Source organism: Anopheles moucheti, chromosome X (genome assembly GCF_943734755.1).
Source record: "Anopheles moucheti chromosome X, idAnoMoucSN_F20_07, whole genome shotgun sequence".
Classification (NCBI taxonomy): Eukaryota; Metazoa; Arthropoda; class Insecta; order Diptera; family Culicidae; genus Anopheles; species Anopheles moucheti.
In genome coordinates, this window is record NC_069142.1 from 6,241,445 (window position 1) to 6,363,340 (window position 121,896).

Consider the following 121,896-nt stretch of genomic DNA (forward strand, 5'->3'; position numbering starts at 1 on the left):
TCCCTTTCCCCGTACCGTGTGTCCTTCTTTCAGTGCAGATGAGATTGGGTTGCAGTTTCTCTGCAGCCGAGGTTTTCGCACACTCCTCCGTCCACCGTGTCCACGGGCTCTGCCACGGGGCCGAAAGGAACAAGGTAGTGCCGGTTGGAAGAAACCGGAACTTTTCCCGAAACCATTTTCGGCGAAAGGACGAGATTGCACCAATGGGGCTGGCGGCATCGTGAAGCATTTCGTTCGCATTACGAATGCGGCCCGAAGAAGGAAGCTGCTTCAGGGAAAAGTTCGCCGAGCGTAGCATAATAATAGTGAAGAACTTCCGCACGGTGTCTCTGGCAGAGGGCACCGAGCGGGTGTCATTTCTTTTTCGTTTCGGATGCGCACTTCCAGAAACCTGTTGAGAAGGGGGAAGCTGGGAACGTAACCAGCGGGAGAGATTGCTTGAATACCAGCACTCAAATCGTTCCAGAGACGCAACGAAAAAAGAGCAGTCTAGTGTAAGGACATTGAAGACATCGGAGTACCCTGGGTGAAGTACTTCGTTTGCTACTACTTTGTACGCTGCTTTATGAGATGCTAAAAGATGTAGTACAGTTGAAGATAGTCTTTGGATAGGTGTATGAAGTTTAGAGATGTCTAAATGTAATGTATGTGATGTAATGTTCTAGAAATAACAGTTCGGGAAATTTGTCTCTGGAAATATCTGATTAGTTGGGGACAGTCTTTGGAAGAGATTGTAAAGTCTAAAGATGTCTAAAAGTACAATTCTACCAGAAACAGCAATTCTGGAAATATCCGATTAGTTGGAGACAGCCTCGCATAAGTTTGTGAAGAGATCCAGAGATGGCTAAATGAACAACACTACTAGAAACAGCAGTTCTGAAAATATCCGATTAGGTGTTCTACATGCCACAAATGAGTAAGTGCCTCCTAGGTGCTTTCTACCATGCTCCAGCAGGCTCCCTGAATATCTGAGCTCTGAAGCAGAGAGCGAGTCTTCGTGCTACGCGGCAACTTCTCTTACTTCCCTCTTTCCAAACGCTTAATGAAATCATTTCAATTAAGTAAAATGGCGTTCCGAACGCCACGTAGCTACCTCTGGTAGTGGAACTTTTTTTTTTTGCACTTCCAATTTCCTCATGAAGTTAAACTCCACCGGATAAATTAGTTCGGTCCCGCACTGCCTGGAAAGTGGCAGGCGTGGAACTTTGCCCCTTAGACTTACACGTTTCCAACACCAGGAGCAAAACAACAACGCAAAAAAAAAACAGTCAACGCGAAATCATCGAGCTACCGAAAACCGATTCCTTCTTTGTCTCGGGGGTTGTAGTTTTTTTGTGTTGCTGTTGTAAATGTGGATGCTGGACGAGTTTTGGACTTGGTAGGTGACTCTCGTACCATTGCCCATTTCCGTGACACATGCGCCGTTGGACGGCAGCGCATCCTTTCTCTGCTGACCCCCGCATCGCAAGTCCCTCCGCATCACCGTAACCGGACGGTGTGTTGGAAAATTGGACTGGGAAGCATTCATTACGGCACGGTTCGCCAAACCGGATGGACAGAGCGCGCTCTGGGTACGTGTGGGTACCTTCCCAACCTGGTTGAGCGTTAGAATTTTGGCCCCGGACACGAGTTGCCGTTGGATACTTGCATCGGGTTTTTTGAGGTAGTTCATATCTTGCCTGGGGTTGGTGTAGAGAGAGAGATAGAGAGATGGAGAGAAGCAAACAGAAGAAGCTCAGTAAAATCGCTGTAATCCTCCAAGCACACGAGATCTCCATGGACAATAGTCGAAGCAGGGAGAAGTCGGGATCTTCCATTTTTTTTGTCGCTATTTGGTTGGTCCTGCGAATCAAATCCCCTGCAGACGTGTGCTGACGTGTTTAGAATGAAAGTGGAATCCGATTTGCTGCCCCAAACTATCGTTAGTGCGCCCGTCAGCAGCACTGTATTATAGCCGTACTACAGCTTGAAGCTGTCAGTTTCGCCCCTGTTCTCACTATCTCCACTATCCCCTGTGTGTGTGTATCTTGCCGACTCCTTCTCCATCCGTTCAGCGCTCCCTTTCCGGGAAGGGCACTGTTCGGACGGTGTGGTGCACACGATATTACGAGGAGCGAATTCGACAACCGAACTCTCGGTGTAATGAAATAAATCGAATCAGAGACCGATTTGCATAAAGTAGGGGGTTTTGAGGAGGTTTTTGCATCGTCCTCGTCCGGCAGTACGCCTGAGTGTTGTGCCTGAGCTTATCTTCCACCGAGCAGACACACGAACGTTGGCGAGGAATAGTGGCGAAAGTGGGATGGAACACTCTGGAACACACTGTCTCCCCATGTAGATAGACTCGTGCAAGACCCCGGCACCGGTCTGTATCGACACGTTCAGACATACTGCACACGCTCGCATCTCTGATAAAACCATCGACCGGGGAGGAGTTGCTGTGAAGCCGGAACTGTAATGCGCGCGGTGGAGATGGCTTCTTTATCCTTCCCCTATGTGCTGCTACTAGCGACTCTGTTTGGAAGCCGACCAAGGAAAGGTTTCACAAGTTGGCACCTTTTCTGACCTTGGTTCCGGTGGGTGTGTGTGTGTGTGGGGTAGTGGTGGGATATACATCCTCCACCGCATGGAATATGATTGTCGTATCGTAAATTCACCCCAAAGCAGAAGACAGACGGTTCGGAGGAGTTGCGAAGGAGCTTGCGGAACGTAGTTAGGTTAAAATCTTCCATTCAATCTTGGCAGGAGAGGGAAGGGAGTCCATTGTACCGAGTGGCATAAACTTCTTCCTTTTTGCATCCCTCCTGAGTGTGTTGCGGTGCTTAACCCCTTTGAGCCACACCTATAGCCAGCACCGATCAAGCAGCACTGTGGGGTGTAATGGACACAAATTGTTATTTTAGCACAGGCGTGTGTACGTTGAGATTATCTATTTATATGAATCACTTTTTGGTTCCCGTGTCTTCTCTCTCTTTCCCTCTCCTCTCTCTCTCTGTGTGTGTGTCTATTAAGGGGATCGTATGGTTACGGTGGGTAGTTCGTTACTCCATCGCAGCTCCATGCGCTCGCTTAAGGGTTGAAGGTAGCAAACAAACCAACCCACGAGGAAGGTTTAGCAAACTCCTTCTGTTTCGGTGCAGAGCCCGCACGATACGCTGGCCGGGCGCACTACGAGGAAGTTGTCTAATTGGTTTGTTTGCAAGAGACAAACTACAAAATGGCTGCGGTAAGCGATTCGAAACGGCAAAGTTTTCCCATACCCTACCTGACTATTACGACGAGGTAGGCAGGTGGGGTGAGAAGGGGGAGGGAAGAGGGGGTTGAGAAGAAGCAATAATAGGGGGAGGGGGGTGGTTTGGATAGGTGGACCACCCGTCGCGGGTGTGTCATCATAAGTTTTATTGCTTTACGCGTATGTTAATTGGTGATAATAAGGTTGCTCTATTGGTGTGGTGGGATCATCATTAAGCCGCAATCTTTAACACTTTTAATGAACCAACCGGAATGTGTGTTTGTGTGTGTGTGTAGAAGTAAAACATTAATTATTTTATAGCTAAAACAACTTCATTAGGGCGACTTTCTCACTCGTCGATCACTGTACGTTCCCCAACAAGCTGTTGTTAGCCGGCTATTATTGGGGACGTTAACGGGTACCAACCACACCCCCCAACCCTCAACCCCCTTTTGGTAATTGACTGTAAATAAATTTTCCGATTTTAGCACCCCTGCAGTCCTGAGTCCGTGTGAAGAAAAAATCACCAAAAAGCAGATCACTTTAGATGGTTTTTTTTTTGCACATATTTGGCCGGGCTTTACAGACACTTCGGCCGTGTTCGGGGGGGGCTGGTCGTCACCGTGCATTTATTATGCTGCGAAGCTATTAAATAGTAGCGCTAAGCAACAACCTCGCCGCCCCACCAAAAGCCCCTTCGGGGGGCCACCGTTCGGGGCAATATAAATAGATTTGCTTCTCAGCAAACATTGGGTGCATAAAAACGCAAAAGCAATCAACCTGCCGTTTGTACGTAACCGCGCATAGCAAAGCACGTCCGGAAAAATGAGGGGGGTGGGGGTTGAAAAAAAAAAAAGAAAATATAAAACCCCCCATCAACGGGATCCTTTTGCATGCAGCTCTCTCTCTCTCTCTCTCTCTCTCTCTCTCTCTCTCTCTCTCTCTCTCTCTCTCTCTCTCTCTCTCTCTCTCTCTCTCTCTCTCTCTCTCTCTCTCTCGGCAGGTGAAATAGCTGAAAGATGTGAAAATCCCGTATCCTTTTGAGTTCACATCCTTCCCGCGCGAACATCCCCTTCACGGCGAAGGGCTGGGGGTCATAATCGTATTCGGCAAAAGCTGGTAAAAGAGAACCCTTGGCAAATGGTGCCGTCAGTCGATGCCGTGGAAGGCATCATCGCATGGCAACGGCAACGAAATTGAAATCCGCACAGCAGCCAACAATCCCCCCTCGGTCTAGGGGAGGAACCCCAAGGGGAGGGGGGGGGGGGGGGGGGGTGGAAAAATAAAGCGCCCAACTTTTCGCGTCAGTGAGGCACGGGGGGGGGTTGTGCAGTGCAAACACAAGCGGGAACCAAAAAAAAACAAAACAGAAAAGATGATACGATTGGAAAATATGCTTACGCCGAAAAGCTGGGCTGGAATTCATCCACCGCGTCGAATGGGACGATGTTGCCGAATGGTTGTCGGAGGACCAACGAAAAAACAAAATCCTTGAAGAGAGATATTTTTTTTGTTTGCAACTCCCTTTCTCTTCCCGCCACAACATAGTAGTAGCTTTGCAGTACTTGCGTGCGAAGCAACCTTGCAACCAGTATGCAAATCTCTCGAATAACGTGTGTGTGTGTGTGTAGGGTGGGAACTGCAAAAAAGTTGATGCAAACGATACACCTGCCCTTGGTGCAAGGATAATGGTTGGGATTCACTTTGCTGTTGCTGCTGCAATCCCATTCAGCGTCTGTCATATTTTGCTACTCCAAATGGAATCACAATACCACCCCTCCAGCTTCTACCCCCTAGTGTTTCGAAGGGGATGATAGGAGTCCTACTGCATCCACGGTTGGTATTGATGCAAGGAATTGGTATAACGCTTGCACCTACCTGTATAGGTATGTATGTGTGCAGCAGCACAACAACGAGCAGTTGACTTCTGTCCTCGGGTGGTGTGGTACCTCCCATATATATCCGGTTAGGAGAAGTTGGCTCATTTTTCGTGTTTTTCCTTTCCTCTGTTCTGTCGCCCATCGTCATCTGTTTGCACAAGGCGATACTTCTCGTGTACAGCTCTTCAAAATCAAATTTCGTATCAGCACCGGGGAATGGCGGGTACGGCCGTACGATATATAGAGACAGTAGTATAGCCTCAGGAGCGCTCTCCGGTTCGGATCTGGGACTGTTTTTCCTTTTTTTTTTTTGCTCTCTCTTTCTTTCTTTGCGAGGTCGTCGATTTTTCCGTACGGATGGTTATGGTTTGCTCGTGTGGTGCACAAATGGTACGCATGTGTTGCGTGTTTTTGGGATATATGAAGAATATAAGGTTTGGGACGTTGGATGTGTTCAACTGCACATATAAAGTACGCTCATGTGAGCCGCATTGGGACGGTGGGATTTGTCCGGTTGCGTGAAATCTAGCTCTCTCTAGTGCGCCGGAACATCTGATGTACACTGCTGGGATGGTACGAGGACTTCGGGCAGCTGGACATGATGCTACCGGACCAACTGCGGGGTTGTGTATTCGCAAACGTTCGTCACGTACGCTGGCTTTGTGCCGTGTGCCGGTTTTGCAAATCGTTCCACTCGTTCCGGTGTTGTGTGGGCCAAGCACATGCTTCAAACAAACGTTTCCAACCGTTGTTGACATGGCAACTTCATCGCGCGCGCGCGCGCGGGGAAAGGATAGCGCCGGTGTGTGTGTTTTCTCATTTCAAACCACTCAGTGTGTTCCGGTTTTGCCCGAAACCCGCGACCCGCTCCGGTGCCCGTTGATTGGTTCGAGCTGGGGGAATTCTGGGCGCTCCCAGTCCTCTGCGATTCCACCACCCCCCGGCAGGCGAAGCGTACTTCTCCGTTGCCAGGATACGTTGTCCATCACATCCACCCGTTTGGGGGACGGTTGTCGAAACATGTTGCGTGTGTGAAGGAGTCCTGCCATTTCTGTTGGTTTTTTTGTTGTTGTTTTGGGTACAACCCCCTTCCGAAATCATCCTTTAGAGGAAGGGTATCTTTGTTTGTCGCTTTTTATCTAGCTGAAGGGATGAACAAATCTCTACGGTTTAACGAAGCGGGTCTTCAAACTGTGCAGCTCACTGTTGGGTCGGGGGAAATCGTACAAAATCCCGTACCCTATTGCATTGTTTCGAGTAAATAGCAATGGCAATACCTGAGTATCGAATGGCAAAAATTGTGTACACATTTGCCCCCGCTCAGCTTACGGGAAGTCACAAGTGCAAGTTAGTGTTTGGCATGGCAAATGAAATCGCATCAAGCTGTGTTCGGGTTTTTCCTGTTGCAATGCGAAATTCCCTTTGCTTGTATCATGGACAGACTAGTAGAGACACCGTCTACTGTGAATATCAATATAGTTTGATACACTTCGGTGGACGGAACCAGTGGGCCCAATGTAAGCAAATTTATCCCATCCCGCTTCAATGGGTCTGCAGTGTGTTGGATGCGTTGCAATATCTATTACGAATCCTACGTACAGTACCGGTGGACATTTTGACATCAAACGTACATCCACCGCCTAATCATCAACACACAACATCAATCATAATTTTAATATAATTAAAAATATTGAAATATCTCAAGCTGTTCGAAAAACCCTGCAATTTAATAAAATTATTCAGTTTTCTCTCAAAAGTTATTCCCTGTCGAATTTCTTGCATTAAATTGCTTTACTCTGTTCTTCTCTTATACATATAAAATAATGTCTCTTACTATCAGAGGTCTACAGTAGTGGAATAAATACAAAAATATATAAAAAATCAAATATATATAGCTTTTTTTTTGGTTTCTCCCGTGTCAAACATCGTAAAACTTTATACAGAAGTAGAGAATTATATGCTACCAATAGCAAAATAAAAAGAGAAGCGTCTAATGACCATTTCATGCTACAATCATTACAACCGTAATGCACCGCGGCAAAAACCTTTTCAAGAAAGCATCGCAAGGAGAGCAATGGACGCGCGCGCAGATAGTGCGGATGAAGCGAAAGTTATACGACATTTTTATCTCCTTGTAAAACTTCCAGTGAAGCGCTCTTCTCAAAGGGTCCTTCCCCTTCCCCTCTACTCCGCTTTCCTCCCTGTACGGTCTCATTCACCTCCAGGACCACCGCTCTCCTCCGTTAGCGATCTTTGGTCGTTCGGGGTGTTTATTTCTTCCCCTGCACTGTTTTATGAGTTATGGATATCCCCGGGATCAATCTGCCGTTCGACTATTTCACCCATCAATATGTGCTTTATGCATCGCAGCAAATTGATACTAACCTTCCAGTCGCCTGTTTGGCTGCACCCAGTCCCCTAAAACGCTGTGCGATGCAGGGTTCGCTGATGGGGTTCTACCCCTCCGGTCGCATAAAATCGCTCGCATTTGCCGTTTCTGTCAAGCGATATTGTGGTGTTGGCACGCTGTGAAATCATGCAATTCCATCACTCAACAAATACTTCGGGAAGGGGCCGTATCGTTTATTTTATTATTATTATTTGCTCGCTCGCGCTGCTTAGCGGCTTAATACGGGGTGCCGAATGGGCTTCGGCGGCTCCCTTCAATACCGGTGGGAATAAAATGGAACGTAAAAGAAGAAGCAGAAGAAGAAGAAAGAAAAAAAAATCAAACACTTGGAGAGGGGAAGGAACGGGGAAAGGTAAAAAGGACATAATGTGATTATTTTATGGCATATCCCTTTTCTTACGGTTTGGGGGTTGGTTCGGTTGTTTTTGCACGGTCTCGCACACACCCCTTCCTTTTTTTTATTTTATACGACAGTGGTTTCGTCTCCCTTAAGCTCCAGTCACTTCAAAAAGGCAAAAAGCCAAGAAGCAGCAAATGGTAAAAATGAGGTCCGCGTATGGAAGAAAAGATTCCGGTACGGTTTTTGCAGATGATGATGGTAGCAATAAAAAGTTAATACGATCTCTCTCTCCATATATATAATTTTTTTTTGTGTGGCCTCAACAAGATGTTCGCCGGTAAAAAAGGATGAAATGTGTGTGTGTGTGTGCGGCTGCTAGGAGGACTATCTTAAAGGGGAGCATAAAAACGCGGCGGATAAAAAGAAACGCGATGGTAGACGGTGACCGAAAACCATCAAACGCTGGGCGAGACAATAATGTCGACGTTTTGGCCTGTTACTCCCTCCTTTCTCCTCCCTCCGTTTGTTGTAAATTCTGTTTTTTTCCGGGATTTTTTTTTTCTGCTCTATCTCATTTTTCCGGGCCGGTCCACCTTCTTCCGTTCGTCATGTCAGAGTGCTTCGCGTTACCATTGGTAACTGTTTTTCCGCTACTTTTCTGTTGTGGGGTTCTGCCAGGGGGTAGCAACATAACGCCAACAGTTTGAAAGAGGATATATTGTCGTCAAAACCCATCGGAGTTCGGTTATTGTGTGCAAACTAACCATAAAAAAGGGAAATAAAGTGTGTCAAACTGACGCTTCAGCGCTTGTTAGCGGTGGCGGTTAAGGTTTTTTTTTTGCTAGTTTTAGCTGTATTTTTTTTATTTATGTGTGTTTGACACCCTTTCTATACTCTCAAATACGCACAAAGGCTTTTTTCTCACAATTCAAAATTTGACATTTCACTCCACTCCAGTAAACAGTCTGTTGACAGATAAGCTTGACAGTTAGTAAGCAGTTGACAGATGAGTTTGACAGTTTACTATCTTGTAGTGTTTTTGTTTGGTTTTTGCTTACAGTTGCCAACTTAGTAGTAATGTTTCTTTAACAGTTCATTAAATTAGTGCACTTTGTTTTCTTTTTCGATCCCTTTCTCCATTTATTCCATTTCCAAATATTCCTTACTAATGTTTATTATTATTTATTTTATCCTCCATGCCTTTCTTCTTCATGATTCCACCCTCTACACAATAAAAAATAAAATCACCGCGATAAAAATGGAGATTGTTTTGAGGAGCTCGTGTTTGCTCAACGTTCTTTTGCACACTCTACCGTGGGAGGGTTCCTCTCATTTGCTGGTTTTTTATTTGACATTTAATTTTTTCACCCCATGTTTTTTTTTTTTGGTTTTTCACCAATCTCGCACACACATACCCTGTGTGTTTGAGCTTTTGGCGGTCATTGCACAGATTACTTTTTTATTGCCTTATATTCTGCTCCCTTTTTTTTATTGAGTTGGGTGAATCGTTCCGAGAACGGTGGAAGAAAAATCATATTCAAACGAACGAAGGACACAAAGGAAAAAGAATCACAAGAGGGAAATCACTCTCTCCTCCTTCTGTTTGCTCACCCCACTCCCGTTCCCTTCCATGCCACCGACCATCTCGACCGTTTCCGTAAACCACTAGATTGCACAAGCACATCTTCAATCTCTTTGCAAAACCTTCTTCGTACACAACGGCAAGGAAAGATGCTGCTTTCTCAAGCAACAACCAAAAAAAAAAAAAGAAAAAAGCGGTCAAGAAGGGATCGAGTCGTGCAAAGTCCCTTTCCTTACCGAGGGTGAGTCCTTTACCCTATGGCCGTTTCATGGCATTTTTTTTGTTTCATTGCTACCTAAAGATAGAAAGGAGCACGAGAAGAAAATAAAACTAAGAAAGGCAGAAAAAAAACCACCCCGAATATCTAGTACGATACTTCGTACCCATCGTAACTTTCCAGCGCTGGAAAGTGGTTTTGGAAGTGAAATCCTTGTGTGTGTATTTTTTGTGTGTGTTAAACCTATCTTTTCTCAACCACTTTTTGCTTCTCGCGCTTCACTTTTCTTTTGTATGAGGGGTGGTGTGTGTGTACAGTGGTGACTTTCCCTTTGCGCGGCTGAATGCGACGAACCGCGCACAGCACTTCAGGAAGCTGTGGGCGAAGTTCACTGGCAATGTTGAGCGGGAAGGGACCAAAAAATAATAACACAAGAACAGAAGTGTCTGAAAAACAGATTGCGATTTGGCGACTGGAGGGAAGAAATCCTTTACCGCTCGCTTCACCGGGGAGTTTCCATTTTTTTTTGTGTCCCCTTATATTTGTTGGAGTCGACATCTTCTTTCCCACTCCCATTGGTTGGGATGGTTTATGCTTCATCTTCAACCAAAGCACGCGCATGTTCTGCATGTTTTTTTTGCTTCTCTCTCTGTGTGTGTATTCCGATATGGACCGTGCAGCAGTTGGGATGTGTAGGTGAAATTGTTAGTACAGTGATCATGTTGTTAAATCACTCGAGGGGCAAATCTACTCACGCTATAATGCGATAAATATCAGCAGATCTTCCCATCGTCCCGCATTACGGAAGTGTCGTCGACCCGCTTTGTAGGGCAAAAAGGAAGAGAGAGAGAGAGTGAGTGTGAGAGAAAGAAATCCGCCCCGTCTCCCCCACCCACCCAGTGCAGGAAAATGGCTGGAAAAAGGATGCGCTGGAGAAATGGAGCGACAAGCCAAAACACACATTCCACCTTCTACAGTTTTTTGGTGACGGGACGCCCTTTTTTCCGGCTTTTTCCATGCGTGTGTGGCTTCGCGTTGGTTGGTAAAACTGTTATCGTTTGTTTGTGTGATGGTTTTGCATCTGCTACCATCCATCCCCCCCTCCCCTCCCCCTTACCCAACAAATTTTCGCAGACAGTTTTGCTTATTGTTATTATTATCTGGACGTTTGTTGAGAGGTATTTTATTATTTGGCAATAGGGGGGCGGCATCAACAACGGTTAGGCGTGATATAATCACGGTGTGATAACATCTTTATTTGTTGTTCGTTCGGCTTTTTTTTTGGTGTGCGTGTGAGGTTTGCTTGTTCGGTTAAAGCGGCAATGCTTGGTGCGACACGCGCGATAATCGAAAGGTTTTGTTTTTATTTTTGTTATGCAAAAATGTGACATTTGATCGTTTTACAGTGACAATGTTGCAGTTTTGAAGCATTTTTATTGAATAATGGGTATTTCTGTTTTATTTATTGATAATTTATACGGTTTAATGACTATTTTTTAAAAACAGTTATCTTATTATGCAGTGAAGCGCCGATTATCCGGGTGTCTGATTATCCGTGCCACTCGGAAATGACAGTTTCAAAGGAAATTTGACATATTTTGGCAACACCGTTGACGGAAAAATTGAAAGACCTAAAGACCCCAATTGCCGAATGAAAAGGATGAATGAATGTCTAAATATTCGAATCACGAATATCTGAGTTTTGAATGACAATTAAAATATTCACGAAGATGTGAATTTGTATGAATCTTCAAAGCGAACGAATGATTCCAAATCTCTCTGATGAAGATGAATGAACCTTCGCTGATCCATGCATTGCTAAAACTGACTTTAAAAGATTAACTTTTGTGAATAAAGTCACCGTACCTTTTATTTATTTCTTACTTGAACCAGAGCCGGACCGTAGTCCACCCTCCCATATGACGAGTAAAACAATTAATAATGGGCAAAAATATGGGCGTTTACTGGTTTTTGTTTTGTTTGTTCTTCTTTATGGTTTCATGTTAATTAACCGTTTCGTGCGAAGAACGTGCGCATCGGCAGAAATCTTTCAGCGAGCCAGGCAGAATAAATGCGCTTGCCTTTACAACCATCACCGGGCTCATCATCATCCTCATCATCAGCGGTGAAGCCAATGTGCCGGGGGTTTTTTATTTAGCATTTCAATTTTCATTTTCCCCGTTCCGATTCGACCCAACCGCGCCGCCGCCCACACGTCCCACGATTTTATGGCCGTTGTTTGTTTTTGTTTGGTTTTTAGTGACATTTTCATTGAAGTTTCTCATTAGCGCCTTAATGTTGGTAAAGGAATAGAGAGAAGGGGGCGAGCTCGTTGAAAGTAATGCGCGAATTCCTTCTGCTTCGGTTGCGCGAATATCTTTTTAGCACTTCTGCACGGTGTTTGAGATTTATTGACTTTTGTTGTTGTTGTTTGGCTTATTGTTTTAATTGTTATTTATTTATTCTATTTTTTTGTTTTGTTTTTGTGTGGTATCTACACTCACATTTCATCGCTCGCGCGCTGGTTAGTCGCACAGTAACTTATGCCAGACATTTGTTTGTTTATATGTTTCGCGTTGTTGTTGCAAACGGCGGAATAAATGCAGATGGGTTTTGTGCGATGGTCGTGCGGTTTATTTTATTTCCCCTGTCTCGGTTTGGCTATTTTACGACAGCTTGTTCGAACAGCATTCCAGCGGCGGTTAGAAGTGCGGCTAGCAGTTTGGAGGGGTTGGAGAGCTGTGATGCCAAAAATAATGATACGATGTATTTTTAAACTTGTACGAAGCTCTCGTGTGTGTGCGTCCTTTAGTAGCAAGTGGCTCAAATTTCGCAGCGTGTTGCTCTCCACATTGCCTCCGTATATTGAAACGGGAGCATTAATGCTTATTTTATTAGTGTAACTTCCAAAGGTAGCTCAACTGTAATTTAATTGTTTCTTTATCTTATAATTATCCTTCCGTCTCATGGAATAGAGCGTCATATTAAAGGTTTTGTTGCATTTTCTCTCTTTTCATTACAGGTAAGCAACTGGTGTGAGGATGTCACGTCACATGTACTAGTGGGGAAACTCCCGAGAAGAAAGGTAATAGAGCTGTTAACAGTGAATATGACAGACTTCATTGTAATCGATCATTATTGGGTTATTTTCTGATATATGGCTCACATTAGCGAAGTTTCACGTGTTAATGGGCAGTAACTACTACGCTGCATAATTAAAAAAGACATTCACTATAGGTTCTTGCTTAATTGAACTGCAACAACCTGACAGCTGACAAGTTAATTGTTGCTCTTGTTGTCTTTGGATGGAATAGCCTAACCTAGTAATTGCACTGATATCTGAAACAAGTCTCCGACTTCCGATCTCCAGTTTAGGTTCGTCATATCAACCAGGAATATAATAGAAAGTTTCTACTTTGTACCATGATGGATACAGAATGTGACAATCAAGATTCTTCAAGACATCATACTCTGTGACCCTACTCTAGGAGTCCCACAGTCAAAATTAAGATTCTCCGAGACATCATTTCTGTGACCCTGAGTTCCACAGAATTCCTACACTAACGATATGCAAATAGAAGAAGATATGACAGATACGAAATGTCAAAATCAAGATTCTCCAAGCCATATTCTGTAGCCCTACTTTAGGAGTCCTACAGAGTTCCTGCACTAACGACTTGTAAAACAGCAGAGAATATGACAGATACAAAGTGTCAAAATCAAGATTCTCCAAGGAATCTTATTCTGTGACCCTACTGTAGGAGTTCCACAGAATTTCCATACTAACGTCATGTAAAAACGTACAGGATATAACAGACCCAACACGTCAAAATCAAAATTCTCCAAGATGCCATCTGTGTACCTTTATGGTGTGTGACCCTACTATTTGGGGTCTTGTTGAATTCCTACTCTGACATAAATACATCACCCTAGCATCGAAACAGCAACCTTGCATCTTTACCTTATAGCAAAGATGCAGTCTCTACCCTTCGTACATCTTGTTGCTCTTAGGCCACTGACTCACAACCTTCACCTTCGATCTTTCGCCATGCTTTCTTTCGGTTCGCCCTTCCCCTGCGGGGATATCCAGATGGGTAATATTGGAGTCAATAAATTCATGTCCATTAATATCTCTTCTGCGGTTGTTGTTGCTCTCTGTTGCGCACTCCCTATGACCCGCGGAGTGCATTTGTAGAGACACACACACCATATTCGATCGAGAAGAACGAGAAGGCGGTTTTTTGAAGCACAGTAGTTGGGCAGGTTTCGTTTGTGCCTGTTTTTACAATCAATTCGTTTTGTTACCTCGGTTTCTTTTCTCTCTCCACCCTCCCTTAACATCACGAGATTCTGCAACATTATGCTGGGTGTGTGTATGCTTTACCTGAGATACTTCTTTTCTTTTGTTGCCGTCGCGCATTTGTTGTGGATTTCGTAGCAGCAACGCGTTGTATCGTAAAAGGTTGATAAACAATTAATTCCCGTATAAATTATACTATCGTCGATCGGACGCAGTCGGAACAAACACTCGGCCAGGGATGGCTCCTTTCGATGCAGAAAGCGTGGGCTCTCTGTAGCTCTTTTTTGTGGTTCGCTTTTCACTCCGTTGTCGGCGTTGTCTCGACGGTTGGAAGCAGACAGCATGGGCGGAGGCGGAAGGAAGTTGGTGATTGGGGTTGAAAAATGTTGATCGCACGCGCGTTCCTGCCGCGTTCGAACCATCTTTACCGATCGGCTTGTGGCACACTGGGTGCCGCAAAATAAGGCACGAAAAGCAGTAAGAAGCACCCAGCACGATATCGACTGCGCGCTGCGCTACCATTCCCGTGTACGGCGGGGATGTTGGTGGGCCTCCTGCAATCTTGCACACCACGCCTACGGTCTTTTTGGTATTCTTTGATTTCATGATTTTGTTTTTCGCCCTCTCGGAACGACATCCTCGCAGCAAAATCTACACACACAGAGGCGAGTGTCATCGTGCAAAAATCGACATAAAACGTACACGTTTCCCGCGTTTGTTGCCCTATCTGCCCTCCATGACGCATCGCACCCCCGGGATGCTGTCTCCTGCGTGCATGTACTGGCGTGAAAAGACATCCGTGGTGCTGGTTGGATTCGCATTCGCGCATGTTTGCACTATTTATTTGGCTATCCGGAAGGTGAATCTTGTGGCTACCATAACTGTAGGGAAACGCGCGACCGTCCAGAAGCGGAGCCAAAGCCATGCATTTCAATTGGGTGTCCATCCGCTGCTGCTGCTGCTCCTAACCCACACCCGCGGTCGGGGCCGGTCTCTGACCTCTCCAGTCGGATGTCAGAAACCTGCTGCGGCTATGGACTTAAAACCAGAAAGCATTGAAGAAGCACGAGCCTTATACAACCGGAGGTAGTAAAGGGGGAGCCGCAACAGAGAAGAAAAACGAGGAGGCTGTGCATGGAGAAAAAGACATTTCTGCCCGAAGACAAATGTCTCGTCTGTAGGCAAGCGTAACAGGAGTCTGTTGAAGATAATTCGCAAATGGTTCATTAGAATTTGGGTTGCTAATGACCGGTCGGTGATTCGGTGTCTCGCCCGCTAAATAGTTGTTTGTAGTTTGCCACTTTATTTATGAGGGTGTTATTAATTTTCTAAAATTCTACTTTTATCGTCCGCTCTATCGTGCCGCAAACGTCTACCAAGAAAAGAAAACACAAGAAAAGGTTAACATTTATTGAGGTTAATGTTTGCGGGAGAGTTGACTTTAAATCACGCTGTCCGGTTTCATTTTGCGATTGCATGCAGCGAAACATGCTCCTCTGTGCACGCTACGCGCAACAGCAGGAAGAAGGCAGAAGGCAGTAGATTACTTCCTGTTGTACCGTTACCGGATCATCAACGACACCATTATCACCTTTGAAGGTATGCTACCCTTTTTGCTGCTAGTGGAGTGAAGGCACACGAGACCCAAACACACTTATGGACCCCTGGGTCATGCGGTCTATTAGGATGTGGGGGATGTCCTCCAGTACCCTCGAGGGAGGGAAGCGCAACAGGAGTTAGGGCCCCGATTTGGAGACGGGATCGCTGCGCACCTTAAACTGGTGCGTTGCAGAATGTTCCGAGACATCATGACGTGCACACGCCGATGCCGATGCGTTCCGAAAATGGTGTACCCGTGGCTTGGTCGATGTCTAAAAATGGGAGCAGATCTAGTAGGTGTAGCAGGATTGGATAGGGAACGAAACCAACGGCGATAAAGATCACTGTGGAGAACTGGTTTGTGGAGAGCAGGCTTGGAAAAAAATGGCTGTGGTCTCCTTGTTGTCCGTAGAAGCGCTAGTTCAGATCAGTAGTAGAAGTATACTCTCCAAGAAATTCCAATGCAGTGATTTTCTATTATTTCCATCTTTTATCTATTAAAATCCCTAAACTTTATCTTTATGAAGAATTCTTGTTAAAAATATTGAAGTCTTCTTCTTCAGAACTTCAGAATTCTGAGTTCTCCTTAAAAGTCTTGAAGACTTCTTCAAAATCTCAGAATTCTGAGTTCTTCTTGAAAGTTTTGAAGTTTTCTTCTCAAGATATTTCCTTGAGGAATTTATAAGAATCAAGTTGAGGTTAAACCAATGTTCTGGAATATACTGTCAACTAGCTTCAGTTTTAACTCCCAAGTAACATTGGTTTAGTAATGCTTTATTGACGCGTTTACAATCTCATTTTCATGTCGCATATGTCAGGAATTTATGCACTTGAACTTCATTGTATTGCACAGTCTTCATGCAACGTTGTAAACTATCTTGCAAGCACACGACAGGAGTTTTCCTTGAGGAAAACGTGTTTTCCGATAGAAATCGCGTACACGTAAAGGGTTGCGGTAGAAGATACGACGGTGGAGAAAGCGTCCACTGACGCTCAAGCCAACTTCAGTCTTCCTTTTTTTCTGGTTTCATTTTATGCCTTTGCGTGTCTCGTGCCGCATAACCAGTAGGAACAACAACAACAAAAAAACACCCGGTGCATTATATGGAAATACACGATTGCAGCCCGTTGCTCGTTCTGGAGCAAATGAAGAATTTCGTGCCGCAGTTTATGCAAGCGCTACTGTTACTGCTTGTCTAGCGTGGTGAGGTCCGCCTGTGGAACTCCTTTTTGAGCTTGTAATCTCTGTAGCGATCTTACTAGCGTCACGAACACCGGGGGGGAGCGAATCCGAATGCGAGACATGTCCGTTTGGAGTGTGCAATTCGACGATACTATCACTGTTGTCTGCTGCAGACGAACATGGGTTGGAATGCGCAGTAGTGACAGAAGCAGATTTATGACGTATCGCATTCATGCATGCAACTGCTGCTCCGCAATATCTGTGTGTCTGTGGGTGATTTGCGTAGCCCGGTGTTCTTCGTCTAGAGATCATATCCCCGAGTTCCCTGGTTATCGTCGAAGGTGCAAATTACATCACCCGACCGAGCCACCGACGTTACAAGCCAAGGGAAGCAGCACAATTTAATTATTAACGGCCGGTGGTCTCTTGGCCGGTGCCAATGCAGCGAAACTTCGCAGCGCGGCAGAACCAGTGCGCGAGAATAACCTAAGATCTCAATTTACGATCCGTGGGGATTACTTCACGCAATTGGTATAATTTAGCTTTTTGAGCGATTAACAACGGCGCTCGGCAAAACGAATTGGCGCGCGGTGTGCGGAGGTCGTGCAGAGATTATGTGTGCGCCCGGGACCCTCGTCTGCACCGTGGTGCCGGCCGTGATGGAATTTATGACCGTTTGCCCTATTTCCCTCCCAGCGTTATGGCCGCACCGCGTATATCGCGGGCGTTCACGTACATTCGGTCAAAAATTAATGACCGTTTATATGTTAAGGAGGGGCTATTAAACAGTGCCTTAAAGCTTAGTAGATTGTCCCATTAAATGAGCGCCATGTTGGGGGAGGTTATCAACGAGATCAACTGCAGTGCGTGCTCTCAAGAAGTTGATATTGAATATGCACATATTCAGCGAACATTCGTGTGGATTACGAAATGATAAACCAGCATTAAAAACGTATCTGGAGTTTTAGAGTTTAGAGCCTTGATTCTTGGCGCTCAGCGATACGGCGATCGTCACCATCGGCAGAACTGTTCTGCCTTGCTTGTGAAGGCATTCCAACACTAATCTTCCTCTAATGCGTAGCAATAAAGTATCCTTAGCCTGAGCTGGTTATACCGAACGTTATAATAAATAGCGAAAGATGGTGTCTGCTCATTTGCAACTGCAACACCACCCGTCTGACAAGCAATAGCAAGAAGAAGTATCAACAGTAACAACAAAAAAAAAACCAACCAACAACCACCTCTGTATAGCCTAAAGGATGGCAATCTGTCCGTCGAGAGGTGACGGTAGTATGTGGTTAGCTAATTTGTTGCTCACGCCTATGTTTAACAAACTCACTACACATCAGCAAGCACGGCTACAAATCACCCGGTCGCGCGCGTACCAGCCAACCAAAGCAGAAGATGGAAGATGCAGGACCCCAGAGGGTTTTGAGGGCGTGGGGTGGTGCCACACTTTCTCACCGGTCCCCAACCAGTCGCCTCCATCACACACACCCGCCGGACAAACTCTCGCCGTAACCGTCTTGTGAGTTGGTTTGGAGCACGAGCTCTCTGACAGATGACAGTTTTAATTATGAGCAACCAGAGCCAGTTTGTTTGGCTCTTCTGTCTCTGTGTCTGTCCTGCGTCCGACCCGCCGCGCCGTTTTGCAGGAAGGGCGGAGGTGTCGCTAGCGGCTGTTGGCTACAAGATTTGTAGCTGACGACAACGACACCACCGGCGGAGGAGGAAATTGGGGGAGAGAGTGGGGACCCTGTTGGCCACCAACTTCTCCCCACTGGGCGCGTATTATTCTTGGGGCATTGCGTTAACTTTTGCTTGCCGTTTTACGCTTACCGGTTTTCCGCCGCTTTCATCGTCGTCGCTGGCCCGTTCACTGCACGCCCTTGCACAGTTGCATTGCATGTGTTGACATGTGTGTGCTGCCGGCATCCAACCGACACACCACCCCAATCGGCTAACAATGCCGGCTGGGGGTGGAGAAGTGCAGTTGGTAAGATTGGCCGTAGCCAGTTAAGAGCGTGTTTAGAGAAGTTTTGAAGTAATGATTTGCTTAATGATACGTTTGCGGTGACAGGCCGACTGTTTGCTGCTGCTGTTTTCTTTTCTTGGGTCTCTCTCTTTCTCTCTCTCTGTCCCTTTCTTTGCTTTGCTAGTACTAATGTTGATATTTACAGATTAGATGAGTGATGAGCAAACTATTTGTGATTTGTGCGAGCGATGGAGGTGTGGATGCTTGTGTGACAAACTAATTATGATGCCGATGACGTTTAGACAATCTGTGGTGACATTTGCAGTGCGTTTATGCATATTCATCTGCTTTTAAAATTCATTTGATGATGGCTATTTCAAACCATTGCGCCTGTCTGGATTCCTGTTGCTGGATAACTTGACAACGACACTTACAGTACAGTTTTAAATTTTGTGAGCTTTGGAGGCAGCGTCATGCCCTTGACCACTACTTCGCGCTACTGTTTGTGGCCTCTTTGGCAACTTCACTATAGCTGGAAGTATCGCTGAAAAACGCATTTTTGTCATCCATTTCCTTCTTACCAGACAAGCAAATGTTTGATATATTCGTTCAGTATATATCCCAGAAGATTTCCTCATACGAGAAAAATGTGTTTTACTTTTTACAATATCTATGATATGCAACCAAACAATCAATGAAGTCATCCTGCAAACGCTTCAAACATTTGTAAGGCTCCGCCTAACGTGAAGCGCTAGCGCCATAAAGAACGCGCCGATGCGTGAACTCTTTGAAATCTCTCAAGATTTCAGAAGTAATCCAGTACTGTTCAAGCTTACTTTTTCGAGTTTACCCAAGTCCTGCAAGAGATAGAACTTCCATCATGGAATTTCTGATAGCCTAGGACTTAGGACTACAAAAGTCGATACACAGCGCATCCTCAGAACACAGAAACGCTGCGAACTTCATATAGAATAATGCAATTGTGAAGTTCCGCCAGGTGTGAACAAAGTCGTGATGGTTTTGAAGGAACCTCATTTAATTGACAGACTTGTTGCTATAGCAGTTCCAAAGAATGTTACGCAGTAATCACACACGTACAGAAACAAGTAAACTTCCACGTAGCGTCCGCAACCAAACTAACATCCAGCTATCGTCGTCCGTGTTTTGTCGTTGCAGGGTTCCGATGGTGGCTCGGTAGTATTCGCTACGACACCACAAACGCAACAAACGGTGACGGCGGCGTCCAGCCCGGTGACGGCTGTGCCGCGTAAGCCTGAGTTCCCACAAACCGGGCTACCGCCCAGCAATGAACCGCTCGGTGGCAGTGCGAGCCCGGTACCGGTACCACCCGGGTGTGCAGGACCGGCTCCGCCTGTTCCGTCACCTGCGCCGGCTGCCTTGCCACCACCAAGCCTACCACCGCCTTATACGTCAACACCACTGCAGGTAAGTTGCGACCATAGTTGCAGTGGTACAGTGGTTTGATTCGCTTGGGTGTCATTTGAGAGGTTTTTCATTTTCCTTTTGGTACTTGGACAATTCGCTGATATACCGAGTGGTTAAGTCTTCGTTGCATCTCTGACATTCTCTATGAGTATGATATCTTAAATGGAAAGGATCCTCGGGTCCGCCGGATGCACGAGATCTGACATCTTCAATGTATTATTTCTTCCGGAGAAAGGCCCGAGGTGTCAGTAGTTCTGTGCTGATGGTCCAGTAGACTCGTCAGTAGATCTAAAGAGTAAGATCAAAGAACTTTTTCAACTGATCTCTTCCTTACATCTGAAGATTGAAGCAATCTGTCCAACAAAATGGATTTGGTGTAAGTGTCAATCAGCCGCATCTGAACTACAGGCAGGCTTCAGGAAGGAGTGGCTGGAGATTCTGAGTTAAAAATAACGTTTTACCGAAGATCACTAAGCCCCTTCTGAAGGTACTCAGAAGCGATGGACCTCAAACCTCGAACGGTTGAACAAAGCTAATTACTTCGATGGCAAAACAAAGTGAACAAAACTGAACTAAAGACCAATATTCATGTAGTCGTAAGCCTTATCTAAGGTTCTCTGGAATCATCTCTGGATCTTTGTTTTGAGGTACTCTGGAACGTTGAAAGTTGGAAGTTTGAAATAAGACCAAGACCATACACTATTTTAGACACCTGAACAATGTGGTAAATCCATAGCTAACCTCTTTCTCTCGTATCATCCACAGGTATCGAATGGACCATTGGGTACGCATTTGACACCGATAGGTGGTGGCCACCAAGCAGCAGCGTCTCCGCAACAGCAACAGCAACATCAAGGATCGCAACAGCAGCCACCACAGCCGTCCGCATCGCCGCAGACGGCCGGTATAAGCAATAAGCCGCTGTTGCCGACCGCATCCGCCAAGATTCCGGCCGCCGGTGTCCTGCTGCTCAGCACAACGGCGGCCGCCACCTCCGTAACGACAGCAATATCAACCTCCCAGAAGCAGCAGACGCCGCTGGTAAGCAGCGCACCGCAATCGCCCGCCCAGTCGCTGGCGGTTGCATCGCCGGTGGGTAGCTCACAGGCACCGTCAACACCGCTCCAATCTCAGCCACCGCTGTCGCCCCAGCAGCAGCAAGCGCAGCAAACGCAGCAGCAACAGCAGCAGCAGCAGCAGGGCCAACATCCAGCGACGTCCACCTCCAGCACGAGTGGTTCGTTGAAATCAGTATTTCTTGGAGTCAGCGCGGGACCGAATGGTGGCGTCGGCAACACCGCCAACACGCTGATGTCACCGTCAGCCGGTGCGGCGACCAACTTCTCGAATAGTTTAGGGCCGGGCGGTCCGGGTCCGGTGACGGCCACCAACAGTCATCATTTGAGCGGGAGTCTGGCCGGGGTCGTCGGTCCGAATGCGGGCGTGGTGGGTAGCAGCGCGAGCAGTAACGGCAGTGCGGCCCCATCGTCGCTGCCCCTCTCCGTGCCGCACACACCACCAGCCGCCACACCAGCGACGGCCGCCGGTCAAACTGGTGCGGTGCATCCCTCGCTGGAGAGCACCACCGTTGCCACGTCGTCGTCCACCTCCTCCTCCATCCCCTCCTCTTCCCTAGCGTCCGCATCGGCGGCAGCGGCGGCCGCAGCGGTTGCCGCTGCTTCGACGGGCGGTTTGCGCACCAACAGCCCGGCCGTGCCCGGTGGCGGTGGCATGCCTTCGCTGTCTGCGACAGCCGGCCCCACCACCGCCTCCCTGCTGAACGGCAATCATGCGGCGGCTGTCGTAGCGGCGGCTGCCGCAGCCGCCCACCCGTCAATGATGATGGCGAACGGGCTCGGCAGTTTGCCACCGGCCTATCGGGCATATCCGGGCTACCCGATCTACTCACCGTACGGCAGCTTTCAGCACAACCCTTACCTGCCACCGTCGGTCACCTCGCCAAATCTGTCGCCCCGGCTGCATCCGGCCCTGACGCCCATGCCGCCGCACACGCTCATGGGGCTCGGGCTGATGGATGCCCGGTTGCAGCCACCGCTAGGGGCGGGCCCGACCAGCAACGGTCCAACCGGTGCCGGTCGGCCATCGGACCGTGACCCATCGCCGCTGATAGCGGCCGCCCAGCAGCAGCAACAGCAGCAGGCGGCTGCAGCGGTAGCGGCGGCAGCGGCAGCAGCAGCCGCCCAGCAGAAGGTGCGCCCGATCACACCGAACGCCAACTCCAGCTCGAGCAACAGTTCGTCCTCGTCATCGTCCTCCTCTTCCGCCTCATCCGCGGCCGGCAGCAGTACGTCTTCCGTCACGATCGTCTCGAGCACGGCACCGTCGGCCGGCAGTGGGGGCCCACTGCATTCGGCGACGACCACCACCGATACGTCACTTCCTCCGCATTCCTCCCAACCCACGCACCGGGACGTCGTCGGGCCGCACGCGGGCCATGGACCACCACCGCCACCCCACCCCGGTCTGCATCTCGGTGGTGGGCCACCACCACCACCACCGGGTAGTGGGAGTGGGCCACCTCCACCACCATCGCATCACCATCTACTGCCACCGACGCATCCAGGTGCGGGTGGTCCGGGCATATCGCCACTGCTCGTTGGCCACCATCATCATCCGCTGGTGGTGGGTGGACCACCACCACCACCACCGGGGCTTATTCCTCCCGGTGGTCCTCCTTCTCATCTGCACGGGAGTGGCAGTGGTGGTGGTGGGCCAAACAGTATTAGTGGGCATCCGCAACCGCCCTCTTCCAGCAGCAACAACAACGGTGGCAGCAACAGCAGCAGCAGCAGCAGTAGCAGTAGTAGCAGTGGAAACATTATCGTCTCTTCGCGTCCTCACTCGCCTCGGGGTCATAGTCCGAACAGGGAAAGAGATAGCTATAGGTAAGCACCCCGGATAATTCCAGACTGCAAGACTTCACCTCCTAAACACCGCCAAAACTAATCTTTCCGTATCTTTTGTCCCTCTTCCTTCCGTTGCAGTAGTAACGTAAGTAGTTTATCGCGCTCAACGCCCGGCTCCACCATACCTGCGTACAGTGCAGGTGCTGCGAGCGGTACTGTTGCCGGTGGACCATCGCCAGTGCTGCCAGCATTCGGTGGCGGTTCCGGGCCTCATTCGGCCGCCCTAGGCGTGCCGTCGGTGGCCATATCGGTCGTCTCTTCTAGTCTCACTTATCCTAAAACTACGCTGGCGATCGGAGGCAGCATCATGTCTTCCGCCTCCACGTCCTCCACCATCTCCTCCACCTCCGCGTCCACCACGGGCAGTGGTGCGGGTGGGCCGGGTGTTGTGCCTCCGGGGTGGCCACCGGGTGTAGCCATCCCCGGGCAACCCACCGTCGTATCGATAGCATCCCACGTGAACTCGCCCGCGGTCTCATCCGGTGTACATAACAGTTCGTCCTCGTCTTCCTCGTCTACGGTCGGGTCTCATCACCACCATCACCATCATCTCCAGCAGCAGCAGCAGCAGCATCATCATCACGCACGTCCCACACCTCCACCACCGTCAGTAAGTGATCGGGTCGGTACAACGTCCACCTCCATCGCGGTGTCGTCGCCTTCAACGTTTCCGGCGGCGCCACTGTTCGCTGCACCGATTCCACCACCGACCAGCGTTGCTCTGGCCAGTCCGGCCGGGGCCGGTTTGTCGGTGGCGAGTGTCGCCGTTTCATCCGCACCAGGTGCTGCCGGACCACCGCCACCACCAGCTCCACCACCCGCCACGCATCCACATCCATTCTCGGCCGAATCTCTCTTCTCCACAAAAGGTACTTGAAGCTTCTAGAAGCGGTCTATTGTCTAAGATACATTCTTCAATTACTCATCCCGTTTCTCGCCAACAGCTTCCGACCAGGCTGATATGTTACGGCGTGAGCTAGACAACCGGTTTCTGGACCGTAGTGGATTGACTGCGGTACCACCCGGGCCACCGTATCTACGCCAAGAGCTGCACCACCATCAACACCAGCACACGCATCTGCATCAACACCAGCATCAACCGATGCTGCCTGGTGCGGCCGGTGGTGCGCCAACGCTCTTTCCGCCGACCCTCTTCAAGGACGTGCCTAAAATAGGTGCCGTCGATTCGCCCTTCTACCGTACGGGGATCGGGATGCCGGCATATCCGGGCTATCCGCCCGGTTTGCTCCATCCCGGGTTGAGCGGACCGACACAGTTTGTGCCACCGAGTCATCTACAATCGTTCGTGCCGAAGGTACGTAGCTGTTGGAGCTTATCATCAATGCATCATACAAGACGCAGGCCTGCTTGTACTCCTATTTCCATCCGTGTTATCTTCACGTTCATTGTTCATTTTCCATTTTTGGGTGTGCTATTTTAGAACATTGAAGTACAGCTTACTAACCCTCTATCAATTGACTTTTATATATACCTAAGCCTAAGCCGTTGCGCTCTTGGGAGTTGGCAACCGGATTAGGCCAATGGATTCCAAATATGTTCTTCAGAATTTATGTGAGCTCAGTTATATTTAGACTTTAGTTACTAGAGGACATCATCTATGTGTGTTGTACATCGTCTAAGTGTGGAACTTCTAAATGAAGGCATCAAGTTCAGTAGTTCTGTACTGTGCTGGTGGAACTTCTTGACAAAGATATCAATTTCTGTACTTCTGCACTAAAGATCTTCAGGTGAAACATCTTGATGAAGGTATCATCTTCTGTACTTCTGTACTGTGTATCTTAAGGTCGAACTTATTGACAAAGATATTAATTTCTGTACCTTTGTACTGTACATCTTCAAGAGAAATAGGGATATATTAGTTGTCACTGGACTTTCAGAAGGACTTAGAAGGACTTTCATTTGCAACAAACGTATGAAACGTATGAAATATCGTTAAATGTAGTCCATTCCTTTTAAATGCATGGGTTCGTGTACGCCACCACTGTCTTACAATGCCAGTAGAATAAGAAAATGTTTTATGTTTTTAATTTTCTCATTTCACCATACGCTTTTACTCATATACCGCCTTTTTCTTTTCACGTCGTGTACCATTTTCGTTACATCATCATCTACCACAAAAATACCCCTTCATCCACCAACACTGTTCATAACCAGCAGCAACAGACGCCACCGGTTGATCCGAACAAAAAGGTAAGATTACCATTTTCATCATCGCCACCATCCCTAATATTATCATTCTACGCACCATTTACAAAACGCGGACCCACCTTCACTCACGCACACACATGTACTACTTGGACGTGTACTTTGAAGATGTAGAGTGGTGAAAGTTTGACTGATATCCCTCTGTACTCCCTCCGTTTGATCTACTCGTATAGAAAACTGGAAAGTGGAACGCAATGCATGTTCGTATTGCATGGGAAATTTACCACCATCAGGCGAAACAGAACCCGGACAAGGCGGCTTCCATCAAGACGGCTTCGGAGATGTTGCGACCACCGTCGCATATGTATCCACCGTCGGCGGCCGCCGCTGCTGCAGCAGGGCTGGTACGTCCGCACGATCTGCCGTCGTCCACGTTCCCACCAGGAGGCCTTCCCGGGCGACCGGGTCCATACGAGTCGACACCGTTGCCGCCCAGCTTCATGAGCTCCCCGGCTAGTCACATAGGTAAGCGGAAGTTCGTTTTGGCTGCCACATCCCGTTACTGATGCATTTCGTTTGTCCGTTTTGCAGGCGTTTCACCATTTGGGCGGTATGCCTCACCGTACGGTGGTTCACCGTTCAGCGGCCTATCACCCTTCTCGCGAGACATACCGATGGGATCGCAGATCCCGGGATCGCTACACGATCCGTGGCGCAAGTGAGTCCAAATCGGCTCGGCTTTAGGGAAGATATACAGTCAGCAGAGTTCGAAAAAAAGTTTTATTTTTGCATTCACTTAAAGTTCGTATCACAAAAAAATCTGCTTCCCAGGAATATCTGGAAGATTTTTTAATTTAATACACACAGAAATAATGTAGTTCCACTGTCTTTCAAAACAACGTAAAGTCAATCAAGGGTTCGTACGCGAAAATGGCCCCAATGTAATGTTAGAAGCCGTATATAGTTATCAACAATAATTATATCTTTTTTCGAGTTCCTGAATGTGTATCCCCTATCCTTCGAGTGTGTTTAAATGGAGAAGGAACTAATTGATTTGGTTTTATGTTTTAGTGCACTACCACGTAGCGTTAGTAGCTTTCCACCTGGACCGCAACCTGGAGCGGGTGGTTCCTGGCCACCGATAAAGCAAGACCCGGGCCTGGCGGCTGAAACGGCCCGCCGCGAGGCGGAGGAGCGCGAGCGGCAACGGGAACGCGAGGAGCGCGAACGCGAAAGGCAACGACGGGAGCGGGAAGAGCGCGAGAAGCAACGTGAACGTGAACGGGAGGAGAAGCTCCGTAAGGAGCAGCAGGAGCGCGAACGGGAACGGGAACGTGAGCGTGAGCGCGAGCGCAAGGAAAAAGAGCGACGTGATATGGAAAGGCGAGAAATGGAGCGTGAGCGGATGTTGCACCAACAGCAAAGGGAATCGAAGGCAGCGGCGGCGGCGGCTGCTGCAGCCGCTGTTGCTTCGATCAATCGTGATAGGTCGCCGCTCCGGAACGGCACCGAGCTGGACATTCGGATCAAGGAGGAACCCCGCAAGGATGATGAGCTGCTGTTGCGGAGCCATGCGGCCGCGGCTGCTGCCGCAGCTGCCAGCGATCCGCGCTACCACCCGTCGATGATGCCACACCATTACATGGCCGGTCGGCATCCGGCCGCCCATATGCTTCCAGGTGGCCATCTGTCACGCTCAATGCTACCCCCATCGATGGGGCTACCGACGCATTTTCCACCCCACGGGTCCTGGGGTCCGGATCCGTTCCGGGACTATCGGCTCGATCCGCTGCATCATTCGCTCCGGTACAACCCACTGATGGATGCGTACCGGGCGGAGGAAGCGAAGGCGTCCCTGCTGTATGCCGCCCAAACGGCGGTTCACTTCCGGGGCAAGGAACCCAGTCCAGTGCCACCGCCGCAGCAACCACCTCAGCAACAGCAGCCACCACCACCATCGCACCATCGTTTACCACCCGGTGCAGCACCACCCGGTAGCGGTGGTGGCACGGTAGGTGTGGGCGGTCCACCCGTTGGGCATCCGCCCGGATCCGGTACGCCCGGTGCGACCGGTGGTCCACCCGGTTCCCTAAAGGCACACGGTTCCTCCACACCCACGAACGGACCGGGCGTAATGGGCGGCACACCCGGTGGTGGACCGGGTGGTGGTGGCGGTGGAGGCCCACCACCGTCCGCTGGCGGTTTACCACCCTCGTCCGTACCCACGGCACTGCCCGCGTCGATCGATATGCACAAAAAGGAAGACACCTGCCAATCCCGATGATAGTCGGTGGGCGGCGGCTCGTTGGTGGCAGTCGGTGTCGGCAACGGTGGCCCCCATCCTTCAGCCGTAACGACGCCATTGATCGTGATCGTGGATGATGACTAGTAGCGCAAACGAAAGCATGCAAAACCGTGGATACTTGTCACCGCGGTGATGGGAAAGCAGGCGTTTGCTTCCAAAAACTTCCTGCAATACAAGGCGTAAACAGTCCTGCAACTGACGAGCAATAAGTGCAAGCAAAACCGGGATTGCAATAGAAAAGGCGAAGAGAAGATAGAAAGGCAAGAGGGAGAGGAGTTGCTCATTCATATTAGCAATCATTTCAATCTATAGTTTTGACGTGTTTTTTTTTTTTGTTTGGTGAACTGAAAGCTCCATTGTCTTTGCCCACCAGGATTAACTACTTAGTTGTTGCATTTGAACCCTGGGACCATACGCTCTAAACGTACCACCCTTTTCCACACAAAAAATACGCAACAGAAAGAGCCCTCTCCAGTAGTGGCAGGCCAAAGGTGTAATGAAGAAGTATCAAAAAGAAGGACCGGAACGAAACACTGCTAGTGTTGCTGCAAAACAACAAACAACAAAAAATGCCGGACAAGAAAGACTGACCCGGAGAGCACGCGCGGGAAGGCCTCAGAATGCGGGAGATTAGTGTCTATCACGTAAACCTGATGAAATTAAGCGTACTATGCTATCACGAACCAGCTAAAGTGGTTAATTACATTGAAATTGGATTCACATGCAGCACTTATTGCAATCGTCCGGAACGCTTAGTTCGTCCGCTGCGCATTGTTTTAAGTTTTGTATTGAAATGTTAAACAACTGAGCTGATTTCATTAATTTGTTATACACAATTGTGCATTCTGGCCCCTTTAAATTGTAACACTGATACCACTGTCATTTAAACAGTTTTTTGGATTTCTGCTTCATAGCAAAGCAATCTAAAAGGTCTAATGGTTTATCTATCATTTCTGACTTTCTTTGATTTTTCTTCATTTTTGTTTTGTTCGCGAATACAAAAATGAAGCTGCCAAAGCTTTAATTTAGCAAAATTTTAAGCAGAAGCCTTACGTGATAGCCCCTATGATCAGCAATAACGAGCAAAACCAGAGTGAATATTTATGCAAAGACGCAACGAATGAATGACAGCAAACAAATCGGAGCACCTGGTCTGGTGGCGAGAACGGTTCGGAAACAGCAAGAAGTGAAGAAACACTTTACACAAAGCTTTATTTTGGCTAATGTATTTGCGCACGCCTCCTAGTTTTATGTTATGCTTTTGTTTTGGTTTGTTTTGGGACTGATAGAAAAAAAAGCTTACACCTGTCATCAACTCATTTACTGCAAAAAAAAAGGGGGAATTAGAAAAAGTGCGTTCAACTCTGCCGTATTTAAAGATAAAGAAATGGGAAAGCTTTCTGTGCTTTTTGCGATGGTACGAGAAAGGAAATGGTCGGAATGTAAGGGACGAATACGAATGCGCACAAAAGAAGTAGGTTTTATAGACAAACACACACACACATGCTGGCGAAATTGGGTTCGCTTTTGCTTTGGCTCCTGCATTAGTTAATTTTATTATATTGTAAACTCTGTAAATAGGGAATACACACACACACGTACACACGGTATCGGTTCGGAATTGGTCTATTTTGGATGTGTTGAAAAGAGAGTTTGCTGCCTTCCCCAAACAAACAGCGTTGATAAACTTTGCAATAGTAAAATCATTTACGCAAGGAGGAATCGGGAAATGAAGGCAGCAGAACACAAGCAGGACTTGTGTTTATGTTTCTTTTGTTTCGCTTTTTCCTCTTCCGCTTTCTGTCAGTTTCCTACCATTTTCCTTGTTGGTCGGTTCCTAGTTTCCCCACCATACTTCATACTCCTATCATTGGCGCATTACACATTCCAAAGTATGCCAAATAAAAAAACAAACACACACACACCAACACTCACATAAAATGGGAGGATAATGGTAAACCGAACTATAATGAATAAGAGGGGGAGGAGAGACAACTCAAAAGCGAAATGAATTCGTATACACACACACACATACTATACTCACAAACAAGGTAGCTAAACTGGAACCTGGTAGCCAGTCAAAGTAGGGCCAAATGAGAGCAAAATGGGGAAGATGTTATATTTTTTCGTCTACTAAAAAAAGATACTCAAAAAGCAAACAAAGGATAGTTAATTTAACGGCAAAACGGTTTTTTTTTGTTTTCTCTCCCGCTCTGTCGTTGTTGTGTTGAACACGAACCGCGCATGCATTTATATTATCGAACGAGGAAAACGGTTTTTTTTTCCTTTCTTTTGTGTGTGTATTCTTCATTTCCTCGTCTAGCTTTTTGGACGCGAGCGTTGTCTGCTCTAGGCTCAATACAAGACTGCTTTATCTGTGCGAGCCACAATCGTTTAATTGTGGGTGCGATCTCGTTCACTTAATTCGTACGGCAGAGTTTGAACCAATCCAGATGAGATGGTATTGCGCGCGGTAGCCCTGGCCCGCCGGGTCGGCACGAAGCTGAATCGTGGACTCTGGCTTACCAGTGCACGAATGCTTCACGCATTGGTCCATCCATTGCGCCAATGGATTAGGGACACAACCCTTAAAGGCAGTCATGTTAGGAGTGGGGTGTTTTTTCTCTAGAAACCTTTTAGCATAAATTAAGGGAAGCTCATCAAGCCGCACGCTAATAATGTGGGAATAAGGGCAGGGGAGGAGGGGGACAAAGCTGAAAAGAGGGCCAAAAACCAATACACACGCAAACTCCCCCATTCCCACTCCCTTCACGGATTTAGAAGAAAAGGGATTTAAAATAGCTTATCACAAAAGTGGAAAAGCTTCTCACATGGTAGCTACATTATACATTACCGCGTAAGTAGAAATGAGATAAAAGTGTGAACCATCGCTCTTAAGATGGCGCATTTCTAGGCGAGTGAAGATGATGAGGAGTGGAGGGGGAGGGGGAGAGAAGGGGATGAAAAGGAGTCCTGTCGGTGGCCGTGCATAGCGTTAGCATAAATTAATTATATTTCGTTTTAAATGTAATTAAATATTATTTATTCGATAGTCAGTGTTTTTTTTATTTTAATAATTGTATAAACAAAATAAAAGCGAACGATAAATAGGGTTTTTGCATAGATAACGTCGTGTTGGTGCGCTCGAAAAGCGTAACATTGATAAGTTAAACAACACCGCTGAGATTAAGAATGCGAAGGAGTTGTGAGAGAGAGATAGAGAGAGAAAGAGAGATACAGAGTGTGTAAGTATATGTGTGTGAGAGAGAGAGAGAGAGTAAGAGAGAGAGAGATTAATGGAGTGTAATAAGGAGGGAGCTACATACGTAATTGAGAACGAGTAGAAGTATAATTGATCTATTTGTTTTACTTTTTTCTTCTTTTGAGGAGTGTTACTAACGCGTCTATAGAAAGAGAGAGAGAAAGAGAAAGAGAGAGAGAGAGAGAATGAGGGTGAGAAAAAAGGGGGAGAATATGCTACCCCTCTCTTAGAGAATTGAAAATCAGGTCGCACTTCTAGAGTTTTTTTTTTGTTTCGGAAATGAAGAAATGGATGTGAAATGTGTGTGTGTGAAACTAAAGAACTTAGTAATCACACACATACACACACTCACACAACGAAAACACGATATGAAAGCAAAATGTTGTAAAAACAAGAGCGAGAGAGAGAGAGAGAGAGAGAGAGAGAGAGAGAGAGAGAGGGAAAACACCGAAAACGGAAATAGTAGTTCAATAATGAGGAGAAAATATACCAATTCAAAGTCAAACACACCACATACACACTCTACACTAGTAAGAAAAAAAGAGAAAAAAACACACACATCAAAATACCAAACACTCATAACAAACAATACAGAAGACACATTTTACATAAAAATAAAATAAAAAAAAATCAAAGTATATTCGAAATCCATTGAGCATATGTTTCTGTTGAGTTTTTGTTTTATTATCCTTTTTTTGTTCATTTTTATCCTTTCTTTTCAGCTATGGTTTGTAGTTAGTTGTATTATTATTTTATTTTGTATTTATTAATGATTTTCGTGCTTTGTTTTGTTTCTTATCTGTTTAGCTGCTCATCAATACACACCTAGTTGGGTGTTGGGTAGAGATTAAAGGACCTGCTAAAGACAAGAGGTACAAGAATGAAATGATGATGGATGAGCTGTTTCTCGATCACGTTTGCTGGGTGCTCTGATTTAGTTGCTTAGCACTCTCTCCGTGCGGCTACGACAACTGTAGGGAAATGGGGAACGCGGCGAAGTCCGGGCATAGAGCAATAACGTGATAAAGTGAGGCAATAAGACAAAATACCCCGGTGGAGAAGTTAGTAGCAGTAGGTAATCGTGAACAGTGCGCCGACAAGGGCAGCGAAAGGATGCGAATAGCTAGAAGATCAGTCAGGAAGCAAATTGTTGTGGTACCTATGCCACTACCAAGTAGGAAAGCAAAAGGACCGGAACAGTGATGCGTCGGGTGGTGGTGGGAAAACTAATCAAAAGAAATTCACACCCTAAAAGGCAAACGTTTAAAAACAAAACCGCCCCCAAACCAAGCAAACAGTCAAACACAGAGATAACCCGTGATCCAAACACACATGCGCACACTGCTATATGAACATAAAGGACGCCTTGTTTTTATTGGCGCTGGCCAAAGCGGAACGAGCTAGGAGCACACAACCCGGACTGAAAAAAAAAACGTGCGCAGTGTATGTGAGTGTGTGGGTTTGGTGAGTCGAAGAATAGTGTGTAACTAACCCCACTCCGTTTTGCAATGGGACGATAAAACCCGAAGCGAATAAGTACAGCTAGTGAAATAAATGAACACAAACAAAATAATACAGAACAACGTTTAGCAAGCGATATTGTAAGCAAACAACCAGGAAGCTGCTGTTGCGAACAGAAACGCGCTTTCACACACACACACACACACACACACACACGCGCGCGGAAAAGGGAGCGTAAAAACGTATCGTAAAAAGAGAGAGCAAAACTAAAGAAATCAAGCGAAAAAAATATTTAAAACAAAAAAAAATTAAATCGCAAACAAAACATACACCGTAGCATGTAGGACTTTATTACAAGTAGCAGTGATGTGTGTGTGAGTGTGTGCGCGCCCTTGTGTGAGGGGGTTGAAAGCGAACACACGCGTTCGGTGATGTGTGCATAAAAGAACAGAAGAGAGAAAACAAGCATTTAATGTTAAGTAAGAATTATTGCAAACAAACAAAACAAAACAAAAATACCCTAAATTCGGAAGAACGGATAAGCCCATAACGGAGAAAGAAAACAAATGAAAATGTAAAATAATTATTATGAAACCATAACAAAAAATCACACACTCCCACGCATAGGAAGACCAAAAACAAGCGAAGCGATACTAGTAGTGAGTAAAACAGCAAACAAACAAAATATAAAATCACGCACAGACGGGCCCGCGTTATACGCGATTTTCCGATGAAAAAAAAATGAATGGGGAGAAAGAGGACGTAAAAAGTAATTTAACAGAACCTAGATTGTGACTTTAAATGATATTGAGGAAAATTACAACCCAAGAAAAAAAACAAAGAGGATTTATTTAACCTCTTTTAAAGCAGAATAAATAAAAACGGCGAATAAGCGAAAGAGGCAACCCGAAAAAACAAACACAGATTTAGAATCGGACAAAGCTGTGTGTGAAGGAGATAGAGATGAGAAAGAAAGAGGGAGAGAGAGAGAGAGAGAGAGAAAGAGAGAGAGGGAGAGAGAGAGAGAAAGAGAGAGAGAGAGAGACAGACAAAGTAATATATAAATGTGCTTTCGTTCTAAAAAGCGTTTAAAACCGAAATCCGAAGACGATTTACGATTAGAACCAACAAAAAAAGAAGAAGAAAAATAAAACCAACCCCCCTCTCCCTAATCCACACCCATTCCCCATTCCCTCGCAACACCGCTAAATGGTAAAGTGCGTACTATTGTATAGTGGAAGTGAAAGCGACAAACGGATACACGATGCTATAAACAGGTGCGAAAAACAAATGCTAAAAACAAGTGCGATAGTAAGTAACAAAAACAAACATACACACACACACACTAACACATAGACACAACCGAATTAAACAGTCGAATCTGTGTAGCGATTCGCATCAAAAAATAAAACAAAAAAAAACGTTATTTAGAGCGATAAGAATTAGAACGTGGTGTGTGATTAAATAGAAAGAGATAAAAAAGAGACGTAAACAGAGATGCAATTTCGCCATTTTAGTTTTTGTCGCGCCAGGAAAATGGCGAAAACGGGAGAACAAAAACAAACACACAAACAAACAAAAGAATGAACCGAGGATCAGCGTGTTTGAATGCGGTAGCCAAGGGAGGATATTTTACACACATGCGCGCACGCACAGACACACATGCACGCACATCTGTATTGCTGTGTGGCTGTATTGCTTTAAGCCGGTTAAACAGACAAGTGCAGACCCCCAATGAAAATACACAGGCACAGGTGGTGGAAAAGACAGGATTAAGGTAGGGAAGCATCAGGGGAGTTAAACACACATTTTATACGGTCCAACAAAATGGAAAACAGACTAATACACACACGCACACATGCAAACAAAGAGACAAAAGAAAAAGCGGCGTAATATTAAAATTAAGTAAACAAAATGGTTGCAACATATTGTTACACCATTTTGTGGGAATAGTAATAGTGGCTCGAAAAGTGCTTGTATTTGTGTTTGGGTGCGTGTGTGTGCATGCGCGTATGTGTATGTGTGTTTGGAAACGAAAGTAAGAGGAACACAAACTTGCAATGGTGATGGCGAAGGATGCGAAAAAAACGTAAAACGGTGGCAGAAGTCGGAGAGAATTAAACGAGTCAAAAGAAGACGAGCGAGGAGCAAGAAAACAGAAGAAAATAAAATATTTGAAAGATTATCAAAAAAAAAAAAACATTTGATGAGAAGTTCTAATCATCTTCCATTCTTTTGAGAAAATGACGGAATGACCATACTTATCATGCTTTAAACATAGTTTTAAATGTATTTTCTAAACACTTCTGTGTAGGGTTTGATATAGTTCCTATATGGTTAGGCAACGCCTAAAAGGGATTAGCGCTATCTAAGAGTCAGAATCCAGTGTCAAAAAATGAGTGAGTCCTTGCCGGCCAGCGAGCATTAGACACTATGTTACGATCTGCGGTGTGTAACAAATCTTATCAGATAATTTTTAAACTCTTTGGGAAATTCGTTTACCAAATTTAGTGCGCAATCTGAACTTCTTGGCATTTGTTTAATCCTATTTAAACTTTTCCCCTTTAAATCAGCGGCGGATCAAATGGTAGGCGGAGTAGGCGGTCGCCTAGGGCCTTGCCGTGTTGGGGGCCCAACAAATTTGTGCCGATTGTGCGATTTTTGGAAATTTAAAAGTAGAGTTAATTTATAGCAAAACATTTTTTTAAGAACGTAAAAAATTGATCAACAATATCTTCCATGGCTATATAAAACATTTGTTTCCATGTGATAAATTAAATGCAGAGAAGAATATCGACTTTGTGACTTTAAAGTATAAACGAAATTGCTCCAGGATTTCCAAATCTATAGTGTTGATAAAAGGAGCAATTTTGATCTAAAACCGCCGAAAGGTATGCAATGTTTAAACACTGACTTTCCATTCAATCCAGCTGTTTTCATATTTCTGTGAGAGCGATCGCCAGCGCAAGTGAGATGGATGAAATGGGAAGTCTCCCTGATCTCGCGCTCAAAATCGCCGGCGGCTGGATCGAAATTTCTATACAAAATCAGCTGTTTTCAGATTTCCTACACCAAGAGAGCATGTATTAGCGAGAGGTAACATGTATGCCCACATATTTTGTCAAGTGGGCCATCACTACCCATACCATCAAAGTTATGAGCACCATCGGTTGTGTAAGTGAGATGAAGTGAGATGAGATGTTGATGGTATGCGTAGTGATGGCCTAGGCCATCTTGATTTCTACGCCATTGTGTAAATTTTCGCACCGACAATGGTTGTTTTTCGGCAAAAACGGGTGGCTCTGCGTACCAATAACTGCAATAAGTTCTTTTTGCTTCATTCCGCACTTGTACGCTACGCACGATAAGCGATCCTTGTAGCCAACGAAAAGGCGTATCGTTCACCGTGATCCAAGCTGGAAAAAGAAGGAGGATTACACGAAGCTAAAACGTCCTTCCGGACAACTCGGGCCTGCGGTATTGTGCCCACGTCCGCGGCGATCAGGGACAGTGGTGCCTTTTCTTTGCTGCATTACGTAAGAAACGATCTGCTGCAGCGAACCAACTGTCGAGACTTTTAGGTGATAACATCCCGCAAGCCGTATGTGAAAGTTCTGTTCCACAATCAATCAGCAACAAGCCAGTGTTTTTGCGTAGATACAAAACGCAACCCGGTAAAAATGAACCGATAGAATCGCACGATCTGCGGCGGGTGATGAAGACAATCTTGTGCAATCAAACGGTAATGGGTGTCCCGATATCGTTTGCTGGCTACTATGGAACAATCCGTGATTCGGTGCCGGACGTGGGTGTGATCTTGCGCGATCTTGTCGTGTGTGTGTCTTCTTTGCCGAGATTGGATTTTACTACGTGTATCGACTCTTGCACCTCAAGCCACTGTACAAACTGGTCCATAAAAAGCACCACGAATGGACGACACCGTTTGCTTGGACCGCTATGTACTGCCATCCGATCGGACACATCATCAGCAACATGATCCCGCCAATGATCGGCATATAGCTCATGAAGGCGCACATCTTCACCATTGCCATCTGGTTTCCGTTGGTAATCTTTAACACGATTCGGGATCATTGTGGCTACCATTTGCCGTTCTTTCCCAGCTCCTAGTACCACGATTATCATCACGCAAAGTATAAATCATCAAGCTAAACTGCTGTATGAGGGATATTCTTGCAGAGCTTTATATGAATGTTTGTTGTATGTTTACAGATTTATTGATGCTTCGGAATGTTCGGGTATCTCGATTGGTTGCACGGGACGGACACACAGTTCCGGAAGTCAAAGCAGCACCAGCGTCATCGTACACTTTGGGGCATTAAATCGGCCCTAGAATTGTAAACGGATAGTTAATCCGAAGCCACCTGTTTGCCATCCAAAGCTTACGAGTGAGGGTGGTAAGGAATACCTCGTTCCAAAACATTCATCGTTGTTTCGTCTTTCTAGCTGTTCTATTTAATTACAAACTCATGTATTCAATAACATGAAACATAGAAACAATTCGGCATTTTACTTGGACCTTTTCTCTACTCATTTGCTAAACATGGATAATAAACTCATTTCCGATTTTTTGGTGTATACATTGCAATTTTAAACAAGCAGTAAGTATTTAATTTTCATTTATTTTAAACGTTACCGCGTAAGTTTTCAACCAGCATACCCGGGTATTTCATACATTTTGTATGGAGCATGACGTTCCTCTTCTGCTTCTTTTCTTATTGTACATAGTTTCGAGTCAAATTCAATGGATTTAAAATTTAAAAAGGAATCGTTAGTTTTATCATAACATAAAAAAGATAATGAATGAATCGAATAAATTTTAGATATGCAAAATATACAAACCAGCTGTTTTCATATTTCTGTGAGAGCGATCGCCAGCGCAAGTGAGATGGATGAAATGGGAAGTCTCCCTCATCTCTCGCTCAAAATCGCCGGCGGCTGGATCGAAATTTCTATACAAAATCAGCTGTTTTCAGATTTCCTACACCAAGAGAGCATGTATTAGCGAGAGGTAACATGTATGCCCCCATATTTTGTCAAGTGGGCCATCACTACGCACACTACCAAACTGATGAGCACCATCGGTTGTGTAAGTGAGATGAGGTGAGATGTGTTTGATAGTGTGCGTAGTGATGGCCCAAGCAACAAAATATGCACGCTGAAGGGATAAACATTGTACCTCCTGCTAATACATGCTCTCTTGGTGTCAGAAATCTGAAAACAGCTGCTTTGTATGGGATTTCGTACGGGAGAGTTTGAAAATGAAAACAATGGTGATGGATGCGGCGCTCCTGGATGGCGTTTGGATAATCGCGGAGCAACGAAGCGACGTGAGTGAAAATTGCAAAATGCATTTCTTTCTTCACAGAAGTCACATAACATCTTGTTTATTTTACGGAAATTCGTCACTTCAACTAGAAATTATTTAAATAATAATACAAAAACGCTACATAATCTTTAGAAATGTATACATATTTGTACAGTGTTCATAAACATAAATTCGCTTTTTATTCAGTTGGTTCGTCGATTTGGATTTTGTACATTTAGTTGTAAACATAATGAAATAACGTTTATCGTGTAAATAAAGCTTTTTTATCGTATTACCCAACCGTTAGCATTCGAACCCGATTGGACCATTTTCAACAACGCCGTAACGTTTCGAATTTCCTTCTTTTCCTGACGGTGTGCTACAATTCGTACGAGCGTGCAAAAGCCGCCCCACAGTCGGCCCACGGACAGTGAAAGGATAGTGTACCGGTATTTAGCAGCTCGTGCGCATTCAGATGACTATGGCGTGTGTAGGAACGTCCTGCCTGTCTCCTGCTGCAACGTTCTTTCCATCCTCATTTGACACTTGGTGGCGATCGCAACGAGCTTCCTTCTCCACCGTGATATTTCTCGTGCTCTGTTAGAAGCCGCTCATTGAAGTACAGCTTCTTGCAACCGGGATGCACGCAGGAATAAACTCTTACCGAATAAAACCAAAACGTCAAATCAACACGACGGAAAGTTTAAGCGAGCTGAAGGAAGCTTACCGTTTCATCCAATGCAATCAATAGTTGGCAGTTTCGCATTTGAGTTTATCAATGTTTAGCAAATAAGTAGAGAAAAGGTCCAAGTAAAATGCCGAATTGTTTCTATGTTTCCTAGAAACACGAAAGAGCGATGGATGTTTTAGTACGAGGTATTCCTTATCACCCTCACTCGTAAGCTTTGGATGGCAAACAGGTGGCTTCGGATTAACTATCCGTTTACAATTCTAGGGCCGATTTAATGCCCCAAAGTGCACGATGACGCTGGTGCTGCTTTGACTTCCGGAACTTTGTGTCCGTCCCGTGCAACCAATCGAGATACCCGAACATTCCGAAGCATCAATAAATCTGTAAACATACAACAAACATTCATATAAAGCTCTGCAAGAATATCCCTCATACAGCAGTTTAGCTTGATGATTTATACTTTGCGTGATGATAATCGTGGTACTAGGAGCTGGGAAAGAACGGCAAATGGTAGCCACAATGATCCCGAATCGTGTTAAAGATTACCAACGGAAACCAGATGGCAATGGTGAAGATGTGCGCCTTCATGAGCTATATGCCGATCATTGGCGGGATCATGTTGCTGATGATGTGTCCGATCGGATGGCAGTACATAGCGGTCCAAGCAAACGGTGTCGTCCATTCGTGGTGCTTTTTATGGACCAGTTTGTACAGTGGCTTGAGGTGCAAGAGTCGATACACGTAGTAAAATCCAATCTCGGCAAAGAAGACACACACACGACAAGATCGCGCAAGATCACACCCACGTCCGGCACCGAATCACGGATTGTTCCATAGTAGCCAGCAAACGATATCGGGACACCCATTACCGTTTGATTGCACAAGATTGTCTTCATCACCCGCCGCAGATCGTGCGATTCTATCGGTTCATTTTTACCGGGTTGCGTTTTGTATCTACGCAAAAACACTGGCTTGTTGCTGATTGATTGTGGAACAGAACTTTCACATACGGCTTGCGGGATGTTATCACCTAAAAGTCTCGACAGTTGGTTCGCTGCAGCAGATCGTTTCTTACGTAATGCAGCAAAGAAAAGGCACCACTGTCCCTGATCGCCGCGGACGTGGGCACAATACCGCAGGCCCGAGTTGTCCGGAAGGACGTTTTAGCTTCGTGTAATCCTCCTTCTTTTTCCAGCTTGGATCACGGTGAACGATACGCCTTTTCGTTGGCTACAAGGATCGCTTATCGTGCGTAGCGTACAAGTGCGGAATGAAGCAAAAAGAACTTATTGCAGTTATTGGTACGCAGAGCCACCCGTTTTTGCCGAAAAACAACCATTGTCGGTGCGAAAATTTACACAATGGCGTAGAAATCAAGATGGCCTAGGCCATCACTACGCATACCATCAACATCTCATCTCACTTCATCTCACTTACACAACCGATGGTGCTCATGACTTTGATGGTATGGGTAGTGATGGCCCACTTGACAAAATATGGGGGCAAACATGTTACCTCCTGCTAATACATGCTCTCTTGGTATCGGAAATCTGAAAACAGCTGGTTTTGTATAGAAATTTCGATCCAGCCGCCGGCGATTTTGAGCGCGAGATGAGGGAGACTTCCCATTTCATCCATCTCACTTGCGCTGGCGATCGCTCTCACGGGTTTGATAGTGTGCAATGCAACAGTGATGGGCAAATTTATTCCACGCTGCAGTATCGGAAATTTGAAAACAATTGTGTGCGCGGCAACGGTATAATGGTTTTCACAGTTGACCAGCTGATTTTGTCACTTGACAAATTTGTCAGCATTTTGTCAACTCTCGTGGCCTAATGGATCGAAGAATGCTACAAAACATGGTCAATTGTTGCAAAAAAGTTCAGTAAGTAAAAGCTCACCACAGAAATCAACCGTTTTTTTTGTTCATGGTCTTAAACATCAACATGAAAAGAAAAAGGATTCTAGGAAATTTATCTGATTGTTACCGAAGAAGTCAACCGATTGGCAACTGTACCTTGGGCGAAAAATCGTAGAAGGCGTTGGACTACTCAGGATTCGTAAATGTACGTAAATCGTAGAAAATGTGATCCAAGTAGTGGCGTTATGGTTCTCCTTAGCGCATACAAGCGTTTATATATAGAGACTAGCTTAACGGCCCGGTTACAGGGCTACGCAACGAGACTTTGCTGGTGTTGTTAAATCATGTTTGAATTACACCTCCCTAACACCGATAATGCCGTAGCAAAATTATAGGCCCCCTTTAAAAATTCCGCCCTGGGCCTCCAAGGGGATTGATCCTCCACTGCTTTAAATATCTATAAACATGCTCTATTGCTCACAGCTTGATGTTTTGCTTCAACCAACAAAAGATTTCAACGGTGGGTAAGAGAGATAATCAAAAAATTAAATAATTTACTAGTGTTGGGTATTTTAGATTCAGATTCATGAATCTGAACGAATCTTTGCACTGAATGAATGAATCTAAATCTCTATTCCGAAAATTCATAAATCCTCAGAGATTATTGAATCCTCATTGATTCATGCATCTGTTCAGAAACATAATTTTGGCGTGTTTTTTGCGTCACGGGAGTAAAACCTTGAGGTATAAAGCCTTTATTTAATATAATAGCACATTTAATAAATTTAATCTTCATTTTCACTGAACTTCCTTAAACTCACTGTTTTAAACTACCATTGCAACGGGAACAAAAATTTAAAAAAACTTTTATTTTTATTTTGTCTACATCATGACCGCGCTCAGCACATAGTGTCATGTCAAATCCGTTTATCACCCCTGATCAAACACTTCGATCGGACGAAAATTTTATCGAACATGTAGCACAAAATATTTCAATTCAATTAAACAAATTCAATTGTTTCAATACAAACAAATGTGATATTATGGAACAGGACCAACATAATGGAACATTACGTAACGATCGCGTTCGAATAATTCTACCGCCCGGCACATTTAACGAATCATAAATAAAAACAAACGAATAAAAAACAACAAACTTTGACGGTAGGTACATTGCGCTTCTCCTATATTTGCGGTCTCATCAAACCAGCGTTTCCAGTCATATACTTTTTCACCTTAAAAAACTGCAGCAAAAAACCAATAGAAAAAAAATCAACCGGCGACACCTTTCGAACGAAAACTTATGTAAATAACACGTCAAATTCGTTCACATTTGTTTGCATGAACCGGGTGTTGCGTTTGCGATTATCGATTAGGTCCGCGCACGCTGTGCTGTTCCCTCCACCGCAGATTTTGTTTGTGAGGCGCTGGTCGTATTAGTTGGCCTCTCAACTCGGTGTGCAATTTAGAAGAAATATCCCAGAATTTTTCCACCAAGATGTTTCCGTCTGGCTTCCTCGTGGTCCATTATACCACCGCTGGTAGTCAGGACGACGTAGCTGTGTGATGATGAAACGAGAAGAGTGAGAATTATTTTGTTAATATGGGAAACTTATTATGCTTTCTTGATTTAAAGCTTTCATTTCTCTAAACGATCTGTATCCAAGCCGAAGAAACAAAACAACACAGTTGGGGTGTTGAATCGAGATTAAAGGTGGATGTTAAATTAATTGTTCTTGCCTCCAATACATAACACATCACCGCACTACTGAGCGCATGCAGTGATATAAAGTAAAGCAAAGAAGGCAAAACGTAAATACTGTTTCTATTTTCATATAATAAGTTTGTAACATTAAATCTAAATCGTCTAACATATCGAATAAAAATTGTTTTACTTATGCATACAGGGCATTATACCAAATCATTAAAAAAATGTCATGTTGATGTCAACATCATCTAGCATTCATCCGATATGCATAGGATATCTGGTAGGCCGTTAATAAGAACAACATCAAGCGTGTACAACTTCATAGTGGCCTATATTGGAAATCGTAGAATATTACACATATCTTTGGTTAAAGCATCACTTATCATCCTTCTAGACCGTTTTTCGGGGCTAAAAGACTTGCAAAAAGCTATTCATTGCTCTATAAACAAATGTTGAGCAACCATATAAAATGATAACTGCGATCAATAACGAGCAAAAAAATAATCTCGATTGTACCAATGGGAGATGTTCATTCTTTAAACTAATGCACGTACAAACAAAATGTGTAGCTTTTTAATAATTTTCTCTATAAATATCCATATCCATATCTCATCCATACATAATTATCTCTTATTGTTCGTTACTGTATAACATTAATTAGACTATTGTCCGATACTGTACATCAATTTTAGAATATTTGACCGAACTTGTCGTCCTGCAGATAATAAGTGCAATTCTTGGCTGTTTGAGAGGTGTCTCTTCAACTGCCTTCACGCTGTTCATACAAATTTAAAAATATGTTCCTTCATTTAATATGAAACTAGTATGCAACTTAAAAGACTTTTTCTAAAAACTGTTTCCAAGTCATTGAATCGAACTGACGTAGAGTTTCGTTAGCTCGGGATTAAAGATGGAAAATGTATTGCTCTCGCCTCCGAACTTACACCACCGTCTGTTCATTGATAAAGGAAACCAAACGGCATAAGTATAACAGAAGAAGGCTAAACCTGCCCTTGTGACCTGAGTTCTAAAAACTCTCCCCCGAAACAGCGACTTACCCAAACTGACGGGAGGGTAGCAGATTATTCATCCACCGTTCGATGTCATCCAGCTTGACGTCAAAACGGGGCGAGATGATACCGGCCTTGTTCAGGCGACCAGTCAGATTGACGACAACCTTGCCGCTGCGATGATCGTCCACAATCTCAAACTCGCCGATGTATCCATGCTTCATCATGACGGTCAGGAACTTGACCACGACCTTCGAGTTCGGTCGGATAAGCACCTGGCGCTTGCCACGCTTTTCCGCATTGTGGATGCACTTCAGGGCATCGGCCAGCACGCTGATACGGACCATGTTTGGAACTCGAACTTTGGCAGCTCACTGCAAAAGGGTGGGAAAAGAAAACACGCATTAGTAAAGTTCCTTTCTCCTACGGCATATCGAATGAAGACGATTGTTCGGGATGCACGATGCCGTGCTACAGGTGTGTGTCATGCCATTGGGCGGGATTCACGCGACAATATTTGGTGTCTTTCCATGAGTGTTTATTCTCTGTGCGTTGTTCGTGTACACTGCTGTTGATCGATGTTGCTGGAGCGGATTTATTGATGGACAACATTTCTCAAAAATGTTCTTTTACCGTGGTAAACATACACACACACACGGGCGCGTAATGTAATCTGCAACGCGGCAACAATTTTACACTGATTTTTGATTGTTGCTCAGAAGTAATCTCGCTGGCAGGTTCCCCTTAAACGATCTTGCACACGTCGCACCTTTTGATCAGCTTAAAGCGCTAATGTTTCTGTATCTTATTTACATATTCGGGGGATTTCCAGCGGGAATAGAGTGCCCGGCTTCACACACATGATTCCAATCAGCAAATTTTCTTCATTACCATCAGTTTTATCAACGCAACAGTACTTTCCCGCATCTGTACCACTTCAACACTACCAATTCTAACAGCAAGCACATGAAACCGTAATTAAATAGAATAGCAATTGAGCTATTTACCTCGCTAAACACCCGCAAACACGACGTGCGTCGACGAAGACTCTTCGTAAAAGAACAGGAAACGGTTGCCACGCGAGGCTGTCGGCAAAGTGACAGCTCGTTTGACGTACAGCCGAAAACGGAAGCAGCACGATATGGTTCGCTTTTTTTCGCAACAGAGGGCGCTACCTTTTGTGCGAAAAGTTTTTATTTTACTTATTTCAGGTTACATATAGGTTACATGGTGATTATTATGTGATTATCGATTTTTTGCTGATTAAATGCGTAGGAAAGGTATAATTTTATCGTATTCCATAGAAATCTGGACCAGGAAATGCTCACGGGGGAGCTCACAAGTTGTGTGCGATAATGTTTTCGTCTGTATTTTTCACTATGAGTGAAACTTTTCACAGATGCGTGAAATGTTTCATTTAAATTTAAATTTGAATTGTAAATATGAATTTAACATTCCAATTCTGTGTCATACGAAATTTGATTTTGGATACCCTCAACATATTAGGGACATAAATCTGATGTGAAAGCTATTTTTAAATGACATTATTCGATCCTTCTGACAGACGTTGGACATAGCTAACTTCGATGTTGTGTTTCGATATAATACTCCTGTCTACTTCATCAAAATAAAATTGTTTTGTAAACGGCATACATTTATTATGATTCCGTGCGATACGTTTTCCCATCAGCTCAACTAACGATCGCCAGCTACATTCGTACGCGTTTCCATCGCAATTTTCGTTTTGATTTTCTATTAAACTTTTCCGTGTCGCTTGTTATCCTGAACTGGATGTTATTCTACATCTTGCTTATCGGCTACTCAGTGATGGGTTTGTCTTAACGACGTTAAACTTATTGTGTAGAGTATGCTTATCATACGTGGCACTCGATACAGCTAATCGGTAACGTAATGTAAGTACGCCGCGTTCTTCATCTTTAACTTATAGCGGACCATGGCCTTGTGCCACTACCTAAAGTAGTAAATGTTGGTCCTCACGCGCGCGCTCTTTCTCTCTCTCTCTCTCTCTCTCTCTCTCTCTCTTTCTTTCTCTCTTTCTCTCCCTCTTCTCTCTCTTCTCCTTCTCTCGCTATTTCTCTCTCGCTCTCTATTCCGCTTTCTTTGTCTGTTTCTTCCTCTTCGTCTCTCTCTCTCTCTCTCTTTCTAAACTCCCTGGAGGGATAAAATGGCATGTTGCAGCACAACTTTTAATATGTAATAGTAAAAAAAAAACGATAATAAATATGCAATATTATGTAAAATGACTTCACCCCACAAATGATTCTGTTCCCATGGTAACATACCCCTTTCGGGCATCGTCGCTACTTCGACGGGCGCTTAAAAATCTTTGGCAAGCGCTGACATACTCTCATACGTGCCGGTGGCAAAGCCGAGGAACGCCAACAGCAGTATGATGATATTTTTCAGCACCAGCCAAACGCCCAGCTTTCCATTCGTCCAGGCAACGATCAGCTCGATCAGGGGTGGAAACATGAGTGCCAGCGAGGACGAGCAGAACGCACCAATCAGTGAGATGAATGCACCAAGGTTGGGAACACACTCCGCGACGAGGACTGTAAGATGGAAGGAATGGTTAGATACTGTTTGTAAAAGGGTCGCACTAGTGTTGTGTTCAAACAATCCATTGAATAGAATCTTTCATATTTATATTCATTCATAATCGAATGTCAGTTATCCAAACATTTATGAATCCTCAATAGTCCGAGGATTCTCAAATGCTCAAATTATAAATCCACAAAGTTCCAAAAATCCTTGAAGAGTCATGAACTCTTGATGTTCTAAGAATCCACAAAGGTTAATAAATCATCAAAGACCCCAACAATTCAAGAATCCTGAGAGAGTCATGAACCCTTCAAGTTCCGGTAATCTAAAAAATTCGAGAACTCTCAAAGCTCCAAGTATCATCGAAGAGTCAAGTCATTCTTACAGGTTCAAAATTCCGCAAAGATTCATGCATCTTCAAAGAACCCGAACACTAGTTTGCATCGTACAGGGATACCTACACGTCACCAATACCATGATGATGCGGAATACCATCTCGCAGCGTACGGGATGCTTACGGGCGACGGCTACGCGACTTTCCACCATCGGCCACATAATCATGATGGCGACAAAGAACTGGAGAGCGTATCCAAGCAACACACCGGTAGCAATCATCATCTTCACACTCTCCGCTAGTCTACAAGTGGATCAGAATGGGAGGGTAAGAATTAATCGTCTCTCAGATGCGACGTGGATAACGCGACGCCATACTCACATTTCGTTGTCGGGGAGGTTTAGCGTGAGGCTACCCTGGACTGCTTCGCCCCAACGCCAATAGCCGAAGAACCCGAACGTGGTGAACAGCATCAAGATGAAGCCGCTGCCGATGTTAAGCACACCGCACGGTTTGCCAAAGTTTTCCGGATGCTGCATCTCGTTCTGGAGCGGCAGCACCAGCGCGATACCCTCGAACGCGAAGATTGCTGTGCCGTAGAACAGGGGCAGCTGATCGAGCCGGCCGACCATGTTCCGCTCGGACAGTGGTGGCAGTCCCTGGGACGCGTAGTAGAACGTGATGCCGATGCCGAGCGTCATGAAGACGTTGGCGGCGAGCGAGCAGTACGACAGGAACTTCAGCTTGGTGATGATCGAGGTCAGCACAATCGGCACGACCAGCAGCGCCATGTGGATGTGGACGTCCAGCTCAACCCCGTACCGATCCGCAATCTGCTTGAAGTTGGAGCTGATGAACACGAAGTAGATGCAGCAGAAGCCGAGCTGCGTTACGCAGATGAAAATGTTCACCGCGTTCTTCATCGTCTGCGCCCACGAGCGGACCGACGGTGGACCGAAGGCGAAACAGAGCGCCACCGTGTCGGCAAAGTCGAGCGGTTCCGAGACCGGGGGCACGGTCGGCCCGTTCTTCACGTGCAGCATCGTTCCGTTGTTGGCGGCCACCACCGTTGTCCCGTTCGCGCGCTCTTCCGCTTCCTGTTCCCGCTTCTTCGTCTGCATCAGGGCCGCGCAGTTCAGCAGCACGTGCTGGCAGTGCACGCATACGATCCCGATGAACAGGGTCAGCACGGTGGCGAGCACCAGCCCACCATTTTTGAACGCATCGCCCATCGCATAGCAGCCGGTACCGATGTTGCCCTTGAACAGATGCATCATCGTCTCGGCGTAGTTGGTCTTGTGGTGCGGCTGCACACCCTGCGTCGTGATCACGTCCTCCGCGTAATCGTGGCCGGGCTTGTCCCGATGATGATGGTGGCGCACGTGGTACCGCATGTCCGACTGCATATTCTGCATCTCCATCGTACCGCCTACCGCATCCGGTGATGGTTTTTCTCTACCATTACCCGTTTCCGCATCACCGTTAGCCGGTACGGCCAGGTCATGGTGGCGCGCACGGTACACGCCCGGTGGGCCGCAGTAATCCTCCACGGAAACTGCCACAGGCATCGCTGCTTCTTAGCGAATTCCGGGTCCTTTAATCCGCTGTTCTGTAAATCTAGAAGTAGAAAATAAATATCCGTCTCATTATTTTTCAAATGGCATTCTCTCGGCACGTCGAGATGGAGGCGCCTGGTACATCAAGCGAATCTCAATTTAAATTAAAAAAAAACCGCCATTAAACTTGCGCCTAACTCACTTCACCTTCACAATGTTAAGAATAAAAGTAAAGCAATCTAATATAAAGAAGAGCTAGCACTATACCACCTCCAATGCTCTATTCGCAATGAATCACCCGAAAAAACCTTCACCGTAACAACGCTAATCGCAACTGCAACGCCACACGAACCAAACAAAAAAAACGTCAATAAAATTATTTACGACCTATAATTAATGCGCGATTAGCGCAAGTGGGCAACAAAGGAATTCACTTTTGCAAACTTTTGCAGCTTATACACTGGAGCTAACCGGAGACGATGCGCTTGGGTCTAGCATATACAGAAGACTGCAACGTCGGGTTTGAAAAGCACAAAACTGCAAGCCCTTTTAACGCGACGCGAAGTGTGCTCGGCTAATTGGCAATGCGCAGTAACTCACAACGGCTCAAAGTCACTCACTTATGAGTTCTGTTATGAGTTCTGGATAATGCCTCCATTCACCAGCTTGCGGAGGATGATGGCTCAGCAGTGATTCTAAATGATGATAAGTACCACCTCGTACCCCAACACAGGTTTGAGAGAGACGACATTATCTTTAAGATATTCAAACTCTAATAATCATGTAGATAGAAAAAAAAACTAGTCGGTAAGTGGTGGCATTAAGAAGCTTTCCAAGACACGCGTAGAATTCCATGCACTGGAAGTGCGTGTCATTCACTCTACACTCAGAATTCAGCCCTCTGTTGGATTCAACTATCAACCGTCTCAAGTTGGAAATGATTCCATCGGGCACCACAAGATCCGGGGACCCAACTACTTTGATGCGCTGCACGCGATAAGTTCACTGTGAACCACACTTGGAGTATATAGGCGCGAGATAAACGGTGACAATGCGCTTGAAAAGCAGACTGATTGGTGACGTTTGAAAGATGCTCGAAGATATCACTAGTAGAAGAATTCCTACTACTGGCACCAAGTGATATCTTGTGAATTCTATGCCAAAAGAGACACACACACACACATATATATACACAGACACACAGTCTTGTAAACTCAAAACTATAACCCCAACTCAGACAAGCTTGATCACTTTCGCCTACAAAAGATGTCCAAACAACGAGCGAGATACGCGGAAGGAGAGCATTAAAATTACACTATTTTAGGCACTGTATGGCGTAGCCTACACACTATTATCCAAAAACTACACCAACGCTAACGCTATAACGCTTAGAACCTACAAACGCTGAAGTTGTTCGGAGATCACCCGATCGCTGCCGCTGCTAACGGAAGACTGAAGAACTTCCCACAAAGTTCACCACAAGTATGTCCAGGCTGACGTTCTTCACGGTAGCACACGTTCTACGCAAGTGTGCACCAACACGCGCGCAAAGCTATGAACTCAATGTGGTGGGGGTATGGGAAGTATTCGCGATGAGTTCCCTGATAAACGATCGCCAAAAAGGAGCGACCAGTCGTGTGCACGCTTGGTACTCATGTACTGGCGCTAACGACCGACGATGCACATTCTACCGGATGACTCATCCAGTGGAGCATAGACCTCGAACTTCCGAAGCGCCAGCACATCCTACCAGGCAGATGTGTGCGTGTACAGGCATGATTTTCTGGAGCAGTGTGCAAGTATCGTCAGCTGTCTGCACAGCCCCACTAAAGTTCTACCCGTTGACTCATCCAGACGAGCAAAGGTGTCCAATTTCCAAGACGCCAGCACATCCTCCGCGATCGATGTGCGCGAACGGGCATGATTTTCTGGAGCAGCGCATGTATCGTCTGCTGTCTACAGACAAGCTATTGTTCGCAAAACCGTATCTTCAGACTTACGGCGCCACTAACAGTCCTCGTTTTTTTTTTTATTTGCACGATCGAAACATTACAGAAAAACGATAGCCACGGGTTCAGGAAGCTCGTGAAGCTTCAATGTGCATGTGAAGCGTGTCGTTACAGACTGTCTCATTTCCGTTGCATATGCGCGCACAATGGACATCTCATTTCCCTGCGGGAATAATTAGCAGCGCTTATTGGACATCATCAGACGCCAAACGGTGATGGCTCCGGTGCTGTCAAGAGATTGAGAATATGCAAAAAAAAAGAAACGCAACAAATAGGGTAGACGACACGACAAAAAGAACAAAAAACTTCCAATCATAATTTATAGTCGAGTCTTTCCGGCCGCAGCGATTTGGGGGTGGAGTTATTTTTAGTATGTTTAGTTCGATCCTCTTTCGCGGGTTCGTTCGCTTGGTTGAACGACACATCAGCGTCATCCTGGAAGGCATCATAAAATCGGAGACAGCACGGCGTGTGTCTAGACACGCTGGACAACGGAACTCCGTGAATCATAACAACAGCATCGATTGATGGAAAACATTGACCTTCGAAGACGTTGGAAGAAAAGTTTGGGCGCGACTTGCAGAGTTCTAAGGTTTTTGAACCTTCTGATGGTGTGTTGGACGCGAGAGGAGGCGTTCTCGAGTGTTTGAACTTTCTGTCGGACGTGTCGGAGGTAGAGTTGGGAAAGATCCGCTTAGTTCTGGAATGTTTTGAACCTTCGGGTTCGGTGTCGGAGATTTGTCGGAACTTTTGGAGATCAATTGGTAGAACGTGTTAGAAGCGATGGAAAGAACAGAAGGAAGCAAAGAAACGAAGGTATTAAGCTTCGAACATGTCACGTACCACATGCGCACTACGCACAGCAGACCGGGAGTGCTGTGGTAAGTCGAAGTAGCGCAGGATGCTGCGGGATGTTTTATTGATGCGCATTCACCTTAACACTACCGCAACCAACAAAAAAAAACCAATCTCTCCTAATGGCATTAGAGAGTACGGAGAGTACTTGGCTTTGGTTTGTTCTTTCTATTATCATCACCCTACCCCTACTACGGTCACTGTCACTTTTGCTCCTGCGAAACAGTGTACTAATTGTAGCTTTGTATTTGTTTGCTGTTGACGCTGTTGTTGTTCTAGCACTCATCGAATTTCGTAGCAATGCCGAAGTGCAGGGACAAAATAAATGTTTGTATATTTATATTTATATACAGCGGTTAGGGCGCGTAACCGGGTTCGGTGCGGGCGGCACCGTAATGTGCTGCTGACCCGTTGACCGTGCCCAAGATATGTACGCGCAAAACCAAAACAACACCGCCTGACGGATGGTTTTTAGAGGACGCCAAAAATAAAAAACAGGTAGCCCGCAACACCGCCGATCCCTTCTGCTGCTTATCCGCTCAACGCGCAACACATTCTTCCCCCCCGGTGCCGTGACCGGGAGTTGTCCGTGAACGAAGTTCCTCCCGGTGCGCGCGCGAAGTTCACCATCATTGGTTGATGAAGGGGTTGTGGCAAACAAAAAAAAAACAAAAAACGAAAAAAAAGTGCAAAACCGAGCAGCCAAATAAAGTCGCCACCGTGATATAAGATAGCGAACGATCAACGCTCCCCTCTCACCTTCCCTCTAGCTCACCCCCTCCCACCCCCCCCTTTCTTGATGTTCATCCCCTTCCAATCTACCGCCGGTAAGGCCAGCCGGTAAAGGTTTTGCAGCTGCGCTTTTTGCAGACGATCGATGTGGTCATAACTTTAGGCACGTTTCAGCTCCATTTACCCTTGAACCCGTTTCAGCCATCGACTCTCACACTCCCCCCCCCACCTCCCCCCACATGGCGGCTTACCTTCTCAGTCAGCGCGAATGATTCGACTCCGACCGCAAAAACCGGCAAAACGCGCACGTGTCACTGCCGGCGAAATGGAATTTTTGGGACCGTCGGCAAACCCAAAGTTGGCAAAGTTTTGATTGAAGATCACACGCGTTTCGCGGGGAATGTTTCGATGAGAATCACAGACACACGCACACACACGCAAGAACACACACACACACACACAATGTGTCACCTTCCAAACACACCGCGCAAGCCGAAGCACGACCTACTTCGACCAGTAGCAGCACAGCAGTGACCAATCGGGGCCCTGGGCCGCGCGTTTGCCGATCGCTCGGTACACAAGCGCGCGCGGGAAACAAAAGCAGAAAGCCGTAAAACTCGTAAAAAAAAAGCCCGTCACTTCATTCACAACCGAAGAACGCACAACTGTTGATCCTGCTCCCGGTCCGCCCGCTCCATGCCGCAACCCCCGCGAGGGGGGCTTTGAGTGGGAGTGGGGTGGGAGTGGGGGGGAGGGAGTGGAGGGGTGGAAGAGGGGTTTTTTTTGCACCAACAACAATAATCATATACACATTTGAAAAAAAACCCGATAATATGCAACCCAAGCACACGCTCCGGCACGAGCAACGGTGAGATGTGTTGTGAGCGTTAACCGTTCCCGTGATCTCGTCTGGTGGGAGTGATAGGATGGGAAGCTGCATTGTCGGCAAGTTTGACAACATTGACAGTAAGGGGGGTGTTTATGCGAGAACAGTTCTGTTCCGTACCTTTTGTTTGCCCTTTTGCTGCTTACCATACCGAACCGCGGAGAAGCTACGCTGCGTCGTCGGCTTACGCTCGCAAAATTGTTCGTACCGGTCGGTCTGTTTCTCCTCTCCCGTTCTAATGCATCGCAAGTGGTGGCCTTTCTGCCCTTACCACGGGAGCTTCTCTCTTCCCTAGCAACCCTTCTCCAACTCGACACCCTGTTGCTTCATTCACAGGAGGAGACTTTTACGAAATTAAAAGCGGGGAAGGTTGCGCAACTGCAGCTAATCACTTAGTCATCGAAATTCCCCTCAAGTCAGGTAAACTGTAACTCACAAGCGAATGGCGAGTTTTATAGGGCAGAACTTCAAACCGGATTAATATACTAAAGACCTTTGTTTTATAGCTGAGCTTTTTAATGAGATCTATCGCTTTATTATGTTGCGGTAACTCATTCTATTACTCACGGTGCACCGGAACTGCGACTGTGGACAATGAGAACATGCGTGAGAACTCGAGCGCAAAAGAAGTACAAATTGCAGTAATTATAGCATTCACGAAGTGGGTTTATAGCAATCTGTCATCTTATCTTCTTCTGCTCTTCTTATCAAATAAATAGTGCGTGTAAATGTTGGAGCTTTCACTACTCATGTCTATTCTGCGTGATCCAGAGGCTCTCCCCAGTTGAGTGACTTAGAGGAAGGTTCTGATTATTGTCTATTACTTAGATCGATTAAAAAGATCTTTGATAGACCTTAGAGCGTAAGCTCTAGAAAGAAAGAAATAGAGATCTTAGGCATTCTAGCACGTAGTACGTACTGAATGTTTTTGGAGTCGTGAGTTCTAACGCTCCAAGAATAAGAATACTCATTTTTGGTGAGTGACTAATTAGTGAACCTCAACGATGGAACGGAACGGACCCCAAAAGCCACGGAATGTCGCTACGTGTATTCTATTGACTTTAACCTATTGTTGTATGTATAATGGCTACTACCTGCAACACCTCACACCCATCCAGAGGTTTATCTTTGTTTACAGCACGTGTACGGCGTGGTTTAGTGACGGTAAAGTATTACTTTGTTCCACTCAACCCGCAGTCCATTAACCTGCTGACGTACGCAGAGCAGAGAGCAAGCGAGCATAAATTAGCGCTAGAATTCACTATATTTTTAGCGCAACTTGCTGTATGTTCGATGTCTTGCCGCTTTCCACTGTGTGTTCGTGTTCGTATCACGCTGTATCAAGTATCCGATGTAAGCACAGAATGCTTGCGTTGTAAGAAATTATTAATAGTTTGATATGGTGCTGTGCGTTTCAGCGGTGTTACACCCTAACTGGTTTGCGCTAGCATTGGCAATACACAATCTTCCTTCAGGTATGTAAGCTGCCGTAGCAAACGCGATATCGAGCGATAATGAACGATGGTGGCAGCATGGCAATAGTGCTACGAGTGGGGACTTTGCGAAATAAAAGAAAACCCCTTTCCACGCACTTGCGGATGAATTATCCACGCCGTACCTGTTGCTTACCTTAATCACTCAACTCAACAAGCTTAAGCCAACCCGGCCTTGACAACACTTACTCAGCTGACGCTCAGGAACGGTTCTGGAGAGCGAGTCTCGCCATTCCGTCGCTTCATTATCACCGGCATTCGGCCACGTTCGCGCTCCCGTACTGCCGGTTCCTGTTGCCGGCCGTCAACGCCGTTGTGCACGGCTTGCGAATAACCTGATCAAAACAAAACAGGTGAGCGAACGGGTAATACACCGTGCGCGTTAAGCAAACGACGCGGAACGGAACGGCGCGTGCTAGGGAAAGTTGTCATACCTGTTTATTCGGTGCTTTGCTGACCTACAAACGGGGCCTGCTCGCATGAACACTTTGGTTGAAGTTGTTGATTTGGATTGCTGTTTGCTTGTTGCGGGCGGGTTGGTTCTTCTGCGATTTGCAATGCGCGGGCGGGTAGAACGTTAACGCTTCTGCCTCATTGACGGATGAAGTTGAGATGAAAAGTGCCGATGTGCTGTTTATACTGACAGCTTCTGTCACTGATACTGATCAGTTTCTCTCTCTCTCTCTCTCTCTCTCTTTCTTCCTTTCTCTCTCTTTCTATCTATCTCTCATCACTCTGTTTCACTGCTCGGAACTCACACCAACTTTGCAACAGTGCATTTGAGTTCTCGTCTAACAGCTGTTCAATTAAAAGAAGCAAAACGCAGGTGGTTGTGACCCGAAGATGCAGCGGCGGATCAAACGGTAGGCGGAGTAGGCGGTCGCCTAGGGCCTCGCCGTGTTGGGGGCCCCAAACAACTTGTGCCGATTGTGCGATTTTTGGAAATTTAGCAGCAGAGTTAATTTATAGCACAAAATCTAATTAAAAGGTAAAAAACTGGTTATCCTTGGTTAGATAATTTGTTTTTATTTGAATAGCTATATCGGCCCAGTTACACGGCTACGCAAGAGAAGTATGCAGTGTATTCAAACTCCTTCTTCTTTATCGGCACGACATCTTCAGGATGTTTATGCCTACCATTTCTATTTTTTTACTTTATTTACCCGTAGGATAGTCAGTGCTGCGTACGGAGGTTTGGTGGTCCAAATGAATTTTTTCGGTGGTCCTATCTTGTACAGACCGACTGCGCTACCAATACACCATCTGGCCGCCCCGTGAACCCTTATATGCCCTTTTACTTCAACCTATTCATGTATTCTATTTCTTGAACGGGTTTTTGTCATCTGTTCATAAATGATCCTACCGTTAGATGCTAGAATAGAAACCATGCTTATTTTCACTTCCGCAATATTCGCAAGCTATTGCCATTGCGATACTCGTGGTGTGGTATTGTTTTCTATCCCCGATTGAACCGTGAAAATGTCCAGCCTACGTGTTTCGAAACTGTATTGTGGTGGAGTATTGTGTTTAGTATTTCGATTGCCACAATTTCTGCAAGTTTGCAAGCCGGTAATGATGTTATAACCGACACAATCTATCAGTGTACTACGAAATAGCTAGCATTGATAGCATGAAACGGAAAGCATCCTTCATCTCGCTCAAACTTTCCGTCGGTTGGCACGAAATTCCATTCTAAACCAGCTGTTTTCCGATTTCCGATACCAGGAAAGCATCCACGGAAGAGGTAGCACCTTGTACAACAATTTTGCCCGAAAACCACCGAAAGGTATGCAATATTTAAACACTAACTTTCCCGTTGGTCGTGAAAAATTTTCTTCGAAAACTACCAGTTTCCGAATTTAAAGTACCAGGAGAGCATGCACGGAAGAGGTAGCTCCTGGTACTGCGCCGTAAGGTATGCAATGTTTATACACTAACTTTGCAACCAACTTGCAACGCAATGCGCCGTAAGGTATGCAATGTTTATACACTAACCTTGCAACCAACTTGCAATGCAAGTTTGCTGCAAGCAAGAAACTTGCAGCAAGATGGCGCGCAAGATGGCGCCCAACTTCGTACTTGCATGCAACAAACTTGCATGCAAGCTTGCATGCAAACTTGCATGCAAGTTCTTGCAAGCAAATTATTGCATGCAAACTTGCATGCAAGTTTGCATGCAAGTTTGCATGCAAGTTTGTATGCAAGTTTGCATGCAAGTTTGTATGCAAGTTTGCATGCAAGAACTTGCATGCAAGAACTTGCATACAAGAACTTGCATGCAAGAACTTGCATACAAGAACTTGCATGCAAGCTTGCATGCAAGTTTGTTGCATGCAAGTACGAAGTTGGGCGCCATCTTGCGCGCCATCTTGCTGCAAGTTTCTTGCTTGCACCAAACTTGCATTGCAAGTTGGTTGCAAGGTTAGTGTATAAACATTGCATACCTTACGGCGCATTGCGTTGCAAGTTGGTTGCAAAGTTAGTGTATAAACATTGCATACCTTACGGCGCAGTACCAGGAGCTACCTCTTCCGTGCATGCTCTCCTGGTACTTTAAATTCGGAAACTGGTAGTTTTCGAAGAAAATTTTTCACAACTAACGGGAAAGTTAGTGTTTAAACATTGCATACCTTTCGGCGGTTTTCGACCAAAATTGCTGTACTAGGTGCTACCTCTTCCGTGGATGCTCTCCTGGTACTAAACATTCGAAAACTGTTAGTTTTTGAAACAGTTTTTTTCGGTGGTTTTCGAGCAAAATTGCTGTACTAGGTGCTACCTCTTCTGTGGTATGCTCTCCTGGTATCGGAAAGCTGAAAACAGCTGGTTTTGTATGGAATTTCGTACCAGCCGACGGAAAGTTTGAGCGAAATAAAGGATGCTTTCCGTTTCATCCATCTTCCTTACACTAGCGATCGCTCTCATGAATTTGTGAGTATGCAATGCAATAGTGATTGGCAAATTTATTCCACACTGCAGGTGTCACCTCTTGAAAAACATGCTTTCCTGGTTTCGCAAATCTGAAAACAATTGTGTTGTTCATCGCCTAAATCTTCAACATGAGCGAAACAGGTGTCTAAGAAATTTCTCTGATTGTTACCGAAGAAGTAAACCGATTGAAAACTGTACATTGGGCGAAAAATCGTAGAAGGCGTTGGACTAATCAGGAATCGTAAATGTACGTAATTCGTAGAAAATGTGATCCAAGTAGTGGCGTTATGGTTCTCTTTAGCGCATACAAACGTTTATATATAGAGACTAGCTTACTAGGCCCATTTACAGGGCTACGCAACAGAACTCTGAGATGTACGCAAGGGAGCTTTCTTTCTGAGACTTTGCTGGTGTTGTTAAATCATGTTTGAAGTACACCTCCCTAACACCGATAATGCCGTAGCAAAATTATGGGCCCCCCTTGAAAAATTCCGCCCTGGGCCTCCAAGGGGATTGATCCTCCACTGCTTCCGTGGATGCTTTCCTGGTATCGGCAATCTGAAAACAGCTGGTTTTGTATGGAATTTCGTACCAGCTAATGTCGATCCAAGTAGTGGCGTTATCGTTCTCCTTAGCGCATACAAACGTTTATATATAGAGACTAGTTTACTAGGCCCGTTTACAGGGCTACGCAACAGAACTCTGAGATGTACGCAAGGGAGCTTTCTTTCCGAGACTTTGCTGGTGTTGTTACATCATGTTTGAAGTACATCTCCCTAACACCGATAATGCCGTAGCAAAATTATGGGCCCCAACTATAATTCCGCCCTGGGCCTCCAAGGGGATTGATCCTCCACTGCGAAGATGGCACTCGACTCCACATACTGGTCCATACTTCATGATCCAATAAATTGGTGTCTACCTTACAAAAAGCTATTCCAGGTCCAATCCAATAGTTAAGCAACATGAGCATAACGTTATAATAAATGGTTCATTAAGGACAAAACGAATACATGCTTTCAAACAGCTCACAATAGAAAATTATCTATAAACAATAACATTTGTCAAAAAGACAGTCGTTTGCGCTGTAGACACAAATCCTAAACCATTATTTGCATATCATTTGCATCAAACACAAAGACAGGCTGAACTTTCCCCTAAAGCACACGACACTTTCCATTCTTATGTTGGTTTATGATGTGCATATCATCCAGCAGGAAGTAATTGAGTCTTTTGCACCGCCGGAGGAGCGGTTTTTTCTTTCGTTTCCCAACAAAAACCGCTAGCAGAACTAACGATCTGCGACGATCGGCCCCCTTGCGAGCGAGTTTGTCAAACGGGTTATCCGCGCACCGAAAACGGAGCGAGTAATTGTACAGAGATACCGATGCAAAAGGTAGTTAATGCATCTGTCTGCCGATTGGAAGATCTCAAAGTAGCAGCAATGTCTCGAACCTCGCGGTCACAACTGGAGCATATCGACATTCACCCTGTAAGGTTAAGTGGCCGTTGGGTTTTGCATTGCTGCAACTTCTAGGCTACTGGAGCGTTTCAGTTCACCGCACACGGGAAGAAACCTGGTGGATGGTGTGCTGCAATATTCTGGAACTCGGCGGGCTACACATTCAGTAGAGATTCGTCCGTCGCTCAATGAAGATCTCAGTGCAAAGGAAGTGAGTAAAGTGTTCTTTTCTGGTGGCAATCGTGTCGGAAGACGTATTCGGGCAAAATATGGCACCGCTAGCGTGCCCCGGGTTACGCTGCATTACAACTCTGGTAGTGCTGATGATAGTGCTAAGGGTTCGTGATGTATACGCGGTCAGCGGTATATACGTGAACAATCACAAGATAGACAAATTTGAGACGGATCGCGTTAAGCTGGTACGTCCAGCGGACACCAACACCCAGGAACCGTCGAATTATGTCAGTAAGCATGGTTTGCTAACGAAAGACAACTTTACCAGCGCGCAGCAGTACTACCAGTACCTCGTCGGTGAAGATCCCGTCAACTACATTGATCTGCTGTGGGGCAAAAACAAAACCCAGCTACCGTCGATATTTCGCATCGGTGGTGTTTCCTCAGCTAATTATCAGTTTACGACCGCCGCACCACCGATTGCCGGATTCACCCTCAACTACTCCGATGATCAATCGCCAATCAAAAACACGCTCAACAACACGAATCTTGCCTACCTCGGGGATTACCAACGTCCACAATCAGCACAATCAAGTGTGGTAACGGCATTGCCATTCAGGCAACCGGTTTCCACTATCCGGCCCCCAACAAATCCCACTCGAAAGCGGCGAAAGAAGAAGCCAACTACTGGTACGGTGCCGTCCGCTCAGCAGGTGTTACTACCAACGGCGCTCGACGCGATCGGTATGCCACTGTCGGACACCACCAAAGCGGAACTAACGCCAGAGACGCTATCCCTGTTAAGCCGTTACTACTCCTTTAGCTGCACTCTCACACCTATACAACCGACGCCGTCAGCGCATCCGACCTCATCGACAGTCCTGCCACCGATCAGCACGACACGCCGCACGAAGACACGTTACCTCACCAGTAAACCCACGGTAAAGCCCACTTCGAAGCGACCAAAACCCAGCACCGGCTCGAGTGGCGTCAAACAAAAGAAACCCGTCGTCTATGTGGATCCGCCAGTGATAAAGCGTATCGGTGGAATGCTTGAGTCGGTGTACACGTTCATGGAGAACGCCCTTACGAGCACCGAGTACGTGGAGGACTCGGCAGAGACGCGTGCGGTGAAGAATTCCAACACGACCAAAGCTCCAACGCTTCCAAACTCCAAGAGCTCCAAAGTGAAACGAAACACCTACACGAAGTCATCCGTCGGTGATGCGGAGTACGTTGGCAGTGCATCCGGGGAACCTGATAGCGCTTCCCGTGCCACACTCGCGGACACCGAACAAACGTGGCTACCGGTGGGGCATGATGAGGTGTCGAAAGTTACCAAACAAATTACGCCCAAACTGGTCACCATTTCCGGACTCCCTTCAACGCTCAGTGCGGATGGGAATAAGAACAAAATGACTACCAACATACAGGTGACGAGTGAGTATACGGCGGCGACACCACCGACCGTTACGCTCGGCAAACCACGTCCCGATGACAGCGAGGAATACGATGACAGCAGTGAGGAGGAATCGGAGGAGGACTTCTTCGACGGATTCGGAGGGTTCGAAGAAGCGGACGACGAAGACGACGACGATGATGAGGATGAGGATGATGGGAATGACGAGCTGTACGGTGTTGGTAGTAGTGGACCGGTTCGTCCAAATCGGCAGACAGCGCTCACCAACGACAAGGATTACGAGGACGTTGCCACACACGTCGAACGGCCGGTGCGCATTAAGCGTGTGAAGAAGCGACGGAGAAAGAAGCGCCCGGCGGTTAGCTACGAGGATACGGCAGAGTACAGCGATGAGGATGGTTCCGAGGAGTTGGCAGACGAGTACGACGACAGAGACGAATCGAACGGTGAGGAGGATGAGGAGGACGATTACGATTCCGGCGAGTCACCAGACGATGCGGAAGGATTCTTTAGCAGAATGTTTTCCACGTTTGGACGGTTTGTGCGATCGCTTGGTTTTGGGGCGGCGGCACGCGGCACACCGGACGACTACGATGACTATTACGGTGGGAATGCGCGCAGTACGACACCGCGCGTGCAGAGTGTACGGCGACGTCCCACGCGCAGCACCTCGGAAGATGCCACCCTGGTGACACCTAACCATCTAGCAATGTTATCGCCTGTACGGAGCCCTACAAATTGGCTCGGTATGCCGGGATCTTATCTAGTGAACGACATCGCGGAGGAGCAAGACGTTCCACCGTTGGAATTTCCCGCCGTAACTGCTCCGACGACCTCCACCACCGGGTGGTTCGATCTGATGATGCCATGGGATTTTTTCAACCCCTGGACATCGGGTGATTCGTCCGGAGAAGGAGAGGAACTTCATGTCACGATACCACCCGTTACGGCAGTGCCGGAAATGGAGCAACAACCCACGCCGACACCGTCCTCACCAGTGTCTGGATGGTTGTCACAGTTTTTCGGTGCAAGTACCACAAAGCCGCCACCTGCAACTACTGCAATACCGAAGCCAGATCAACTGCTCTCAGTGTTGGCCCAATATGTCGCACAAACTGCCTCAACCAAGCGTCCCCCGGAGCCCGGATCGGTGCAGACGACCCAACATCCATCCCGGCCAGTTTCCTACACAAACTATCAACTTTGGCGCGTTTTCGTCCACACCGCGGATCAGTTGCAACGGCTGGAAGACTATCGGCAGTCTCCGGATGGGATACGGCTACAGTGGTGGAGCAACCCCTCAACAGTGCGCCCGACGGATGTGCTGGTTCCTCCCGGTGTACAGGCCGACTCCTTGCGCGAGTTCCTGGAAGAGGAGGGACTACGGTACGAACCCACCATACGCGATGTAGGACAAGCGATTGCCTACGAGAACCCACGCCTTACACGCCGCGAACAGATGGAGATGGAACTACTGCAGGGCCATCCACTCACCTGGTACCGGTACCATCGGTACGGCGACATCGTGAAGTTCGTTCACCACCTGCAGAGACGTCATCCTCGGCACGTGCAGCTGCTGCATATAGGCCGCTCGTACGAAGGTCGCCCTGTGACGGTGGTGCGCGTATCATTCGGACCGCAGCGACCTAAACGATCGCGGAAACCCTCGAAGAAAAGACCAGCAGTGTTTGTAGAGGCTGGCGCCCATGGTCACGAGTGGATAGGGCCTGCCGTTGCTACGTGGCTTTTGAACCGACTCTTGGAGCTGCCTGACGTATTGCAAGGGAATAGTACACCCTCTACCGAGTCTGCTGATCTGAAGATGGTGCAGTCGTACGACTGGTACGTACTGCCGGTACTGAACCCGGATGGGTACGAGTACAGCCACAGGCACGATCGTTTGTGGTCTAAGAATCGCTCAAACCAAACGCAACATGCACCGGCCGGTGTTGGACAGGCACTCCTCTCAAGCGCGTAGGTATCAACTCCCAGGTTCTTCAAAGTTCACCTCCCTAACATGCAACTGCTTTCTCCCCGCAGCATCAGCTGGTGGAATGCTCACAAACCGCATCTCACCGAGGACACCGGGCCGGTGGAGAGTTGCTACGGCGTGGACCTGAACCACAACTGGGCGTACCATTGGCAGCAAGCATCCGACCCGATGTACCGCAATCCGTGCAGTGACAGTTACGCCGGTGCCGAACCATTCTCCGAACCAGAATCTCGTGCATTGCGCGATTTTCTCCTCACCAGACGTCGCAACGTTCGGCTGTACCTGTCACTGCAGGCGTACGGACAGGTGTTGGCATATCCCGACATCGATAGCACTATCACGCGGTATGGGCCGGAAGCGTTCGGTGACGTGCACGAGATGGCGTCGGTCGGTTTGGAGGCGATGCGTGGCGAGGCTGGCGAGTTTTTGTACAGCCTCGAGCCGGAGACGGGACCTCTTACGTACGGTACTGCGACCGGTTATGCACGGCACGGTGCCGGTATACGGTACAGCTACACCTTCCGACTTCCGGATAAAGGTACGCACGGTTTGTTACTTCCACCCTCGAGCATTGTGCCGATCGGACGCGACCTGTACGAGTTGCTTAAGGGTATGATAGAGTATAGTTAAGATAGAAGAACGATCGGAGGAGAAACAAACAGCAAATAATGACAATTTCCAGCGGGTGATGCATATTTTAAAATTGATTTGCAAACGTCACGTTTCCATCGCCGATCCACCGATCGAGAGATCGTTAGGAAGTTTGACATGTAGATGGCGCTCGTCGCAGCGAGGAGAAAGCAAAACAAACCGTTACAGAAAGTGAAGGCTCACAGCAAAGAAGAAGCGTGGTTTTTAAGTAGACGCAAAACATGGTACCGTGTGCTTTGCTAGTTTATAGGTGCAACTCTATTACTTTAGCTGCTTAGCTAGCGTGCATCGGCAAATAAAATAACAAAATCCTTCAGTTTCCCGTTCAGCACCGTGGATGGTTTTAATGAAAACATTTAAAGACTAATTAAAACATTTCCTTTCTTACTTTGTACGTGAACGTTACATCCCAACCCAACACATACGAACAGTTGGCGGAAACTTTGAATGAAAACACCTGACTCATCCTCACACGTCCCCCCCCCCCCCCCCATTCGGAAGCTAAACGATTGATTTAGGTATAAGGGTTTACTACCCAACCGTTTATTCCCTTTTCTTTTCCTGCCCCCCCCTTGCAGGGCCACTGCCCTATGCTGTGTTGATAGAATTTCGGTGGAACGGCACACAACTTTTGGGCAGTCGCGTGCCGTAGGTCCATTCAATTTGTGGGCAAAGGAAGCAAAACCAAGAACAAAAGCAAAACTTGTGCATCGTTCCGGTCTACCGCAAGGTTCCAAGAACCGCCCGGGTTATTGCGAAATATGAGCCTAATGTAGACCTTCGCCGCTACTACCATTATAGTTATTAATACCATTAGAAGTTAACTGCCTCCCGTGCGTTCCTGCTTACTGGCTGGTATTTTTTTTCCAGTGGTGTGTGTTGTGTATTGAAGGTGGGAGTCGAAAATTTTAAGCTTCGAATGTACCGCGCGGGTGGTGGCGTGTATCAGTCGGTATGATTGATTGTAAGTTCAAAGTCAACCACGTGCGCTAGTGTAAGTTAGTAAACAACTATGACAACTCATAATGCGGCGTAGCGTACAGGGAGCAGGTTTAGCAGCCATTTTCGACTTCGAACGATACAATCATTTAGTGCAAATTACAATAACATTTATATTCACATACATCAGTCAGCTTTATTGCCTTCTGGTGCTGCAGCAAGTACATGGGGATTTTGTGTTGTAACACATTCAGCAAGTGTACTGCATTACACCGTCCTGTCCGTTGCTCGACCCACACCACGCTCGTTCCAATCATCGACCCATTTTCGCACTTCTGCAACATTTCCACGCCGTAGTTCAGGTACCTCGCGGCGTACCGCATCGATTTGTGCCGGTGGTAATAGGGCAGTACATCCGGTACCATGTGCTGAAGTGCGAAACGATTCAACCCCGCCAAGGTTGTGAGCAGTGTTTCCAGCGCACGGCGAACCACAACTATTTGAATAATGTTTCGCATTCGTATCCTTATCGAGAGTTACGATCAAGATTAGGGAAGCATGAGCGGACGAGCGTTGCCATTCGCCATCGACGGGAAGCGTAACAAATTGCAAAACTATTGTCAACTATTTGGAGGGGTAGGCGATATCTTGGGATATTTCGTGGGCGTAGACGACTGCGAAAACCCTGCCCGCCTGATGGTTGGTAACATGCAAGAACAAAACTTTGGCAAAACTCGCATCATACTGGCTCCACACCAAACTCCATTGCCGCTTTCACCCCTTTGCCGTGGGCTGAACGTCCGGACGACGCGGACGGTTGCAGCGAACGTTCAACGTTTCCTCAGTTCTGTACGGCACGGGTTCGCGAGTGTACCGGTTTGTGTACCACCCGGGACACACCGAAAGTTAAAGCCTGCACACGGGAGACATTTTAAATCAAAATCCAATTTTTCAATGAACCTCAACGACATCAGCAAACCGGCACGTGATGGGGCCACGATACGGCTCAGCTACGAACAGCTGAAGGATACGTTGCGACGCTTCGAGTACTTCCGCCACTGGACGGAGGAACAGGTACTGTATCGGCTGCCGGGTTTTGTGTCATGTGTGCTTTCAATAACCCTCCAATTCAGATCCGTGAGTGCAGCATCTTGGCGCGTGTTGTACAGTACGCGCCGCATCAGACGATACCGCTCGATCTTCAGCTACCCTTCGCCTATCTCGTGCTGAGTGGGCAGTGTATGATCATGCAGTGTTTGCAGCTGGTCCAGGACACTGCGCTTCTCGCCGGAGATAAGTTTCGGCTTGCAGCGACCAGCGATGGAGTCGCATCACCTTCACCGGCCAGCCCAAACACGCTAAACCCCGAGACGCAACTCGAGTTGATACAACATCTGCACGAAACGCTTAGGTCCGGGAATCTTACCGATCCGGGCGATACGTCACTGCAGTATGATCCCGATAATGCAATCTGCTTTCTTAAGGTACGACTCCACAAGTCTTCAGCCAGATTCTCACCTGGGAGTTGGAAAATATTCTTCACCTCTCACTCTCCCATCCACCTTTTCCAGACTCCCACACAGGAGGGACCAGTTGTGCATCGGTTCCTTGACGTCGGTACCCTCGGATGCGGGGCTGTGTTTGGGTTGGGCGAACGATACCATCACCGGACGATTGTGGCACGAACCAGAACGCAATGTCTGCTCATACCACGGTGCTGGTTGTTTCTAAAGCCACAAAACGTTGGCAACACATGGCAGCGGCTCTGTATGTATCTGGACTGGACCGTACCGGGGCGGGACGAGCTGTTTCGCCAGTTCTTACGTGACAATGCGTGGCTTGAGTACCGTCGATGGTTAATAGGCGAAACGGACAAACGACACAGTGATACGGTAATGGCGGACGTACCTGTGATGTGCCGAATTCTTCAAACTACCACACCCAATAAGGTGAAGGAGGGGAAAAGGTTTACAAAGAAAATGAGATAAGAATACCCTGTGTTTCTTCCTCTTCTAAAGTAATGAATGGCTTAGACTTGGATTATTATGTACTCCTATTGAATCATCTAAAATTAGAAGAAACCGAGTCTAGGTAAGGTTTGGTTACTGAGTAAAATGGGAAACAAGATGTACTCGAGATACTAGATCAGACTTAGAATACTGCTTATCTGAAAACTATACTATTCCAAAGTGATTATATTTGAAGCTTACTGATCCGCAAAACCAGAAGGAGCAGAAAATGTATCTTAATCAGTTAGAAGCAACAGAACCTAAGAAGAAAAAAAACAGATGAGGAGCACCAAGGTGATGGAAGTAAATCATAACGTCGTGAGGCACGAAGCAAAACGAAAACTTCATACATTTATTCAACTCCACATCCATTAGGTGGTAATTATGTTTCAAATGTTATGAAACAATAAAGACAGTAATTTCGTTACTCAAAATTACGATAAGGTTCAAAACCACGGAATTGTTTTCAGTCTGAGTTGTACCAAACCAAAAACCTTTATACATCTGAAGTCCTCCTTGATGAAGTCATCTTCAAACTCCCCATTAAGTTCTAAAAACAAAATTTGATTTTTGTGGTGAGCTTTTACTTACTGAACTTTTTCTACAATTGGCCATGCTTTATAGCATGTTTCGATCCATTAGGTGCAGCGCCACGAGAGTTGATAAAATGCTGACAAATTTGTCAAGTGACAAAATCTGCTTGTCAACTGCGAAAAACCACTATACCGTTGCCGCGCACACAATTGTTTTCAGATTTCCGATACCAGGAGAGCATGTTTTACAAGAGGTGGAATAAATTTGCGCTGCAGGTGAAATAAACTACAGTGTGGAATAAATTTGCCCATCACTATTGCTATTGCATACTATCAAACATGCTCTCCTGGTATCGGAAATCTGAAAACAGCTGGTTTGTATGGAAAGTTTGTGTTTAAACATTGCATACCTTTACGCGGTTTTTGGAGCAAAATTGCTGTACAAGGTGCTACCTCTTCTGTGGTATGCTCTCCTGGTATCGGAAAGCTGAAAACAGCTGGTTTTGTATGGAATTTCGTACCAGCCGACGGAAAGTTTGAGCGAAATGAAGGATCCTTTCCGTTTCATCCATCTTCCTTACACTAGCGATCATTCTCATGGGTTTGATAGTATGCAATGGGAATAGTGATGGGCAAATTTATTCCAAGCTGCAAATGTCACCTCTTGAAAAACATGCTCTCCTGGTATCAGAAATCTGAAAATCTGATTCGCTTTGTCTCATTTCAAGGGCCTCAATGCCCCCCCCCCCCTTCATCGGTTTTGAAAATTAGAGTCTCCAACTATAATTCCGCCCTGGGCCTCCAAGGGGATTGATCCTCCACTGTCTCCCTGTTTACGTAACCTAACGAATCAATGAGTAGCGCAGTGTAACATGAGCAGTGTAGTGAAGATTTCCAGATTCCCAAACACCAAGACTGGCACTGCGGTCTGGACTGAAAGTTCGAAGGAACCTGTATTCAGGGCCGGGTGGGTGCGCGCACGAACCGCTTCGTGTAGGGCATCCGTGTGAAGATATGCAACCGGAGCAGGGATCCACCGTACATGCGAAAAAGGTTGCTGCGCGAAAGTTTAGCATCGATTCACCCTTTCCATCATGCCCGGCCCACGATGCGATGGGATGAGCTGACAACCATCGGCCGGGTGCGCAACAATAAATTATGCATATGTGTCCACTTAAGCGTTGGATGGTTTCGCCCGCCCGGTTTTGATATTTTTCGGCTGACGTTTTGTCTCTCATTGACCTCTCGCTCGCGTTGCGTTTGCTCTGTGGGAAATTGTACTCTTTTGATTCCGTGGACCTGTTTTCATATGTCACAAACCGGCGCATGGGACAAGGCTTAATTTTAGAAAACTGTCTTTATAAACTTGATCATACTACCACAAATACAGGAGAAAGAATTGCAAATTTCCCGTAGAAATATACACATTGTACAGGAGTTCGTAACAGGGAAGGAGGATGAGAAAGATCTCATACAGCGATGGAGATTCCTGTTAGACAAACAATCACATTCCAATCGGCACGGTGGTGTGGTGCAACCGATGCGAAAGTGTACACCATCAGTGACGAACGCCATTTATTTGTTTGAAGCGGCACACTTGTTTGCAAAGCCCTGACCTTTTGCCCCAAAACCCCAAACTCAAGTGTGAATGTCTGAGTGCACTTCGGGAGGATACTGAAGAGTATGTGTGCGAAGCGTCGCAGGACTACTGCCCCTCGATGCGATGTATCTTGCACCTCTAATCAGGACAATAATATGCCCCGACCCCCGACCAATGCTGACTAATTAGCTTGATATTCAACTGACACTGACACCTTTTTTATGGTTGCCGCGCCATATTGCCGCACGGTAAGTTTTATATCCTGCGCCACTAGAGTGTGTCGTCTTAGGTTCCAACCATTTACGCAATGTGATCCACATGGATAGAAAGAAAAATGGCCATTGCCCTGCTGTACGGGTGCATCCGTAAGTCTGGACCGGGGTGTTTGGTTTGTGCACGGGTGTGGGAAGCCATTTTTTTTTCTTCTCCTATTGAAATGCTCCAGCTCCTGTGTGGTGAGTTGGTTTTATGGTTGTTTGGAAGCGACCCCTTTGCATTACTCAACAGTTTGATCCAACACACACACACACATTAAAATGGTCCCAAATCGTATCATCTCCACGACGTCCGTTACTCAATATCCCAATACGATTGCCTATGGATCTTGCTAAAGAGCACTACAGAGAAGATGTGGACGTGGAGGAGAAAGATGCGAAGGGGGAAAGAAGATGAAAGAAGCAGTCAAAAAAAAACTTAAAATTGTCGATTTGACAGTTCAGGTGGGAGACACACGGTGCGAGGAAGAACACATTCGAACGGTTCGCCATGTTTGGACATTGTGTAATGTTGTGACAGTGCGTTTAGCTTGAAGTTCACTTAATGCCGCGATTGCACTAATGCAGCAAACACCGGTGCACTTGAACGTCACCAACACTCTGTGCCCAAAACAATGCCACACACTAAACACTCCGCGATGCTATTAAGTACACTTCACCATACAGCAAGATGGTGTTAGTGAGGCTAGTGAGATGGATGACACTTAACCCGGACTAGCTGCTTTAAAGATGGCCGATTATAGTTTCGCATTATACAATGCACCCGGCGAGTGGAAAGATTAGTGCACTATTAACACGTCCGGAATGTGTCAAAATGGAAAACCGCTGTACGGTACGATACGCGTCAAATGTAAAGTGATGTTCCGCATTGTCCGCATTTCATGATCCAGTTACGGTGAAATTAATAATACGTAATTATTTGTCGGCCGTTTGCTTCAGTACATAACACATTATGCTCGCTGCAAACGTGTCGTATTGATTAGTGGCTGACATTAGTGGCTGACACTAGTGACATAAAGTCTTCACATGAACGGGCCGGATCTAAATCCCATTCTCACTCCCGTACGCAGGACTGACTACGGGTAAATAAAGTCACAGAAAGCCATAAATGGTAGGCCTAGACCTCTTGAGGTTGTTGTGTCGATAAGGAAGAAGCAGAGGCCAAGAACTGTCTCAAGGTCATTGTCCATAGCGATGAACTACACATGCAATCATTAAACCCAGTATGGATGACTACGTGCAGTGGCGTCGCTTGGGATTTTTTTTTCCAAAGTTCCAACCGCTCCAACTGAGAAAGTAAAGTCGGAAACCAAATTTCACTGGAATCCGATTGGGCCGGTTTTTAAGCTCATCAGGCATTCCCGAAAGCGGGAACACTAAATAATATAAAACGCTATTAGCATATCACATAATATTTGCCAGGTCTAAACACTGGGCCCTGGGCCGAATCGCTGCACGATCACGTTGCTCGTAAATATCGCATTAGAAAATTCAGCTTCCAGCTTTTACTGTCGAGTGATCAACGCACACAACGCACCAACAACAATAGAAATGAAGTGGCGTACGGCTTAAAGACGCGCTGGCCAATGCCTTCCTGCTCCGGCTAGTTGCCGTTCCGTTACGTCTCCACTTTTTGATTGGTATCTATTTGTTTACTGCTTGGACAGAGTTGATTACCTCATAGGCGATGATACGGACGCGAGATGCGTGCCTTCAGAATTCCAAGAATTGTTCCACCTTTTCCTAACGGTGCTGGGCATCCAAAGATGCTGAAGATACCTTTGATTCTCCAGGAACCATTCTAGACGACTAGGAGAGCTGCTCAAATTCTAGAACTCCCAACCAGTACTTGAGTACGCTGGGTGCCATCATTCACCAGGGAATACGCATCTGGATGTCCCCGGATAGGCAGAGTTCGGCCAAGTGTTTCGGATCCCCGCACGCACGGGAGAGATTTGCGTGCGGTGAGTGTGTGTGTGTGTGGCCGAGAAAGCATACCGTCGGCATATGATTTGGAAAGCCGCCGCTACAACGGTGTCCGGTGTCGATAAAAATCGAAGATGCCGCCCCGGATGAATGTTCGGGATTTTTTTTTCAATTTTCGGACAAGCTTGGGGTGTAACGGGGAGGTGAAATCGAGCGCAAAAAGCGAAAGTGTCGTCACCCGGTCTCGTCAACCGCGAGTGTTTCGCCTCTTTTTTGTTGCTGTTGTTGTTGTTGTTGTTGTCCTCCCCCTGAGGTCGATCTTTTCACTCGTGCGAGCCGGAAAGAGCCGTGGTGCATGGTGTACTTCAGCGGGAAGGGCATCCGCAGCGATACACAGCGTGGAGAGGACGTGGAATCAACTGTGGAATCTGTGCGCTTTTTTTATTATTATTATTACCTGCGGGTGTGCAATGAACATGATGGCTTAACCGACCCCTGAGCAATCGTGCACACCGGCGTACACTGTCGGGGTCAGGTGATCTTTAGGCGCCGAATGACCTTTCTTCGAGATGAGTGCATGTCAGCTTTCCATCATCAATGTCCAGACCGGTGGGACTCAGGGCTATTACATGATGTTTTGGCGGGTGAGGAAGACGCAGGGCGTTACCAATGCCACCTTAACCTATTAGATAAGCGCAGCATCAAATAGTAAACGCCGTAAATGGTGATAGAGATACCCGCGACTGCTTGGAGGCGCGTTGCGATCGGTGGTGAACATAATTGTTCTGAGATTCATCGCCATTCATGCGACTGATCATAAATCGGCATTAAAGGATTAAGAAAAAAAAACACACACACATATGTACAAATTTCTATTGACATAATTATCATCCCTTGCTTAGGTAACTCTGAACGCTACCCTGCCGTTGTCACTGACACATATTTTCCCCTGTTTCATCTGCCGCCCTTTTGCTCCGGCGCAATTTCTCCAGCAACAGTCCTCCCGTCCGTCTGTTGTCCGGCCGACATTAATCTCACGCACCGCGATACCTGTTTCGGTGAAGCGGGTTTCGTTCGCTCTTGTCATCTCTTGCATGAAGTTCACGCTTTACCGTAAAAGCTGGAACCCTTATAACGCCGATGCGAGATACGAGATAATGCAGCCTACTCCTTCTCACGGCAAATGACAAAGGACTTACGACAAAAAAAAAACCCTTCCACCGTACCGGGCTGGTATCTCACAATCCCCCCAAAACTCTGCTGAGCAGGGCTTCGTTTCACAGGCAGGAATCATTAGGTTCATTAGCGGTGGTATTAGATTCCAACGAGGGGATTACCGATTTGAGGGTCCCCGATACAATCTCACCTCCACAGCCGATCCGCTTGTCATTCGCAGTGCCGTCAAAAAATGATGCGCAAAACACCAACAACAACTGCAATAAACGACCTTAATCTGAAGACGGATCTGTTTGCAGATTCACCTTTTGGAAGGCACTGCCGTACAGCGCATCTTGACCTTTCACCCGCGCACCTTGACGTATCGGTGGTGATCTTATGCCCCATGTATCCCAAAACGGTTCCCAACACACCAACCCAAGGTAAGGTATGATTTCAGCAAACAGTTTGTTTGTACGGGCCACGCGTGGTTTGCCGTGGCATCTCCTCCCCCGGAGCTTGCCAATATCGCCGCTAATTGAATGTTTAAAATACGCAATGAACATACTCATAACGCTTACGTAAAAAAAAAGAAAGAAAACCTCAAAAAAGAAAAAAAAGGAAACAACAAGAAAAACCATGTGATCACCCAAGACAATAGCAAACAGAGGCAAATGAAAGTGAGCAAACGATACAAATCAAAGCAACCAACCAACATTGAATAAGCAAACGCATCCAATCGAGTTCCACCAGTTTTGCTCAATCGCGTGACATTTGAATAAAACACGCGATAACGAAACAAAACCAACAAACTGTCTAAAACCCCCAAAAAAAAAACAAAAAAAACCCACCCTCCTCTTCAGTAACAAACAACAGAAATATCTCTCGCCGGCGGCAAAGTTTTGGATGAGCCGTTGTAAACGTGTGGAAGAGGCAGGGTTAGTTATTCAAACTAGGATACAAAAGATGCTGTGAAATGTGGATTTTTTTTTTGTTGTTGTTCGTTTCGCTATTTTTACACCAAAATCAATACTGTTTAGAAATTCAAACACTCCCATTCCGAGCCGGGCAGGCTTTCGTTTTTGCACACAAAATTTTCGCTTTATTTTCGCGTCGGTTTTCATCGAGACGAACATGCGATGTTGGCAGGCTTTCGCAGGCTGGTTTATCTTTCCCAACCTTCCCATATTGCTCAAATGTTCACGGCATTCAATAAATTTTGTCTTCAAGCTTGCTTTTTTTTTTGTCAACATTTCCGCAGACATCCTTTGGTGGTTTTGCGGTGTGCCACGATTATTACCCAACGACGCCACCTCTATGGGATAATAATAATCATAATCACCCCGGCCTAAAGGGAAACCGGATGCGCGCGATACGGAAACAGCGGTCGGAAATCGTCGCACCTCCCCACGGAAGTGGCCCGCTGGAATTCTAAAGCGTTATACTAATTCCGACATTTCTAATTCATAACCGGAACCCTGCTCGGAAACCCCGAAACCATAATTGAGTGTTTTAGGAGTCGCCAGTGCAAGCGAAAGAGAGAAAAGGAAAGTGTTACGATCTGTCAGGACGATTATTCCGAGCGGATTCAGACATTATTTTCGGCCCAGACATTGTTGAAGATTTAGCGTTCCCTCGCGCGCCCATTTATTCGCGGGGCATCCGAACCGGAATTGTGTTCCACCAGTGCTGAGTCCGTTATTCAACTGGAGCTCGTTTTTTTTTTCTTTACTTCGCTTTGGTTTGGAGAGCCTGTTCCAGGGAGTTGGAGACATTCGAGAAGCGTCCGAGTTGCCCCTTGAGGTGCTGGAGAATCTCCGCGTGTGCGGGAAGAAGCGTCCGGATACGCGGCATGACGGCACCAGCGGCGCAACGACCAGCGGAACGAAGCGCAAAACGAAGGGAAGAAGAAAGCGCGAAGCATAACGACAACAAAATCCAAATATCAATAACAACGCACCAGCACCTGAAACCGACCAGATTTCTTCGATGGGGCTATAAACTGCGAAAGGACAAAGCCGCGTGTCGCGATGCAGGGGCGTTGGTAGAGCAACGAGTGCCCACTGCACTTAAAGAAAGGTGGCGTCTCTTCTTATCTTGCACGTGTGAGTGTGCCAGACATCAAAATTCAATGAATCAAATTTTGGGGCTTTTAACGAAGCAACCGGCAATAAAAACGAAAAACAAAAGTACACAAACGCATCAACAACCCTGCAATGGTAATGTAAATTTATCAAACAATTAAAACACACTCAGCAGAGCTCGGTTAAGGTAGTGGACCGAACGGTGGGAATGTGCTCGATGGTAATTCTCCCACTGTACGAAGGCGTCACTCGGCAGCAAAAATGTCACCAACGCTGTCCCGTGTGGGAGCCATCCTTTTGCCCACAAAATATCATTGGTGAAAGATTAGGAAATGGCAATCGCCGGTGATGGTACGATGGAGTGGAAAGCGTACCGAAAAGCGAAAGTAAAGCCGAAAGAGTGAGGATCGTCCAAGGATCGAAGCGTCATCATCGCTAGTATCTAACAACCATGGTAATCTTCCGCATCGGCTGATGGTAATTTATTCAACGCGAGCAATTGGTGGAATTTATGACTTGACGGGGAGGTGTAGACGAGAAAGGGGGGGAGATGTGTATGACGACTTCATTTTGGGTAATGTATCTGCTGGAGACGGTTAGAAGTTGGAATAGACAAAAAGACTTTTTTGTTTTGGCCACGTAAATGTCTAGTGGATGGCATTACTGACAAGCCCCCAAAACAATTCTATCACACTCCAATTGATTATTCGCAGTGAGTCCTTTAAATTGCAGAAGTAAAGGCCTGCCATTTTTGAAGGTCACTTGGACTTCTTCACTGACATTTAAGCGGTTATTAGGTGAATCTGCGACTAGGTCATGTTCTACTTTGTGGCACTAAAACCTTGGAGATTTAGACCTATGATTATTGAGATTCCTTGACTCTCTTCTTCCTATAGCTGTATAGCCATTCCTTCATACGAGTAAATGATGTGGATGGGATCTGACAGTCATGCCACCTTCAGAATAGTATTAATATAATTAACTGTCAAATTTATCTGTCACAATGATTGATTCCTAAAAGAATAATGCTATATTGGCAGCCCACACATCAGTTATGACTATATAAATAGACTATAAACAGCAAAGATAGATGATGAGCAAGTTATCTCATATGGAAGATATTAGTTTATTTGAGGTGTCTCCAAACATTGGTTTAAACTACCGTAGTTGGGGGCCACTTACAAAGAGGCTGGAGGCTCTCGAGGGCAGTAGTTTGGAGATTCCTGATTTACTACAATATTATCCAACGTCGAGAATGTGTGTTGTGGCATAATACTTACCGATTCGTGAACAATGTCCACGTTTGACGTTTAACGCCTATGATCTAATTGTACTGGGGTTTTTGAAACAGTTGTTCCACAAATCTCGTACTAGCTCTCTACTCTGTTGCCCGAATGTCTATTCTTGACGAGCCACTTAGTGCCGGCGTGTCCATTACCAAAGGTGTGCAAAGAGGTACACCGGCAGAGGGGTGGCGACCAACCCCAGGGGCAAGATGCATCTTCGACCGGTCATCCAGCGCGCGCTTGGCCGCCTTGTGCGAGCGTTTATATCCACCGTTTCAATGATGAAACGTTCGAAGCCTACGGAAACCGGTGTGTGAATGATGATATTATGGTTTTATTGTGTCTCGCATTATCTCCCATATTCCCGCCCTGGACCGAGGGGTGGAAAGAAAACCAAAAAAAAAAAACAGACACACACGCACACAGCCCACCAAACTCTCACTCTCTTTCACTCTTACTCGCAGTTCACCTGCCCACCCACTACCCTACTGTGTGCTCCTCTTCCTCTTCCTTCTCTTCGGGTCCCCTTGCCGGGCCAGCATCATCTTCGTCAACGTAGGGGCCTGGATCTCCCAGTGGAGCTCGCGTCCTACACACCAACCGTCGTCTTGCACCTTGCACGTACTTTCTCCCTGTCCGGCTGGCAGACGGGGCAACATTTTTCGGTTAGCTGGATTGCGCTTGGAACCAGGGAACCGCAAACCCACTGCTCTCTCTCTCTCTCTCTCTCCCTTTAACTCGCTTTCTTTATCACACAGTATCGCATCCACTCTCACTCTTTCGCAGGACAGCATCCAGCAAGGGTTGGGTGCGGTTAGCTGGTGATGAGGTGGAAGAAGTATCTCCAAATCCCTACCGTACCCGGGCTGTGCTGGAAACCTTTTGTTTCGGTGGCGCGGTAGAAGAAAACAACGACCACTGCCAACCGAACCGCCCCGGACCAGGACGAAGAAACCGCGCTGGCCGCGCTGGTTGCTGGCGGTGGGGGAAGATGACTATATTTAAGCGGACCGTACACAATATCCGATCATCACAGACAGCCCGAGCAGTACGCAGCTCACATCGGCGCAGCCAATAACCCGCAGTCCCAACCGTCCATCTTTTGTGCGTAGCGAACTCGTACACGTTTATCGGCCGTGCCGTCCTCGTTTAGTGCATCCCCCAGTGTTGTTTATAACGTGTGGTTTACCGCTTCCAACCGAGAGCAACCATGAAAGTTTTAGTGGTAAGTGGTTGGTGTGTTATGATGCGATAAGCGCGTGTTATCCCGTGGTGCGCTCAAGTGTGTGGAAATTCTTGGAAATTCTTGGAAATTCTGGCGACATTTGCGCCGCAGCAGAAGAATAACCCGCAGTGCCCGGCTAGTGCAAATGTAGTGCGACCATACACCAATCGGGGGATGGTGAATTCTTTGCCGTCCCTCAATATGCAACTGACCTTTGCTTGTCAACTTCTTCAATCAATTTTCACTGGCCCTCCGCACGGGTTGGATTCTGTTTCGGACGCGCACCAGGAATGACTCCGGGGAGCTGGCGGTGATCACCATCACCTATGGCAGATCCTAAAGCCCGCTCCATTACCCGTTCGTAATTGTTCTTGTTCTTTGTTTCTGTTCTCTTTCCATACGTTCTCTTCCATCAAATCCCGCACCGCTTGACAGGTGCTTGCCTGTGTGGCGTTTGTAGTGGCACGTCCGGAACCGCCGGTCGGTGGGTACCATCAGCACCACCAGCACCACGGTGGTCACGGTGGTCACGGTGGGTATAACTATGCGCAGCCTGTCCAGAACACGGCATTCGGACAAACGTTCCAATCGTCCGGTGCGGCCGTGTCCGCAACAGGCAGTGGTGCGTTCTCCGACGCGCTAGCGGTTGGTGGTGTCAACACTGGGTTCTCCGGTTCCGCCTTCTCCAATGCCAACGCCAACGCCTTCAGCCAGTCGAATTCGGCCTCGTTCCTCGGTACGTTTGCACCAATTCGAACCATTGCTCGCAACCCCAACCCCCTTTTACAATAAACGTTCCTTCTCTTCTGCGACATCCGCAGCTCCCCAGCAGCAGATCGTCCAGAAGCACATCTACGTGCACGTGCCGCCGCCGGAGCCGGAACAGTCGTTCCAGCAGCAGATCGTTGCACCCGGACTGCGCCAGAAGCACTATAAGATCATCTTCATCAAGACACCGCACGTACAGCCGTCCGCCGCCCAGCTCGCCCTCCAGCAGTCCCAGACGGAGGAGAAGACGATCGTCTACGTTCTGGTGAAGAAGCCGGAAGCGCTCAACGACATCAGCCTGCCCGCACCGTCCGTCAGCAAACCGAGCAAGCCGGAGGTGTACTTCATCAAGTACAAGACCAACACCGAGGAGGTGCAGGCCCCGGTCGGTCTTGGCGTCAGCTCGGCCGGCTCCGCTCAGGCCGATGCCGGTCTCGGACTCGGTCTGCTCTCGTCCAGCGGCGGTGCCTCCGCGTCCTCGTCGGGCGTTGCCCATTCGGGTGTCTCAAGTAAGTACGCCGCACAAAAACGATTAGCAGCTCAGAATTCGAAGTCAACGAACTCTTCCTCCGCAACGCTCCAAACCAAGTGCTTTGTGCTTCAGGCTGTGCTTTCGGTTTCATTTTCGAAGGGCTCTGATGGAAGGTGAAAGTGGACCTCAGCCACCGTGTGTACCGTTGCATTCTGGACGTTGCGAGAGAGCCTCCAAGAACGAACGAGACTCAGGGGCGGAACATGCACAAAGCAACACAGCAAAACACATTTGATTGCTCGTTTTGTTCCATCTTCTTCTATTCTCGGTTGCGTTGAGCTGGGCTTTGCCTTTTTTTCCTGAAGATGTGAAGAAGTGCTTGACGACTTCTGAGAAAATAACTACCTTCGCTCTCCCCACGAGACAAGCATTTTAACGTGAAGAAGAGAACATAAATTAATTTATGTCCTCTCTAACGGGGCTAAGCTATAAACGGAAGACATCCCCGAGGTATCAATAGCCAATCGCACACATGTTTTCGAACAATGCGAACCCGTTAACGGCGGGAAATGCTCTGTGATGTTGGCCGAGCTAAGCTCAGTTGATGTTTTCATTTGTTCTGGTGCGAAATTTAGGAACTCTGCTGTGGGAACTCGTCTGTGGTGAAGAAGACATCGACAGATACACAGATGCTCTCAAATTCCTGGAACTCGGAAAGCCATTAACCCCCAACTCCTAACGAAACTCGTTCTCAACTCTGCCACAGCATCCCTCGAATCTCCCCTCCCCTTCAACTGCTTCCCAGTTGGATTGAATCCGATTTCTTCTCATTTGTATCACACACGCCATCAACAAACCGAATGCCGAACAAAAAGCCAAACTGGTCGAAGGACAATGAGTGTCGAAAAAACACAAAAATCCCCAAAGAGAGGGAGTTTTTTTAAAAAACTTTCACTTGACGATCGATAGGCGCTTCGCTCCGGTGTCCGTACCCTTTGGCGGCCTGTACCTTTGGTACCGGCACGCAGCTGACAAGCGTGCGTCTCCATCCGCTTGCCTGTCAAACTGTCAGTTTATCAATATTTCACTTCATTTCCAATCCGACACCACTTCCCACCACGCACGATCATTTACGGTGACACACAGTCTACGTTGCGTGTGTCACACTTAATAACGACACCTATATACCCTCACGCACTTCACGGTCATTGGTCATCGAGTGTGTATTTGCATATGCGGTATATGTGCTTGGCAGCCGTTCCGCTGCTTAGTGAGATTTCTTTTTTTCTTTTGCGCTCCTCTCCTAACGAGCACTCTAAACACGATGCTCCACGCACGCTTCACACACCCACATCAGTGTCGCGTCCGATAACGAGCTGGTGCGTTGGTATTTGTTTTGTTTTGGGGGGTAAGTTTCTACGCAACCAGATTTGCACTTTCATCCTGGGCGGGAGGATTAATTAGGTGGCGGGCATGAAAGAGAGGGGTTTGTTTGCGTTGTTCTGCTTTCCCTTTCGTTGCTGTTCTCCTGCGTTCGCATCCTGCTTGATCCAGCATCCAAGCATCCAGCTTTCTGTGTGTGCTTGTGTATGGTTTTATTTTATCACACGCTTAGATGTGTTTGTTCTTTGATTTTGTTTTCTTTCATTTTTTGTTTTGTCGATATTATCTTCACCAGTTGAATGTCCACTTATTTAGCTATTCATTTCTCTCATTAATTTCGAATCGCATCACAATCGGAGTTCGAACCACGGACGAATGAATTATTTATGAGGCGGAATTTTTAAACATTCCACCCGATCATCGATTGTCCCCGGTCCGGGTGGAAGAGATTTGGAATGTTTACACTTCCGGCTTTCACATGTGTTTGATTAGTTTCCTGTTTTGGTAGTTGTTGTGTGTTTTTTTCGATTTATTTGTTTTTATTTCTTTCAAATGCATCATCTTAGCGTGGTATCCGATATCAAACATGTTGCTGATGTAGAAAAGAAAATCATTTGAAAAACAATACTTGGCACCAAAGCACTTCTAAAACCAAACACTTCCTCAGGTCTGGGTCAAACAACCAAATGTCTCACTAGGTGGACAGTGAGATGGCATCTGTTTACTTTAACACGTTTCCCTTTTCTACTTTCTTTCCAAGCTAATTGTTTGCTAACATTTATCCATTTGGTTTCGCGATTGTTCATGTTGTCCCCTTCGCTTCTTGTCATACTTTTCCGCAGATCTTCCCGCTCAGCAATACGGCGCACCCGGACATCACCATGGTGGCTACCATTAAGCAGCGTAAAAGCCACACACGGCAACCCCTAAAGAGCGATCGAGCGAATGCTCGAACAAACGTCATTCCTTCCATCATTAATTAATTCTCGAGCTACTGTCTCCATTTTGTCTTTTCTTTCCACGCACTTGTGCATCTCGTGCACGAGCTTAGTTAGTACAATTTTCTAAAACAAAAACCCACGAAACATAACGCAAAAAAAAACAAAACAAAACACAACTAAAAACGAAACGGCAGAAGGTGCAAAAACGAAAAGAAAAAGTGTGAACATAAAAAAAAAAACAAACAACGCACACACAAATACGGTAACGCTTAGGAGAGAAAACAAACAAAAAAAAACAAACAAAATGTAGCGGTGACAAATTTTTTTTTAGCATGTAAGAAGGAAACACAAACGCAACAAATACGCACGGGCAACACGTGCGCGTACATAGCTGGCGGCTGACTCGCATGCTGCCACCGAACAACGCGATGGAGGCGTCGACGATTCCGGAAATGTGTGCGAAATGCTCAACACAAACGAAACGAAACAAACGTAGCTAATTAATACTCGGTTAAATTATTTATCGTCTCCCTCTGTGTTTTTGCTACGCAGCCATCTTTTTTTCTGCTTCATCTTCTTGTTCTGTTTATGTTTCTCCTTCTTCCTTTCAATTTCCTATTCGGACGTGATTTTCGTGATGCAGCAGCTAGATTTTTGGGCAGTCGGAAAACACTTCCCGTTCCTCCCCATTAGTTTGGAACCAAACCATGGACCCAAATAACAAGGATCAGGAGCAGATAGGAAACGATAACCACTTTGTTTCTCTAATTTTTTCATTTTGTTTTTTTACTTCTCGTTTTGTTTATGTTATTCGGATAGTTGTAAGTACGCCAATAAATGCACATCTCACTCAAGGAAGAGATAAAGCGAGAGAGAGAGAGAGGGAGAGAGAGAGAGGCCGAAAAGGAGAGCAAATAAATAGTGAAGAGAAGTTAGAGATTTTCAAAACAAAAAAAAACAAACCAAACATCTTTTGTTTCATTTCTCGTTATATTATCCGATTGTTGACAGGTGTTGGTCTTCATCACGGATCTTCGGATCTTGCAAACCGTACAGCTGGAGATACTTCCGGTAGAGGTATTCGCTCAGGATGTACCTATAGCGGTACACCGTAACTGTTGCTGGGGCTTTGGCTCGGTACTGGCGGTGCACCGTACTCGGTGGGTGGCGTTGGTCCGCCACTCTCCGGATATGGTCCACCGCCATTACTCCCGTGCTCGGCCGATGATCGCTACAAAATGGATGGAATTAGGGGTGGGTGGGTAAGGATATAACATTGTGCGGCTGTTCGACTCCTACTCTACCTGTGTTTTGTAGCGGATGAAGTACACTTCCGGCTTGGAGGGTGGCGTCGGCGCAATCGTCGGTATGACGATCTCTTCCGGTTCGTCCTGTTTCTTCACCAGCACGTACACGAGCGTTTTCTCTTCGTTTTGTTGGATCGGGGGCAGCACTGGTGGGGCGGGCGTCGGCGGGGACGGTGCCTTTATGAACACTATTTTGTAATGTTTCTGGGGCGGCGGCACCACGACCGGTTTCCTGCTCGGCGGCGTAGAGAAAGAGACGCAACACAAGTTACAGCAAGGTGCTCAGCTTGATGCTCATCCTCCACCCAAATCTACCAGGGCGTGTTAATAAAATACGAAAGCCTCACAGCAGAAAGCAAAACGAAAGCTTTTGCGGTGAAGAACTCACCGGAGCCTTCTTCACTTCCTTAAAAGGTCAACGTGCCCCTGGAGGGAGGAGGACCCTCAGATGTTGCGTAACCAACGCCCCGACGCTTTCGGGCGCTCATCGAAGCGGACACTTGGAAATGAAAGTGAAATCAGTCGTTGGGAACAGGCCAACGCACGGATCCGTGTCCTCCACCGAGCCGTGGGAGTTCCGAGCGTTTAATTGCGTCCCATAATCGCACGGTACGAACCGGCTCTGGACCACTCGAGTCATCCATCACGGACGGCAAACAATGAAAACAGCCACTCAGGCGAAGAAGATGCGACTCCGCAGGTGACGTACAAGAAGGATCTACGCAACATCTCCATAAAGTTGATTTAACCTATGGAAGGCGTGGGATATGGTTGCTCCAGAAACTTCTTCAGCGTTGCATTAAATAGAGTCATCTCAACGAACTCTCATTAATATTAGGGCATTATTATCGGGCAACTAAGACACGTGAGGATGAGCATGTGGTGGGATTCCGAACCTCTTACCTGGTAGTGACGTACTCCGGTTCCGGTGGTGGTACATGCACGTACACGTGCTTGTGTATGATGGGGGCCTGCGTCGGTGGTCCGTACTCGGAGGTGGCCGAACCGTAGCTGTTAATGGTGATGGACGGCGATGGTGGGGGTGGACCATAGCTGTAACCGATCGAACCACCCGGGCCACCGGGACTGGTGCTCAGACCATTACCACTATCAAGCGAACCAGAGGACGGACCAAGTATAGGCGGTTCTGGACGAGCAGCTAGATTGCCCAATTGCTAAACGAGTGCGTGGGAGTAGACATCATTGAACAAACATCAGGTGATATAATAGGGAAGATAAGAAACTCGTGTGCAGAATATGCGCGAAAAGAGCCTCAAATTGTCGAAATTATGTCTTAAAACTTATCTAAAGTGTCTCAAACCTTGAGTAGCACAATGTCTTCAAACTTTGCGATAAAAACCTAGTGCTTTTCTCCAAAAAGAATTCCTAAACCAAGTAAATAGAGCGTAATCTAGTGACGTCTCTTCCGTGTGTATCTCTTCTTCCGAAAAGAATGGTCTTGGAATTCTTGGAGATTTTTTTATTTAAATGAACCAACATTGAAGTCGATATTTTTGGGTTATTTTTGTGGATCTCTATTTAACAAACTTTCTTCTTGAACTAGAACACTGAGCTGTAGTTCTTCCCTTTACGAATGACATGCAGTTGACATGTAGATGTTCGAAACAACTTCAAAATGCAGTAAACAAGGTGTTGAACACTTGCGGCAATAGAGTGGTTCGGAGATACCATCAAAGAGTTGCCTTATTTACAGTATGTCCAAATCAACTGCTTCGCACATACTGTTGTAACAGTTCGCCTAGTTCATTCCACATCCACAATTGATTGAGGAACCTTTTCCGGGACAGTGTTGATGGGATGCAGTTGATAGATTCGAATGTGCAAGCTCACCAAGAAAATGAGGCATGTAACGATCACTGCACGTGCGGGCACCATATTGTGGCCAAACAGCTGTATCACTAGCCCCAACCGTCTCCACCTGTAGTCTTCACTCGTAGGATCACAAACGGAGAATTTGACTTCTACTATTGGTGTTTACTATTAGACCAAAAACTAAAACCAAACACCTCCAAATGGTCTATCCACACAGCGTCTCACGGTTTCGTTTCGTTTACGGCACAAGTACACCAAGTAACAAGTTCTCTGTTTTATTTTTCACCAATATCTCTCTGCGCATTAGTCTTTGCTTCTTCGCTAGCTGTAACGATGTTTACTGCCAGAATGGCCACCATGCACTAAGCAAGCGTGAAGCGTATAGGATTCGTTTTATATCTAAAACAATGGTTAAAAGTTTTGCAAGCATTCGATCTGGGCACGCTGTGTGCTCGGTCCCCATCCCTTCCCCTTGCTAGTATGTGCGGCTCTTGCCACAGCAACATTTGCACATCCCCGCGCGACACCGCCGGATCGTGTTGCGCTCGCGTTATTCGTTGATGCTCCGGATAATGCACCTTGCCGATCCGCCCCTGCATCTACTAAATCTACACATTCCCTCTTACCATACCCATTTCTGTGTATGTGTGTGTGTGTGTGTGGGCGCGCTTTTTTTTCTTCTTTTCGCGAAGATGCTTAAAAGCTACCAATTTGCAAAACCCTTTGCAAACGGTGTCCCTTTTGGCCCGGCGAGTGTTGGCAAACCTTGGCCAACCCTTAAAGCTCAGCTGCGGCTTGAAGCAACACACGACAACGGATCGACAATGGCAAACGGTGCGCATGCTGATTATGTGCCGATGGGAGGGTGGATTAATTGGGGGAAAGGAAATGGGGAAAAAGAAAAGGTAAATAAAAATTGCATTGCATTGCAATCACTGCACTTCGGCTGTGGAAATGGTTCAAACTAACTGAAGGAAACGCTGATAATGGTAATGGCCGCTGTATTCAGAGTGTCCAAGAATGTGGGCAAAGTGTCAGACAGATGTAGTGTAGCTTGCGAATTGCTGTCTGGTGTTGGAAAATCACAGAAGATGCACAATATTCCAGAAAGAGCAGCTAGTAGTACGAAAAACGCCCAAAGCGAAAGGACGCCTACCAATAATATCACTTTCTTCCTTACCTTCGTAACCCCAAACCATTGGAAACCAATGCTCTCCATGCACAGTGGGATAAGAAGAGTACATTTAAAGCAAAAAACATATTTTTTTTGTTAATAGAAAAGAAATTATAACAATTTCATTAAAGCAAACGTCATAATAGCAACTGCAATGTATTCCACAATGAATAAATTAAAAGTTTTTATTTAATTTATATTAAGACGGTAATGCCGTATTTTAACACATAAATTAAAAGTTCTTAATGCTAAAATATTGTATGAAATCTATCCGAGCGATTGGTTCTGATTCTTATAGCCCTTCTAAATGGAGCGCATTTTTGAGATTTAACATAAATAAAAACAAATAATATTGAAACCAAATAAAATAACTAATAAAACAATAAATATCATATAAAACACATTGAGAAAAATTATCCTCAGACTTTTTGACAGAATATTATATTATTAAGAATCTAAGATTTATTCTAAATCCCAAGAATACGCTCCTTCTAGAAAGACAATAAAGTTTTCCACGTAAAACCACAATAGTTAGTTGAATGAAGCGTTCAGCATTCTTCGTCTCTTTTCATTCGTTGAAGTCCCCATAGTGTGAAGGGAAATCCTTCATTAAACAGCATTTTAAATGTTTCGAATTAATGATAAATTTAATTTTTTTTATTCATTCATCTTTGAAAAAGTGGAATGTACATGTTGCTCGTTTTCATCTTGACGTTCAGATGTGTGGTTATAATAATAAAGTTATACATCCACTTGCTGGTTCTGATTTTGCGATGTCCCACTGTGCCATGTCCCCAGGCGCATCTAATTTTTATTATATTTTTCCTCCATCACTCATCCGTCCCATGTGTGTGGGTGCTTTTGCAACCCTTTCCATTTTCCCTTTTTTTTCGCAATCATGTGTATGCACATTCACCTCCTCCTTCTACCTTCCGAAACTGTTGGTGCTGGATGTGGTGGCGTTGCACCAAATGATGGGGGGTGTGGGGTGTTTTGCTAGCGCACATCAATGAAGGGCTTTTGACAAACGGGTGTACAGATCAAGTGATACGGAAAAACAATAGTGCACCCCGGCTGCACTCGCTAATGATCGTCTTGAGCGCCCGCATGTTGCACTGCCTCGTCGGTGGCCACTGGAATGGGCGAAGGGCGTTGCTGAGGGCAGTGTTTTCCATTCGTCTGCGCTGGTTGAATGAATGCTCCGGTTTGGGTGCCGCATCTCACACCTGACGTGTTAGCGCTGAGCAGAAGATCCACGGAGGCTTCGCACCATTCAGACTCTTCCCGAAACGAGTTCAACTCCCCAACCCGGGCCACCACCACCGAGCGTCGTTAATCGAAAACATTTCTTCACCGCCACCGATGTCTGGCGTTGCTCGTGCGCTGATCGAAAACGTGAACACCATCTTCCTGGTATCTTCGTTCGCGTGACTTTATCGCAGTGCTGCGGTGCGGTTTGCCAACGATGCCCTATTATGATTGTGCGGGAATCTCGCCAATCGCAGCGGGATGATGCTGTCGTGCAGAAGACCAACACACTCTGCGTGATCGAAAAAAAAACACCGCCCAGAAGGGTGCAGAAGCAACCGAGGGGCGAGCGGTTTCGTTTATGACGCCTTAAGTCACGCGTTAAAGTCACCGTGGGCAACAATGGCGGTTGCGCGGCTGGGATGTAAATAGTACGGTGCACCGTATGCTAATTGGGAGCGTGTGAAGCATGCTTTACGCGTTTAACCGTCGCAGCAAAATGGCGAACGGGAGGCGCATAGATAAGATGCGCTTGATATCGAAACCCGGTGCGGTTAACCCCGGGGCAGATTATGCAACTCACATACTAAAAGGGAATGTGTGTTTGCGAAAGGCCTGCGCGGATGTATGCATACGAGGAGGAGTACTTGCCGAAATTATGTCATTTGCTGGAACAACGACGTTCATGGTTTTTGAATTTCATTGCGAAATTGTTGGACTCGCATGATTTGTTCAGAACAATGGGGAATAGACATGGAACTCTTCCACGGTGGACTATGACGGTCATCTAGGTTCTCAGATTTGGCGCTGTCTCCATTGTCCATGTGGAACTCCAAAAACTAGGATTTTAACTGGTAGTTTGAAGTTCCAAGACATGAAGATCCCAACAATTTGCATGAATCCATACCTTCCCCAGCAATTCTCCTCTCAATTGGGGGTTCAAGGTCTATGGCAAATAGACTTTAATATCTTAAGCGCATCTTAACATCTGAATATCCGAATATCAAAATATTGAATATAATTTATCTCAATAACATATTCTATATTTCAATTATCTGAATACAATAATTTTTCTTTGCAGGGCTGTTATCTTGCTTGTGGCTCTTGTTTTTATTTTGTCTTGTTAATAATCATTTTGATGGCTCAATCCTAGCTGGACAAACTTTTTCTTCCTCTACTGGGAGTAAGAACCTACTAGGTCTTGCCTGTAAAAACTTGCTCATCAGCTCAATAATCCTCAATATTTATTTAGTAAATACAATCGAGCTGCACAATCATCTCTGTCAAAGGAATTCAGGCTAATGATTGAGTTTTAACTTTCGCTAACTAGCTAATTACTGGACAAATTTAATTAACCTACCTTGCTGATACCTATTAACCCAGCTTAAGATACAATAACAAAGTAAATGCTACAAACTTTCGCTAATTATTGGTACAATTACCATTAATAACAACGCCATGTTGTGCATTCCTTCTAGCACATGCGCACTACGGTTCCCACAGGTGGCGGAACCCATCTTGAACATCATTGGAACCGCCTCAAGTTCCACCATGCCCTTCCAAAACCGCACCGAGTACGCAAATGCTGCTCGATCCAAAATCAGGAAAAAAAAATCACTTGGAAATTCCTTTTTAATCCACCAGCGCCAGGGGAATCACCACGTTAAGTTCGCTTCGTATAACGTGTTTGCATTTCCTGCTCTTTCTAGCCGATCCGGTGTACAAAGAACGATGGCACTAAAGCGGATCGAAGAAATAAGATTCTGGTAGAACATCGCACCTACACAAACGTACGCCTTGGTAACGCCACGCTTGATTCACTCGCAAACGGAATGTGCGACGGTCGGGAAATAAACAAATCGGTCCCAGTGTTGCCATTGCTGTCCGCTCCAGAACAGGTCCAAAACCGACGTTCCCCACAGTTTGACCTTACGGTCAGCGTTCTGCGATTGTGTTTACATACAAATCCAAACGATTAGATAGTGCGTGACGTTCCGGGCGATAAGAGCATGTTGTCGGTGTAGCTAAAACAAAGCAATAACATTAGCAAAGTAACGTTTAACAAACCACCGAAAGAATGATGGTGTGCCGGGTCATCTTACCATACCTGTTTGTACTGTGCGGCTTGCTTTCTCCGTCCAATGGTACGTACGCGGAAGGATGTATTTTAGCGACCGTAGTGTTTGCACTTGGCTCTACTCAATACTTCACATAACACAGTGGTGATGGGACAGGATGAGGATGGTGCCACCGCACTGGAACCAGTGTGTCCGACCATGGTGAAGCGGGCCCAGTGGGGAGCGGCCAAATCGAGCAACGTCACGTACCAGCTGAAACCGGTTGCGAACGTCATCGTGCATCACACGACGGGCGAACGCTGTACCACCGTGCCGACCTGCAAGGAGATGGTGCGGAACATACAAACCTTCCACCAGACCCAGAACCGCTGGAGTGACATCGGTTACAAGTGAGAATATTTCGCTTCATTCTTGTGTTTGTTGATCCCGAAAATAGTTTGAGCCGCACTCATATTAGAGAGTACTACTACCTGCCTGGTACTTGTTATAAATGTATCGTCTTCTTTACTACCGTTTATTGCCTGGCATCGATACAATTCGATGTTTATCCCACGACGTACGTGAAGAGAGAGAGAGAGAGCGCGCTCACTAATTGACACTTATTTTATACTCCAACTGAGTACCTCGCGGAGGCACTCACTACCTCAGTATTTGCTATAATCTAAAGCATGCGTTACACTACAGAATTCGACATCCCTAACATACTACTCTTTTCCGCATCGCTCACTTCGTTTCGTTCTAATCGGTTATCTCGCTTTCTTCTCTCTTCTCTCTCGCACTTTCACGCTCCCCAGCTTTATGATCGGCACGGGCAACATATACGAGGGTATCGGTTGGCATCGGACGGGTGCACACCTGCGGGGCTACAACGACAAATCGATCGGTGTGGCCTTCCTTGGGAACTTCGACCAGGACCGACCGACGGCACGTAGCCTCGAACTGCTCGCACAGCTACTGCAGTGTGGCGTCGAGATGGGCGAACTTACTGACGACTATCGGCTGTACGGTGCGCGTCAGCTCCAGGCCACCAACAGCCCGGGGAAGTGGTTGTACACGAAGCTGCAGACGTTCGACCACTGGCAGGTGGATGACTAACGCGGTGTAGGCGTTTGTTAAATAAACGAAGTTTACTAAAAACGCAAAAGGCTCTCCGCACTATTCCAGCATTTGTTAAGCTGTTCCACACGGTGATGACATTAATTGTTACTTTCTGCTCGACGGGGATAGCTCCTAAGTACGCAAGATACGCCTGCTGTCATGATTGTAATCATCAGCCCTTATCAGTGCTTTACGTTCCGCGCGTCGAAAGCAATTTGTCTTTATATACCGTTTCGGGGGTACATTACACCGTCTAAAGGGTATAAAGAACTTTCTTGCCAGATTGCGTGCATTGTAACAGTTTCCAGTTTGTGGCTGTTGGCCTTATGTAGCTTTCGCCATCATTACACGCACGCCGTACCAAAACAATTCCAGCTATTTCCCGATTGCCCTTCCATATACACGACGTGTCACTGTTCATTTGACGTACGATGGTAACGCAGATACGGGAAGAATAGTGCTGCTGCTGGGTATGTTAAGAATGTACTACCACGAACCTGGAGTCTTTCGCCGGAATCGATGTACATCTTCAGATTCTTAGCATGTTGGGAAGATGACGAAAGGAAGGCATTTATTTTAAGGAATGTTTTGGCTTTAGCCCTTATTTTACGCTATAGTTCACAAACCCGTCGGTTTCACCTTCACGTAACCTCATCCATTTCTTTGCCCTCTCGTGCACCCGTTGTTCTTTGCCTGTTCCTTCATGTGTAGCAAGCTGCCAGAAGCATTATTGTCCATTGAAATTAAGGGGAGTCCGTGTTCCTTTTCGAACCGATGCCGATTCCGTTTCGCGTGTTCCGCTTGCCCCCATCACGCATCAGCAGGACTGCTCGCTCTTTCATGCGCAACCGATTACCGATTCGGTGCCTCGGCAAGGGCAAAAAAAACGGCTCCGAAACGCAGTCACATCGTCACGGTTCACCAGACCCAGGACATCGACATCGGACAACCGTGCCACGAACCAACCAACAGCAGGGAAGGAGTGCACCTCCACAGAGTTAAATTCTGTCAAAGTGTTTCGTGTTTTGCTGTTTTTGTTTCGCTTATGTTTATGTGCACGGTATTTCCCCGTTTCCATGCAAGGTACATCCATCGGGGGTGGAAGCCGGAAGGGTAGGAGAAAAAAGGTGGACAGCTAGTGTACGAAGGTGAACCCATGGCACGTATCGGATGAAGCGGGACCACCACCCCACCCCGGCGGTGGAAGCGAGACGGTACGACGGTTGGGTCCCGACCGACCGATTTGCTATATTGATAGAGCCCGACACCGAGGGGCCGAGGGTTATGCACCGGCGGGGAGGGAGGGGGGGGGAGAAGGCCCAAAAGGACGAAGCGGTCTAGGACCTTATTTACCCACAGCTTCATCGAGCGGCATGCGCTTGCGTTTCCGGCAGTGTTCTTCGGCCGTACGAAGGAAGCGGATGGGTACAGAACCGTACCCCCAAACGAACAGAGGGCCTATTCTCTGCGAGAGCACCACCGGCAGGACCGTGCGCTAACGCCGAGCGAATCCTCCGGACCGTGCGAGAGTGTACCGTATACACTCTAGCGCCCAGTGGTGGTGCTGCACATTCGAATCGTGCTCGAACAGGTTTAGGTGTAATCTCAGTGTAATCTCAGGTTATCGGGACGTATTAAACTAAAAAAAAAACCAACAGCCGAAAGGAGTAAAAGCTGGGAAGCGTGTGGGAACAGTGTGCGGAGCGGTGAGCTGCTGTCTCTTTTTCGGGGAGAGTAAATTGCGTCGCACGGTTAAAAGTGTTTGGCATACCCGTTCGGCTATCGCGCTACTGTAAGGTTCGATTTTGGGGGCCTTCAGTTTCAGTACAGCCGGCCGTCAGCCTTGAATGTAAAACGCGGAGTAGCATCGGAAAAAAACCCCGCCGAAAGAAAAAAAGATATGCAAAGCTGTGCCGTTTGGACGCCATCTTGGAATTGAGTAATGGTGCGGTGTGGTCTATTTAGTACGATGTAGCTGGTCAAGCGAACGTCTTGGCATACTATTGGACTATTGGTGTTTAAGATACTGGTACAATATATTGCAGCGTGTGCACTCCACTTCACTACAGATTCAACCTCCACACCTCGGCAGTGTGTTGTGAAATAGTGCTAGTCGTAGTAGAAATAGTATCTCTATTGCTATTTCTAGTAGTAGTATCTTCTCGGTGATATTGTGAGACAGAGTTCAACACTCCAGGACTGCTGTAGAATGCAGCGTTCGAGCTCGCTGTATGTGGCTCCCAACTGTGGTGGGTCGTCCGTGACGATTCCTCCACTGCTCACCACCCTCAGCAATAGCCCAGACCACCTCCAGCAACAGCAGCAACAACAGCAACAGCAGCACCAACATTACAGCGTCGTCACACCAATCGATACGATTACGCTGGAAGCAAATCTTCACAGTCCCACGTCCGGGCGAGGCTCCCTCAAGCGCAAACTTCCCATCTCCGAGCTGGAAGATCACTTTCCCGTCTCGGTAACGGTGGCACCGTACGGCACCCTGCCGGACGCCGTCTCCAATGGACCGCTGGTGACGAAACAGCGGAAGGATATCGATACCGGCGGTGGGATCGGCGTGGAACTGCACGAGTTCCCTGCCTTCGGGCAGGCCTTCCAGGGTGTGTCCGGCATTGGGCAGTTCTACGTGATTGGACCGAACGATACGAACAACAACAATCCAGCAAACTCGTTGGGTGATGCGCATGACCAGCATCACCACCAGCTGGCGACGTACATTTACGACGTGCCGGGTGGGATTGACACCGGTGGGGAAGGCACGGAGATCATACCGATCAGTGAGCATCACCTAACCTCGGCCGTGTTGGCACCGGTTGTGAGCGATGTGGTGCACCAGACGAACGGCATCGTGCTGACCGATATCAGCTCCTCCACCTGGACCAGCACGGCCGAGCTGCTCGATCTGGACCGGAAGGGGTCGTCTGCCTCGACCATACCTACCAACGTCCATCACCATCGCTACTCGATAGTGAGTACCGAGCATCATCATCATCAGCAGCAGCAACTACAGCAGCAACAACAACATCAACAGAACAGCCATCAACAACATCACCAACATCACCATCATCAGCAGCAACACCCGCATCTTACCTCACACCACCATCATCAGCAACAGCAGCAGCAGCATCACCATCATCACCACCACCAGCCGTTGCTCCATGCCCAGCACGCGGTACAGCCCATGCATACACACCATCAACCTCAGCAACAATCGATAACCTCTCCGTCGTCGCCCCGACCTCCACCGCCTCCTCCGCCTCCACCTCCTCCTCCACCACCAGCGCCAAACACATCCTCTGCGAATGCCGAACATGTGCACAGCCATCGCAACAATCAAGAAGTGAACCAACAGCAGCAGTACGGCGGTGGTGACAACAGCAGCCCGTACGATGGCACCAACAATCAGAGTTCGGCCAGCAACTGGTCGAATTCGGGCGAACCGTGTCGGTCCACCGACGGCAATAGTCCGCGCCGCAACGAACCGGCCAGTGCTGGACTGGCGCTCACAAACGGCATGAAGACTCCCGAACGCTTAGGTAAGCATCTCACTAATTCCCGAATATCCTGATCTCCTGAAGAGTTCTATGTTTTTCTTGGGACATTCATTAGTTGAGTGGTGTCTAAGCTCCACAAAGAAGAAAACGTACGTTCCAGAGCCGGAAATTGATTTTGGGTAAACAATAGATGCAAACACAGGCAGCAATAACGATGCGTGCATGTCGCGTGTGTTCACGGCTTAGTTTGTTGTATTGCATTTGTCCAAGGTACCCGGACCAAGCTAGGGTTTCACGCATCGCCGAAGCTCCCAGTGGGCAGTGGCGCGTAAAATTGTTCCAATTGAACCAGGTTCACCAATGTTGTTGGCACATGCGGCACGAAAGGTGATGAAATTGAAGCAATCAAGCAGATGGATGGATGGCGTCAACAGGACATTCTCGGAATGGAGGGGAAATATGAATTCTAACACCCTTTATTTGTTGTAACTCCCTGTTTATTATCTCGTCTATTCCAGCATCGCAAACTCCAGACACTCCAGAAGACTGCAAGAACCTGTCATGGTTGCTCAACTTCAAGCTCGACGACATCCCGAACCTATCGCCGCGGTCCAACCGGAAGCAGCGCTCGAAAGCATTTGCCGCCGGTACCGGGACGGGTGCCAACCCGGATGGGGCCGGTGCTGGTGGTAGCAGCAGTCTCGGCGGTGACTCCGGCACCGTCGCCATCGAGGAAGGTGATTTGAATGTGGGCGAAAATGTTACGATCGAAAGCAGTAACGGCAAGTCGTAAGTGTTTTTGAACGATTAGACCAATTCCGACAACTCATCCGGATGTTTGTCTTTTTTTGGTTTCGTACCTAGACCGAAGAAACCGCCATTCACCTACACGGAGCTGATAGAGTACGCACTGGAGGAGCAGGGTGATCTAACTGTTGCAGCTATCTACCAGTGGATCTCGTAAGTATGGGCCCCTTGTGTTTGAGAATGCATTCTATGGCGGTTTGTTTACGGATCCGGGGAGTTCTTACCGGCAAAGTCTAATATTTACAAACGGCAAGGCAACTTCACCACTAACTAGACATTGGTAAACACAAACAGGTAAACATTGCCTGAAAAACACTTGCTTCATGGGCTCTCTAACCCTCTGAAAAGTGTCGAAAGCATCGTTTTAAAGATGGCGGCTAGTGACCGTAGCGTCATCGTTTTATGCGTCCCGTATCCTTGCGACATTCAAACAGTTGCTACAAAATGTCTTCGTTTCATCATTAAGAAGAAGTATTCGAGCTCTGTTTTTGGGGTACTACGCACATTGTAAAAGGACAACACCTACTCAACGCTGTTTGCCTAATGGTCAAGCTGGCTCATGATTGGTCACTGGACAGTGCCAACCACACTGGACCATCAACCAGTGCCCGTGCACCACCGTCAGTCTGTTCTGTATTGTGGTTTTTCGTTCTTGTTACTTGTGCCCCGTTTAGCCCTCCTTCCCGTGAAGTTGCGGGAAGTTCCGTTCCGTTGGTGAGCACGTTGTGCGCAGGTCTGCGAACGTCCTTCCAAACACCAACCCGAATGGAACGGAAAACAAAACACGCAGCACAAGCTACCCACAACACCCTTCGCTGCCCAACACACGGGTGCCCTTTCATACCCTTTTTGCAAATGCTGATGTACGCGTGCGGTGCCCCCCGTTTATTGGTGTGTTTTGGTGGACGCTCGATGTAAAAGAAGAAACGAATAAAAAAAAGAAGTAGAAACGATGCGCTCCCGTAAGATCCATTTTGTTTCTCCCGGACCGGATATTCACCCCTCAATGGTGAAATGTACGTTTTGCCTATCTTATGCCAACCAACATGAGGGGACCAATTTTCCATTTTCTTTTTCGCCCCCTTCCTGTTGTTGTTGTTGTTGTGTGACATAGCGTACTCTATTTGCTGCTGTACCGGGTTTGACACTCGCTACTGCGGTTGTATATTTATTTCTTATTATTTTATGTTTTTTGTTATGTTACGATAAAGATTAGGAGGGAACGTTTTGTGTGCAGAAAACTAAGTCATTGTTATGCGCTTTTTTGTTGTTATAAAACAAGAGTATAAGAAAGTGAACAGTATTTTATAGCACTTCTTATAGCAAGTGACAATTAGTATACCGCAAGCATCACGCAATCCGCATACCATCCACATGCAATCAGATCGAACGGAAGAGGACCTATCTGATCACAAAACCGTGTCACGGCCTGCCTGTGTAAGCGTTTTATTGCTATTCGCACCACACCGTGTAGAAGGAAGGCGAATGCATAAAGCGTACTATCATATTATGACAGTTTTGCTACCGTGCCGTGTGTGCGCATGGTGCCGCACACCGCAGGGACATCACCCGCACTACCACCATTCGTTAGCCAATGGTGACAAATTTACTTTGAACGAGCTACCGAGGGATGCGGGGTAGCTGGTGTGTATGTGTGTGGGCGTGGGTGATGAAAAATGGTAGCCATTAGCGAGTCACCGTAGGACGTAGTAACTGTGTTGGTGGAATGCATTAATCATCTTACATCCACTAGCTTCCTGTGTGACAGATACGACGCTTTGGGCAGGGTTACTAGCAGATGTAGTAAGAGTAAATCGGTAAACGTCAGATAAAGCAGTGAAAAAAATCTATTGTCAGGAAGCACTCCATTTCCCTCAGAACAACGTTACTTGCAGCTGAAATTAATTACCCAACAAAACTTAAAACATGCGTGTGTCTCCAAGCTTAATGACGCTCCTTCCGCACCAGATGCAACGGTTTCAAGTTCAATCGATCATAAATCGAATCGAAACGATCCACTTGCCGTGTGATGTTGTCCTCAGCGCCCCACCATCGCACGAAACGCTCAATTTCCTGTACCGTCCCAATAAGCTACAGGCAGCAGAAAACCACCCTTACCGTGAAAAAGTTACTCCCTGTTTTTGGTCCCCGAACTGAAGACAAACGGGCCGAAAACGGTACCGTGAGTGACAACCGCAACCGGGGCAATAGTGCTGGGGTGAGGAGACACAGATAGTCTCAGGTCAATTTCCATTTTATCGCTACTTTGCACACGAACCCCTGATGCCACCTGAATGAACAGTTGGGAAGGTGAATAAGGAAATATTCTTGGTTCACCCTCGGACAAAAAAAAAGGAAAGGAAAACGAGGAAAAATATTATACCGAAATAACCTGCAGCCGGTACCGAGAATTTAGAGGAGTGGCCCATCTATCTATTCGCGAAGGGTGCCACCCCCGGCAGGACCTCTCTATGGCCCCGTGAAATATGGGACTTATATGTGGGGCTCCGATCGCATGTCACCTGTTCGTTCACGGACCTTCTTCGATGCGCTGACGAACGTGTGGGAAGGGTGCAGATACCCCCTATCTGTGGACGAGGGAGCACTGTGCACATTATTTTTCTATTATACTACCTCCACACTCCTGCGCGTTTCTGCCGCGTGTCTTCCATTCCTTCATGTGACGCGAAACGAGTCGAACGTTTTCCGGTTGATTGGCTTCCGAATCTGGTGCAGACTCAACCAATATGCAATCCATAAGGTGCACACCTACCCGCTGCACAACTACCCGCTTCCGACAGGTCCGGTAAGGAAGAATGTTCCAAACCACCGCCCGGGGACACGCTTGGGCAGATGATTGCACCTGAAGTTGGTCGGAGTTGCGCCCTATCGGGCGTACCGTCTGCATAATAGCCAAGCGTTCATGCTGCAATTCTTCGCCGCTGAACAGCTTACATGTCCTACTCCAGTGCGATTGCGATCCGTCCCATCGGTACATGCCCCCGGACAAAGGACAAAGGACGGTTTCAACTACATTGTGGCTAAGAGCCATCCAGTACCACAGCAAAAGGCCTGCTATAATCCGTAACCCATCGCGCTGTGTCCGCTGTCGCTGCAAAGCCCAAACCGTTAAGCCATCAACGTCAATCGTGGTGCCTGATTTATAACGCTGTCATTCCATTTTTCATTTTCGCTTTTGCACCCTCCGCCACACCGTTCGTTGCGGTGTCGTGGCGGGTGAACCGAACACCGACGCAAATCCGCAACCTCACAACTGCAACGGAAGCACCGTTGCGTAGGGGTGTAAGGACTTCATTACAAAAACTGCACACGGAAAATCGCCTGCTCGCTGCTTTCGGGTGGCAAAAGCTAAGGCTATGTGCATTACAACACGGGAAGTTTGCCGGTGTTACACTGTGGATCTCTGCTCCTGCTGGACAGAATCGACGGTGGTTGGATGGGATGGAGCTCCTTTTACAAGGCGTATGATTTATTCGGCTATTTATGACCGTACCGAGCAGAGTTTAGGGTGGGGAGCTTTGCGGGACGCCGGTTTGCAAGAAGATTTATAGACCTCCGGCTTGATGTAGCACTAGACAAAATGTCGGACACGAAGACACCACTATTTGTGGTAAGGGAAAGCCAAATATTGGAACGATTCTAAAAGTGTTTCACCTTACTTAGGGAAACTATTATTCTTATCTTCAGTTTAAGATCGTTCCATATAGATACAGCCCAGATAGCTAGTCTAGGCGGCCATTTTTTATAGCAACTGATGGATCTCTATACTACCATCGGTATACTACTGCCGCCATGGTGTGATAGGGAAAATCAATGTCTCTTATACGATTTCAAACCTTCGGCCACCAATGGCCAATACTCGGCGAGTAATGTTAACACCGTATTGCGAGTTAGCAGAAGAAACAAAACCTCCAAGTTGTTGCTCGTAGAAAATGGAATAAGATGAAGTGCAATTCCTACTAACGCTGCTTGTAGCAAAAGTCCAACTTCATGACATTGCACAACGTCCACCAATAGACCAACAAGCAAGCAATTGTTGAAGATGCATAGTTTGGCGAAAAATCGATCTGATCGATTATAAACCCCTGCACACACCCACACCCACAAGCACACGCCATAATGCGACAGCGCAAGGGAGCGAGCGAGGTGCACGGACGCGGTCCGAACGCTCCGATAGTGGAAAGGGTCCAAGATTTGGAGCAAAATTGTCGCTGTGTTTGCCCAAAAACTTTGCCCCTTCCAGCACTGAGCGCACGGACCACGAACCACTGTAGTCGAATGCCATAATGGACATGACGGGGCACAAAAAGAAAATGGCCCTACTGTTTCGCCCTGCTTCAACTCCACAACTTTTACCCGTGGAGTTTTGTTTTGCTTCTTTGCGTCGTTGGATGAATGCTTCTTCTGGTGGTGGAACTGTGCCGATGACTAGAACCAACTGGAACTGTCATCAAGGTCTGATGAGGGGGAATTCCGGGAACGTAGAAGCGGTTGGGGGAAGAGCACGTGGTCCGCTACAGCCCGCGTTGAAAGTTGGCCCGCAATCGGGCGAGCACTACATCACCAGCACTACACCCAAAATGCGAACAAGCCCCAAAACCGAAATAGACAACAACAGCTAGAAACACACACACACACACACACACAAATCAGGCAAACCACCGACGGGCCGTTCAGTGCAAATGTCAAACGGAGTGGAGCAAGGTTCCCCGGGAGGATGTGCCAATCTTATCGAAGAATGGCGCCACGGTACGGAAAAGGAACTCTCGTCAGCGAGAGCAGGACGAATACATTCGCCAAGCGTAAGAAAGCTCGGCTGGAATGAGGGAAGCCTGCTTTAATGGAGATGGTGGAGGGCAGCCGGAGCAGAAGCGAGAGTAGCGGGGGAGAAAAGGATCAAAAGTTACGTAGAGAAAAAAACTTCCCCCAACCAGCAAGGAGGTTAAAGCAAGGTGAAGAAAGTAGAATGAAATGTGCCTTTCTTTTTTTCTTGGCGTGCTGATGTGGTATTAGTGGTGACTGTTGGAGATAGTGGCAGCAATAGTAGTGGCTCGGGTACAAACTGACTCTATACATAAGCGATGAGCAGTGGAGACGCAATGCAAAGACCAAAAGACAAAAAACTCCCAAACCTAACCTCAAAAAAAAGTATCTTTTAGCTGGAGCTTGTGGCAGAATGCTCAGAATGAATCCTTTTGCAAATGGAGAGTACAATACTGCACCAAGATTTCAATTATGTAATAGCGTTTATAATCGCAAGCTTTCTTCAACAACTCCGCCATTTTCGCCTGGTCGCCACAAATCAACTGTGACAGTTTCAAATGATTTACTAATGTTTACACTACACAGCTGTCAAAATCTGACAGTTCCTATAGAAGCGATATTACAAACCATTCCGCTGTGGAGTACTGGTCGCCTCACTCACACTCTGTATCTCTCCAATGGCTGCAGTTGCACGCAACACCTAAAGTGATTAATTCACTGCACCGTCATCAGTAGCAGTTTATGTGTTTATGTGGGTGTGTGTCTGTGTGTGTGTGGCTCATGTCAAACCGAAAATGGCATAAGGCTACCCTTCGGCGTGACGCAGGTGCGTTTACTGACATTGAGCCTGAAAGAGCGTAATTAAACCGAGAGGTTAGGGGTCGGTAAAACAGTGCGCTGGTTGGCATCCTAATAACCGCGGCGCTCGCTAACTTGTGAAATGGTATATCGCTTACGGTGAAAAACCCATTGAACCGTGTAATCAGTTTCACGGCGTTGTACGATGACCCATCTCTCATCCAGCGACACACCAGTGCGTTGGGGTAGCACACCCTACGGTTCACCACGGTTCACCGATTCGCATCACGCTGGAAGTTTAATTTAGTATCATATGTTTTTTCCGAACTCCCCCCGCCAAAAGGAAAATCTTCACCCTCCTCCCCTCCCTCCCCACCAAACGCGACAGTTGACAGGAACACCGTAACATACAGGGACCGCGCATAACGTACCTTAACCGGCGGGGGTGACTGTTTCCGGTCACCTATATTGAACTCTTTTTTAATAGATTTTTGCTTTCTCTCTCTCTTTTATATCCGTGTATCTTTTCCACACGTGCAACACGTGCCGCACAACGTAGTGATCACTTCCCGTACTACAAATCGCATGACGACCGTTGGAAAAACTCGGTCCGCCATAACCTGTCGATAAATCCACACTTCCGCAAGGGTCGCAAATCGTCGCACGGTTCCGGCCACCTATGGACAATCTCTAGTCGCAATTCGGAGGATAATTTTCTTGCCTGGGAGCATGTAAGTATACCGTAACCGTTACGTCCCACGGGTCCCATGGTACAGTTCGCATATCTTCCCCACTTGCCGCACACAGAAAAAGCAACGCTTTGAATGGTTTTTCAAGATGGAGGCGAATGCGCGTATGCGTGAGGTTGGTACGAGCGACACGATGACGGATGCGGAGGTGGCGGCTGCGACAGCTAGTTTGGCACAGTATGTGCCAAAATCTCCTACCACAGGCTCGCCGGTGAATCAGGTAAGCGTTACCACTGTAGTAGTCTCTCGCCACTGACTCTAGACCACTGAAGTAGTCTAGTATTCCATCCACTGTGCTCTCTTTTACACACCCGCTGCTTAATAATGGCAAGAGATATGACGTCCTTCATCAATATAGCCCAGAACTCTTGCCCATCTTAAGAACTTCAGTATGCTTTACTCCTATACTACGGTCAAGTTCTTCTTTTTCACCAATCTCCATCAATATAACCCAGAACTCTTGATTATCTTGAGAACTTCAGCATCAAAACTTCTATACTATCTTCAAGATCTTCGCCGTCGTCTGTTGTACTACTTTTAAATCTTCATCATCTTTATTCTCAGCAAAACTCCTCTGGATATAAGGATTATATCATCCTTTTAGTCTCTAATCATTAACTTGTTAGAATAATGTCAGAAATTTCAAGGCTCATACAAAACACCCTTTATGAGATTCTTAAACAAATCACATTCTTAAGCGCGCACATTCTGTAATTCTCTACATAAACCCTTTCCATTTGCAGTGTCTGGAGACGTTAAATCCCGGTGCACCTGAACCGCACCGTCAACATCTGTCTCATGCGATGCAGTCCCAGCAGCAACAGCAGCAACATCAACAGCATCAACAGCAGCACCATCACCATCATCCGCAGCAGCAAATTACCGCCACGTACCATGAGGCGCAAACGTTGTACGCGGACATCATCACCAGTGCGCAGTTTAAGGTGACCACCAGAACGGAAGAGATCAAGCATCCGGACGACGACACGTTTAACGGGTTGCGACGTGGAGGGGATATACAGATCGATCGTCCAACGCAAACGATCCAGACGTACGAGATGCTAGATTCTGGTAGGTGACCGTATCTTCGCGTCGGATGTCAGCCATCGCAATTTAACATTGCTTTTTGGTCTCTTTTTTTATTTTGCGCACAGCGGAGTATAACATTGCCGACTACCTGAACCCGGTGCCGAAGGAGGAAATTGTGCAGGAGTGTGGATTGCGGTCGGTGGCACTCGATCCGGCTGAGCTCGGTATCAACATCCCGTCCGCTACCGGCCAGGACGACGATATACTGTTCGATGACTTCAATCTGAACTACTTCGGCAACAACATCATGACCTGACGACGTGCTGCATCACAGCAACTGCAGCAGCATCCACCAGCCGTACTAGTTGCGCCCTTGCTCGAACCCGTCTTTGCACCCTCCTGCCATCCAATACCGATCGATGGTACCGTGCAGCAGATCGTCGCCATGATACCAACCGCCATGGTTGCTCCGACGGTTACCGTCAGTACGTCGCACGAACTGCTGCAGGAGGATGATTTGTCGACCTAGTCTCGCGACTCTCCAGTAACCTTTGCTCCATTAGTGTTGAGGTTAGGCAACAGAACGGTGGAAGATAGCTGAAGTGGAGTACTATAACCCTTATTAGTTTGTGCCATACTCAAGCCCATTAGTTTTAGCGTACTTGCGTTAACAAAACAACAAGCAAACATCTTTAGTATAAATACTGTGTGCGTGTGCCGGTGTATGTGTTTGTGTGCGCGCATGTGTGTGGGCGCGCGCGCGCGTGTGTGTGTGTGTGCAATTTGGTTGAGTTAACAGGTGGGCGTGCAAGAGAGAATTCGAGGTTCATCCACGCAATTCAAACGATGCTCTACACTAGCGTACACTGGTGGGTGTCAGAATTCCTGAAGAATTCTCCCATAGATTTGAGGTGCGTGTTATGCCGCTAAATGAAACTACCAACCAGTTTTCCCATTTCCGAAGAATCGTGTCCATTTCGTTGCGTTTCTTATGTCGTTCTATTCGTTCTTCTAGTCAAAGTCACAATTTTACCTTACCAAAGAAAGGGAGAGGATACAAAACAATACGGCGGCTTCTGTGTCGGAGGTAAACTATAATAGAGGCTTATATACACACACAGAACAATCAACGTTCCATCCAACGTTACCAGAGCACACACGTCTACTAAATTTGTAGTATCTACTTGCTGCAAGAGAGGACAACAAGGAAAACTAAACGCAAACAACCCATTCGTGCCATTGTAATCACTCTGTCACATCTTACCTTTTAAAACACTGTTTCGTAATTAACTGTTCCGGATCGTATTTCTACCGAGTTTAACTACTATTAATACTACCTAGTGAATCAACAATCGATACAACTTGTTTTCTTTTATAAACAAAAGCGCATTAAAAGAAAGGCAATGGAACAAAAAAAAAAGATCATTTCCTCATGCATTCGGTAAGCGTTCTCAATAACTGCCATCCGATGGTTTTGTGGCATCATGTTATGCTATCTCTAATCGCGATCTTTGCATGGCTTTAGATGTACATACGTATAAAGCATGTTATTCATCACATTCCTCCGTATTGCTTCGAAACAATAACTGTTTCGCCACGTGTAGTTAATTTCCGTTACGTTTGAAATATTTCAAGCCTCTTCGTCATTGAAATATTTCATGGGTAGCATCTTGTACGCAATTTTCTTTTTTCACGATTTGATATTGTTGATTATAAAAATAAAATTATTTAAATTAAGGATTTAATTTATTTTAATTTGGTAACTATCTTCTCATTGCAGGTTAATTCCAAATAGTTTCTTTTTTGGTACATGCGATAAAACAACACGATTAACTCGATTATAAAGGAAATGCAGTGTTCACAAGAAAATTAGTTTAATGCTTCTAGTTTACATTGCTGTCGGTATGCCTCCTCAGCTCAAAGCCATTTGCATTTTATGGCTAGTTAAAGTTGACATGATTTCGAAAAAATTAAAAAACGGCCAAAAATCTAAAATAGCAATATGCGATATTTAACTATTTTTGATGCTTTGGTATTTTATTTATTTTTTTCTGGATTTGAGTTAATGCGACTTATTAATAGCAGTGTAAACTAGAAGAGTTAAATTAATTTTCATCTATACATTGCATCGATATTGGATTACGTCTTCAAGCCTCTACAAAATTTCTGACTACCCGTGTAGTCCGGTTGTCAGGAATAGGGTGCTTTTTTATTGGCTGCCAATGACAGGGTTAAAAGATAGGCATGGAAAATGTTTCCTTTGGCGAAATATAAACCGTTCAGTAATGGCTAAGGTAATGCCGATAGAAATCAGTACGGCGTTCAATACGAATGTATTGAGATAATACATCAAGTTCAGTTCAGTAATTCAATCAGTTCTATTTCACAATTTTAACAATATTACGGTACTATCCTGTAAGTTCTAACAGCGTACACCTAACGAAGATGGTATGGTACCACTTCAGAATTTGAACTTGCGATATTTTGTCTATCTCAGCGTTTCGAATGTTCACCGTAGTGGAGATGGCAAATGTTCGTCCACTCGTACTCCGGTACCGCAGTCGATCGGCCATCCCTGGTAATCGGCCCGTACACGTTCGGTCGGGGGAACGGATGATGGCGGTTGAAATAGTACCCGTTCGGTGCGTGCATAACGAACCTCATCTGGCTCAAATCACGCAATTCATCCTCATCCGGGCCGATATGATACGTGCCAGGATCAAAACCTTCGTTCGGAGGCGGACTCTCAATGGTTGGAACCAACCACGTCAGTACGGCACTCTTCTCATTAAACACGTCCACAACCAGCCCTCGTATCTGTGCGTAATACGTGTTGTCCTTCATATCGACCAGCGACACAATGTCACCTACCTCATACCAGAAATTCTATAATCCGAAAAAGATTATATTAGAAAATGGAAAGCATTGCATCATTCGTCGGTTCACTACATTATAAACCTACTCACCTCATGGAATAACTTAGGAACCGATTTCGGGCGTGTTGTTTCATCGGTAAACTTAAGCTTCATTCCCGTCTTTTTCGGTTTATTGCGGAGAGGTTTTTTCGGGTTGCTGCGAGCCGGCTGCGTTTCGACACGTTTGCCAACCTTGCTTGGCTTGGGTAATAGGGTAGGTTTCGCAAAAACAGCATCATCGGCCGGATCGCTCGATACCGACACAGATGAAATGAATGTTTCACTCTTGTAGCCGCTCGGTCCCGGACCGAGACCGCTCGGACCCGGACCGAGACCGCTCGGACCCGGACCAAGACCGCTCGGTCCGGGAGCATCTGTTTCTAGATCCTGCTTTGGTTCCAATGGTGGATTGCATTGGATGTCGTAGCAATCGCTGCATAAACGCCTTCGATCGAGTGTTATCCATTTTGTGGTGACGCTCGAACCGCAAATAGAGCACTTTTTATTCTTCGGTGCCATTGCTGTGTTGTTCTTGATTGGAGTTGGGCCGCTGTACGGCCTTTAATGCCTTTAATATCAACTATTTCGAATGATTGAACATTTCACAGTGAAGTAACTATGGGGTTTTGTGTTTACTGAGGAAGTCGGTACCGTTTTATACGATACTCCAAGACGATCTCTATCTGAATTGCTTGCTGGCTGCGTGGTTATGTTTACTTGTCCGTTCCTAGATTTGTTTGCACACAATCCTACACCGCTGCTGTCAAAAATGCATCAAATCCGCACAATGGGAACAACACTGTCACAATATAAACAAAAGTATGCGAACATTTATCGTAATTGTTGCAAATTTATCGGAATAGAAGTCATAGTTCGTGTATATAATGTTTGTGAGATGAATTTTAAATGAAATTCGCTAAATAAAATATCTATAATATATAAATATACAAAAAAATTACCACAGTACATGTTGCAATACCACAGCACAACTTTCCTTCGTTTAAAATGGCTGTTTATCGAAATGAGTTTAAAAATTTTAAAAAGGTAATTAACATATTCAGAAACGATTCTGCTTGTTATTTTATACTTGTAACACTTGCTAGCGTGTGTCATATATCTTGGATATTAAGAATCACAGTTCTATATATCTGCATCATCTGCATTCATCTTTTTTTGACTTCAACATCGATAAAATTGCTCAGATGTAATGGTTCAACATTATTAACAGATGTCCAACCAATTAATATGAGACTCTTGGGATCTGAAAAGTAAACTTGATGTTCAATTGACCGAATAGAATAAATAATTCAACAACTTAAAGTGCGTCAGTAATAGCATCACATATTTACCGTATCCTTTACCTAACGGACAAGTTTTTGTTTATGTCTTCAAACAATTTGTATTAAGATACAATGAATCAAATCACACTATTTACGGAACCATGTTTCTGCACAGGTGAAAATAGTAGTAGTAGAGTAATCCTCGCAAAGGAAATGGCAAAAAAGCTCGCTCGTTATCTTTTCAAAACCCTCGAGTAGGGTTGCTTTAACGATGTGTACTTTGAAATCAGAACGAAATCAAGTACCTTTTAACATAGAAAAACGTAGTCGATTGGAGAAATTATTGACCATGCCATCACGTCTGAGTATAAAACGCGCGGTAATCGAACCACGCATACCAGTCACCAGAAGGATTCATTACGTGCACCGACCGCCACCATGTTGGTTTGGAGGTTTTGGCTGTTTGGCTGTGTTGTACCGTACGTTCTCGCGCGTAACGATCCACATCCATCAATCGACTTCGCCAGTATAGTGGACAGGCTCCAGTCGCTCGACACCAGTCAGCTGCACAACGAAACACGATGCGATCGACAGCTGTTAGCACTGGTGGCCGGCATACAGGCGAAAGAGTTTTGGACAGTGAAATGTAAGCTAGCATATTGCCTTGTACAACTAAAGTAATGCGGCTTCAAACGATGTGTGTCTATGAAGAATTGCTACTGGAGGAAAAAACCAAATCCATCCCAGGAGTGGTGGAAGCTACCAACAAAAAGTGCCATAAAAGTTGATAAAGTGCTTGTTCAATCTTATCGTACCACCGGGCTAATCCGGGACATCATAACCAATCCATAGTCGTAAGTGGAGGAGAAAGTGCCCAATGCGTCATCCTGACGCGCAAACTGATTAAATGAGCCGCCGAGTTGTGTCCTATCTATTTAATCATCTTCAAACTAGTAGCATTCTTGTAGAGCTCTTTATCAGCGAAGAAGATACTAAGCATTACTTCAGTGTGGCAATAAACTCACAAATATCTCTAATAGTCCTGCTACTAGACCGCGTTACGGGCAGGTGTACAGTTTTTTCTTTAAGTCTCTACATTTTCTCGGTTAGATTAGACGTCCAGCTGTATTAGACATTAGGAATGGTGCTCTAACCTACTATCTAAACAAGAAATGGCTACTACTATTGTGTACTTTGCTTCGAATCTTCCAGTGCTAGATTCCTGGGGTAAATGGCCGGCTGGTATATTCTCGGGCAATCTGTACGAACTCGGGCACTACGATCAGTGTGTCGATTTGCGACATGAGCATGGTTCGCCCATCATAGGTACGATACGAGGCCGTTACTGCTTCCTGACCGTACCACTCGACAACTTGTTACTCGCGAGTCCTTCAACACAGCGCATAATGCCCGGTGCGTCTGGGAAGATTTGGGCCGCACATTTGGGTGTGTGCATACCGGCAGCCTGCACCGCCGAACACTTCCAAGAGTTCCTCAATACAACCGTCCCCGATCTTCCACCTGTAATGCTTAATTGCAATGCAGTTGCGCCAACGCTCAGCACAGCCCAGTGGGTTACGATGTAAGTGCACCAGGTCGTCCTAATCGTTCAAGACATCTCTCTGTAAATTTGTTACACATCCGCTACACAGATCCATTTTTGGTACGATTGTGCTGCTAGCGATAGCGAGTACTCTGTACGAGGCTGTCACACTATGTCGGGGTCAGACACCGCACCGTAACTTGGTCATCTTTTCGCTCTACTGCAACGGAAGGAAACTGCTGGCGACTTGTCAACGAAACCAGCAGATGGCATCAATCAAGTCCGGCACAATGGACTGCATCAACGGTATACGGGTTTTATCGATGGTGTGGGTTGTATTTAGTCACAACTACGTCCGCATCGGTATGCAGCCCATCATCAATTCGCATGTCATTCTATCGGTAAGTTGGGTAGCAAACAGATTCAACACCTGATGATGAGTTGTACCTTGTATCTATCTTATATCTATGCTCATACAGTGGCTTGAATCGTACCACAGCGTACTCGTCGTGTCGTCTACCGTGTCCGTAGATACATTTTTTCTGCTGAGCGGTTTGCTCACGTGCTGGAGCATACTGAACGCACTGGACAAGTCCGGGAAGCTCAATCTACCCATCATGTATCTGCACCGCTACCTCCGTCTCACACCGGCCCTGGCCGCTCTCGTTCTCTTCTCCGCGACACTCATGCGGTACGTAGGCTCTGGCCCATTTTGGGACGGCGCCATGTCACTGACGGAAGACTCCTGCCAGCAATACTGGTGGTCGGCACTGTTGTACGTGCAAAACTATGTCAATCCGCAGAATGTGTGTCTCGGTCACACCTGGTACCTTTCCGTCGACATGCAGCTGTACTTGGTTGCACCGTTCCTCATCTATCCACTGTGGCGTTGGGGCCGTCGGGTTTTGCTCGTAATTGTGGCGCTGATCGTTGCCTCCATGGTCACAGTGTGCGTGCTGTTTTACGTGCACCATCTGCGGCTATCCTTTCTGGCGGTGGATGAGGAACGCTTGCGGCACGTATACACATACTACCCAACACACACGCGTGCCGGTGCATGGTTGGTCGGTGTGTTGTACGGCTATGTGATGCAGCGTACTAAGAAACACTACGTACAGCTTTCGCGGTGGTACGTCGCGCTCGGCTGGACACTAGCGTGTACCGCCATGTTGACGATACTACTCACCGACCATCCCATCCAGCAGCCGGACTATGACACCCTACCACAGGCGGCGGACGCCAGCTACGAATCGCTCAGCCGGGTCTTATGGGCCTCTGCCATCGGGTGGATTGTGTTCGCGTGCGTGAACGGATACGGTGGACCAGTCAATGATTTTCTCGGTGCGACATTCTGGCAACCTCTCGGTCGCTTGTCGTACGCGATCTATCTGCTGCACTTTCCGATCCAGATGATGATGGCAGGATTCGCCCGTGTGCCGTTCTACTTCACCGATCTGTTGGCCGCATATCAGTTTTGGGGCGACATTGGCTTCACGCTGACAGTCGCACTACTCTGGACGCTGCTGTTCGAGTCTCCAACTATCGGCGTGGAACGGATGATATTTGGACGTGGTCGAGAACCATCAAAGAGTAAGTTGTTAAAAATTTTCTATCATATTTGTACTTCAACTTAAGTTTTATAATTACCTGTTACTTTACAGAGCCTTCAGAAAAACCCAACACAGTTGACACCGATGAAACCAGAGTGATACCGAAATCTCTCTCACTAACAATTCAAACTGCACGGATGTAAACCATTTTGCTTGAATGCAACGAAAGCCATACAACCAACACCAGAAAAAAGTTAATCTACGAACGCTCTCACACAAACACGCATGATACGCAACTAAGTAATAGCACAACTACCAGCAACTACTCCTTTAGAAGACTGACAAAATGACGTCGGGTTTTGTAGTAGATATTCCGAAAAAAAAAACAAAATAAATTTTTATTGTGAACAATAACAGTAAGAATAGAGTTTGATACGTATGCATATATGCTTGACTACAAATGACACACTGCAGAGGTTTTTGAGAGTTTTTAGATCGTCCACTAAACAAATCTCTTCCTTCTCCTTTGCGCGATCGTTCCATGTAGACAACGATCTGTTCGTTTTTTTTATGGTTTGTGTGCGCGCAGCACTAATGCGATTGAATAGTACAAGTTGTTCAAGCTCCAATCAACTTTCCAATTTCTGTACTAAAAACCTCACCGTAATAATGGTGCCAGTTCGCGTGTGTTTTGATAATATACGAATCAGTTGTACTTTTAACAGTTCCTTCACGTAATACATTAATCGAGAGTTTGTCGTAATGAGAAAACGGTCTAAATGGCGGGATCGAATGTCCTAAAACCGTAACACGAGTTGTGTGCGAGTTATAATCTTTTTTTTTAATGTTTTGTTTTCGCTTTTGTAGTATCAACTTCAAGACATTGTGACAAAAACGTTTTTATATAGATATAGAAAAATTCAGTTCCTTTTGTAGAAAACCCTGTTTGCGATTCCTTGTTCGTTGACCCTTTCACCTTCCGTAGCATCAAATGCAGCACTCAATGAATTTCTTTAACGTCAGCCTGACAATAATAATTGACAGCTTTCTAATATAGCATGCGTAATAAAAAAGAACAGTTGAGGAATTTATCGATTATTTTAACAGTTCACAGTAATGAAATATGTATCATCCGAAATACGATTCACCTTATGTATAGCGCGCATCATACAACATGCACTGTAAACATTTTGCTTAGTGTTCGAGATGGGAAGGCAAAAGACAAAACCCCTTCACTGTAAGGTAACCGATGTAAATAACGTTCATATAAACTCTTCTCATGCGCATAAACTATCTTAATACGTACATGTATAAAATATTAAAACATAACAAAACAAAAAAATTACTTTGGACCATTCCAACATCTTTTCATTTTTTTCAATTTGTTGAATAGTAAATACGTGATAAACTTTTGCTCTTTCAAAGTCGTGCCTAATGAAAATTAAAGATTTAAATTGGAAAAATGGGAGATAAAAAAAAACACTTAGAATAGTTTTGATTTGCGTGCTTTGTTGATTTCGGTTATCACCCTAGAATATTTAATTTACGTCCGATTATCGCATAATCGTTTGGCCTTTGTAAAGTTTGTTAATTAAGACTTTTCGTTCAATTTGGACTAATGTTTCTGTTTTTAAACCCCTTTCACTCTCTGTTTATCTCCCTATTTCTCTCATTCTGTTTCTTTTTCTCTATCTCTCTCTCTTCAACTAGTAGCACTCCAAGAGTGTATTTTAGAACTTGCACCGCAGCACTACTACCAGTGCGAATTTTTATACTTATCTGCGCGTGACTCGATGTCAAGTTCGTGGAACTCAAGTTCAGTCTGTTTCGAGTGTTCGTGCAGAAGTGTACGACCACGAAATATAACCCTGGGTTCGGCCGTCTGAACCACCCGCCTGTAGTACCGCCACAGTCAGGGCAACGCACAACCAACACAATTGTTTCGTTTGTCTTCCTAGTTAAAATGCTATCCACCAACTGTGGAGCTATCAAAATTAGGCATTTGCGTTGCTTACACCGTGTAAACCCGACGTGGATGGCAGGAAAATAAAGCTACACTATTCGGACGTACTCCGTATCGAGCTGTACTGCATTGAAGCAACGAATGCACAGCAATGTGCGGGGTTTTTAACGCTGCGTGAATCGAAATCACTGCTAGATCCTTACGAGCTAAACGCTATACGGAATATATGGCAGTCTGCATTTTGTGTGTGCGCGTTCTTCTGTTCTGTTTCTTGTACATTAGCTTATATATCATCGATCCCGATTCGTTTGCTATGCTTCGTTGTTTAGTTTAATCTTTTCGTCCTTTCGATTCGGAACTTATTCATGTATGAGTTTTAAGTAATTTAACGTCCTCGTTTCGCTTACGCGCAAGTATGGAATTTAAATAGTTAACTAAGCAAAAAAAAACAAAAAAAAGTTAACAGCCATATCGTTTTAAATGTTAAGTGATTTGCTTTTTCCACCCTCGAATGTCCCTATTTTGTCTATCGGATCAAAGTCTCACTTTGGTTTTAAACGCTCTTACACGCATCGTTACGCTATATCTTATAGATTGTATAGTCAGGCTTTGATGTTTCGTTGTCTCCACCGCCTTTTTATATAGGTTGAGTGATTGGATATGGGTATGTGTGTATGTGTTACAGTGAATATGTGTGCATTTATGTTTGAAGATGGGATTTACTGGTGCCATTAAAGGAGTCTCCGCACAGGTGAGAATCCGAAGAGAAGAATCGCTAAACTGTATGTACGTGTTAGTATAAAAAGGTTGGAGTACGTGTCTAGTGACGAATCGCATGACGGTGTAATAGAATACATATACAATTATAATTGTGTGGTTTCACTCTAATAGCGAAAAATACTCTCATTTAAAATAGCTTTCTCTCGTTTTGCGTACTTAAACCATAGCATTACATGGCAGCCACCGCCTGTTATCTGTACGTTCGAATCGTGGCGTGCCTACTTTTAATCTACCGGGCGAGCGAATTGTATACTGTATCTTTCTTCCTAGTACAACATGACTCAGAGAATTATTATGGCAAACGTAATGAGTTTTTGCAATACAACACTAACGCAAAGTGAATAAAACATAAAACAAACTATTTAAACCATGGACCATTGTCCATGTTCCTGTAGGAACTAGGTTGCTTACTCAAATTCCCCTCTGTTTAATTTTTTTTTCTCGAGCTTCCTTATAATCTTTTGAACGCAACTATGTTGCTACCAAACAAAACAAAACTTAACGTCCATTTCCACTTGACAAATGTAGCAACGTCAATTGGCTTGAAAATTTGACCCATTTTTCTAAATTTATTCATTTGAGTACGGCAATCGATTCAGCACGTTTCCAAATCTCCTAAGGGCATAAAGCTGCATTTGAAAATTGAAATAACTAATCTGAACAATGCTTCGATTTCTGTGGAATAAATGAAACGGGTTCTTGAAATCGGAAATAACTCATATTTTTACCACCACGAACAGATCTCTCAAATTGGTTGGTCACGTTTTTTAAGGATTTCGATTTCGAAATCCAGCGGAATTTCGTATGTACACCCTCTAACATGTCCAGCTATTTTGGCTAATCCTGGTCTGTCTAAATCAGCACATCTGGGCCACATACATTTGACAAGTGGTACTAGAACGTTAAACAGACATAACAATCGAAACGAACATAATAGTTGTGTGCTTGTAGCACACTTTACATGCATAAAATTAGCATGGACTGCTAAATAGAATGTTTGGTATATTGTAGCACGCCTCTTCACACCTCCAAATGGTTCCTGTCATACCATTTACTTACATACTGTTCCAATGTATAGCTGTTGTTGTATTCTATTTAGCCTCTGTGCAGCGTTAAACTAAAACAAAACACGAAAGCACAGTTAGCATGAGTGCCTTTATATCCCTTCAAACTACTTACCGGAATCGAAAGCGCTCGGACATATGTAGTTCATCAGCTCCGTTTCAGACATCGACGTTAGTTCCGAGGCTAGAGCACGGGACTCTTCCGCCAGCGATACCTCCTGAGCCGTGTTGAGGCCGATCGAATCCATCGCAATGGATGCCTCGCTGCTCTGTGTATCCTCGATACGTTGCGGCTCGACGGTGGTTACTCTGTTAACTGGCGGTATTTCACCAGCCCCGGCACCAACAACGCTGCTCATCTGCACGCTCATTGCCCCCATAACTGACGCAGCAGATAATGGAGCAGATGTATCCATCGGTTGTTGGGCAAGCTGGCTGTTCATCAACATCCCATCACACACAACAACCGAACCGCTAACCATACCGACGTCCATTTTTTCGGCAGGCATCTGTTGCTGCTGTTGCAGCTGCTGTAAATGATGGTGCAACTGCTCTTGCTGTTGAAGTTGTTGCTGTTGCTGCAGTTGTTCTTGCTGTTGCAGTTGTTGCTGCTGCTGCAGTTGTTGTTGCTGTTGCAGCTGCTGCTGTTGCAGTTGTTGCTGCTGCTGTTGCAGGTGTTGTTGCTGTTGCTGCTGCTGCTGCTGTAACTGTTGATGTTGTTGCTGTAACTGCTGTTGCTGTTGTTGCTGCATTTGTTGTTGTTGTTGTTGTTGTATCTGCTGCTGATGATGTTGATGCTGTCCCTGCTGTTGATGGAGATGTTGCTCATGCTGTTGTTGTTGCTGCTGTAAGAATGATGTTGATGTGGGGGCGGTAGATGCTAACAGCACATCTTGCTGCTGTAGCATATTTTGCACCGTAGCAGCATCATTTGGCACCGTTAGGTTAGAAATATCCAGCAGTGCAGCTTGCTGTTGTTGGACATGTTGCTGCTGTTGTTGTTGCTGCTGTTGCAGGCATTTTGCTTCTATCTGTGTAGCTATAGAGTCATTACATGCAACCACCATCAACTGGCTGAGCTGCATATTAGATGGTGAGGGTGATGATAGCTGCGGTGGAGCTTGTGTCTCTGTCTTTACAATATTTTTCACTTCGCATTCCGACGGTAAAGGATTTTTTGATGTGTCCAACGACTCACCGCTCATATAGTTAGTGTCCATCAGCGCCATGGACAAGTTGGCACTGCTACAGAATGTGGCCATGGTGGCAATGTTCATCACCGTGTCGAAATGCTGCGCACCGATCGAAACCCCACTGCTGCCGCCACCTCCACCACCAGGACCTCCTCCATCCGCGAGTGGCATGTCCAGCATGTGATTACCATTGGCCAGCAGTGACATGGACGATGAGCTGTCCTCCATGTCCATGCTCGGTTGACGCACGCTTCGTCGACGATACAAAATACTTCCGCCGGTCGGTAGCCGGTAGACACCGTCCAGCGAGTCCTCATCGACCATATCGCTACGGCTGCACTCCGGCTCGACCAATTCTGCTTTAAATGCTTCTGTGGGTTGTACCTGTTGCGGTGATGACAACGACACCGAGTACTGCTGCTCGTTACCACCGCCAATCGTTACACCCGAATGGCACTGCGGTTGTATAATACTTGCAGCTCCTCCACTGATTGATGGCAGCACATTGATTGGTGGCGGCATCATGCCCTTTGCAGCGATCTCGAGCGATGTGGAAGTTTGCAAAAACATTGGACGACTGCCGCAAACGTTTGGCTCATCGAACGGTGATACGGCTGGGAAAGGTATGGGGTAAACGAAGAGAGCGTTAGGCGACGAAATTAAACAAGTACCAAAGCAAATTAAAGTCATCCAACGCTGTGGATGACAATATCTACGGGTCTACTAAATACTTCGTTCAACATACTCTTGCAAAGAAGCTACAAAGCTAACAATACTGTATCAGTTTCGAATGCCTGCAATTTTCTACACTTAAACACTACCTTCCTACTGCTACTAATATATAAATCATATATGCTAACACAACCATAATTTAGCAGTGAAAGTTTAAATTGTTGCAAATCGTTAACATTCCATCATACGATGATTTGTTTAAGATGGATAAATCATAATATCTCAAACTAACGATTAAGGTGATGAAGTGGTCTATCTTGTGGTGTGTATAAAGAAACTGCTGTTGGTACTAACTTCATGTACGATGTAAGATACCATTTCAAGGTATAATTTGTTTTTTTTTGTGGAATAAATTAAACAAACTACTACTTAACAGAAAAATAAAGATAACAAATCGTTCAAAACCATTAATGCTTTACGGGTAGTTCATTAAAAAACATTCTGATACAACGGATACAATAAAGTAAACAGTTACTACCAAACGCACTAGAGATATACTAAATATGCACTAAATGCAACCACGCTATTGGTGGAGATTACCTTTCGTAAAAATAGAAACCATAATAAATAGTAATGAAGTAACAAGCTGAACATAACACAGAACGATCAGCAATCCAAAACATTCCTTTGATGATGTAAGAACAAATTATAGCAACCGATAGAATAAAACAGAAACAAAACTCAACGGAAAGGCATCAAAAAACGGGATTGTGCTCATCCTCTTTACCTTCACCTTCACGTGTTGTGAGGAGGTGCTTTGACTTCTATTACCCAAGTCTCATATCGCTTCGGCATGCTCTCAATTTGGTTAATTATTTTAAAAGAAGGGGTAAAAGAAAGATATGTTTGTACTATACAATGTACAATGTTGATGAAGTTGAGTTTTATAGGTATAGGTGTCACACACTGCTGATCGCCAGCTTCATGTCAGTCGAGGTATTTTGTCGAGCTTCGAGTTTCTTAATTAATGCAATCAAGGAAATGGGTAAGAATATGGGAATTTACTTCAAGTTGCAAATATTGTATATTTACAACCTAAGTTCATCAACAATTTCTCCAGTTCCAAATAAGTTCCCCGCCGATAGTCACACTGCCATCAGTCAATGAGATCATTGCAGGATAGTTTATGTGCGCAAAGACGCTAAAACAAACCCCAAACTCATCCTGCTGGACATAATTTGCCACCACCGTAAAGAAGCCAAACAAGTATACCTTCATTGCGATTTCCGTTGCAGACGAAACGCCCGGCAGTCCCGTTCGGTCCCGGCAGCTCACCCATTGCCGACGATGAGACGACGGTGGCGGCAATCGCATTAATGGCCGCATTAGCATTCGCCACCGCTAGTGCACCGTCTGCGTTCGCACCAACGTTTACGGTAGCGCCATTTTCCAATCCGGAACCGTTACCGATGGCGGCAGCAGCAAGCTCGCTAAAATAGTTGTGTGATGTTGGTTGCGCTTGTGGCTGCTGCTGTTGTTGTTGTTGTTGCTGCTGCTGCTGCTGCTGCTGCTGTTGCAGTTGTTGATCTGCTGCCGTATTTATTCTGTTGCGGCGTGCTGATGATGATACGGTCGCCGCACTGAGCGTCGTATGCTCACCTTTCGGTGTGTAAATAAAGTCATGCGTTTCGCTCTTTTTGCCACTCGACGTGATGTACAATTTGGTTGTGACCGGTTCGGTAATATCTTGCCGTTCGTACGGGGGCACTACGCAGATTAGATGTATCTGAAAACAGAGAATATAAAGAAAGTTATTAAGTAACGACGAGGAACAAATGGGACAAGGTAAACGTTCTGCCGACGTAGGGTAATGGACTTGGCTTGACAACAAGCACAGGATAACAGTCCGTTCTGATGTACCTTCACGGTAATAGATCAGACAGTCACTGTGTATGCTTGAACGCGCACACTGCTCTCTTTCTATCTCTCGCTAGTGTAATTGTTTTAGCCTTTGCCTAAACTCACCTGATTAAGATGCTCCTTGTCGGGGATGACCGATTGCTCCCAGGCAGTTGAATTTTGTACCGCCGTGCGCGCGAATGCCGACTGTGTTAACATACCCTTTGGACGCTGGAAGACTACGCGCGTATCCTTGAGGAAGTTTTTGCCAATAATAAAAATCTCGAGTCCACCGTCCGCTGGGCAGGAGTTTAGTGACTTTTTCGATATTTCCGGTACACCCGGTGGTTGTGCTGATAGTGATAGGAGTTGCAAGAAAGCATTAGGCTATATCCGAACAAACGTAAACAGAACAATACTCACTGCAGATGATTTGTTGCGAGCACACCTGTAGCAGTTCCACCGTACCGTCATCGCAGAGAATGTTCGTGCGGAACACCATCCGACATCGGGTGGATTTTTTCTTGGTGCGTGACACCGTCTGGTCCGGAAACCGGTACTCCACGTCCACGTTGCGCTCCTTCAGTATGCCGACACAGTCGCACGTCACCGTCATGTTGTTTTCCGGCTTCAGCTGTATCTCGATGTACTTCGTACCGGTTATGCTGCGCTCGATGCAGGGCGTCGAGTTCTTGCCCGACACCTTGCACGCCTGGTAGAATATGTGGGGCGACGGACGTCCCACGTCGGAACCGATGTACACCTGCAGTGCGGTGGGTTTGTTGTAACCGACGAGCCGCACCACCGGGAACCCGTTGCCGCTACGGTCCTTCACCGCACCCCGGGAACCTTCCGTCTGGTAGCGGGCCCGATGCTGCTGCTCCGGTTGCGTGACAATCTGCAGCTGTACCTTCCCGTCCCTGACGCTGGTGTGGGTGGGCGAACCGCCCGGCATACAGTTCCAATCGTTGCTGGCTGTCAGGCGAAAGGGGACATGTCTACCCTCGGCACCAAGCCCGGATGCAGCAGCGGTGTTGGAAGTTCGATTACTGCCGGTGGTGCTACCGGTACGCGAACTACCGACGGATGCGCCCTGCCTGCCGGTGGAGTTCGCCACCGAGGGCGTATTAAGCGTTACGTTTGTTGAGATCGATAGCGGCGGTGAGGATCCCGTCGCAGGTGACAGACTCTGGGACAGTGGAGACCCTGTTGTGGCAACCATCCTGTACGAGAATACACCGAGAGAGCGTTAGCATACGTTCTTTTTCGCAACCACCGATTCGTAAACGGACCCAACACGGAACTTGGATAACACCAATTTGTGACGTTATCAAACGATTACCAAGTTTACCAACATCGCTGTTTGGCGTGGTGTATTTATAGACTATCAACAACAACAGCAACGTAAAACTAACAACAACACCTTGTTCGATGTCGAAGATGTCGAAGAAGCGATGTAAATATAAATAAATGGAGAAATGACCACAAATTGAGCGTCGTACCCACCTAATCGCACGCCCACAGTAGACGATGCGGGAGTGTGTGCGAGTTCGCGGCGGCTTTTGTAGTCGGCTGCTACAAAATGCAAAACCATATGCGACACAACGACGTACCGCATTGCACTTATTAGACGGTTTTGCACGCGCACCGGGACGCACCGCTACCGACTGACCATTGAATGTGGCTGGGTGAGCGAGATCATCCAATGGAAGAAGGTCGTGATAGTTAGATCGCAACTGTAATGACTTGGGTGCGGGTTCTTGTACCAGACGCAAACAACACAACAACAACAACGACGTTACAATCAAACCCCCAACAACCGCCAACAGCGCAGGGGGCTGCACGGTAAACTACGTTTGTGTTCGGGGTGCGTGTCTCGGTCGCGACCGCAATTAACTCACAGTTAATCATTCTGAGAAAATCAGCGAGATCTATCTCATTCATGCATTACGTATCACTTTGCCAGCCGCCGTGTGTATGCAGGCGGTTTCCGTTCGCTTCCTCAATCGTATCATGGGATTTTTGAAATCAAATAAATATTCAATTTACGACCTGCTCGAGTTTAGCGCACCACGAGATGATGTGCACTATGAGTGAGCCGCTACCAATCATCACATATAAGGAGGCTGACATCTTGAAGTGTAGTTGGCTATTTATGAACTAACCACGACCACGGTACAAGTTCAGATTCCTGGACAATTATTATTGATACCCTCAATACATTAGCCGCAAGAGCGTTTTTTAGTCCACCAGCATCAAGTACATCTCATAACCTCTAAAATATAGACACAGAGCACACTGTCCAACACTGTCCAAGATGATGTATTAAATATATACTCGAAAAAGGCTTATATGTCAATGTAACTTAGACTACTCTGGACATTACAATGTCCCGGTTCGTTCACTGCTCTATCTGCTTGTTACGCTATCAGGTTAGCTATAGACATCACTATCTTTTACAACTCAAATATGTTTATAACACCACAAGAGATAATTCAGGGTAATTAACTCCGGAGCGCCAGAATTCCACATTTTTTAAAGTGGATTTGATAATACCTTCCGCACACTGAATAAACACAGGTAGGTAGTTATCAAAATTAATGTAGAATTCGATTAGCTGTAACTTTGGAATACACAGTTCTCGGTGAATAAATTGGTTAAGGTAGCGTCAACTTGCAACCGGTGCTCTATCCCGATTTGGAATTCACATGCGTAACTATGTTTTTCAAAGCGGTATAAGTATAGACGATGAAGATTCAGGTGCGCACACTGTGTTGATTAATTTAGGAGAAAAAAAATCCAATGCATAACAAAAACCCTCTGCGAACACTACCCGTAGGGCTAATTACCCCGAAACCGGTGGTGGATGAGAAAATGTTTGACCTTAGGCACTGGAAATAAATATTTATAGTTTTGCCGCACATCTGGTCAAAGCAATGCATCGTCTTTCTTGCAAATATTCGGCACAACGTGTAAAAGAAACTGACCTTCCAGGACCGTTTCAGTATGGCAAGGCCGTGTAACGTAACAGGCGGACAAACAGACAAAACGAAGTCGAACCTACCGGTTTGCTGACGTGCATTATCCCGGGCAAGATGGGGGTGGAAACAACAGAGCGATATTGATTGTACTTACTTCCTCTTCTTCGCGACAACGGGATGATATGTTTGATTGTATTAGATATGATTACAGCCAGACGCTTCTCGGCCGACTGTTTAACAAAACTCTCACAAAACTTCAGAACTCACTTTTGCTAATAGGCTGGCAAAACATTCGACACTGTACTGGGGCGACCGATCGGCACCTCATATTGTGAGCTACGGCGACAAAACCTGTGTGACGTTTGTTTGCTTCACTAAAACCACTGGATTCTGTGCTGTGTAAAGCGAGCGGTGCATTGGAGGATTATGCACTGTAACAGCGTTGTTTCGTTGTGCGCAAATTCCCGCGTTGTTTGCGTGTATATCAGTATAAACACCGTGCTCAGGCCGTACGATTGTGACGAGCTAACGACAAACAGCTGTTGACGGTTGGGCGGTGTAAACAAGACTGACAAGTCCCGCGACTGGATCAGTGGCGAGCTTCTGTATGCCTCCCACCATTCCTGCACACACACATCTAACACGAGGTACTAATCGATCTGGTTCCACCATTTGCAACCTGCTCTCTTCCCTTCCTCGACCGGAACGGTTGAATGAGTCTCATTCTCTCTCCCTTTCCCTCGTGGAACCATTTTGTCGAGTCACGATTATGCCGATGCCGAGACATAACTGTGACGACAAAGTCCGAGTATACTCACATATCTGGACGAGGCAAGGCAAACGCCTAGACCGACAGATCCCAACTGTTAACAGTGCCCACCGATGAGAATGGTCGCCTGTTTGCTGACAGAAGACGGAAGTGCTCTCCGCAGCAAGTCGAAGAAGTCGAGGTTGTCTACACCCTGCCTTGTGCGCTAGTAGCACTGGTGGGCCAATCTAACGGACATCTTCCCAGAATCTGATCTACACCGCGTTGGACAACCAGCTGCTGATAAATTACACCCTAATCTACAGCAAACGCGACCCACACCGGGGCGAGTGAGTCACAGAAAGGCGAGTACGGAACGGAGACGAAGTAGATTACTCGCTCCGTCTGTGGAGTTTGGTACGGCGATGAGGACCCAGTGTGTAAGGCACCTGGAAACAGCATCGGATGTACAATAAATCATACGTCCGTGTACCTTAAACTTCTGTGTTGCCCTCCCGGGCTCTGTACAAACGTACATAGCCAAACATTTGCTGACGCGTTGGCAATAAGCTGCTGCCACCCATCACATCCACAGGACACCGGGCAGCTAATTAGAATATGTACCACCAACCTCTGTATCTATCGGGTGAGTGGGTACGAATTCGCAAGAAAATCCCTGTCCGAAAAAACCCAAGATCCACTAGGTGCAGGTGGAGGCCTCAATCATCCTCCGTTACACCAGGTAGATTCGCGCACCAAAAGCACCGAGCCCGGTTTAGCGGGGGTGCAACCAGCCAACAGCGAGTGTGACAGCAGGTAGCAGGAAATAGCATTCGCAAATGGCGCCAGTCTGGCGACGTCACTGCTGCTGAAGTGCAAAGGGAAATTGAGACCGCGCTACGCTACCAGGTACGGTGCGTCACAAGGGAATTCCTAAGGCTTGTCCCCGTATATCTCGCTATCGGAAATAGTGCATAATTTATTGATTCATCATCTCTCCACCTTTAATACGAAACGTGGGTTTGGAATACGGCTGCTGTCCGATAGACACGCTGCTCATATGTTGGGTTACAGAACTATTACAAAACACCCTGACACTGTAGGCGTACATTCTTATCGCACTGTTCAATTGGAAAACCAGGGGGCCTTTGTTGGTGCGGAGAAGTAACCGCTTATGTCTGGCAGGGCCATCCAGCAATGGGACTGTGTATCTGTTAGAAGATTGCCACAAGACATCTGTTCCTCGGCTTCTTATCAGCAGTACACAGACGCTGCAGATAAGATCAGCTTTTGTTTAAACCACCGCATGGTCGGTGGATGGGTAGGGAATAACAATTGCATCTAAATTATCCTAAAACCTTCACGGGAAGGTAACGTTGAACATCATCCACCACGGGATGACTGTTCGCCCGAAAGCCTGTTAATCATGCGTTGAAGTTCACGTATCTTGCATGCATTTCAACAGCGTGTCATATCTTAATAGAATAAATAGAAAACTGAAGGAACACTTACCCACTGCTACCTGTCTGCCGTTGCTGCTGCTGTACTTCGGAGCTATATTGACCGATGGACGATGGTTGATAGTTGTCCGGTGTCGCACCGTACTCGGCCTGCTGCGCATCCGCCAGTTGATGTAGCTTTACAAGCTCGGTACTGTCACCGCTACGATCGAAGCCGTGAATGGAGTCACTGGAATTATCACTGTTCGTTGTGGCGGTGGTAACAACGATCGGTGGTACACCGCTCGGACGCGTGAGCCGCCCGGCACCAGCAACGACAACCGACGGTAGCGACTTCCGAACGAGACATGGACGGCTACAGGCCTGCTTCGCACCGAGACCGGCGGAGAACGGTTTGCCCGGTTGACGTTTGGCCGACAGCCGTGGCACCTTGCGTTTGTTGTTGGTGAGAACGGACGAATCCGACCCGGCAGAGTGCGCCGAATAGCGAAGGACAATGGATGTGCCACGATCAATTGGCCCACCCGTCCTGGGGACACTGATGAACTTGCTGCCCGTGCTGCTACTGGTCTGCATTGCTGCCTGTCGCCGCTCTGGAGTTACCGGCAGTGATGGCGGGTTCGCCGCAGTGCCCAGTGTACTCTGGATGGCATTCGTTCGCCCAGACGCTTTGCTGGGTGGTTTGCTTCTGTCGCGCTTGTGTGTGTTCATTGTTCAGTTTTCTGTTGAGATGTTAATGAAATTAATTACCTGTAGTACTGTATAACTTTAAAAGATTTAATTTTAAATGGAATTATATTGCTCTAAAAACTAGGCAGAACTAATCTCGCAGTTGTTTAGCCAAACGTAAAACAAGTTGAGGTTGTGTTCTCTCTCGTCTTGGCCATTGCTCTGCCAATTCTGGCTTAGTTCCGATGGGATTTTGGTCCGATCCGTTCGTATGAAGATCGGCACCGCGACCATCACATGCACACACACCGGGCCACCCCTTGAGGTTGTGTTATACAGGTTTATAGAGAGCGAGAACGACTGTAAGGTGAGTTGATCGGTTGACGGTTGAAGTGTTGATCATATTTCTTTCCTTTTCTTTTCAAACGATTCCAATAAAACAACTCAACTGAAAACAATGGTATATAATAATGAGAATTCTTACCGTACGCGTTCATTCTAAAACTATGCACGTTTAGAGCAGTCTTTGAGATTCAGTTGGTTATTGTTGGTTCTGTTAGGGAGATAAAGAAGATATTTACAGACTTATAACTCCGATTACAGAAAAAGTGCGTTAATTTAGGAATTACTAAAGAGACTTGACGAATCTTCAAAGTTATCAAGAGTAATGCATATGATTCTATAGTGAGTCATTCAAATCCTTAATCGACACTTCACCCATTAATTCATATGTAATTGGTCAAGTAACGAACGGTTGCATAGTTTAAGAAAAATCAGTATAATTAGGCTAGATTAATCGCTACACATCTTATAATTTTGTGTACATCAATTGTAATTGAATCATTACCGACTTATATCTACCTGTAACTGTTACTGTGGCGAAGATTTGAGCGAGATTGGTTTTACTGTGCTGCTATTATCCGTGTTAACAACAGGTGGCCAAGGATTGACTACATGCTCACGGAGGACTGTTTTACCGTCGTGTTGCCGTGTCTGCCAGGTTTAACATTTTGGTCTATCCGGAAATAGATTTATCAATCCCCGTACTCCCGTCCTACGTATTCCACCGATCAAGACGGGATTCCCATCAAACCTCCGCCTGTTCGTACCTGGTTTGCAAATGAGCACATGGAAACAGTAGCCTTCATTAATGGGCGGTAACGCCCAATAACGCCGACATATCAGATACAACAGAGAGAAAGAGTCTGTGTTGTATATGCGAGTGGGTATGAGAAGCGGTGCGGTAACAAGGATATGCGGTGCACATCGGGGCGAAGAAAGAGCTACCCTTGTTTTGGGCAACTATTTTCTTAGTTCTCGAGACGTGCCTGTATCGGCGAAGCATCGCATATATACCCCGATATTAGACATCCAAAAAATTAACATTTTCCAAGGCTAGGTGCTCAGCAGAAACGTTCAATGTTTGGTTGGAGGTTGAGCGGGTGCTAAATACTTGCACGAGACAAATCTGCAAACTTGATTGAGCTAGCGGAGATCTAGCGAGAATTGAGGAGAGTAGTTTTGGGAGAACACAAATAATAGTTCACACATTAACCCCAATCCAGTTTTTAACATGTGTGAACGATTTGGCTAGTAGGGACGATTAGGGTTCTAATAATAACACCTGTAGCACATATTTGTTCGATTATTGTTTTGCACCTCAAAGACGGTTGTTGGCCGGTTTCGTATTTTTTTTTTTGGAATTATGACTCGATGATTTATCTGACAGGAGGGAAGTGTAATTGAGACCAATAAACAACATTAGTTAGTGTTGTTTTCTTCCACCCAGTTTTGATATAAACAAATCGAGTTTTAATGTAAGTTAATATATATAAGTTAATCGAGAGTGAACAACAAAAATAAGAAATAAGGTAAAGTTCAGTTTACAATAACGCAATCAACAAGATGCAAAACGAAGAGAATTTAATTGGCAATTATAGAAAAGAAAGACGATTGCATTTGCCTGGTTTCTATTGCAATAGTTTACCAGTCCACCAGTCGCAGCCTGAGGGTGCTGTTTAATGGCTTTGATTTGTTGCTTGGCTCGCTTCCTTTTTTTCTAGATTTTGTGTTGGGTTATTGTCCATCGTTAGCTTCCTTAATGTAGGAGTGTTCCATAAAGAAACGGCCAGATTTAACGAGGTTATTTCTTTTTTTTGCGGACTTGCCGGTCCCCACAAATACTTGACGAACTTGACGCATAAAACACAATGTTCATTCTCAGGAAGA

The 121,896-nt window shown here is 46.2% G+C and overlaps 12 protein-coding genes and 2 pseudogenes across 12 annotated transcripts in view; 8 read left to right on the forward strand and 6 right to left on the reverse strand.

The window, feature by feature from the left end:
- The window catches only part of LOC128307045 (neurogenic protein mastermind), a 77,576-nt gene extending 48,104 nt beyond the window's left edge, over positions 1–29,472 (forward strand). The window contains exons 4-10 of the mRNA XM_053044761.1: positions 20,930–23,070; positions 23,170–23,960; positions 24,036–24,406; positions 25,270–25,302; positions 25,491–25,782; positions 25,849–25,975; positions 26,329–29,472. Of these exons, the coding sequence (XP_052900721.1) occupies positions 20,930–23,070; positions 23,170–23,960; positions 24,036–24,406; positions 25,270–25,302; positions 25,491–25,782; positions 25,849–25,975; positions 26,329–27,541 (4,968 nt within the window). The 3' untranslated portion in view covers positions 27,542–29,472. The remainder of the gene's footprint in view (positions 1–20,929; positions 23,071–23,169; positions 23,961–24,035; positions 24,407–25,269; positions 25,303–25,490; positions 25,783–25,848; positions 25,976–26,328) is intronic.
- Positions 29,473–35,739: 6,267 nt separating this feature from the next.
- On the forward strand, positions 35,740–37,133 carry LOC128306526 (fatty acid hydroxylase domain-containing protein 2-like; annotated as a pseudogene).
- Positions 37,134–37,788: 655 nt separating this feature from the next.
- On the reverse strand, positions 37,789–39,465 carry LOC128306527 (fatty acid hydroxylase domain-containing protein 2-like; annotated as a pseudogene).
- A 1,855-nt stretch (positions 39,466–41,320) lies between these two features.
- On the reverse strand, positions 41,321–43,978 carry LOC128307450 (40S ribosomal protein S15Aa-like). Its single transcript, XM_053045299.1, has 3 exons — positions 43,889–43,978; positions 42,930–43,255; positions 41,321–41,722 (listed from the first exon to the last, which is right to left on the reverse strand). Exons 2-3 carry the CDS (start codon positions 43,226–43,228, stop codon positions 41,629–41,631), a joined length of 393 nt encoding a protein of 130 aa, XP_052901259.1. The 5' UTR covers positions 43,229–43,255; positions 43,889–43,978; the 3' UTR covers positions 41,321–41,628.
- Positions 43,979–45,218: 1,240 nt separating this feature from the next.
- Positions 45,219–47,345, reverse strand: LOC128307253 (proton-coupled amino acid transporter-like protein CG1139). Its single transcript, XM_053045015.1, has 3 exons — positions 46,159–47,345; positions 45,905–46,080; positions 45,219–45,454 (listed from the first exon to the last, which is right to left on the reverse strand). The coding sequence occupies exons 1-3, from the start codon at positions 47,343–47,345 to the stop codon at positions 45,219–45,221; spliced, it is 1,599 nt and encodes a 532-aa protein (XP_052900975.1).
- A 10,622-nt stretch (positions 47,346–57,967) lies between these two features.
- On the forward strand, positions 57,968–61,915 carry LOC128306528 (uncharacterized). Its single transcript, XM_053044063.1, has 2 exons — positions 57,968–61,266; positions 61,333–61,915. Exons 1-2 carry the CDS (start codon positions 57,968–57,970, stop codon positions 61,913–61,915), a joined length of 3,882 nt encoding a protein of 1,293 aa, XP_052900023.1.
- A 1,914-nt stretch (positions 61,916–63,829) lies between these two features.
- On the forward strand, positions 63,830–64,863 carry LOC128306529 (uncharacterized). The gene is made up of 3 exons (XM_053044064.1): positions 63,830–63,949; positions 64,009–64,359; positions 64,447–64,863. Exons 1-3 carry the CDS (start codon positions 63,830–63,832, stop codon positions 64,861–64,863), a joined length of 888 nt encoding a protein of 295 aa, XP_052900024.1.
- A 10,090-nt stretch (positions 64,864–74,953) lies between these two features.
- Positions 74,954–78,489, forward strand: LOC128307114 (uncharacterized). The gene is made up of 4 exons (XM_053044843.1): positions 74,954–74,968; positions 75,404–75,704; positions 75,790–76,245; positions 78,434–78,489. Exons 1-4 carry the CDS (start codon positions 74,954–74,956, stop codon positions 78,487–78,489), a joined length of 828 nt encoding a protein of 275 aa, XP_052900803.1.
- Positions 78,490–79,628: 1,139 nt separating this feature from the next.
- Positions 79,629–82,307, reverse strand: LOC128306531 (uncharacterized). Its single transcript, XM_053044065.1, has 4 exons — positions 82,299–82,307; positions 80,743–81,014; positions 79,837–80,071; positions 79,629–79,763 (listed from the first exon to the last, which is right to left on the reverse strand). The coding sequence occupies exons 1-4, from the start codon at positions 82,305–82,307 to the stop codon at positions 79,629–79,631; spliced, it is 651 nt and encodes a 216-aa protein (XP_052900025.1).
- Positions 82,308–86,095: 3,788 nt separating this feature from the next.
- On the forward strand, positions 86,096–87,288 carry LOC128307085 (peptidoglycan-recognition protein 2-like). The gene is made up of 3 exons (XM_053044806.1): positions 86,096–86,238; positions 86,315–86,561; positions 86,967–87,288. Exons 1-3 carry the CDS (start codon positions 86,172–86,174, stop codon positions 87,265–87,267), a joined length of 615 nt encoding a protein of 204 aa, XP_052900766.1. The 5' UTR covers positions 86,096–86,171; the 3' UTR covers positions 87,268–87,288.
- A 2,191-nt stretch (positions 87,289–89,479) lies between these two features.
- Positions 89,480–99,266, forward strand: LOC128307275 (transcription factor mef2A-like). The gene is made up of 7 exons (XM_053045038.1): positions 89,480–90,824; positions 91,301–91,571; positions 91,647–91,742; positions 97,732–97,903; positions 97,980–98,141; positions 98,665–98,992; positions 99,076–99,266. Exons 1-7 carry the CDS (start codon positions 89,480–89,482, stop codon positions 99,264–99,266), a joined length of 2,565 nt encoding a protein of 854 aa, XP_052900998.1.
- Positions 99,267–101,007: 1,741 nt separating this feature from the next.
- LOC128307137 (GATA zinc finger domain-containing protein 1-like) lies at positions 101,008–102,578 on the reverse strand. Its single transcript, XM_053044869.1, has 2 exons — positions 101,917–102,578; positions 101,008–101,836 (listed from the first exon to the last, which is right to left on the reverse strand). Exons 1-2 carry the CDS (start codon positions 102,382–102,384, stop codon positions 101,444–101,446), a joined length of 861 nt encoding a protein of 286 aa, XP_052900829.1. The 5' UTR covers positions 102,385–102,578; the 3' UTR covers positions 101,008–101,443.
- A 982-nt stretch (positions 102,579–103,560) lies between these two features.
- On the forward strand, positions 103,561–106,616 carry LOC128306408 (nose resistant to fluoxetine protein 6-like). The gene is made up of 5 exons (XM_053043918.1): positions 103,561–103,791; positions 104,358–104,727; positions 104,798–105,089; positions 105,168–106,278; positions 106,350–106,616. The coding sequence occupies exons 1-5, from the start codon at positions 103,584–103,586 to the stop codon at positions 106,439–106,441; spliced, it is 2,073 nt and encodes a 690-aa protein (XP_052899878.1). The 5' UTR covers positions 103,561–103,583; the 3' UTR covers positions 106,442–106,616.
- Positions 106,617–107,027: 411 nt separating this feature from the next.
- Positions 107,028–119,709, reverse strand: LOC128306406 (nuclear factor of activated T-cells 5). The gene is made up of 6 exons (XM_053043917.1): positions 119,051–119,709; positions 114,233–115,032; positions 113,936–114,162; positions 113,183–113,696; positions 110,161–111,852; positions 107,028–110,098 (listed from the first exon to the last, which is right to left on the reverse strand). The coding sequence occupies exons 1-6, from the start codon at positions 119,707–119,709 to the stop codon at positions 110,094–110,096; spliced, it is 3,897 nt and encodes a 1,298-aa protein (XP_052899877.1). The 3' UTR covers positions 107,028–110,093.
- Positions 119,710–121,896: the final 2,187 nt, after the last annotated feature.

Bases quoted from the DNA above. Each gene is read 5' to 3' on its own strand.
- LOC128306531 (XM_053044065.1), bottom strand. The intron at 80,072-80,742 runs GTAAGAGGTTCG...GCCGCCGAGCAG, and splicing joins CCGGAGTACGTCACTACCAG to GAAACCGGTCGTGGTGCCGC. The intron at 79,764-79,836 runs GTAGAGTAGGAG...TCCATTTTGTAG, and splicing joins TCATCCGCTACAAAACACAG to CGATCATCGGCCGAGCACGG.
- LOC128307137 (XM_053044869.1), bottom strand. From the start codon at position 102,384: ATGGCACCGAAGAATAAAAAGTGCTCTATTTGCGGTTCGAGCGTCACC. The intron at 101,837-101,916 runs GTGAGTAGGTTT...TTCGGATTATAG, and splicing joins TTCCTAAGTTATTCCATGAG to AATTTCTGGTATGAGGTAGG.
- LOC128306528 (XM_053044063.1), top strand. From the start codon at position 57,968: ATGGCACCGCTAGCGTGCCCCGGGTTACGCTGCATTACAACTCTGGTA. The intron at 61,267-61,332 runs GTAGGTATCAAC...TTCTCCCCGCAG, and splicing joins CAGGCACTCCTCTCAAGCGC to CATCAGCTGGTGGAATGCTC.
- LOC128306406 (XM_053043917.1), bottom strand. From the start codon at position 119,709: ATGAACACACACAAGCGCGACAGAAGCAAACCACCCAGCAAAGCGTCT. The intron at 115,033-119,050 runs GTAAGTGTTCCT...ATTCTCGTACAG, and splicing joins CGGCAGACAGGTAGCAGTGG to GATGGTTGCCACAACAGGGT. The intron at 111,853-113,182 runs GTATACTTGTTT...TACCTTTCCCAG, and splicing joins CAACGGAAATCGCAATGAAG to CCGTATCACCGTTCGATGAG.
- LOC128307114 (XM_053044843.1), top strand. The intron at 75,705-75,789 runs GTACGTTTGCAC...CGACATCCGCAG, and splicing joins GAATTCGGCCTCGTTCCTCG to CTCCCCAGCAGCAGATCGTC. The intron at 76,246-78,433 runs GTAAGTACGCCG...ACTTTTCCGCAG, and splicing joins TGCCCATTCGGGTGTCTCAA to ATCTTCCCGCTCAGCAATAC.
- LOC128307253 (XM_053045015.1), bottom strand. From the start codon at position 47,345: ATGCCTGTGGCAGTTTCCGTGGAGGATTACTGCGGCCCACCGGGCGTG. The intron at 46,081-46,158 runs GTGAGTATGGCG...ATCCACTTGTAG, and splicing joins AACCTCCCCGACAACGAAAT to ACTAGCGGAGAGTGTGAAGA. The intron at 45,455-45,904 runs GTAGGTATCCCT...TCCATCTTACAG, and splicing joins CATCATGGTATTGGTGACGT to TCCTCGTCGCGGAGTGTGTT.
- LOC128306408 (XM_053043918.1), top strand. From the start codon at position 103,584: ATGTTGGTTTGGAGGTTTTGGCTGTTTGGCTGTGTTGTACCGTACGTT. The intron at 103,792-104,357 runs GTAAGCTAGCAT...CGAATCTTCCAG, and splicing joins AGAGTTTTGGACAGTGAAAT to TGCTAGATTCCTGGGGTAAA. The intron at 104,728-104,797 runs GTAAGTGCACCA...TCCGCTACACAG, and splicing joins ACAGCCCAGTGGGTTACGAT to ATCCATTTTTGGTACGATTG.
- LOC128307085 (XM_053044806.1), top strand. From the start codon at position 86,172: ATGATGGTGTGCCGGGTCATCTTACCATACCTGTTTGTACTGTGCGGC. The intron at 86,239-86,314 runs GTACGTACGCGG...CACATAACACAG, and splicing joins CTTGCTTTCTCCGTCCAATG to TGGTGATGGGACAGGATGAG. The intron at 86,562-86,966 runs GTGAGAATATTT...CACGCTCCCCAG, and splicing joins TGGAGTGACATCGGTTACAA to CTTTATGATCGGCACGGGCA.
- LOC128306529 (XM_053044064.1), top strand. From the start codon at position 63,830: ATGAACCTCAACGACATCAGCAAACCGGCACGTGATGGGGCCACGATA. The intron at 63,950-64,008 runs GTACTGTATCGG...CCTCCAATTCAG, and splicing joins GCCACTGGACGGAGGAACAG to ATCCGTGAGTGCAGCATCTT. The intron at 64,360-64,446 runs GTACGACTCCAC...CACCTTTTCCAG, and splicing joins ATGCAATCTGCTTTCTTAAG to ACTCCCACACAGGAGGGACC.
- LOC128307275 (XM_053045038.1), top strand. From the start codon at position 89,480: ATGCAGCGTTCGAGCTCGCTGTATGTGGCTCCCAACTGTGGTGGGTCG. The intron at 90,825-91,300 runs GTAAGCATCTCA...CGTCTATTCCAG, and splicing joins GAAGACTCCCGAACGCTTAG to CATCGCAAACTCCAGACACT. The intron at 98,993-99,075 runs GTAGGTGACCGT...TTTTGCGCACAG, and splicing joins GTACGAGATGCTAGATTCTG to CGGAGTATAACATTGCCGAC.
- LOC128307450 (XM_053045299.1), bottom strand. From the start codon at position 43,228: ATGGTCCGTATCAGCGTGCTGGCCGATGCCCTGAAGTGCATCCACAAT. The intron at 41,723-42,929 runs GTAAGTCGCTGT...ATCATCACACAG, and splicing joins CTACCCTCCCGTCAGTTTGG to CTACGTCGTCCTGACTACCA.